A 144,179-nucleotide genomic window follows, 5' to 3' on the forward strand; every position below is an offset into this window, starting at 1 on the left:
CAATGTTCTCACTAATATTCTCTAATTTTTCCTCATGTTTTGGACCACATTCTACAGTACAAACAGTACTTTGCACAATTGTAATATAACTACACCACAACCTGTTAGCATTATTTTACTCATATTTTAAGGATTATAGTGGTCCTCTTGCCTACAAAAGCATGCTGAGGATCACGTTTCCCTGTGGCCCAGTTAGCACTGGACAGCACAGACCCACCTGGCCTCTGAAAGACTGGCACATTTCCACCAGACTGATAAGCTTGCAAGTAAAAGTACTAAAAAGCATATTTCTTTCTTATACCCCCTTACTAAGCAATCATATCATTCTGTATGTAACATGTCCTTACAGATTAACTGTATTAATCAACTAGTTTATGGTCAGAAAACAAAGAAGACTCCCCATTACATTTTATAAATAGAGTAGTTCAGTTGGAATGGACCTGCAAAGATAAACTGCTGATAGAAAATGTATTATTGGATCACATTGTGCTACAGTTCCTCTAACTTATGCCATCAGTACAAGTTTTGTTATTATAAGTGATCTAATAGGTACAGAGTAAGAAAACTCTTTGATACTCATTCCTTTCCCATTCACAGATTCCTTACCATTTCCCCCTCTGCTGCCCTAGTCATATGCTTAATGGGCATCATTCTCTCATTATCTCTAGACTTTTCAAATTTTCCTATTAAATTAAAGGTCTGTAAAGTATAAAAAGTTATAATGTATGGCCTTCAACTGTGTTGTAAAGGGATTTATAAAAAAGTATATCTTATGTTCAGATTAAACATTCTCCTGTAGATGATCTTGTAAGCTTCTTCCCCCACGTGTCTCTCAGAATGCATGGTCCTTTCAAATGCAGGATTCATGAGTTACTTGGCAAAGAGACAACATAAAACGTTACTTTATCTACTCCTAATGATTGGGTTCCACAGAAGTCACAGATGATAGCTTTCTGCTGCTTTCATTTGCTATTAGCTCAGGTCAATAGAATTTGTTGTATGAACTCCTGAGTTTTGAACTTTTTGGATGAACCCCAGATATGCCAATTTGCTTCTACAAAATAGAATTTCTGTTGGTGCTTTTCTGGATTGCCTTTTAGGATACTACTTCATAAAGTAATTTAGAGAATATTAAGATTACAAGAAGGTAGAACTTTCAAAAAGTAGAGAACACTAGAGCTCAAGCTGCTTGCAAAAAATCAATTCAAACTCCTGGAATATACGTACCATACTACAGTCCTTCAATGGTGAGATCACATACTATTTTTACCACAGGGCATTCCTTCCTTCAGTACAGAGGATACCTAGTGTACAAAGTATGAAGTCATGAAGTAGCCTGGTGTTTGTATGATCCTGTGCTCATCTAGTACAGAAACTACAGAAACCAGACAGAGCAGAGACTGAGATAGAGATTTCAAAAAGAAAAAGTCGATCTTTTGCTTTGGGCAGCAGAGTGAATGTCTCCTGAGTAGCTGGACTCCATCCTCCAATGAATCTTGGATGAGGCTGGAACTCATTTAATTCATATCTGGAATAGATGATGAGGAGTGTATTTTTCAGCTCCTAGGTGCCCAGTCTCATGCTTTAAAGACTTCTCAACTGAAATTGAAGACAGTGTCAGATGTGACTGCCAAATTAGTGTAAAAATAAATACTACATCCTTAAAAAAAGTAGGCACAAAGAACTAACAAATGTTTGATACTAATCTAACTTTACCTTAGTTCTCTATGTGTAAATAGTATTAAATGAACTAATAACATTTGTTAAGCTCTCATCTGCCAGTGACAGGCAAAAAAAAGAAAATTATTTAGAACACCTGGTTGTGTTTATTAAATAAAATATGAACTGAATACCCTAACACAAGAATAACACAAAATGTTAAAGGGCACTAGTCAATGTCACTCACATTATGTACTGAATGAGGCAGAGGTGATGGAGTATTGCTGCAATTAGAGAATATAACCCACTGTGTATGTTCAAATGTGCATTGCTGATTAATAACTGATTCAAGGTGTGGAAAGCACAGGAGAAGTTCTGAGAGTGGTGATTTTTTTGTCTGACTCAGCATAAGCTGATGCACTGTGAGGAGGAGCTGCTCCTTGAGCTGAACGTGGGCAGTGTGACTCAAGGACAGGGGACAGCAGCTCCAGGGAGTGGAGGGTATAGAAGGCAGTTCTTACAGGCCATTTCAGGAATTAGCTGTAATTTTTACACTGGCTTTGTAAACTAAATTGAAGTTGCATGGGCAAGCAGGGGATCATAGAATCATAGAATCATTAAGGTTTGAAAAGATTTCTAACATCATCTACTCAACTGTCCACCTACCACCAACGTAGCCCTCCAAACCATCTTCCTTAGTACCACATCTCTGCCTTTCTTGAACACCTCCAGGGATGGTGACTCCACCACATCACTGGGCAGCCTGTTCCAATTTCTCACCAGTACTTCCAAGGAGAAATTTTTCATAATATCCAACCTGAACCTCCCATGGTGCAACTTCAGGCCATTCCTTCCTGTTCGATTTCTGTTACCTGGGAGAAGAGGCTGACTACAACTTTTCCACAACCTCCTTTCAGGTAGTTGCATCTCCAAATCTGTAAGCATTTAACTTTGCAAACTTACTATTCTTTTATTTCCCTTTTCAGGTATAATAAATATTTATTTACAGGAAAGAGCACAGTAATATTGTAGAGATGAAAATGATCAAAAGGTTTGTGAAAGATTAATAGAATAAGAGCAAGGTATTGAAGGGAATAGACATTAGGAGATATTAGAAAATTGAAAGGGAATGATGGGACATTGGAGGACCTCAAAAGTAAAGAGAAAACTCAACAGATTAAGAATTTGAGACTGAGATTGGGGGAAATATTACCAGTGATGGAACTATGAGAATTGAGTGTCAGTTAATGCAAAAAAAAAAAAAAAAACCAAGAAAGAAAACTTTTGTATATGTGGAAAAAGAGGGTTTGATGACAGATGTTTAATAATTTTCTGGACAAAAGTGAAAGTCTCATTTTATAGTCATTCTACAAGAAGAAATGGTGTGGTCAGTAAAAAGTCTAACAAGAGACCAGGATGAGAAGCAACGGCCTTTAAGATGCAACCGGGGAGGTTCAGTTGGATATTAGGAAAAACTTCTTCTCAGAAAGAGTGGTGAGGCAGTGGCACAGGCTGCCCAGGGAGGTGCTGCAGTCACCATCCCTGGAGGTGTTCAAGAAATGTGGAGACGTGGCACTGAGGGACGTGGTCAGTGGGCATGGTGGGGATGGGCTGATGGTTGGACTGCATGATCTTAGAGGCCTTTTCCAACCTCAAGGATTACCACACAGTACAGCCTTTTGTGGAAAACAGGCCTGGATCCAACCTACTTGCAAGGCCATCTGTGGCACATGTTTTGCGTCTCATGACAAATGAGTGACCGTTGAACATACTCTCTCATTCACCCTGTAGTTCCACCAGTGAAGCACTGGTGGAAGTATTCTGTGGTAAATTTCCTGGCTACGTCTTGCCCTCGCTGATTTTTCCAAATGGCCATTTAGTCTATAAAACAGAAAAGCATTAATCTAATCTGAAGGTGCCAATGACCATAGCACGGTTCTCATCCAAAAGGAAAGGACAAGTTGCCAAAACAAGCAGCGCTGTTCACTGCTAGAACAGGCTGAGACACTTTGAATGAAACTGAAGAACAATAGCTTTGCTGTGAAAATAAGAAGGTTTACAAAAAATAACCAATTTTCCAGACTTTTTCTATGAAATATATGTCAAAATACTGTCAAAACCACCATCACAATGATTTGTACCAAGAAATTTTTAATGATTTTAAATGATTTTAATTTTTAATTAGATTTCCTACAGTAAGTTTTAAATTTTTTAATAACCTACACATTTCAAGCCTTATGATGCATAATTAGCATCATAATTCCATACTTTGCATTTTTCCCCACAGCTAGCTGTAAACAATATTAATAACTAATTAAAAATGTAACTGTGGGTCCTGCTGAGACAAAATAGAAGCCAGATCACTAGTCAAAGACTACTCGTTCCTTTTCATATACGTAGCATCCCTTTGATTTGCACAGGCTAGCTGTGCAGTTTCATGGATAGGACAGGCACTCTTACCTGGCAGTATCACTTGCCCGGTTGCACATTAAGTGAGATCAGTGTGCACTCCCCACTGAAAACTGGACAATTTTTAGCCACATGAATATTTGCACCTGCATAGAAATGTGACAAAAATGTATAGCCAGCCACAGAGGACAGAACAAGACTGCTACTTCTGGCAACAGCTTTATCATGTAGCAACTTGCTGGGAAAGCTGCAGGCTAAGCTTCATGAAGCCTGATCTCACTCAAGCTCTTCAGTTTTACAAATGACAGGAAAATAAAAGGAAAAGTATATGCTAGATCTAATGAGAAGAAACAGAGTTGAAGGTTCCTATCTACTGACACCTCCTCTTTCAATACTGCTTACAGATACCACAGGAGACCTTCATCCTGCTTGTAGAAAGCTCTTGTTTAGGAGGAGACTTTTATCTAAAAGTTCGATTTACCAAATCCAGTACTTGATTTATAATTGTCATCAAATAATATTCCACTAATGGAAACCTAGAAAGAAATTGTATTTAGAAAGAGAAAATAATTTTCTTTAAAGATGCCTACACACACACAGACGCCACTCCAAAGTTAGGTTGTGGTAAGATGAGAGGCTGGGGTCATGTAACAACTCCTCTTGCTGAAATGAAGTAGCCCCAGCTCCTTCAGGCTGCACTGCCTTCTGTGCTGCCTCTCTTAAAGCTTTGGCACCTGACATAGAACTCACTTCAACTTAGTAAGGTGACAAAAAGCTATTCACGTTGTTTTGTCCCTGACTGGTTTAGTAGGTTGGAGAATAAATGTTACTCATCACGGCAGCAGGACCCCAAATACAGCTGAATGTCAGACTAGCAGATTCTCTCAGCAAAATGTCACTAAACCAGCATGGCATAGTGCTATTTTAGAGTTGGATGGACTTATATTTTGAGGACGGTATAAAAAAGCAAGTTGTAGATTATCCTGAAATTGATACAGTGTAAAATTAATGGAAAGCAAACAGAAGCAAGTCTGTATCTAAACCACTCAGTTTCGTAAGGCAAATTTTAGTAAACTAAGGGACCTAGATAATCAAGTCAACTGGGCTGAGGAGGTCAAAGGTTTGAAATTGAAAAGGCTTACTGTTACTTCAAGGGGCATAGTTGAGACTAAATAGACAGCTTTAAATGGGATTAAAAAAAAAAAAAAAAAAGACTGCTTTGCTTAGCTACACATCCAGAAGCACAAAGGTGGGACAGCATTTGCCAGAGTAGAATGAAGGAAATGGCAACAGGGAGTAGAGAACAGCAGAGTGTCAGACTAGAGAATGTCTGCTAGCATATTTATTCTTGGGATTGATTTTACTGTTTGGTTAAGGAAGAGAAAACAAGCTCATTGCATTGGCTGGTTTCATACAGATAGGCAACTTCAGAACTGCAGAGGGATGACATGGAAAAACAATGAAAGACCTTGACGACTGAACTAACGGAAACAAAAACTGCCACAACACCAAATGCAAGGTCACACACCTGGAGAATAATAAAAACATTGCTGTTAACTGAGAAATGTCCCAATAAATGAGCAGGGTAGAAAAAACATAGGTGTTACCAGACTGGATGTGGTTACCTAACGTAGTTGCGCAAAAAGGCAAGGACACACAGAACGCTGAGAGATTTTCTGGAGGTCTAGAAAAAATATTACTGCATTGCACAGTGTACAACTTCAATTTAAAATGCAACTTTATGGACATTTAAACCCATGCTTAAGATAGATGAGTTTTGGTTGGGAGAGGAGAAAAGACTAGTGGGGGAATGAAGATCTGTTGAGCAAGAAGAGACTAAAAGATTTTTGTTTGGACTAGCAAAAGGGAGGCTGAGAGGGGATATGATTACTGTCTATAAATATATCGGGGTAAACACTGGGGAGGGAGAAGAGCTATTTAAACCAGAGGACAAATACTGGCACAAAAACAAATGGACTGTTGAATAAATTTAGCTGGGAAATTAGAAGAAGGTTTCTAACCACCAGAACAATGAAATTCTGGAACAGATTTGCAACAGAAGTAGGGGGTAAACATATCAAACTACCATTAAGATGGAGCTTGAACAGTTTCTGGAAGGGATTATATGACACAGTTTCCTGTAATAGCAAAGAACTGGACTCACTGACTTAGGATGTCTCTTCCAGTCTTAAGGTCCTTATTCTGCTCTACATACAGTGTCATTTCTTAGCCATATAGACAAGATATTTGTCCAACTAAAATCCTCATTTGTTTGCAAGTGAGTAAAAATAATTCGCAAATAAAAATAATGTTGACTATTGCAGAACTTGCAAAAAGTGATAGGATAAGCTAAAGAAAAGGATAAACAACACCTTATTAGGTATTACATGCTTAGTCTTTACTGTATGGGTAGGATTTCTGTGAGGAGGTTGCCCAGCTGCTCTTTATTTTTTCAAAACTGAAATGTGGCATAAGGGACATTTCAAGACATAGTATATCATGCGATGAATAATAATCTTATAGGATACTGTATACCCTCTCACAATTTGACTTTTTGAAAGATCACTTTTGGTTATGTTGCAAATTAAGCAGCTGAGTGCATCTTATTTACACATATGTTTATAAATATTATGAAAAGCATATGTAGCTCAAAAAACAATGAAAACCACAGGTAACGTTTTGTAGAAAACAATTATTCTTTTCATTTTTTCTAATAGTCTGAGGTCTGCTATGTACTGTACAAACAGGTACATATGCATGGTCTTTATCTTAAGAGCTTGTCTGTAAAGAATAGCTGAAATACCAAATGAATGTCAAAAACAGCAATACAGGTAATATTATAGAAAAAAATCCAGAAAAATCAAGATGTTACTGATCACAGGGGTTTTAAAAGAATTTGTCTGCTTTTGTTTTGTTGTTGTTTTTCCCATCCTTTTCCTTCTGCTGCTACTTCTTGAGGTTGTGTTGGTGAATCGACTAGCAGAGCAGAACTCCGCTATGCTATGAACATGAAAACGTGCCATGTTCCACCAACTTCAGTTTTTCCTCATCTTTCTTTCTGATGGTCAAAGGAAATGCTGACAGGATTGAGGCTACATAGAGGCAAATAAGCGAGACAAGGGACACAAATAAAAAGAAAGTAAATACCATCAGAAATGGTAGGGGGGGGGAAGTAGAGAAAATAATACGATAGTAGATAAATAAAGCTGTTTAAGACAGAAAGAATAAGGTTTGTGGGACAGGACAGTATAGAAGAAAGCAGTGACATAGAAGAAATGTTGGGGCACTCATTTCACAAAGGATTTGACTTCGCTTTCACTTCCACATGTGCTGAAAACACACATTTTTATAAACTCTCATTTTATTTACCTTCAAAACATGGTTTTTTTCCAAGCCAATCTTCAAATCAGCTGTAACAATCTGTGTTCTGAAGGGTTCCAGGAACCAATGCCTTTGGAGCATTACATGGAACAGTTAAAGACGTCTTGCTCAAGTATTTTCAGTGCTCAGAACTCCATTCTAGACACTCAGACAATTGCATTGATGCAAACCAAAGCAGCACTCAGGCTGAATAAGTCCTTTAGGAAATAAAATATGTTTACTCCTACTTCTGGTATAAAACCCACTATTTTAAATCATAAATAAACATTGCTGATGGCAGGATGAGCTTTATGTGCATTCTGATCCTATTTATTGCACGCCACTTCGAAACTGGCTTGGTAGTCTTCCTAAGATTATTGCTCAAACACCAACACTTTAAAATACCATCACAGAGAATCATAGACAATGACTAAGGTTGGAAGGGACCTTAAAGATCAGTTCAAATACAGTTGACTGCTTTTTGAGACAGTTTTACTCTGTGACAGAGAGAAGGATGTCATTCTTCTCATAAGTCATAAGCGTACAGTTAGTTCAGCCTTGTTGAATTTATCTACTGCCAGTCAATATGTATGAAGTTTTTAGTGAGCTTGCTGACATTAGGCCTTCCCATGGAGACAGTGGTGTGGAGCCTATAAATACATCCATTTCAGATCTGTGGCATTCATGAGGAGATTTTATTGCTTAGTTTTTGAGCTAATGTTAGCTTTCAAAACACAAAATAGAATGACTCGATCTGGTTTGTTCTTCAAAATAATTGACATGGTTTTACAGATGAGGGAGAACTTACTGTCTGGACATTTTTCTCCTTTCTCCTAATGTCATTTGAAAAATTAATTGAAAAAAATACATGCTGCGTTTCACTATTTGTGTCCACTTTTGAATACATAAACTCAAAAATATGGTTATATGTCTATAGGGAAACCAGGGTTCTCTAAAGTTATAGACCTTTGTATAGAAATACTTCAGTACAGTTTCAAAATTGCAAGCAAACCATTAAAAATTCTATTTAAATGGCATAATGCAAAACATCAATGGAAAGGGTCTACATCACTGCATAAAAGTCTTTGATAACTTTCTTTCTTTCTAGTAATGTATATTGCTAGGGCAATAGTAAAAGGAAGGTGCTCTTCAATTACTTCTTTGAGTAACTAAGAATGATAGGTAGCACTTACTGTGTTCTGAATGAGAAAAGCACTAATATTTTACCACCTATCTTTGTGCATGAAAACTCTCAAAAGCTGGCACTTAGGTCTTCTTGAATTTCTGAGCTTCATCACAACATTCATGCAGAGGCATTATCATAGAATAAAGATGTCTTCCTGGTACATGCAACTGGAAAGGCAGGAAAATGCGTAATGTGAAAGATGACTAAACACAGCTTTGACATTACAACCTACAAGGTGTTCAAGGCTAATGAAGGAGAAATGGTCGGGAACCACTGACTTGGCAGAACTTACAAGATTTAGTGTTGAAATTTCAACAGCCACATGGCTACCGTGATTATTTGGACAGTGCTGTAACACGGAACACAGCTTATGAATTTTCTGAAGAGACCTTCAACGTAGGTAGTAACACCTCTCCTTGGCATTTTTTCTCTAGGTGTTTTGTTAGATTTTTTCTACCAGCAGCTCCCCACTTCCAGTAACAAGCACTATCTGCTACCCCAACATCAAGCAGCCCTCAGAATCCCATCAGACAGGTTGGGTCGTGTGAAAAAGGCATTAATTTCAGTCAACAACCAGGAGTAGCGTTGCGTGTTTGGCCTCAGCCATTGACTTCCGTGTGCCCCCGGATTGTGTTGTTGTGACAACAGACGGTAAAAACGCTCTGGTCACTCCCACACAAGAATATCATTGGCCAAGCACACCATGACCGGTGGCGGAGAGCTGTCCCCTTCCATAACCTGGGAGAGCTCCCTCCTCTGCGGGAGGCCCCGGCCGCGGCGCCGGCAGCCCGGAGCGCTCCTCAGACACACGAGAGGCTCTCTCCAGGGGACACCGCGCCACGTGGTTGACGAGAACCGATACCGGCTAGGAAGGACGGGGCGGGGGCTCGCCCTCTCTTTCTCCTTCTTCGGGGCAGAAGGGGATGAGGGAATGGGGCAGGGAGGGGCCGGAACGCCACCCGGGAAGCTGAGCTGCCCAGGTCCTCGACGAAACAGGCGTGGGTGCCATGGCCAGAAAGACGGACGGCTGCGCGCAAAGGAAGTGCGCATCCTCCATTTTGGCAGAGGGCGGGCGGGGAGTTGGCTCCCGGCGCTGGGCTCCCGTTGCCGCCCGGAGCGCTGCTCCCGCCTCGCGGCGCTGCCAGGGGCTCTTGGCCCCTCTTCCTGCCGGGGGCCGGACCGGGGCGCCTCATAGGGCCGCCCCACGTTGGGTCGCATTGGCCCCAAGCTCCCCGCAGCGGCTTCCGACAAAATGGAGGACACCACCAGCTCCACCAGCACTACCACCAGCACTCCTCTAGGAACCATGGCGGCCGACGTGGCGCCCTCCTCCTCAGTGGGTGGGGGCAGGAGAGCGCCCGCAGCGGGGAGGCGCTGCTTGGCGGGGCAGACGCGGTGTCCAGAGGAGGCTCTACACGGGCACCGTCCCCGCTGGGAGCGCAGCCTTTATGCACGCGCCATCCTTCCTGAAGGTGGCCCCGAGTTCCCCACCGCTCAAGGGGAGGCTGCGAGACGGGACCGGAGGGGGGCGCCATAAGAACCAGTAGCCCCACGTCGGGGCGCGGAAGGGAAGGGCATCGTGAGCTTCGCGGTGCGGTGCCCGCGAGGATCGGGAGCGCTGCTCGGGTGGGCGCGCTGCTTCCTCACCGCTACGGAAGGCCGTGGGAGCGCAGCGCGCCCAACTTGTGCAAGTTGTCGGGCGACCGGGGCTGGGCGCGTCACTGGTGATGCCGAGAGCGGACACGCGCCGGTGGGCTACGACTGGGGCTCCTCAAACCTGATGGCTCAAAGTGGGAAGCACTCGGGGCATGGCCAGCGGGGAGATTGGCAGTTCATAGGGTCAACCGGCTGCGGGCGGCGCCGACGGACGGGCGGCGCGTCCAATCAGCTGGCCCGGCGCGAGAGCCCGTTCCCGGGGACAGCCAATGGTTGGGCGGGGGCGGGCCTTGATCAGCTCCGTTGGCCCGGTTTCTCCTCCCCTTCGTTAGCAGCTGCGCCGAGCCCGGGACCGGACCGAGTAGAGTTGAGCCGCCGGAGGAGTAAGGCGGAGTGTGTGCGTCCCCCGCGGGGGGTTTGGTGCCTGCGGGGAGCCCTCGGGTGAGGCGGGGGCCGGGGACGGGCGGGCGGGTGGCGGCGCGGAGCTGTCCTCGAGGCGGGGATGGAAGAGCCTCACGGCGCCCCGCCGGGCCGGGCGGCCCTCTGGCGGCGGAGCGGAGCCGGGGGCAGCTCCGCTGATCGCTGCCCGGAGGTGGGCGGCGGGAGGCGGCCCGGGGGCAGGCTTGGGGTGGAGGCCGAGGCGTTTGGGGAAAGGCCGGTGTCGGCGTAGCGCCTCTCACCAAACTCCCCCCGCTTTCCCCGCCGGGCCCGAGGCCGTTGTTCTGCCCCGGTGCCAACCCCCCCTCCACCCCCCCCCGCTCCCCTCCTCCCGGCGGCTGCCTCCCTCCCTCCCGCCTCCCCCACTGCCCGGCGCGGCGCCGCGCTCCTCCCGCCGCCGCGCTCCCCCCCGTATTGTTCGGCCAGGGCTCGCTAATGGCGGCCGGGAGGCGGCAGTGCCGCGGGCCGACTGCAGGGGGGCAAACCCGAGGCCGGGGGCAGATCGGCGGCGCCATGCGGGGGCGGGGAGGAGGGCTGCGCGTCCGCTGCCCCGCGCCGCCGGTTCGAGGCCCGGCGAGGCGAGTTAGTGCGGAACGTGCCCTCTCCGCCCCGATGCCTCGGCCCCTCGGGGACGGCGTGGCCGTACCGCGGCCCTGGGGGCGGCGCTGCCGGTTTGTTTATTTCCCCCGGGGGCCCGCGTTTATCGCTCGGGAGGCGGTGGGCGAGGCGGGCGGTGCCGGCCCTGCGGGGCGAGGGAGAGCCGTGCCCGCTGCCCGGTGCCCCGCGATAACCCCGTGTCTTCCCCTCAGGCTCCGGCCCGGTTTGGCGCAGCCTTGGCGGAGAGCGGCAAGGAGAGGGAGCTCCATTGTGAGTGCTGTTTCCGTACCTATTTCTGCCCCCGCCAGACCTGCTCGTTGTTTTCCAGGGGTGGGGGTAAAAGGAAAGGCCTCGGGGCGGGGTGGGGACATTCCTGGGCCCGGCAGCTGCCGCCCCAGGGTGGCCGTGGGGCGGGCGGCCCCTCCTCGCGGCGGGCGCTGCTGCGGACGGTCCTGCGGAGCCGCTCCGGAGGCAGACGGGCCGCTCCGCTCCGCCCGGCTCGGCGGGAGGGGGGGGCACCTCGCGGGTGCCCTCTGGAGGCGTGAAGCGGGCACTGAACTCCACGGCCAGGCACCTTCTGCCATCTTTGTTTGTTGTTTTTTTTGTGTGTGTTTTTTTTTTTTTTTTTTCTCCCCTTTTCCTCAATCCTGTATCTTTCGTGCCTTGAGGCTGGGGGGCGGTAGAGCGACTTGCTGTTTCCTGCCGGCGGCTGTCGCGTTGTACTCCCCAAGCGCTGCTCTGTTGGGTGTCAGGCCAAGGGAAGGCTGATAGCAGAGGACCGGGCTGTGTGTTAAATCTAGTCCGTTCCCGTTTCATAACCTTCCTTTGCTGCATGCTGTGCAAAAGGAGCTTCTGAAATTACAAAGTAGCGCAGCGGAGGAGAAAGTAACTGTGTGTGTGTGTGGATGGAGGCTGTGGGAGCTGTTGGGATGCGGCTGCTGCCGTGCGGAGAACAAAACAAACAGCGCCGTGCTGTGCTCGGGGCCGCGCGCGGGAGGAGCACGGGGTGCAGCCCTGTCCACTGCGTGTGTCTGGGCAGCTTTTTCTCCTCCCCTTACCTTTGTACCTGATGGATTCCCCACATCTGCATAGGCTGCTGCTTGGTCACTTTTTGGTTGCTTACATCTAGAGAGCATGGGTATTTCACTGTGGAAATGTCGCCGCTTAGGAGGAAGGCATCAGATCTGAATTAATTCTGAGTATCTGAAATAAACAACATTGTGAAAGGCATTGAGAGTTTGTATGGCTTGTTAGCATTGATAGGAGGGCTGTTCTTTTCATTATTGTTATCATGCCTTGGATGCAAGGCTGCCATGTTTTCTGACTCATTGTACCTTCCAATCTAACAGCTACTGTGCTTTTTCTGGTGTTTCATGTTCAAAAAGTAACTTCTGACATGGGTCAGGGCAGGTAGTGCTTTGGGTGGAGGAAGTCTGTTGCGTTGGAAGAGAGCAGGAAAGTGTTGAAGACTGGAGCTGCCCTGAAAAATATCCTGCAGCTTTGTGTGGCTGCCTCTGAGAAGCAAAACTGCTGCTATGAGCAGCTGTAGGACAAAGATTCGGTAAACCTCTGTGTAATTGCCAGCTGGTCTGTGAGTTATACCAGTGTATTGCACAAGGGCATCCTGCTGGATGGCACATGGTCTTCCACCAACTGTGGTCATGGTGGTAGGGTCTTTTCTCAGGAGGAAAAAGTATATCCTGCGGCCATGCTGTCATGTGTGACAGGCGTATATTCTGTGCTCACTGCTGCATGGGCACTCCAAACTCTTCAACTGTAATTTGTGAAATGAAGATGGTGATGAGGCATTATGGCATCGTTAGACCAAATCACTTTTTAAAAGTAAGATTGTTTTAATTTGAATATCTACTAAACTTGCTTTATATTGTTGCTGCTGATCTGCTTTGGCCCTGAATATGATTGCGTTCTACTGTTGCTTACTCTGGAATAATGTGCTAAGAAGGATTTGCATCAGCAAGAGTACACAAATGCCAGTGAATAAATGAAAGCAAGCTTCTTTGTCTTCTGCAGAGCTTGTCCAAGTTTGCAGAGGGGTGTGGAACCTAAACTAATACAAACTCTTGGAGTCTTTTGCTGGCTTTCTTTATATTTTTGTCCAGCAGCTTCACAGACACTCTTACACTGTTAAGGGAGTTTTTATTTTGGTTTCTAGGAATAAATAGAGAATTGCTGAAGTTCTGTCTATTTGTGCTAGAAATCACAACCAATCAATATACAAAATCAGAATGAGTTCTGTGAGGAATTTATGTAAAGTGTTACTACTGATGAAAAAATCCACTGCATATGGAGAACTGCTTCTTTCATTCTGGAGGGTGTGCACATCACAAATAATAATGAAATTTGCCTAGCTATAGGAAGGGATTGGCATATGAAGTTCAGGAGCTCGGTGAGATGACTTAGTTGTCCCTTCTGAGAAGTTTGAAGTAATATTTCTCTCAGGAGGCTGCTACAGCCTTGTATGCTGTAGAAATTCTGTTGTCTGCAGAAGTTGTTGGCTTTTTCAGCAGACAGAAGCTTTTTTTTTTTTTTTGCAACTGCTTTTAACTTTAAGCATAGTTTAAGTGATTTAATCTTATTAGGTGGCTGTTCTAGAAAGATATCTGGATTTCTGCGAAGTTAGAGGAAACTTAGCTTTTCTTCTATACTTGTAGACTACCCTGTGTGCTGCTGGCAAATATGGCTGTTAGGAAGTTTAACCTGGTATATGAATCATAGAATGGTTTGAGTTGGAAGAGTCCCACCCTTGTAGTCAAGCATTCCTTATGTCTTACCTCTTCTAGGTTACCTGTGCAGGCCATGGTAAAATGATCTGCTCAATTTAGTTGCTGGTATTAAAATTCTTCATTTTGGAGCAACATGAGTGAACTTGTCAGTGTTTTGTACTTGTAGGAGAAATTTTGGATAGGGGAGAGCTGTGTGAGAAATCTGAAATGCAGTTGCACTGTATGTCTTCTTCTGTTGACGCAGAGCAAAGCTTTGACTGTGCTGACTTCAACTCTGCTTATTTGTATTTCTGTTGTTTTGGCAGTTTCAGACTTATCTTTCTGAGCTTCTGGAAATCATCAATTTTAAGACAAAGCCATAATTATTCTATCTAATTCTGTTCCACAAGAATTCCATTGGATTCATGAATGAAAAAATTGATGATGAATCTACATGGATGACAACATCAACAGTTTCATAGGGATCCACATCTGTCCTTTATTAGATGGATTAGATCATAACTTTGTATTAAGGAATGCTTGCATCTTCACCTGAAGTATTTCATTCGCCCGTCTGACTACTACCCCTTATTGGTAGTTCAGGTTGGCAGTGATGATACTGCCAAGAGAAGCCTAAGGGCAATCAAAAATGACTTCAAGGGTCTGGGGAGGGTACTGGATGGTGCGGGAATGCAAGTGATCTTCTCTTCTATCCCTTCAGTGGCGGGGAAGGATTCTGAGAGGATCAAAAAGGCCCTCCTCATCAATAAATGGCTTAGAGGATGGTGCAGGCAGAAGAACTTTGGTTTTTTTGATCATGGGGCAATTTACTCGGCTCCTGGCATGACGGCTGCAGATGGAGCTCAACTGTCTGCAAGGGGTAAAAGGATCCTAGCCCAGGAGCTGGCGGGCCTCATTGAAAGATCTTTAAACTAGGTAAGAAGGGGGAAGGGGACAAAATGAGCACTGCTGAGGTTCAGGTAGTTCAAGGCTCAAAAGTGAATTTGATGGGTGACGAGGGTGGAGTTCGAAGGGATGGAGTGTGGCAGGGGAATGCTGCCTCCCTGAAGTGTCTATACACTAATGCGCGCAGTATGGGAAATAAACAGGAAGAGTTAGAGATCTGCGTGCGGTCACATGGCTATGATCTCATTGCGATCACTGAGACGTGGTGGGACAGCTCACATGACTGGAATGTTGTCATGGAGGGCTATGTGCTTTTTAGGAAAGACCGGCCGGCAAGGCGGGGTGGTGGAGTTGCTCTTTATGTAAGAGAGCAGCTTGAATGTATTGAACTCCACCTGGGGGAGAGTGGTGTAGCAGTGGAGAGCTTGTGGGTAAGAATCAAGGGGCGGGCTGGTATGGCTGACACCGTTGTGGGTGTGTGCTACAGGCCCCCTGATCAGGAGGAGGAGGTTGATGAGGCCTTCCACAAACAGTTGGAAGCAGCGTCACGATCCCAGGCGCTGGTGCTTATGGGGGACTTCAATCATCCAGATATTTGCTGGAAAAGCAATGTGGCCAGGCATGCGCGGTCCAGACGGTTCCTGCAATGTGTTGAAGACAACTTCCTGATGCAGGTGGTTGAGGAATCGACGAGGAGAGGGGTACTGCTGGACCTTATTCTCACTAATAGAGAAGGGCTTGTCAGGGAAGTAAAGGTCGGGGGCAGCTTGGGTTGTAGTGACCACGAGATGGTGGAGTTCAAGATCCTGAGTGGAAGAAGTAAAGCAAAAAGTAGGATTGCTATCCTGGACTTTAGGAGAGCCAACTTCGATCTCTTTCGGGGCCTACTTGGAGCTGTCTCATGGGCTAGGGTGTTGGAAGGCAAGGGGGCCTGTGAGAGCTGGTCAGCATTTAAGCAGCTCTTCTTCCAAGCTCAGGATCGGTGCGTCCCTGTGAGGAAGAAATCGGGAAAGGGTGGCAGGAGACCTGTGTGGATGAGTAAGGAGCTCGTGCACAAACTCAAAGGAAAGAAGAAGGCCCATGAAATGTGGAAAAAGGGTCTGACTACTTGGGAAGAATACAGGAATGTTGTCAGGGTCTGCAGGGATGCGACAAGGAAGGCTAAAGCCCGCCTGGAATTAAATCTGGCAAAGGGGATAAAGGATAATAAAAAAGGTTTTTTCAAGTACATTAACAGTAAAAGGAAGACTAGGGAGAATGTGGCTCCCCTGCTAAGTGACGGGGGTGTTCTGGTAACGGGGGATGCTGAGAAGGCGGAGATACTGAATGCCTTCTTTGCTTCTGTCTTCAGTGAAAAAGCTCCCCCTCGGGAATCTGAGACCCTGGAGATTAGTGAGAGGATCTGGGGAATGGAAGACCCCCCTTCTGTCAGGGAAGAGGTGGTCCGGGAGCGCCTAGGCAACATCAATGTTCAGAAATCCATGGGACCCGATGGGATTCATCCACGGGTGCTGAAGGAGCTGGCAGAGGTGATTGCTGAACCGCTTTCGGTCATCTTTGAGAAGTCTTGGAAGACGGGGAAGGTGCCTGAAGACTGGAAGATAGCCAACGTCACCCCAGTCTTCAAAAAAGGCAAGAAGGAAGACCCAGGCAATTATAGGCCAGTCAGCCTCACCTCTGTCCCTGGAAAGGTGATGGAACAGCTTGTACTGGATGTCATCTCCAGACAACTGGAAGAAGAGGAGGTTATCAGGAGTAGTCAGCACGGGTTCACAAGGGGGAGGTCGTGCTTGACCAACCTGGTAGCCTTCTATGATGTTGTCTCTGGCTGGGTGGATAGGGGGAGAGCAGTGGATGTAGTCTACCTTGATTTCAGCAAGGCATTTGATACTGTCCCCCATGACGTCCTTATAACAAAGCTGAGGAAGTGTGGGATAGATGAGTGGACAGTGAGGTGGGTTGAGAACTGGCTGACTGGCAGAGCACAGAGGGTCATTGTTGGTGGTGCAGAGTCCGGTTGGAGGCCTGTAACCAGCGGTGTTCCTCAGGGGTCTGTGCTGGGTCCGGTCTTGTTCAACATCTTCATCAATGACCTTGATGAGGGGATAATGGCCACCCTCAGCAAGTTTGCCGATGATACGAAGTTGGGAGGATTGGCTGACACGCCTGAAGGCTGTGTTGCCATTCAGCAAGACCTGGATAGGCTGGAGAGCTGGGCAGAAAAAAACCGGATGAGGTTTAACAAAAGCAAGTGTAGAGTCTTGCATCTGGGGAGGAATAATTCCATGCACCAGTACAGGTTGGGGGATGAGCTGCTGGAGGGGAGCTCTGCGGAAAGGGACCTGGGTGTCCTGGTGGACGACAGGTTGGCCATGAGCCAGCAGTGTGCCCTTGTGGCCAAAAAGGCCAATGGCTTACTGGGGTGCATTAAAAAGAGCGTGGCCAGCAGGTCAAAGGAGGTGATCCTCCCCCTCTACTCTGCCCTGGTGAGGCCTCATCTGGAGTACTGCGTCCAGTTCTGGGCTCCCCAGTACAAAAAAGACAGGGATCTCTTGGAAAGAGTCCAGCGGAGGGCCACGAAGATGGTGAAGGGCCTGGAGCATCTCCCCTATGAGGAAAGGCTGAGTGAACTGGGTCTGTTCAGCCTTGAGAAAAGGAGACTGAGAGGGGACCTGATCCTGGTCTATAAATATCTAAGGTGTGGGGGGCAGAATGGCGAGGCCGGACTCTTTTCAGTGGTGAGTGGAGACAGGACAAGGGGAAATGGCCAGAAACTGGAGCATAGGAAGTTCCGCACAAACATGCGCAAGAACTTCTTTACAGTGAGGGTGACGGAGCACTGGAACAGGCTGCCCAGGGAGGTGGTGGAGTCTCCTTCTCTGGAGATGTTCAAGACCTGCCTGGATGCCTACCTGTGCTACCTGGTGTAGGGAACCTGTTTTGGCAGGGGGGTTGGACTCGATGATCTCAGGAGGTCCCTTCCAACCCCTACAGTTCTGTGATTCTGTGATTAATTGGATCTGGCAGTGGTTAAAGTTGTTTTCTGACTCTTGTGTGTGATGAGAGCAAGTTTACTACGGTCAGTGGTTATAACACAGACAATGAATGCACATTTTTAGTCCAACGTAAATACAGTGACCAGAAATTATTCAATTTTGTGGTCAAATTGGAGTTTCAAGAGATAGGGCTGCCACCACTGCAGTTTTGAAATTTCTCTGTTTGAGGGGTATTAATGCTTTGTAAGTTTGTCCTAATGCTTAAGCTTTCCCTCTGAACACTCCCCAAGTGTTTTGGAGTCAACTTCACTGTAACTTATGTGCTGCTTCTACTATTGGCTACTGCTGGAGAATAACCTGCAGGGCAGTGACTGGGCAGTGCTGAGGCAGGGGCTCAGAAGCAAGTGTTCAGCTCTTTGAACAGGATGGCTACAGTAGTGTCTTGAAATGGGCATGATTGGTGTGCTCTTCAGTCATATCGAGTATCAGTAGCACAAGAAGATTATGGGTTAAGATGTTCTGTGATGTGATTAATTAATATGCATTGCTGTTGTGAAGAAAGGATAGTTTTGGATCTTTGGAATACTTAATACTTAAAATGTTACCACTTTACCTAAAATAAGTAAGACATTCTGTAGTAAACTGTGCATCAAGATCCATCAAGGTTCTGAATGCCTTCTTTACGTCTGTCTTTAAAAGTCAGACCAGTTATCCTCAGGATACTCCTCTCTCTGACCTGGTAATCTCGGCTGGGGAGCGCACTAACCCCCCTGTGATTCTGAAAGAAACAGTCAGAGACCTACTGCTCCAACTGGACTGTCACAAGTCCATGGGGCCAGATGAGATCCACCCGAGAGTGCTGAGGGAACTGGCGGAGGTGATAGCCGAGCCGCTTTCCACCATCTGTCAGCGCTCCTTGTTGACTGGTGAGGTCCCAGAAGACTGGAGGCTTGCCAATGTGACTCCCATTTACAAGAAAGGTCGTAAGGAGGATCCGGGGAACTACAGGCCTGTCAGCCTGACCTCGGTGCCAGGGAAGGTTATGGAGCAGATTGTCTTGAGGGAGATCATGTGGCATGTGCGGGATGAGCGGGGGATCAGGCCTAGCCAGCATGGGTTCGTGAAGGGCGGGTCCTGTTTGACCAACCTGATCTCCTTCTATGATCTAGTGACCCAACTGGTGGATGAAGGAAAGGCTGTTGATGTGGTCTACCTAGACTTCAGCAAAGCCTTTGACACTGTCTCCCACAGCATTCTCCTGCAGAAGCTGGCAGCCCGAGGCTTGGATGGGTACACTCTTGGCTGGGTGAGGAGCTGGCTGGAGGGCCGGGCACAGAGAGTGGTGGTGAATGGAGTCAAATCCAGCTGGCGACCGGTCATGAGTGGTGTTCCCCAGGGGTTGGTGCTGGGGCCTGTCCTCTTCAATATCTTTATAGATGACCTCGATGAGGGCATCGAGTGCACCCTCAGTAAATTCGCAGATGACACCAAATTGGCTGAAGTGTCGATCTGCCTGGGGGTAGCGAGGCCCTACAGAGGGATCTGGACAGGCTGGAGAGCTGGGCTGAAGCCAATGGGATGAGTTTCAACAAGACCAAATGCCGGGTCCTGCACTTTGGCTACAACAACCCCAGGCAACGCTACAGGCTTGGGGCGGTGTGGCTGGAGGACTGCGTAGAGGAAACGGACCTGGGGGTATTGATTGATGCTCGGCTGAACATGAGCCGACAGTGTGCCCAGGTGGCCAAGAAGGCCAATGGCATCCTGGCTTGCATCAGAAACAGTGTTGCAAGCAGGAGCAGAGAGGTGATTGTTCCCCTATATTCAGCACTAGTGAGGCCGCACCTTGAGTACTGTGTCCAGTTTTGGGCCCCTCACTGCAGGAAAGATATTGAGGCCCTGGAATGTGTTCAAAGGAGGGCAACAAAGCTGGTGAGGGGTCTGGAACACAGGCCATATGAGGAGAGGCTGAAGGAGCTGGGAATGTTCAGCCTGGAGAAGAGGAGGCTCAGGGGGGACCTCACTGCTCTCTATAACTTCCTGAAGGGAGGTTGTAGTGAGCTGGGGGTCGGCCTCTTCTCTCGTGTAACTGGTGATAGGACCAGAGGGAATGGCTTCAAGCTACGGCAGGGGAGATTCAGGCTGAACATCAGGAAGTATTACTTTTCAGAAAGGGTGGTCAGGCACTGGAATGGACTGCCCAGGGAGGTGGTGGAGTCACCGAGCCTGGGGGTGTTCAAGGAAAGGCTGGATGTTGTGTTGAGGGACATGGTTTAGTGGGAGCTATTGGTGATAGGTGAACGGTTGGACTGGATGATCTTTTAGGTCTTTTCCAACCTTGGTGATTCTATGATTCTATGATCAACTCTTTAATTCTTACAAAAGTTATCAGAGTCTTTCAGTTTTTGTTAGCCTGGCTTCCAAATGCCTGAATTTGTGTATTATGTCATACAAAAGTACCAAGGCATAATTCATCCTCTTGTGGAATGGTTTGGGTTTGAAGGGACTTCTAAGATCATCTAGTTCCAACCCCCCTGCTATAGGCAGGGACACCTCCCTCTGGACCAGGTTGCTCAATGTCCCATCCAGCCTGACCTTGAATGCTTCCAGGGAGGGAGAATTCACAACCTGTCTGGGCAACCTGTGAGTGTCTTGGCACCCTCACACCCTTAAGCAGGAAGTCATTTTAATTCCGTCTTTTCCCCTGTTTAATATTGTGTTGAAGGGCCGCTAAGATGATCAGAGGGCTGCAGCACCTCTCCTGTGGGGAAAGTTTGAGGGAACTGGGCTTGTTTAACTTGGAGAAGGCTCTGGGGAGACCTCATTGCAGCCTTCCAGTACTTGAAGGGAGCTTATAAACAGGAGGGGGGACAGCTGTTTACAAGAGTGGATAGTGATAGGACAAGGGGGAATGATATTAAACTGAGACGGGGTGGTTTAGGTTAGATATTAGGAGGAAGATTTTCACACAGACGGTGGTGACGCACTGGAACAGATTGCCCAAGGAGGCTGTGGATGCCCCATCCCTGGAGGCATTCAAGGCCAGGCTGGATGTGGCTCTGGGCAGCCTGGTCTGGTCGTTGGTGACCCTGTCCACAGCAAAGGGGTTGAAACTAGATGATCTTTGATGTCCTTTTCAACCTAGGCCATTCAATGGATCTATGATATGATTCTATGATATTCACTGGGGTATGTTGAATAGATATCGGCTATTTAGATGTTGGCACTATCGACTGATGAGGTAGCTCATCAATCTGTCTTACAGAGGTGGCAGTAGAGGAAATGTTTGTTATCCATTCAAGTAACTGTGGCACCATGGAATTGCTTGTGTAGGTTTCTACATGGTGTCCTCAGTGTTTTGGTTGGGAAAAGATGGTCAAATACAACATAACCCATAGAATAGCAGTGTATACAGGATTTTCTGATTTAGCCTGGTTGTGGCTCAGTCATTCTGGGAAACTGTTTTTCTGCACCACAGACTTTTTAGTAAGCATGTTGCCATCTTCTGCTTCTTCAGGCTTTTTTGTGCAATATACATAGGATACCCCAAAAGTAATGCCTGCTCTTTATTTCCATGGAAACTACAACTGATACAGAGAGCACAACAACACTGTTGGAGCAAATTCTCAGTTACGTTGAAAAATGGAGTTGTTGTCACCACCATTAGTGATGCATTACTGCCAGTGATGAACAAGAGCCTGCATGCTGACCTTCTAAAAATCTGCCCTGGTCATCCAAAAGACAACATCCACTGTCTTTCACATTGCTGTTGCCACTGCTGAAATGCACCATCCACCTCCTCACTATGCTCACATCTGCCTTTTGGTTTCCATGAACATTGAGCAAGCATCAAGGAATGTCTGTGGTGTCATTTTTTTTCTGTGTGGAGAAATTTAAACTTTTGCTTCATGCACGCTTCCACGTCAGATGCCATTTTGTCAGACTGTCCCTCTGCTGCCATCTGTTGCACAGCAACAACATGTAACAGAATACTGGTGGGGAGGTTCAACCTCTATTGCAATACCACTGTCTGCCTTTGATGTTGTGGACCAACATAATAAAATAGAAGGCATTACTTCCAGAGCAGCTCCTGTAGGTATACTGAGCTCTAAACAGGCCCATTTGTGATGCAACCATCTCTTTTTCCTGAAAGTTAAAGCTTGCCAAAGAATTTTCTTCTTCCTGGGGTTCATTTGTTTAGATGCCTATAAGAGCTCTTCAGGTTGTTTTTTTGCCTGCAATACTACACCAAATTTCTCTAATATAATTTATAACGTCAGCTGTCAACTTTATATGGATGATTTTCAAATGTCTCTTCCAGATTTTCCCTCTCTTCCAGCTATATCTCAGTGTGTGCTTCTGGCATGTTTTTGTGGATACCTGACCTTTAGCTCAGGCTGCTATCCCAAAGGCAATCCTTTCTCCCCAGAAAGAAAGCTCTCCATGCTGCCTATCTATCGCTTGTAGATGGTGTTGCCTTCAGACCTCTGTTTAAGCCCTTGATCTAGCTGTTGTTTTAGGCACATAGCATGCTATTCTTCTAACAGGTAGTAAGCTGTATCTTAATTGCTAACAAACAGTTAAATATTTATTATTTATCTATTTAAATGGATCATGTAACTACATCTCATACCTTGTCTTTGTTCTCTGTGTCTTGTAGTAACGCTTATTCTGTTTTGACTGCCTGGTCTTTCTGTATGTTATATTTTATGAATGTAAAAGTAACGGGTTACCTGCCTTCAATTTAAGCTTGCAGTTTAGCTGTGAATAGTATTACAGTCTTATTTTGTTGTTAATGAGGTTTTAAGTGCTCTCCAGAAAGTGACATCATGGGCAGTTCAACCCCTCTGTCCCTTCTCCTGTCACGGTCCTCATGTTTGGGGGTGCTTCCGTATGTGCGCCTTCTGAAGCAAATGCAACTTATTAATGCAGAGGAAGCAAAATTCAGGAAACAAAGCCAACTGACAGCTAAATGAATACCTTTCTTGTTACTCTTGAGACCTAAGCACACCATCCTTGGAACAAGAATCCTATCCATTGTTGATTGTAGTGCTTTTTCCTTGTATTCTCTTTTCTCTCTCTCCATCTGTTGTCCCTTATGTTTAGGTTGTTTGCTCTTTGAACAGACATTCGTATTCTGTTTTGGTACAGTGGCTAGCATAATGTGGTCTGTAACTTCAGCTCCTAGCAGCATACAAGTTGTAATATATAGATGGGTGTAATATCAGTGTCTGTCTTCCTTTTTTTTTTTTTTTTCCTTCTTCCGGATAGGGAAAGAAGGCCTGTACTAATAAATTAACTTCTCGATGATCAGGAACTGCTTCTAAGCTGGACAGATTTACCAGGCATCTCTTGAATAACTAATCAGTATATCTGTATTTGTGATGTTTATTTATGTTAATGTTCATTCATAAGATAAAGTTTTATTCTGTTTGGTGGTTCCTCATTAAAGAAGCCAAATATTACCTAGAAAGGTCAGATAGGAAGTTATCCATAGTTCATATACACACACGCATGAAAAAGGTTATTTGGGAATGACAGGAAATGAGAATGCAATAAAGGCCTTTTTGTTGGTGGTGAGCTGTTGTTTTAATTTATTGAATACATTATGGAGTTGTTAAAATTTTCGCTGTGTTTGGTCATCATTGTGTGCTTATGCCCAAAGAATTATCAACTAGAAACACGGAGTTGATCTACCTAACATAATGTGTAGGACAGCAATTATGGTCTGAATGAAGTTCAGCATTTTTAGTAGAGAAGAACTGGAGGGTTTAGAGAAGACCTGCAAGAATGACTTATGGAGCAGTGGGAAAGATTGGCAGATCTTAGAAATATGGTCATCTTCAAATAGTTACCTTTACTTGAAGTCAGTTGAATTGTTCTATTCAATAAACAGGAGTTTTGATTGCATAATGCAATTCATGGCTGGTCAAGGAGTGCAGCTGAGAAAACCTGTCACACTTCGATGCTGACTCTATCCATTCTTGCCTTGGATCTCATTTCCTGTCCATCTTACCTTATCGTAGACTTGAAATGTTCTGGTGGAGGGGTTTTTTTTCCCCCTCTTTTATTCTAAATCCCATTTGATGTTAAGATTTTATTTCCTTTGTTGGTGGCTTCATTGGCTGTTTGGCTGTAGTCTGCGTGAGTTTCTTAACTGTATCTAGCACGTACTTTCACATATTCTCAAATTCAGTTTTTCTTGATATTGAATTAGTAGATGGACTGAATGCTAATTGCTGAAGGTAAATTGTCTTTAAGAAGCTTGTCCATACTCGATCAAAAATAGTAAGTTGTTAGCTGAGCTTGGGTACTCCTCAGATGGAAAAAAATGTGGTTAAGATTGCTAGTTGATGTTAGTTATTGTTAAAGGAAAGAGGAAAATGAACTATCTACAAACTTCTTGTTCGCTTACGTATGTCAGGGAATTATACTTTTTTTTTCCCCTAAGCACATACAAAAATCAGAAGAACAGAATTTAATTTTCAAAGCATTATTAAAAAGGGTTTGTGATTTCAGTATCTGATAAACCTGGCAAGGTAGTAGGATTTATGTCTATCAGTTGTCCATGCAGATTTTTTTGTATCATGGGCAGTATGTACTGAAGTGTATATTGCATGTTGAATTAAAATAATTAATAGTGAAAAACCAAAAGGAAGTGCCAATCAAGGGTAGTATTAAAAGTCCTTTTTGGCAACTAATAACATCTTATGTGAATTGTATGGGAATAGTGCTGGCTGGGCGCCAATAGGATAGACAGCAGCTTTGCAGGAATGGTCTTGGGAGTTCTGGGGGACGATACCTTGGACGTGAGCAATGTGCTCTTATAGGGGTGAAGATGAACAGCATACTTGTCTGAATGAGGCAAGACTAGCCATCAATGTGAGGGAAGTGTGATTGTTATACTGATAGCTGAGTTCCCCATCTGGAGTGATCAGTTTGGTTCAACCTCAGGATAATGAAGATACTGACGTGCTGGAAGGAGTCCAGTGGAGGGACACCAGGATGCTTAGGGAGTTGGCGTGTGTAACAAACAGAGGCTGAGAGGGATGGGTGTATTTGGCTTTGAGAAGGCTAGAGGGACACGTTATTTGTCTTCAGCTATTTAATGGGAAAGCATAGAGAAGATGAAGCCAGGCTTTTCTTAGAGATGCACTCTGATAGGATGGCAGGTAAGAGGTTGCAACAAGGAGGATTTCTAATAGCAAAGAAGCTGGAAGAGGGTATCCTAGAGATGTTGAGAAATCTGTATTCTTTTGGATACTCAAAACTCAGTTGAATGAAAGCTGAAAAACTCGACTTCTGCCATTGGTCTTGTTTCTGATTTGACATTCCTCTGACCTGGGGTGGATTTGCCAAGATGACATCCAGAAGTCACTTTCAAGTAAGCTATTCTATTAAATTTGCAGCATTTTAAGCTATGTCTGATATCATTTATTGACCAAGAAGATGCTCTCTATTGATAAGCAGTGCTTTATTGTAAGTCATATTGGACATTCACTTTTCTTGTAGCACAAAAATAAAGCATACTGTTTAGATAATATCTGTAATTAATACACTTACATTTTATTAAGTGTATGATGCGGGCCTAAACTCCTTAAAATTACCTTACGCATACTGAAATAACCTTCCTGATGAAATACTTTTTTTTTTTTTAAATTTCTTTCAGAATTTACATTGTTCGTGCTAGTAAATTGGTCCTACAGGGCTATATATAAAAAAAAAACCAGACCAATTTATATCTAGTAGATCTCATCTTTTCTCTCTAAAGATTTCTTTTCGCATTTTCTGTCCCCGCTTGGTTTTCCAGATTTGAGTGGTTTATACATGATTGGATGTACCAGGTTTTCTGGTAACATTACAAACTTGCTCGTCTTTTGTGATTTTTGTAAATGATCTGGATGTGGGACTGAAATGCGTACCAAGTAAAATTGCAGATCGTACTAAATAAAGAGGAGCTATTGACTCCCTCGAGGGCAGAAGAGCCTTGCAGAGAGATCTTAACAAATCAAAGGCCTGTGCAATCAGCAGGCAGATGAGATTAAGATGAGCAAGTGCCAGATTCTGCACTTGGGATGGTGTAATCCTGGCTATGTGTGCAGACTTGAGAATGAGAAGCTGGAGAATGGCCCTGTGAAAAGGAATCTGGCGGTTCTGATGGTTTTACAGCAAGTTGAATGTGAGTCAGCAGGGTGTTGTGGGGTGCCCCAGGCCCCGTGCTGCCCCTGGGTGAGGGGAGAGGTGCTCTGCTCTGCACTGTGCAGCTTCGCCTCCTGTGCTGGGTGTGGGCTTGGGCCTGCAATATAGGAAGGGCATAAAAGTCTTAGGGAATGTCCAAGGCAGGGCTTAAAAAATGGTAAGGGATCTGGAGGGCAAGGTGTGTGAGGGGCAGCTGAGGCCCCTGGAGTGCTCAGCCCAGGGCAGAGCAGGCTGAGGGGAGGCCTGATGGCGGCCGCAGCTCCTTCCGACTTGGGCTTCTCTGTGATACAGTGAAGAAAGCCTGCTGTATGTGTTTAGTATGTAATAACAGATACATATAGTCACTATGATTATAGTATAGCTGTATCAAACATATAGCCAAATTAACTCTTATGAAAGATACAGGAATGGATTGTTTGATTAGTTAGAGCATTCTGTCTAATTGCTCTCGTCTTTTTTTCATTAGTATCTGTACCATTAAATCCGTATTTAAATTTGTAGCATTTGATAAATTGCATCTATGCCCTGAGTACTTCCAAATCGGCGCTTCCTCAAACCCGTAGTAACTAAATGATGTATTGAAGGGATTATACACTTTGTCTGTGTCAAGGTTTTATGACTTTGGGTTATTGGTATTCCACATCATAACATCACGTAGTGCACTAAAAGTTAAAGTGTTTACGCTCCAGTTCTGGGTACCTGTCCCAGAAGAGAAGAACAGCTACGTTCCCCAGGAGATTGTTTAGTGTGTTGTTATCTTTTCTGCTCAGGGGAAGGGATGTAAAGCCTTGGTAGGTCATCTGGCCGCCCTTCTTTGTCAGGCTCTCCTCAACTGGACTGTGCATCTCACCTCAGTGTTATGGTGAGGCCTATCCACCTTTCAGACACACTCATTGTATTTGATTTATTAGCTTTAATTCTAATTATATTGTATTATAGTGTGTTATTTTGCATTCCAATGCCACATTTAGTAGATTAGTTTGTTTCTCCTCAGATCGCTGCTGCTGTTGTTAATTATTATGGGGTCCCCTATTTCCCTTTTCTGGGGGTGACGATTCATGGAACCCCTTCGCCCTGCTGGTCGCCCAACCAGCCTGGAAACTGTTGACAGACTGTTGCCATCTCAGTTCATCTTCTTGAGTACTGGTAAAAGCAAGGGACGTCAGAGATTTGAATTCTGAATTTATAATCTTTATTGGTCCTTGTGGAGTATGTGTAAGGAGTGTTTTTGAAATGTGTTCTGTGGCCCACAGAGCCTTTTTTATCAGTGGCCTGTGTTCCATGACTTAGTCCAGATATCTAAATAATTGTACTGTTCTCTAGACTGTTCGTAATCTATCAATTGAACGTACATACATATATACGTATTTCCCATATGTGCACTGCATATTTCTTAGTTGGTTTATGTTGATTGACAGTTTGGTCTTTTTGTGTTTTATTAAGGCTACTTGTGTTCAGTCTTTCCTTTTTTCCCTGTTTTTTACTTTTCTTTTTCCTATTTTGTATGTTTTCAGCAGAGTGTATTTCTTCTGTTACTGTAATGTTCCCTTTTGACCAAGGTCACATTTCAAGCCTGTTGCTGTGGTTTAGTGTTACCTACTTTCCTGGAAATAGATACGTATTTGAATATAACTAATAGATAAACACTTAGATACGACTTCTTTTGGGGTCTGTGTGTTCTCTGTCTGTCTTTCTATTCCTTTTGTGGTAACATATATCCTGAAGTAGCACAGTGCTGCTTGAATAGTAGAGAGAAATAATTTACTGTCTACCACATTATGGTATAATGACTTTAAAGGTTAGAAGTAGTGCTGGGTTCTTGTTGATCTGCATGTTTTCCTGATTGAGCAGCCATGAAATGTATTGAAAATGCATATTTAAGGTGGGGGCAAATACCTGTCAGTATGACTGTCTTGAAACTTCATAGTTAGTCAACATTACGATTTTGATTTGCCATGAATAGTTACGCCAAGTACTGCTTATCCCTTTGTGAGTAATCTTGAAAATACACGATCTGTTAGACACTCCTGAATTCATAATTGACCCTGAACAGAATCAAGTTTGAGACCAACCCTGAATTTTCATTCTGTTCATGCATATGAGTAATTCTCAGCACAGGTTGATTAGGATGACCAATGATTAGGATGGCTGTGTTAAAGAAAGACATTCAGATGTTCTTGGAAGCGTTGGTTGGAAACCAGACATCAGTAGTCACGCATGTCATGGATGGCTGCAGTACTGTTGGCATACTCAGGAGACAGTGAAGTTTCCATTTCCCTACCTCTCACTTTTCATTCAGGCTTAGTTTGTGTCTAAATAATTTATCTTCAGAATGAAAAGCAACTTGCTGATTCAACTGCTCCAAAATGGCTATTTCACTGCTTAGTTTTTGCTTGCTTATTCTTTTTAGCTGTGTTACTGGCATGCAGGTCTTTGCGTGCACGTGCTTTTCAATTTCTTGAAATCTGTGACAAGCACATCTTGGGTGCTATAATAAATTTTACTAAGATGTTTTCTTTGTACAGATTTGAAATTGTTGAATTTGAATTAACGAATTTTGAAGCAGATCCAAGCCTATTGGAAACTAAATTCTTCTGGAATAGCATCTTTAGGCTGAAATAATAAGATTTCAGGCCTTTCATGATGGTGATATTGGGCAGTAGGTTCTTAAGTCTAATCTGTCAACAGATATCCTGTTCCTGAAAATTCTTACTTGTGGTAAGAGGGCTACTCCAAAAGTAATGCCTCCTGTTTAATCAGGGGCGGATGTTGGTGGGGTGGCAGTAGAGGTTGAGCCTTCCACCAGTATTCCGATGTATGGTGTTGCTGTGTGACAGATGGCAGCAGAGGAGCAGTCTGACATAGTGGTGTCAGGCATAGAAGTGTGTATGAACCGAAGGTTTGAATTCCTCTGCGTGCAAAACGGGTGCCCGCTGATGTTCGTTGGCACCGACTGAACGTTTATGGAGACCAAAGAGTGGATGTGAGCACAGTGAGGTGGTAGGTGGCATGTATGCTTCAGCTGTGGTGTCAGTGACAGTGGGTCACCTGTGCTGGTGCAGATTTTTACAAGTGCTGCATACCATCTCTTGTTCATCGCTGCCAAAAATGCATAGCTTGTGGTGGTGACTTTGCTGAAAAATAGTGTTATTCAACACAGCTGAGAGTTTAGTCTATCAAACAGTGTTAGTGTGCTCTTTGTATCTGTTACAGTTCCTGTGGAAATAAATAGGAGGCATTATTTCAGAGCAACCTACATATTTATAGTTAAGTTGCATAATGTTTTAAGGCAGACTTTTTTTTTACTTTGGTGCTGTAAATACTTGCAGTTGAGTTTAGCCCAAATTATGGAAGTACTTATATTGAACTCAGGAGCACAGTCTGTGTGTTAAGCTGGTTAACTGGTTAAATAGCTGTCATTGCAGTCTCAATGTAGTATATTAGGTTTGCTTGAAGTCTTACAAGTTTGTTATATTCACTGATCACAATCAGATAGTGTATGTTTTAATAATCATTTTGTTGCTGCTTGCTTAATTGTCAGCTGTCATGTGCATTTTTGAGCAGGTGTGTTTTACGCAGTAAGTGTTATGAGTTTGCTGTCATCCATGCAGGTTGTTCTGCAGGTATTGGCTTGTCATGTCCACTAAAATGGTCTTGTTGCTGCAGTTCTAAGCTGTGGCACCAACCCTGTTATATTCAGGCACAGCTGTTAGTGTTGGACAGATAACTTGTTTTAGGGAACTGATCTGTCTGGAAAGGAGTCAGTCTATGTCAGCTGGAACAACTTCTGTTTGGTTATGAGTGTGGCTGCAGAAACAGCTGTGCTACATGGTTGTATAATAAAGCAAACCTGTGGACTGAATAACTAGGTGGCTCTTCCATAGCGTTACAATTGTTGGTAAGGTCAAACCTGTAAAAGCTGGCCACAGATCAGAGCTGCCTAATATGAGGTTGCCAAAAATGCTTGGAATTGATGGGGGGTATCCCTCAGGAAGGATGTAAGGAGGAAAAACAAATATGCTGAATGCTTACAGTAGGGATGACTAGTGAGAATTATTTTATTATGTGGTTGCCTGTGGTAATCAAGTTTTATATCTGATGACCTAGAACTGCTTTTAATCTTTTCTTCCCTCTTCTCTACCTTCATAGATAGGTGTCTGTCCATACGCAGTGTATATTATTCAGGGCACAGATTGAAACTGGACTACAGTAGCAGCATTCAGGCTTAACTTTAGAGCTGATGTAAATCACAGCCTTTGAAAAATGTTGGATTACTTCTGTTTCCAGTCTTCGTGAGTGACTGTGTCTGTGTGTAGAGAGAATAACATTCATGAGTTACAGTGAGAAGTAACAGCAAGCTGTTAAGCTAGAGAAACACTTCTTGATAGCTGTATCAATTTGTCTTTACAATAGACTGAGTTTTTGATAATTAGATTCTGAAAAGTCTAATGAAATAAAAATCATTAAGGAAGGGTACGAAGTCTTGAAAGTAGGTGAATCAAGGAATTGAAACGGTGTTGTGTTCAGCATCTGGCTGGATAAGTACTTTTGTAGAGTTGCCTTTGAACTGCTGTGATTAATGGTTATCAGTATATTTATTTCAGAGTTTGTCCAGTTGCTTTTGTTTGTATTTCTGGCATTACATGATGGTGATTCTTACCATTATCACCAGTGGTGGCTGTTGAGTAGATTTGGTTTGAAAGGGTTGCAGTTGTGGTCTTTTAACTTCCACTTCAGAGGAATCTGTGTATGTAGTGAACAGCTAGGAAAGGTAACTGTCTTGTGCTTATCACAAGCAAGTTTCACTTATTACGCTGTCTACATTTAGCATTGTGGTACTCTTCTGTAGTTCTTCAGTCAATCTTTGTGTTCAGCTACTGTGAATAACTTTGCACATCTAGGAAACTCACTTTGGTAGTGTCAATCTCAGGATTGATCAGGGGTGGTCAGCAGGGACAGGGAGGTGATTGTTCCCCTCTACTCTGCTCTTGTGAGGCCCCATCTGCAGTACTGTGTCCAGGTCTGGAGCCCCCAATACAAGAAAGGCAGGGAGCTGTTGGAGAGGGTCCAGAGGAGAGCCACGAAGATGATCAGGGGACTGGAGCACCTCCTCTACAGACAGGCTGAGGGAGCTGTTGCATTGCCTACTACAGGGAGCTGGGCTTGTTCAGCCTGGAGAAAAGAAGGCTGCGGGGTGACCTCATTGCAGCTTTTCAGTACCTAAAGGGAGCCTACGAAGAGGATGGGAATCAACTCCTTGAAAGGGTAGATAACAGCAGGACAAGGGGAAATGGTTTTGAGTTGAAGGAGGGAAGATTTAGGTTGGATGTCGGGGGAAATTCTTCCCAGAGAGAGTGGTGAGGTGCTGGAACAGGCTGCCCAGAGAGGTTGTGGATGCCCCGTCCCTGGAGGTGTTCAAGGCCTGGTTGGATGGGGCCCTGGGCAGCCTGGTCTAGTATTAAACGGGGAGGTTGGTGGCCCTGCATGTGGCAGGGGGGTTGGAGATTCATGATCCTTGAGGTCCCTTCTACCCCAGCCATTCTGTGATTCTGTGATTGCTTTGTAAATGTTGACCTGTATCACTTTATTTTGGGGGACCCCATTGATAGCTTCTCTTTATTGAAATAACAGCTAACAATGCATGATAGTCATCTCTCCAAATAATGCAAACCCTCAAGAGGACCCTTGCTCAAATCTAATTCTGGGTGATTTCCACTGTAGTGTTTAGTTAGGAACACGTTTGAATGTGTTTTGGAAATCTTGAGTGCTCTGTACCAGTTTAAGCAGCACTGGTCTGATTAATGGGCTGCCCAGGTGGAGTCGCCGACCGTGGAGGTGTTGAAGGATCATCTGGGCGTCACGTTGAGGGACGTGGTTTAGTGAGAACTAAATTGGTGATGGGTGGATGGTTGGACTGAATGATTTTGTAGGTCTTTTCCAACCTTGGTGATTCTGTGGTCAATGAGTATGTGAACCCCTCAGTTACCTCTATAGGAGCACTGTGAGATGTTGTCTTTCCTTTGCAAAATTTACGTAATTCTTTCCCCATTTACTGTATCTTTCCTCAGTATATTTATTCAGCTGTAGTTTCTATCAGTCTGTTTAGTGATGGATACAGGATGGTAATTGTAATTACTTGGTCAATTATCACTTTCTGTTTAAGTAATTGATTACAGAAACTGTAATACAAAATTACTGAGTGCCTTTAGAAGTCTAAGTGAAAGTCATGTGGTCCCGGTGGTTTGTTCTAAAATCCTCTTTTATTAGCACTTAGGATATTTTTCATTCTTAACCCCTAGAAAGAGAGCTTTGATGTGTTCCTCCCTGATCTTTTCCTTACTGAACATCAGTGCAAACATGCTGCTCTGTTTTCTCTGCTGTGGTTCAGGTTTCTCAGATGCTGTGTCTTTTGGAAAACTGTACTGTTGTACAATAGGTATGTTAGACAAACCTTTGCTCTGAGATAGCTCGAGATAGGCTGCACATCCTTGCCTAGCAAAGGATAAAGAATGGGACAAATAAATGCATGTCTTCCCTCACACGTGTAATTCCATGATTCTTGTTAGTTCAGAGACTTTTTGGTAGTAGCCTTTCTAGTTTTGGGGGAGTTTAGGTTAGTTGTATGCTTTATGTGATGAGTCTTTAAGTGGCCTGCAGGCTTTCAAAAAGCTTTTTGTTCTTCTGGCTGCTCCATTTCATTTCCTTTTTACTTGGTTCCTCGTACTTCTGTTCTTCCTTTCAAAATTCAGAAGTTAAAGTCATGCAGTGTTTTCTCATTCATTCCCTTGGGATAAAATATGCTATTCTGGACAGCTGTCTGGATAATTGCATCTTCAACCATGTTGTATGGCTCAGAATTACCAAGTGTTGCTTTTCCTTCTGTTCATGGGTCTTTCTGCTGGTAGGTGGCTGTGATTTGCTTGTTTGCTTGTTTGTTTTTTGTCTGTCTTGGTCTGCACAGCAGTTCTTGAAATCTTCAGCTTACTGCATGTCTGGCTTTTGCAATCCCGCTTCTTCCTCTTATCCGTGCTGTCACTGTGTTATGGCATTAATATGTTGTTTCTCCTCTTTCGGATATGAAATTAAATGTAGCATAGCACCTGTTAACTTAAATAATTTAGTTAAGATACAGTGCTTTCTTAATAGAAAGTATTTCTTTGAGGGGACAGATCAGTGGATTTTTTTGTTTCCGTGTTGTTTGTATGCTTGTCTTACACTGTCTCCAGAACTTTATTAATCCCTTTAGTTTTCAAGTTGTCTTAATTATGTGTGTTCTCTCAAAACCACTCCACTTTTTTTTTTTTTTTTTTTTTTTTTTTTTTACGGCTTTATATGGAAGCATTTGCACATGCTGGTCTTAGTTTGAATGTCTGTTTCAAGTGTTCTGCATTGATGAAACTGTTTTGGTGAGATGTCAGTGACTCCTTTCTATCCTTACGACTTTGCTCCAAGGGTGCGTAACCATGACCGTGCTTTTCCGTATGTTACCTTCATCCCAGGTGTTACTAATGGCATTTAGTAGAGACTTTGGCTTGGAAAAGCCAGCTTTCTGTTGATTGTTTTTAGGTATGTTCTTTCATTCCCACGTTCCTTCAGTTTCTAATAAATTTAAAACTATTCTATTTTTCAACTATAAAGACTTGGCTTATGAAGCATTGCCTAGCTGGCTGCCTTAAAGCTGTTGTATTTGTCATTTTTCCAGAGACATGCCTGGATTTTGCCTTTTATTTCTTCAGCAATTAAACCCTGAATGTAGATATGAGGTGGTGATTTATTTTAGTATGAAGACTTCTATACATCAGTGGTACAACCTAATTTAAAAGGAGAACATAGCCTGGTTTAGGAAGGGCTGGTGTGTATTGGTACTGCCTGTGTTTCCATCCAGCTGTAATTTTGGTGCCTGCGTGGTACCACAAAACCTTGAGCTCATTTAGCAACACTATTGAAAATAAATTCTCTGCAGAATTGATCTTGCCAGTCTGTGGCTTTTTGGGCTTTGGATTTATTTTTTATCCAGAGTTTTAACAATTCATCCAGTCTAATGAATTTTAGAGGGTTCTAGCAATCACGTTTCTATGGTAGCAGTAAAATGTGCTTAATAAGCTATGGGGATAGAGTTTTTCTTAGTTTCCTATTGTAAACCTATACTTGTGAGTTATTTCTGTTGCTATTAGTTTTCATTTAGAAATACTGAGTACAAAATTGCCTGTAGTTTTTGGGTCTCTTTTCAATATTAGCATTTTCAGAACTCTTCATGGGTCATTCTGCAAATTGCTTTTGTTTTTGAAAAGAAACAAAATTAAAAATTGTATTTTGTTGCTGAGTTTTGCAGAGTTAGAAGCTGATATGTGTGGAAATACCAGCAGGTATTACTGTGTACCAACAGTTAAGCACATGAGTTTTTCTTGTTATGGCATACCTAACACAGGACACTAAAACCTCCTAGGAGCCTATATGGGGAAAAATAAATATGAATAGGCAAAAAGATATCTTCCAGTTTATTATAATACATGCATATAATTTGTAGCAAAAGTAGTAACTCCATCTATATTCTTAGTGAGAACCTTTAAAAACAGAAATAGCAAAGGTTTGACTCAGGTCTGAGGTGTAGTCTTAGCATATTCTCATTTCCTCTTTGCTCCCCTCTGTTCAGGTATATTTAAGACTTCATTAAAAGCTTTATGTGCTTGTGATGCTTTTCTCCTAGTGGAAAAAGAAAATATATGGAATAAAACTGGGAAACTTCTGAGAATCAATGAACTGAATACATTCTTATCAGTAAAAACTGAGATGTAGGGAAATCTAACTTTGAATTAATCAGCCCTTGAGAGGAAAAATGATAGGTACAAGAGAATATTGTATTAAATTAATCTTCTGTGTAACTGACTGATTTCCAGGAAGGTACAAAGCCAGCTGTTTTGATGATAATGGTTCTTTTGAAAGAAAACTCTTCATTCCAATTGGGTGTTACCTTCAATACATTTCAGATGGTCTTACATAATGGCATTTGGCTGTAAGGCTAACAACATATGAAGGAATTAATAGGTGGTTGCTTTTCTTCCAGGATTAATCTGGTTCTCAGCCTTGCTGTTTGTATTCCTTCCCCCTCCCCCGCCAGCTCCAGTTAATGGACATGAAGGCTTGAATAATATTCTAAATGCTTAGAAGAATATTTGTGCTTTATTTCTTTGGGCCTCTTTACTGCCTGAGGATTTTAAGGCCTATCTTCAAACAGTAGATAACTACACATGTTGATACCCTATTGTAAAAATGCTGTCGAGCCTGGTAAACCTAATGACTGTTGCAAAACCTGAGGAATGAGTACAGGCTTGAGCTTTGAGCATTTTCAGTCTCTTGTGTTGTGTGTTAATATAAGCTATGGATGTCTGAACCTGTGCTAAGTACTACTTCAGTGCATATATACAATCTGAAAATGATTAGCAATGTAAGGTAAGCCTGATTTGTGAATGATGTGTGTTCTGTAATTTTTCTTTAGTCATGTTGTGAATTTAACCTTGTATGTTCTGCCACAGGCATTGTGGAGGTTGACGCCATATAAAGCAAAGAAACTTAACTGGTAAGATTTCTTTTGTCAATAGTTCAGTTTGCTTAAATAATTTATTTTCTTTACATTCTATTATAAACAGACTTCTTTAATTCTAGTACTTGATTTCGTAATTGCAACTATATCTGTGTCTTAACACTGTACTTTTTCCATCTACCTATGAAGCCCAAAAAATGAATCCTGGAAATGGAATGTAACAGTAGAAAATTGAGAATGAACAGCACTGTTGCTGCTTTTCTAGTGGCAATAAAGGTATAGACCAACATTTTCCCTATTGGTGTAGGACTACTGTGCTGAAAATCAGGTTTTAACTGAAACTATAAGTTCCAAAAAGTCATTTCCATGAGCTGACTTGGTGCAAGAGGTTCTAGCTGTTTTCAAGTATGCTCCGTTTCAGGTATTTAATATTTGTTTTAACCCTGTTTCAGAACACACAGCTTTTGCAGAAAGTAGCAAGTTGCTTCAAGAAGAGCAGGCTCCACACAGGAAGGAAAATAAAAGGTCTTGGAGCAACTTACTAAGGTAAACAGATTGCAGTGGATTTCTGGATGGGTAAGTATTTATGAGTGGCATATTTCAACTTCATCTATTCAGCTTCCTTTAATAAAGAATGTATAACAATGCACAGAAAGCTACTTGTAGCTTTTGATAAATGCTCAGTGATGTCACACATCAGTGTGTACTTGGACATACCCTAATTATAATGTTGAGTATGTATTTCTTGTTGTACTATCGAGGTCAGCTTAATTCACTGTTTCTTAGTACAAATATTCTTTACAGAAATTTAATTCCCTTAACAACAATCATATGATTGTTTGGAATTGCAGAAGGCAAGAAGAGGTGCAGAAGTTACATATTCTGCTTGCCTCTTATCAGTATTTAAATCATTATAATGTAGTTATAAACAGGGGATTTGACAAAACTGAACTAAATGTAAACTGAAACCCACAAGCAAAGTAGCTGTTGTGAGGGAGCCTGAAGAAGCATTGGTTGCTGTTAGAGAGAAAAGAGATCAAAGCTGTTGAAAGCTGCAGTGAAGAAGTCAGGATGGCTAGAAATGCGAAGTTGCTGTGCGCCTGTGATAGTGTGTGTATTCTCAATGCACGTGGCATTTCCCCATCTCCGTTGCTTCTCTGTCTCAGTTATACTGGGACCACGTAAGGAGATTTGCCTTTGTGGGAGTGTGGGAATGTCAGTTGAACTTCAAAGTTACTAATATGCAAAATGATATAGCTTTTTTTGCTAGATGAAAATGATGTGCATTGATACGGCTTCAGTCTTTTTTTGTATAAATCTGTTGATGTTGAAAGTTGGTAATGTTTCTAATACAATGAAATTTAATAGGAATTCAGTTTTTTTTATTCTGATTGTCTAAATCTTGACTTTGCTTTGCAGTCTAGCAAAAGAAGTGTTACGGGCTCATTGTGTCCGTGGGTGGAGGGAATCCCTCAGGAGAGGAACTGAGAAATGGAGATATTGTAATGAGTACCAACAAAAATTCAGTTTCTGATGTGTTTTTTGCTAGACACTATGATTTATAGCTGTTAGTGGGAATTGTTGGTATAGGCCATTTCTCTTCCTCGTACAGGTTTAGAAATGAAATCAATTTTAAGATATTCAAATAAGAGCATAGAGAAACTATGTGGGTTTTCATGGTGTATTATCTGAGATAAGAAGAAAACCAAATAAAAATTAAAACTATGATTTCTGTACCTGGGTGTTGGAGTAGATGATCTTGAGAGGTCACTTCCAACCACCTCTGTGAATCTGTGTAGTTATTTTTAGGAACCATTACTGGAAAGTTGTGTCTTAATCTGACATTTGTTTGTTGTTGTTGTTGTTGCTTTGTTTTTATTCATACAGCAGGTCTGGAATGGACTCAAGTTCTCTGGGAGGATTAGGACTGTCTGAACGTACTCCTGACCTACTAGCAAATACCACCATGGCAGCAGGTCTTGCAAATGTAGGAAATACATTTGCTGGTCCACCAAGTTCTTTAGTTTCTAGACCAAGTAAATTCCAGAACTCTACTGTAGAAGATGACGATGATGTAGTTTTTATTGAACCTGTACAAACGCCACAAAATTCTACATCACTGATAGCAGAACAAAGGAACGCTACGTTTGCATTGTCAAAAAATGACGAACTTCAAGGAGATGATTGCAAAATGCTTCCTCCTCCGAAAGACTTGAATTCTCAAAAGGGGAGTATAAGTGAAACTATTATTATTGATGATGAAGAAGATATTGAAACAAATCAAGGACAGGAGAAGAATGCTTCCAGTTTTAATGAGCGAAGGCTTCCAGAGTGTAAAAATAGAGCCAACGATATGGATTTCTCAGCTTCCAGTTTTTCAAGAAGTAAGGTAAATTCAGGAATTGGTAATAGTGGTATATCCACAGAACCAGACTCTGACATTCAGATTGCTAATGTAACTACATTAGAAACAGGTGCTATGAGCTCTGTGAGTGATGATCATGTAGAAAATGCCGAAGGGCATGACATGAACTTAATGATTACGCATGTAACATCATTGCAGAATGCCAACTTGGGAGATGTATCTAACGGACTGCAGTCAAGTAATTTTGGTGTTAATATGCAAACATACACCCCATCTTTAACTTCACAGACCAAGACTGGTGTAGGACCTTTCAATCCTGGTAGAATGAATGTGGCTGGAGATGTATTTCAAAATGGAGAATCTGTGACTCATCATAATCCTGGTAAGTTAGAATTCTGATCATTTCCTTAAAATTGTTTGGTAATTTTTTGGGGGGCAGTTGAACTGCTTTAGTTTATAAGTTTAATTCTTGTAGAAGTTGATTCTCTTCATCCTTATCATGGTTTTCTATCACAACATTCTACAACTCTAGAAAAAAAAAAAAATCTTCAATAACTTGATGCCTTGATGGACTTGATGTCCAAAGTGCAGGATCCAGCACTTGGTCTTGTTGAACTTCATCCCATTGGCCCCAGTGATCCAGCCTATCCAGATCCCTCTATAGGGCCTTCCTATCCCCAGGCAGATCGCTACTTCCTGCCAACTTGGTCTCATCTGCAAAGTGAGGATGTACTCAGTGCCTTCATCCAGGTCATCAGTAAAGATACTGAACAGGACAGGCCCCAATGCCATGCCCTGGGAACACCACTCATGACTGTTCTCCAATTGGGTTTAACTCCATTCAGCACTATTCTCTGAGCCTAGCCATCCAGCCATTTCTTTACCCAGCAAGGACTGTATCTATTCAAGTTGTGGGCTGCCAGCTTCTCCAGGAGGGTACTGTGGGAGACAGTGTTGAAGGCTTTGCTGAAGTCTAGGTAGACTGTCAGCAGCCTTTTCCTCATCCACCAGGTGGGTAACTTGAACACAGAAGTAGATCAGGTTGGTCAAGCAGGACCTGCCTGTCATGAACCCATGCTGGCTAGGCCTGATTCCCCAGTTGTCCCACACATGCTCTATGATCTCCCTCAAGATGATCTGCTTAATTATGTTGCCTTGCATTGAGGTCAGGCTGACAGGCCTGTAGTTCCCCACATCATCCTTACAATCTTTCTTGTAGATGAAAGTAACATTGGCAGTAAATGGAAGTAATGTTGGCAAGCCTCCAGCCCTCTGGGCCTTCTCATATTGACCAGGAGTGCTGATAAATGATGGAAAGTGCTTTGGCTATCAACTGCCCACGCTCTTCAGTGGGTTCCATCCAGCCCCATGGACTTGTGGCAGTCCACATGGCGTAGTAGTTCTTTTAACTGTTTCCACATGAATCGTGGGGAAGTTTGTTCAGCTCCCCATCTGAGACTTTCAGGTCAGGGTAGTCTGAGCATGAATGGATGGATGCCATTAGTTTTCTCCAAGAGCACACTGCTGGTTTGTGTTAAATTTTTCTTCAGCCAGAACCTGTGAGTCCTTCTCAGCAGGACTGCTGTCATGGAGTAGCAAAGGAAACAAAGCACTTTGCTTTGAATCTCATTAGATTTACAGGGGCCTACCTTCTGAGGTAATCAGGGTCCTTCTGTTTTATCAAATGCACTGCTCAGTTTTGTTTCATCAGTAGACTTGCTGAGGGTGCACTTGACCTCATTGTCTGTGTCATTGATAAAGATGGTAAGGAATACCAGACCCAGGATGGACCTGTGGGGGACATCACTTGTTACTGGCCTCCACCTGGACGTAGAACCATTGACCACAGCCCTCTGGCTGACCTTCCAACTAATTCCTTTTCCACCAAATAGTCCACCCTTTAAATCCATATCTTTCCAGTTTAGAGACAGGATGTGATGGGTGGAGGGACCATGTCAAAGGCTTGGCAGAAGTCCAAGTAGATGATATTACTTGCCTTGTCTTTGTCCACCAGTGCTTCACTCCATCATAGAAGGCCACCAGATTGATCAGGCACAACCTGCCCTTGGTGAAGCCATGCTTGCTTTCTTGGGTCACCCACTTTTCCCTCACATGCCTTAGAATGTCTTCCAGGAGGATCTGTTCCATGATCTTTTGAGGCATAGATATGAGGCTTACAGGCCCGTAGTTCCCCAGGACTTTCTTTCTCCCTTTCTTGCAAATGAGAGTGATATTTCCCTTTTTCCAGTCCCTGAGGTCTTCTCCTGACAGCCACTTTTCAAACATAATGGAAAGTGACTCAGCAACCACCTCAACCATCTCCCTTAGGACCCTGGGATGTGTATCCCCTAGCCCCATGTAGACAGTAACAGTAATAACAGTGGACTCTAGGGGTCTCCTGCGTTGCTTATGGCTCATTGTGTTCTCTGGGTGGTTGAAACCCCCATCAGGATGAGAGCCTGTGAGAGTGAAACTTCTTGCAGCTGACACAGGAAACCTAATTGTATGATTTTGTTATTTCTGTGTAAATAGCAGTATACTGTGTATTGTAAGCAAGTCTTACTAAAATAAAATGGGACAGTTGTTAGTGGTCTTATGTGAAAATGTGAAAGCTTAAATTCTGTAGAATAGCAGAAGTAATTCAAAATATTTTGAGTTTCTATACCGATACTCTGGTGCCCAGCCGGGGAAGAAGTATGGGGGAAAAAAAGCATGAATGACCACTGTTGCGAAAGGCCTAGCTTCAGACTACTTGGGGTAGTTTAAAAAAAATTATTGTAACTTAGAATCCAAGTGCAGTAGACACTTACTGTTTACATTGCTTAACTTGTAATATATTGATTAAAATCATGGATTTTCTACGTACTTTTCAAGAAATATTTAAATAGTGCAGTTCGTCATTTTAGTCGTGTCACCTAATGTACTTTTGCTAAAGTGTTAGTATCTTCCATATTCTACTTTGGAAATGGCAGTATGAAGATAAGCCTTTAAGTCAGATGTTATCTTGTGTTCTTTTTGTTGTATTCATGTTAAATTTATTATCTAAATTTGACATCTAAGTTGAAGTTTGAGAAATTTATTGTCTGGATGTTTCAGTTATTCAGAGAGATCCTGCATTTAGATTTGTTGAGCCGCATAAGGTTTGCCTGGGCCCACTGCTTGAACCTGTCTGGGTCTCTCTGGATGGCATTTTGTCCTTTGGGTGTGTCAGCCACATCACACAGCGTGGGTGTCATCAGCAAACTTGCAGAGGGGGGCTCTCGTTCCCCCTCTCAGTGTCACTGATGAAGATGTTGAACAGGAAACATTTTCAAGATAAATATTTCCATTTTATTTTTTCCTTCAGAATTTCCTTCCTTTTTCTTCTAGAGACTTGTATGTGCTTCTCAGCGAAAGTAGTGACGTGTGCAGATTATCTAAAGGAGGGGTGCAAGGAGAGTGGAGCCAGGTTCTTTTCAGTCATGTCCAGTGCCAGAGTAAGAGGCAATGGGCACAAACTGGAATGCAGGAGGTTCCCTTTGAACACCAGGAGTGCTGCTGTGCTGTGCATGTGGCAGAGCATTGGCACAGGCTGCCTGGGGGCTGTGGGGTCTCCTCCTTGGGGATCTGCTGAAGCCACCTGGAGGTGGTCCTGGACACCCTGCTCTGGGTGTCCCTGCTGGAGCAAGGGTTAAGCGGAGGGACCCTGAGGTCCCTGCCAACCTCAATGGTTCTGTGCTTCAGTGATTTGTTTGCTTTCTTTTTTGGAGGATTTGAAGCCTTGAAGATACAAATGCAGAATATTGTTTTCCTGATAGTTTTTTTTTTTTTTTTCTTCCTGTTAATGTGACATCTACATATTAGAAAACAGTAAATCAGAGTTGTTGATACTGTTGCTCTTGAGAAGTCCAAGCTACTGTCAAATAGAGTGGTAGCTATGTGTGTGAAATAGTATGTAGAAGTGAAATACCTGTCTAAATGAGTGGAATCACAGGCTTGAAAGGTAAGTCTCAAGTTCTGTGAGAGTACTTGGGGTAGCTGACACATACTATTGAAAATGTTTGTAAATGGTTTGTTACAGTGAAGAGAAGTTCTTACTCATGTTTTGTTTTATACTCAAGTAATGTATCATTCTTGGCATCCTTTAGAAGCTCAAAGTTCCTGAACTGTGGTGATAGTTATTAAAATGAAAGCTTATGTTCTGTTGAAAAGCCTAGAATTCAAAGTTTATTGAAGGACAGAACTGTATATTTTTCTTGTCCAAGCTGTGTTTCTTGATTCAAAACAAGATACTGATGATGTAATTTAACCAAAAGCATGCAACGTTTCCAGGTGCGTAAAAAGAACTCGGGTAAAATTTTCTACCCAGTAGATATGCAGATGATTCTGTAAAATGTCACTCCATAAAAGATGTGCCAAAAGTGGCATAGTTCCACAACAGTTTGTTGTCCAAAAATACATTTGAAAGACTGGTGAGATCTGGAGTAGAAAGACATGGAACTGTTTACTGCCAACACTTAATGGAATGTTATTTTCTAGGGGCATAGATTTCTACAGAAAAAAACTTGAAACTCTCATGGCTATGCTGGTTTGCAGATTAAGTGGTATTTGTTGTGTTGAGAAGACTGTCACGTCAGAAGCAAACTCTACAGTAAGCAGTGACGTAGATGGAAATCTCACAGTACAACTCCTTGGCTGCAGGCTAGACGAAGAGATTACCAATAGACTAGCTCAACTCTGTGTTTTGCTACAGAGACAGGACTAAATAACTCTTATCAGTTGTGCGTTAAAGCTCACTTGAGAAGAAAATAACTAATGCAAATCTTAAGCTTTCATACTTATGTTGATAAATTTGGAAAGCTTGTGTCTTGAACCATGGTAGTTGCAGTTCTGTTGGTTTGGAGATCAGAATTACCCGTTTGCAAACACAGTGCAAGAGGTGTAGAATGGGACCATTCTGAGTCTTGTTCATGTTCTGAAGCTTTTTTCAGCAGTGGAGAGTGGTACTGTGAAAGTGAATTTTGAATCTGAATTTCTAAAATGCCACTATAATTGTTAGTTCCAGGGAAAAAAAAATTATGACCATATAATTCTCTGTATGTGCTCATGTTTGCTCACTTAACTTTTTTTTTTCTTTACTGAAGATTCTTGGATATCCCAATCAGCTTCATTCCCTAGGAATCAAAAGCAACCAGGTGTGGATTCTTTGTCACCAGTAGCATCACTACCCAAACAGATTTTCCAGCCTTCTACTCAGCAGCCACCGCCTTCTAAACAGGTTAAAGTTACATGTGCAAACTGCAAAAAGCCTTTGCAAAAGGGACAGACTGCTTATCAACGGAAAGGATCAGCTCATCTGTTTTGTTCTACTACCTGCCTCTCATCATTCTCACACAAACCCACTCCAAAGAAACTTTGTGTCATGTGCAGAAAGTAAGGGATATTTTTTTACTTAGCAGCTAAATCCGGTAATACTTGAGATTCTCATGTATTCATGATATTTGTACTGTTAATGATATAAAATTTGACTACACAAGTACTTTATATACTGTCAGTTCAGTGTCATTTGGAAATGTTGAATTCGCTGTTTACACAAGAAGAAAGTAAGTTTGAAATCAGAGTAGGGCAAGTTATTTCCATGAAAGACAAACACAAACTAGGGATTTTGAGGATGGAGAAAAGGCGGGGTTGGTGGGGGAAGCAGGGAGGTGAAGGTTGTCTGAGTTATGTCCTGTGGCAGAATATATTCTTTAGATAAAAATTTCTCATGAAAAGACTAGACCTCTTGCACAGAAACCATTCATTTTGAAAGTAGAAGATACAAAGTCAAGAGATCTAAAAAAGTAGAAACTGAAAACTGAACTCTTTCAGTGTTGACCGTGTATGTAGAGGAGGAGAAGCTTTGAACTTGTCCCATAGAGTATGTGCAGCAATGACAACTTTTCAAGTTACAACTTAAGGGGATAGTAGAAAGGGTGACAAGCATACTTCAGAGTGGCTTATTCTGAATTATTGGATAGGTTTGACTTGAAATTTTTCAACTGTTTCCATAGCTCAAAATTGCCAAAGGGGAATTCCAAGATAGTATCTGAAGGGGCCTACGGGAAAGCTAGGGAGGGACTTTTAATAAGGACATGTAGTGATGGGATGAAGCCTAATGGCTTTAAACTGGAAGAGGGTAGATTTGGCCTACGTATTAGGAAGAAATTCTTTACTGTAAGTATAGTGAGACAGTGGAACAGGTTGTCCAGAGAGGTTGTGGATGCCCCCTTGGAGGGGTTCAAGGCCAGGCTGGATGGAGCTTTGAACAACATGGTCTGGAGAGGTGTCCCTGCCTGCAGCAGGGGGGTTGGAAATAAAGGTCCCTTCTAACCCAAACCATTCTGTGATTCTGTGATTTTATTTTCCTAGTGCTGGGTGTACTAGCTGTACTGTTTTGTTCTGTTGCTATACCAGTTCTGAGGTACTCATACTTTTCTGTATCTTTTCGAGTAAAATCTCAGTCTGGTATGCCCTGCACTGATACTAATTGAATGATTAATTCTTACCAAACTAAAGAAGGCTTCTAGTAAGGACTGCCTTTATTAATGAATGTTTTGGAGAAGATGATTGTAGCTGAATCTCAGAATCACGTATTTGAACTAATGGAAGCTTTATATTAATATGTAGTGAGGTGAATGCATGGCTTGTATTCAATTCAGATCTGTCTATTTTCATTTCTCATGAGACTCAGTATCACAATATAGGAAGTATTTATATCCTTTGTTTTCATACTTTGGTACACTTAAATATCTCAGATTTAATATTTTAGTTCTTTTAAAATAGATGTAAAAGCTCCCGTTCTCTGAGCAGTTACCTCTACGGAGCTAATTAAGACTGTACTCTTTCTGATGGTTTGTACACTTATTTTTTTTATGCCCCTTTTGTATGGTAAATATTCTTCCATAGATTATAGATAAAGCTGAAGAGTAATTTTTTATCTCTGACTGAAATCTTGAAAACTCATGGCAGTGCACTGGTGCACTGTAAGTATATCCAAAGAGCAATTCTCAAGAGAACACTGACTTAGCCACGAGTTTTCAAGATTTCAGTCAGAAATAAAAAGATTACTCTTCAGCAACATGCAAATGAAAATGCTTTATTTATGCATCATGGGAAAATAACAGATTCCTAGCTTTTTTGCATTGTTTAAAGTAGTTTGCATAGTTGTTTGATTTCTAAGGAATCTCTGTGAAGTCACACTTAGATGCTTCTTGAGGTGATGTTGTTCTTCACTTTTCAAGTGAGGAACTTCTCCAAGCTAGCAAGCCTGATATCTTTCAAGCCTGACCTTGAGTATTTCCAGGGATTGTGCATCTACCACATTGGTGGGCAGTGTGTTTCATTGCTTCACTACCCTTACGTAAAAAACAGCAACAACTTACGTGAAGTTTAAAGCTTTTTGATCTCAGACTCATCTACTTTGTTGAGAGCTAATTGTGTTTATAAATCCTTATAGAGTCCAGCCAGAAACTCTTAAGATCCTCAGGGCAGGCTTTGGCTTTGTTTTGCAGGCCAGAAGCGTGTCACTCCCTAACCTGAATCTCTTCTAGCTTGCTGAAAGGCAAACCAAAAGCTGCCGAGTTTCCTTCAGCAGGAAACAGACTTGCAAGTGGTAATGCTGAGGGGATGGTACGAGTTTATTTGCGAAAATCATAAAGTGGTTTGGGTTAGAAGTGACCTTAAGGCCCGTTGGGTTCCAACTGCCTGCCATGGGCTGGATTGCTACCCACCAGCTGAGGGTGCCCAGAGCCCCATCCAACCTGGCCTTGAGTGCCTCAGGGAATGGGGCATCCATTGGGCAGCTGTGCCAGTGTCTCACCACTTTCAGATTAAATAATTTCTTCCTGATACCTGATTTAAATCTCTCCATTTTAGTTTAAAGCTATTCCCCCTTGTCCTGCCATTCCAATTCCTGATAGAGTCCATTTCCAGCTTTCTTGTAGGCCTACTTTCAGAGGAATCTGTTTAGGGAGGCATACAGCATTTTTCTCACTCATCCTACTTTTAGAGCTCCTGTGTATGAGTGGAGCATGTCTTTTGCAAATCTCAATCACTTACAATACAGAGCCAAACTTAGCCAGTCCACATTTTATTTTCTCTGTCTAGTAGCACTTCCTGTACATTGATAAAATATTTCTTTGGATTAGTGGGCACAGGAGAACACATCTGTTTCTTTTCCTTACTTCTAATTCATAGAATGTGATAGTTTGGAAATTAAGAGTGAAACTACCAGTGGGGCAGCCTTACAAAGCTGAGAGATCTGGATAGACAGGCTGGCTGATGAATGTGGTGCTTGTTACATATGCAGCACACAGTGGAAGATGAAAGTTTGAAATTAACTTTGGTGGGAAGAGAGGAGAAGAGAGGAGAAGAGGATTTGTTTTGTATTTCAGATTAATGTTATTTATGGTTATGTGTTTGGTTTAATGCATTAAATAGGTGCAGCTTTGTGGACAGCTGAACTGTTCAAATGATTTGGAACTTTAGTGGTATTATTAACTGTTCTTGAAATTTCAAGTGAGAAGGCTTCTGGGCAAACTTGTGGTTGAGTTTTAATCATTTTAGTTAACAGAAGATATTATTTGTTTGGCATGTGACTAACAACTCTGCACCCACAGAACTGGCTTGAAATGAAAGCATTAAAAGGAAGAATGAATGTTACAAGGTGTAAAGGGTTCTTGTTTGGGCATATATATATTTTATATATGTACACTCTAGAGGATTTCTTTTGTCTTTCAGAGATATAACAACAATGAAAGGTACCATCGTTGCTCAAGTTGATTCAAGTGAGTCTTTCCAGGAGTTCTGCAGTACATCATGTTTATCGTTCTATGAAGATAAACAGAATCCTTCAAAAGGAGCTTTGAATAAATCAAGATGCACTATCTGTGGTAAACTAACCGAGGTCTGATTGGTTTTGTTTGATTCTATTCTTATCTTCAGTAATGACAATAGTTTCAATAATATCAGTTTACAAATGAGAGAACTGAAAATAAAGAGGTGAATAATGATTTAGTGTTTTCATATGCAGTGAGATAAGCTTAATATTCATGAAGAGAGAGTGAAGGGAGAGAATAGTTCACATTAAAATTACTCTTGTTGACTTTGTTGGACTTGTAAGAAAAATGAAGTGGTTACTTCCAACAGTTTTATAAGTCATTGAGCCTTGCAGTTGTTACCAGGGTGGCAAATTGTCATTTAAGAAGTCAGGATATACGGATGAATTTTTTACCCTGTATTTTGAAAAATTATGCAGGTAACTGGAGTAAGTACCATCTACTTAGTTTTAAATTCTTCATGATGTGGGTTTTTTTTCCTTGATGCCATTACTGGACCCACTGTAGTTCAGATTACTAATATACAGAATTTTTAATGCATATATCTCTCACCGTTCTCTACAGGAGTATTTTATAAAATTGTAATTCTTCTAGATATCCAATTATTACCTTCTTCTCTGATCTTTGCTTGTAGGCAACAAGAACAAATGTGTCTAAGTTTTTTTTTTTCTACAACTTCAGAAAGAAAATAAATTTCTATTTCTGTATTGTATGATCTGTCCTTAAATTATTCTGTGAGCTAGTAAAATCTGGTTTTAGTTATTGTGCTTGAATGTGAGATTTCTGGCTTTTCTGCTTTGTGCTTGTGTGATAATGGAGTACTTCTATTTTTGTTTTTTAGATTCGTCATGAAGTTAGCTTTAAAAATATGACTCATAAGCTGTGCAGTGACCACTGCTTCAATAGATACAGGATGGCAAATGGTTTAATAATGAATTGCTGTGAGCATTGTGGGGAGTATTTGCCCAGTAAAGGAGCTGGAAACAATACTCTTACTATTGATGGTCAGCAGAAAAGATTCTGCTGTCAGAACTGCGTTGGTGAATACAAGCAGGTAATTATTTCTTAACCTATACATTTAAGTGAAACAAGCATTAATACTCATTAAATGTATGCTGTTGTTTGTAACACGGTTTTTTAATCTTCAAGTCTTAAGTAACAAAAATTTCTAAAAATGAAATGAGTGCGAGAGTACAAATAGGGACAAACTAACCCAAGTGGGTCTTCTACTATTGGCTTTCTTTTGATGTTACTATAATAACAGTACCTATTTGTTATAAATCAAATATCATTGCAATTAACCCTTCTCTTAATTTCTTTCTTTCTAATGGGTGCATCATTTAGGAGTGTATGAATAACAAGCCTGTCATGCAAGCTTATTAGTCCTCAAGCAGTGTTCTTTTCTGGATAGAAAAGCTGGCTTGTATGCAATTGAAACTTTGAGAAGTACATGGGGCATGTAGGTTGGATGTTGCTGTGAGAATAGTCTAACACATTGACTGTGTACCTATGTTATGTCTAATCTCCTTCACTGTACAGTTTTTTAAATTGATAGTTACTTTCATTGTTCCGTGGGCTAAAGTTTCTGTTTTCATTTTTACTTGGTTTGGGTTTCATTTATTCTTATGCTTAAAAATAATTCCAAATCAAGAAATCTGATGGTGAATAGTGATGCACTTTACATTTTACAGAGCCAACTTAGCTCTGAACCAGTGCTAATATGGGTTGGAAGGTTTAAGTGATGATCACAATATTTGAAATATTAAATACTTTGGGGGATTATGTGCAATTTGGAGATTTTGTTATTTTTTTTTCCTCAATATATACTGCTTTGAGTTCCTAGTAATAGTGCTGTGAAATCTGAAATTACTGTTTTACTAGGAATTAATTTCTTTACCTGATTTTAAACTTGCACTTGACTATGTGAGTGGCCCCAGTGCTGCACGTTGCTTTGAGGTTCGTTCTTCATCTCCTTCTGTTTTTAAGAAACCAGTGACCCAAGAGAAACAAGAAACCAGCACTGGATGTTTATAAGTTCCATAACGTTGCATCATGTATGTTTGTATTTTCTGTTAGAACGTTCAGTTTTGCTACTTTTTGTTTTGGGGTTGTCTGTTCTTATGTATATGGAATGTGCAAACAGCAATACTGGAAACATGCGTATGTAAATAGCGTAACTGGAAACATAACATGAGCATTGTTCTTTTGTCACAGCTAATCCAAAAGGGACAGGATAGGTTTCCAAGATACTAAAAACATAGGCATGCCCAGAAGCCATGGGAAGACTTGAAGAAACGTTGAATACTGTCTCTCGAAGAAACAAAAAGGCATGAGATTAACTTTGAACTTGAGACATTCCCACACAACCAGTATAACATGCACTGCATATGGAATTAAGAAATGAACGTGGAATTTTGAGAGGTTGAATGATAAATCTGTACTTCCATTACAGACTGTACTCTGTTCAGATGTTTTTTTTTTTTACATTGTGTTTAGATGTGTATTTGAGAATGGGAAGGGTGTGGGTAGCAAGTCGCATTTTCTAGTTTGATTTGGGGAGGAGGAACAGTTTGCAGAACATTACAGTCTTCATAAGTAGTGGTGGATATTGCACATTATTGTGCAGATCCTTAAGAGAAGCTTTTAAAATTCAGAAACATACTTTGTTTTGGTGCATTCAGTTCTGACAGGAGGGTTTATTCAGACAAGTTCTTAATATTTTTTTTTTCTTGGTGCTGGGAAACTGTAACAGGCTGTGCGAAGCTTAACTCTAGTTCTTATGTACATCTTGTTTGGACTGGTGATTAAATGTAATTAATCACTGGTAGATTTCAAATGCTCACGGAGCATGAGAGTTTGGGGTTGTTTTTAAGGAAACTAATTTTGAATTAGGAGCTTTTTTGTTATGTTGCTGTAGGTGCCAAAGTTGCTCAGGGTGCAGCAGTTAGTATTTCAAAGCAACTAGTTGTTTAGCGAGGTTCATTTAAGCTTCCATTAAGATTTTTGAACTGAATGTATTCAAGGAATTCTGTTTTTGAAAAGGAATTTAGATTTCGGAAAATGTCACTGAAAACTCATTGGGCCAAGATGAGCAAATTATAGCTTTCTTTATTCAGTAGTAACAGTATTTTCTTGGAAATTTTTGATTTGGATCTGGCTGTTAAGGATAGAGAGAATATGGGAGAGTTGCTGTTACGTACTGAAATAAACACTGGAGTCAATCATGTAGGAGAAGTTGATGTCATTTGATTACAGCGTTGTGCTATACAACTTGTTACTGTGTGTCACATAAGTTTCAGCAAATGTTTTCTTACGTTACTGTACAATAAATAGGTTTTGCTGGTACGAGCTTTGTGTTAAGCAGTTTATATTGTAAATGTCATAAGACTATCACTATGCTTTACTTTTGTAGCAGCAATAAACGAAACCTGGTTTTTATTGTACCTATCTATATACCTCATCCCTATTTTTTGAATAAATATTACACTGATTTGAAAAATTGATTTTTATCAACTTATCATGGACAGTTTTTCTTCTTTTCTAAGATGTGCATAATAAAAATTGCTGTGGCTGTTGGAATGGCCACTGAGCTCAAGTGATCCATTGTTTATGAAGAGTTTCTTTCCTCTGCTTTAGACTGCATTGGTGGGAGGCAGGGAAATAAGAGCATTTCCTGCCATGGGAAGTAGGTCTTTCTCTGAAGTGCCTGAATCATGTTTAAAAGCCATGGATGCCTGTAGCTTCCTACTTCAGAATCTGCTTTAAAACTGTGAGACAAATGATCTTGAATACAGTATGCTGTTTTCTGCTTTCTTGATAGGAGATGGCTCTTTTCTTGCCTACAACTGATGAAGTTGCAGAGCTGAAGTTTCTTTTACTATGGAAAATACTGTGCTCTGAAGGCGGGAAAAACCCACAAAAATTTAGATAGTCACAGCCTAACTACTGACCACTGACTATATGCAAAAACAGTATGCAAGAATTGTTTCCTGATAGTAAAGTAGCAGTGCATGGAAAAGCTAAGTGCAAGTCAAGCTGTTTAATTAAAAAAAAAAAATAAAAGTGAGAGAGAAAATGACATTAAAAATCTCCCTAAAGACACAGTCACTATCACAGTTTAGATAAAATGATGTCAAGAGAAAATCCTTACTGGAATTTATTAATAATTATTATTATTTTGTAAACCTGAAAACGATGACTAGTACTTAATTGTATTGAGGTTCTGGCTCTTCACATCTAGGGAGGCAAGGACTTAAAGATGCAAAAAGAAAACAAAAAAAAGAACCTGGAGATGAATGAGATTAGTATCTGGCAAGGAGATTATTTTTTTGCCTACAGAATTGTGCAAATGCTTACACACTTCGATGTCTCTGAGTAGGTGTCCATCATTAAAACAAGAAATGACCCATTTTAAAAATCAGTATACGTGCAGCAAATTGAAACAGACCTCAAATATGCTTGCAGTGAAGACATTAACCAAAGCAGTTACATACACTGTTTCAGTGGTTCTGCTCCAGATAATACTGTAGATACTCTGTACCAAGAAAAATAATCACCTTCATTTTCAAGGTAGTGTCAATCTTGTTTGTGCCCTGGTTTGTTGGAGCAGGTATGGATCTGACAACCTTGTTCTAAGGAACAAGTGAATTTCATGACATGGCTTGTGCTACCAGCAACACCTGACGTCCAGCTGTATTCTTTAACTGCTTTGCTTACTGGCCTAGTCAGTCCAGTGCTCTTGATTCTGGTGTGAAAGGCATTTGATTCTTTGCTAATGTTTCTTTACTTTTTTCTTTCTTTGTTGCTTGCTTTTCTTCTTTTTTCCGTAACTAAAATTCTTGTTAAAAATATCACTGGACTTTGTTGCTTTTTGTGCTTCTTAAAAGTAGTGGTCTTCATGTGCTGTAAGGAAAAATAGCTTTGCAGTATCTCTTAACTAGTGAGAATTTTCCTTCAGCACTGAATGAGAATATATTGGGTTGTCTTGCTTGTTTAGATGAAGGCTTCCTGAATGGGCTTCAAGACTAACCAAGCTGTGCCATCCCTTCAAGCTATCTATTCACTTACAGAAGAGCAGTAGGAAAAGCCCAATCTAGACAGCTGTGTTTTCTTACTTTGACTCTATTCTTTGCCTAACAATTTGTTCTGTGAAAGTCTTCTTAAAACTTGTTCCATCTGCTTTATGTGTACAGAGGTTTAGGAACCTTCAGTGTATGCTATTACATACATAGCTGTTCTGCAATGCAGTATTATTATTAAAGTTCATATTTACTCTCACAGAAGGTACTGATATCTACTAGTTTAAAGTTTATTCAATGCTTTGCTAAAATGTCTTGTTGCATAGTATTATAGTCAAGCGTTTAGAGTTTTTAACTTGCTTCATGCATCATATGTGATTTTTCATATTTCTTGGGTATTCAAGACTGATCTGTACTTCTGCTTTTGGAGGGGTTTGGTTGGGTGGTTTTTTTGTTTTGGTGGATTTTTTGTTGTTTTTTGGTGGTACAAATAGTTATATAATTTGCTTCCTGCAATTGTCACTGCTCTTTAACCTCTTGTTACAAATGGCTGTATTTCAGTAAGTACAGCTAGTAAAACTAGTAGCTGTGAGAGTTGAGCAGCCCCTAGAAATACTGATTTCTCAGATTCTTTTTTTTTTTTTTTAATTATTATTTTTATTTTTTTTAACATATCGCTGGTCTCATTAAAAGGACAGTGTTGTGGTTTCAGCCATTTCAATCAAACTGATTTAATGGTAGACCCTCTTTCTCAGGTTGCAAACTACTTCTGTTTTACTGCGTAGTATCTTAGAATGGCTTGGGTTGGAAGAAACTTCAAGGATCATCAACTTCCGCCCCCCTGTTACAGGCAGGGTTGCCAGCTGCTTGATCAAGTACTAGAATAGATTGCTCAGGGCCCCTTCCAACCTGCCCTTAAACACCGCCAGGGACAGGGCATCCACAGCCTTTCTGGCAGCCTGTTGCAGCACTTCACCACCTCCTCAGTGGAAAAACTTTTCCCAATGTCTAAACTTCAAGTAATACTTAGTCTGGTATTAAGTAATCTGTCTTATTTATCACTCAGCTCAAATAATCTCAAATCTGATACTGTGTATGCCTCTAAAATGGAAATAACTGGATGTTTTCTACCTCATCTCCATAGTTTAAATGGCCGTTTCTTGACAAATAAAGACTAATGTCATTTCCTCTTGCTTCCTGCTCAGATTTTGTTTTTCTTGTGGGCTTTTTGTTGTATAGTTTTTTGAGGCTGCTTGGTTTTTACACCTCCAGTTTCTTGTGTCTCTGATACAAGTCGAGTTGCTCTGGAAGATATCCTATTCTAATACCCTTTATTTTTACCATTTCAAATGTCTTTCTTCAAATGCAAAGTCTGTTGCTCTTCAATTAAAAACCAAAACAAAAAAACAACATTACATAGATATATTAGTAGTAAGTGCTCAGGATATTTTCTTTCTCTCCCATGTATTGTAAATGAAGTGAAATAGGAACATCAGAGTATGTTTTTGAAGAGAAGTACTTATAGCAGAATTTTGAGATGTGCTCTGCATGGCAGCACAAGAAATTATTACGGAGAAGAAGCAAGCAGGTGATGTGTCTAGGTATTGATGTTAGAATGGGAATAGCCACATCGTCAGTGTACTGCAGCACCTGGGATCGTTAAAGGTTGATAAAAGGCAAACCACAGAGCTGAAACAGGAGAAGTTTTCTCTCAGTCAATAACTTTTTGAGGTGAGGGAAGAAGGGATTTTCAGCTCTGATTTCCCTAAATGTTTGGAGAGTGGAAATGAAATTGACTAAAAGAGAGGGAAGCACCAGCAGTGCCAGAGAAAAGTTATTGCACATGCTGTTCACTTGGTTGTTCAGCTGAAGCACAAGTTGCTTTGTGTTCAAGGGCCGTAGAAGCAAGTACTTCAACCTTTGCTCTTCAGGCTTGTGTGAATGCTTTTGAGGTGCTAGTAATCTTAAAGTCTTCAGTTGGAGCAGGGAAGAGTTTGCAGTTGTTCTTGTTAGATAGTGTAAGTGTGGTATTACAAAAGACTGAATATATAATATAGTTCCTTGTTTCTTTGCTGTTACAGATTCTGCTGCCATCTGGTTCTTAGATGTGTGTGCTGCTTCTGGATCCATCTGGACCATCCTTTCAAATAAATCTGAAGCAGTTTAGCTGCTGCTTCCTTGGTTGCCTTACTAACGCATTTCTGTTACCCTAGAATTCCATGTAGTGAATATCTATACTGTTTTACTTAAATAATTGTTCTCCATCCTTTACATTCTATTTGAACACAAGTTGACTCTGTTTCTGCACCAGAGTATTTTCTAGAAGCTTTCCCTATTTCTAATCTTATTTCTAATAGTTAACCGTTACTTCATAAAGCTGCAGGATGTACAGATCTTTCTTACGTGGACCATGTGAGATCAATTGTAGAGCACTTCCTCTGTCTCTAAACAAATCTTTGTGCTGCTATATAGCACTCTAGCAATCAACTGCTCTTCTAGTGTTCTCAGTCTCCTGGTCCTCACCTGGGAGTGATTATGACAAGAACACTGTATTACACGGCAGCTTTTCTTCATCCTTCAGAAGGAATGTAAAGGAGATAATACTGCTCTTAATGGAGAGTAATAGCTTGTAGCACAGGTGCCTAGATCTTAGGCACTAATATCCTTTATTGAGATGTTCTTGCAGCTAAAAAGGTCAATAAAGGAGACTTCAGTTAGTTTTAGTTGTAAACAGAGGTGAGGCTTACTTTTAAAGTGCTGTGAGATTGTAATGTTATTCTGATACTTGTTCTTGGGCTTGATGTTTCTTTAAGTGGGACGTATGCGAGAAGAGCTCAAAACCTGAACCTCTCAGTATGATATTAAGGAAGACTACTTCTGAAAGGATTATTGGTTATAATGGCAGGAAGATAAATTGCCTCCCAAATGAATTTTATTTCCAGAAATTTGCATTTCTGTTGTAGCTGTACCTTTATTTCTGGAGTATATCCAGTTATTCTCTTTTTTTCTCGATAGACTTTTGTAGCCGCCAATTTGAGTGGAATACTGTTCTAGCTGATAGAATGAAGGTTTTAAACGTATGCTGAACTAATGAATCCTAAGAACTGGAAACTGTATGAAATGTTTTTCATATTTTTTTCCTGAAATTACCAACCGTGACACACATCATGAAATTGACCTGATTTCTATAATGTAGAGTAGATCTAGAAATCTAATGAGTCTGCTGTTTACAAACATGTAATGAAAGAATGAAAGTAAGAATGTTTATTTCGGTATTTAAACTTCATGCTTTGCGAGAGGCCAAAAGCTAATGAGATCTAACTAAAATCTAGGTGGATGAGTGAGAGAGAGGTGTACTTGGGCACCAGTTTTCCCCTCAGGATATCATTGCCATTTTCTAGAAATTTTGCCTATTAGCTTATCTTTTTCTCCTTAACAGTCTAATATATACTATTTTCTTTATAACTTGGTAACAGTGTTTTTACTTACATTTTCTTAAACATGTTTAAGGATGGTAATTTTACATTTTTTCATAGGTTACTGTGAAAACTCACAGGCATAGCATGGAGATGGAGCTTTTTGAATTTGTGGGAAGTTGTGCATGGAAGGCAAATGCTTAGTACTCTATCGTGGTGATTGATGCCGAATTCATTCCATCTTTAAGCTTTGAAACTGAGGCCAGTTTGAAATGCATACATTTTACCCATTACCATTTTTTACCACTCTTGAGGTATCATGGAGAGAGCAAGGTGAAGTCAGTCTCTCTTCTTGAGTGGGAGATGACTGCCAAGAAAGCAGCTTTGGAGGAAAAGATTTGGGTATTGTGATGGACAGACTGAACAGAAGTTAGCAGTGTGCCTTTACAGTAAAGTCTTTCAACTACGTCACAGGCAATACCTGGGCAGCCTGGTCTGTTGGTTGGCAGCCCTGCAAGTAGCAGGGGGGGGTTGAAACTAAGTGATTCAACCCAGGCCATTCTATGATTCAATACCACAAAATCACAGAATGAATGGCTGAAGTTGGAATACAACTGGAGAACTGTATCCATCCCTCTGTTCAGTGCAGGCCACCTACAGGCAGGTTGCGAGAACCAAAGCCATCGTTTTGAGTATCTCAGAGAATGGAAACTTCACAGCTTCTGTAGACAACTTGTTACTGTATTAGCAAGAGGGTGATGAAAAGTCAAGGGAACTTATTTTTCCACCCTTATCTACAGTTCAGAAACTGATTCTGGAGCAAGGTATTCAGTTTTGGATTCTCTGTAATGAAAAATATTGGCATAGATCCAATAGAAAGCCACCAAGGTGTTTTCAAAGGCCAGGAATGACAAACTTTGAGATATGAGTTCAGGTTTGAAAAGGCTAAAGAGAGGTGAGGATGATTTCATAGGAGGTGGGATGGGGCTGCTACAGAAGTGCACAGTGGAAGGATGAGAGATGACAGACACTATTTTAAAACAAAGGGACATTTGATTAGATCCAAGGAATAGTGGTGTTTTTTGTTTGTCATTTGTTTTTAATCCGTGAGGCTGATGAAATACTTCAGAGAGGTTTTTTTTTCAAAGAGATTTTGGAATGCCTGTCCTTGGAGATGATGAACTTGTCTGAACAAGATCTGAGCAGCTAGCTCTGGACTTGCATTGAACAGGGCACAGGAGATGTCTGGAGATCTTTGGAAGTCCTTTTCTATCTATGTGATTCTGTGCTTCTGAAGTAAGGAACAAAGCAGTGATGTTTATAATGAAATCAGGAAGATTTGTGTTTTGTTTCTTTCCCTCCTTACTCAGTCAATAATGAAGATTTCACTATTCCTTGTTCTCTTACTATCTCTACTAATAGAGTTTTTTTTTTCTCATGATGCTGATACGGTTTAGTTTTTCTTAGTTTTCTTTGTTTTCTAAACTCCCTTTTCCTTGTGTATGGCAAAAACTGTTTAAGTTCAGTTAGAAAAATATTCCATAGTAAGAGAATGAGGATGGGTGTGCTGGTTCACATCAGGAACTGTGACACCTGCAGGGCATCGAAGTGGGCATTCAGGGAAGAGTGAGAACAGGACAGGTGTGCTGATGGTATTTTCTTCTGACATTCAAGAAGAAAGGATCCTGTTTCCTCTTTTCAGTGAATCTTTTGAGTGCTTGTAGCACTCATAGTGCTAACATCCGCAACACTTCAGTAAGAAGTGATCACCTTGTTATGTGAAGAGCCATCCCCTTTTATTTGTCTTCAGCATCTTTCTGTTGAACTTCAAGTGAATTCTTACGTTAAAAAAAGACAACAGTTGATCTGTAATGCCCTTCAATATACTACTCTTGGTACTGTAGTTCTGTCATTAGCATTTGTCTTGCTTCTGGGCCAGAAACATGCCTCAGGGATCTTCTTCTATGTGCTTATGTGATTCTTCATAGTTTTAGTGAATTGTCTGCTTATTGGAGCTTTGAGAATACTTTTAGAGAAATGGTTCTCAAATTTTACTCCTAGAGGATGAAATTATAGCTGCAGATTCTCAGAAGTGAAAGGCAAGCTATTGTGATGAATGTGAGAATACAAATGTAATGGTACATGAGAACCATGAGAAGTAAACGGGAAGCCTTTGTGTAGGACTACTGAAATATATTTCCACTGCAGCTATATAATGCTGACTTATTAACAGCTTCAGATGCACTTGAATCTCTTTAACAGCATTGATCTACTTTTTTAAAAAATAATTTTAATATTTAAGTTTAGAATTTTGGGGAATGCTGTCAATAGCAACAAAAATACACAAATTTCAGCTTCAACGAGATGATGGCAAGTCTTTGGAAGCAACTGCTTCCAAAGTAAGTATAGTAAGCACTGAGCAGCTTACTATAATTTTTTCTTTAAAGTATTTTTGTCTTGCCATCTTCTATAGTGTGATTTTTTTTTTCAGTCTAAGAACTTGTGAAAGTTCCACTTAACTCTGTGTTGTTTTGTGGTTATATTCCTGAATGCTGTTTGTTAAGCTGTATCATCGCATTTCCACCAGGACTTCTAGATTTGTATTTTGTGTTGTTCTAGAAATACTGTACATGCACGTAGGTTTCTGATGGTCATTTTTCACTGAACTTTTTCAAATAAGTGAAGTTCTATATAAAGTGTGATCACCTGTATTCTCACTGACATGACTTAACATATTCTTAATTTCCAGCTTTGTCTCTTCACCAAGCTAGAGAAGATAAGCATGTATTGGCAGAGTAGCTTCAATTCATAGGTCCGTGGCTGCATTTTGGTCTTGGTGCCTAGTATGAATTTTTGCAGTATTGTGGCTGGGGAGGAGGATTATCAGGTACTGGGTATATTTTTAAGGACAAAAAATAAAAGCAAGATGTGAAGGCAGAATACTGGAACCGTGTAAAATACTCTCCCATAGGTGGAAGCTTGATATCTGGACACAGGCTCCTTTTAGGAGGAAATCCACAGTAAAGGTTTCATTTTAGTGGCATGTGCAAATGTTGAAGTTGCTGTAGTATCTTGGAATTTTGTTGTTCTCTGCAAGGTGCTACACCCACTCTGTGGAAGAAGTGTCAGTAGAGCATTTTCTAATACCAATAAGCTGTCTGTCTGTTTGTTTGATATAACTCATTGTAGTTTAAATTAGGAGCTCTCTGAGCAAGGAAGGTATTTAGATATTTATGGTGCATGAGATGCATACTTCAGTGATAGGTAAAAATTGTGCAAATGGCAGGTCAGAATTACTGAGTTTTGTCTTGCTTTACCGTTGGTATTTCTGCTTGGTAGTATTTTTCTTTGCTTGTTATAGAGCATTTATTTTCTGTGGAGAACATTTTTGAGAGATGCCAGAATTCAGTGTATTGTGGGGTGTGAGGAGTTGCAGCTCCTCATTGGTCAGATGAGGAGCACAGCAACTCTGCAGTGTGTATTTCCTGTGTGGCAGACCAGAACTGAAAGACTTTAGAAGCTAGAGAAATTCTCCAGTGAGTGCTTCTATTAAGCAGCTTCTTCAATTCAGTAATATTTAGGGTGTTTGGGTGAAGAATAGAATGTTTTTTCCCCAGGTTTATCACTATTATTTACATCATGCCAAACTGCTATTTCTTGTCGTACAATCATTGTCCCACCAGCAAGGAGAGAGAAACTGTTGTTTCAAACTCTCTAGCTCATCAGAACTTGTATTCTCCTGTCACAGTTTGCAGTTTGTAGGTGGTGGGTGGTTATTCTGTTATTTTATTTTTTCAGACTTTGTGTTTGTTTTTTGTTTTTACACGGAAATTTAATTTTAACCATTTTCCCTCCAGGAGGGAAAGACCCAACCATAGTGCCATCTGCACTTGAGAAGATGACTGTGAGAGTCAGTTAATATAGGGATGTTCTGGTGGGGGAGAGAACTGCAGAAGTAAATAAGTTTTCCTCTGTTTGTTATACTAAAATGTAAAACTAAAAGCCAAACATAGTTTTAACTAATGAATTGTTTTGCTTTGTTTTATGTTTTAGAAATATGGCAAATTAACATCTTGTACTGGCTGCAGAGCTCAGTGCAGGTTTTTTGACATGACTCAGTGCATAGGACCTAATGGATATTTGGAGCCATACTGCTCAACTGCATGCATGAACACACACAAATCAAAACATGCAGAATCACGAAGTAAGTGACAAGGATGACAGATTTTTATCACTGATAAGTGTAGACTGGATTTTTTTTGTTTATTGTTTGAACACTGGGAGTGGGTTATTTTGTTTTAGGATGACTCTTTGAAGAAGCTTAGTGACCTTAGGTTTTAAATGTAGATTTTATAAAAAGATGGTGTTATATTTAACACTAGTAGAGGAACCCGTGAAAGATGCTTCTTTGACCTTGTTGCATGATTTCTGGAACTCTTCAGCAGTTTTAAGGCTTTTAGATAGAAAAAGCTTGAGACACAACGTGTTCTGGTCTGCCACAGAATGACAGTGCAGCTACCATGCTTGTAAATAAATGTTTTCTTGACTTGGAGTCACTCTATTTTATCTCCTCAAGTAGTTGTTGATAAATTTTGTCTCTTGGTGAAGGATGGAAGTAGTTACAATGTCTGTAGATATTGTCGAGAAAGATGTTTAACCTGGGTGAAAGAAATGGATGAGTAAGTTCAAAACTTGTGTTCTTCAGTACAAAAAGGAGAAGTAATCTTGGTTCATCAGACTCTTAAGTTCACAATGCTCTACTGAGTTTTGTAGAAGGTGGTACTGCTTCACATTTAGTGCTGAGCTTTAATGGAAGAATTCAGCAAAAAAAAACCTCTTCAAGATTTTTTGTGTTATGTGACTTAGAAGCTGGCTGGAAAACAGAAAATTAGCTTTTTGCATTGAAAAGCTGATCTGTAGCCCAGTGTTTCTTGCATTACTATTTTGTATTAATTTTGTTTGTAAACTACGTTTTTCTTTTAGGTATGGAAATTATTTGCCACTTTTGTAAACGAAACTCTTTACCTCAGTATCAAGCCACAATGCCTGATGGAAAACTGTACAACTTTTGCAGTTCCAGTTGTGTAGCTAAATTTCAGGTTAGCTGTTGTGTTAAATATTTTCCTCCCTTAATATTTGTGTACCTGCGTTTGTGTTAAGTATTTGCACATTAAACTAATTTGCTTTTATATACGTGTTTATGACTTTTGATTAACATAGATGCTTATGGCTCGTAACAATTTCTTTTGAAATTACTGCTTCATAATAACACTGGCTAATATCCTAAAAGGTAATAATGCGTTTCTCCTTGATGCTATAAGAGAACACAACCCAGTACCGCTGCCCACCTTATTTTTCCCCCTCCAACCTCTATATGGAGGTGACTTCTGCTATTGTGCATTGATAATTAACACATTTCATCTCGTTTCTGCCAACTGCAGTCACAGAATGAGATCTCATGTTGAACCATATATATATATGTACTTTGCTAACAAAGACGTGTGACATCAGGAATAGTGACTCTCTGTAATGGAAGGTAGGATCTAAGTCATTAGAACTTCCGTGGATGGAACTGGCTGTTTAAATGATGTCCAGAAACCAGAGTGTTGCAAACCTAATGGTAAGCACACTGTAAGAGGCTGTTGTGCTTTTTCAAAGTGTCCTATTTGAACATGATTTAAAGTAAATGTAACAATGCATTGTAATGATTAATGTGTAGGATATCAATGAACAATTCAAAGACACTGTTTTAATCTTCTGTATGTAAAAAAAACTATGTATGGTGTGTGATTGATAATTGTTCAGCTTGTGAAGAGATGGTTACACCCATACAGAGGTTTCCCATTCATTAAATTTTGGAGTTTTCTGCAAACCAATCTCTTAATTGCTTCCTTAACCTCCATCATGTAGCACTGTTCTTATATTCCTAGTATGTAAAGACAGAATTAATTTTACTTGCAAACTCATTCAACCTCTGTTTCATTCTGTGTGGTCTTACAATTGATTGCAGCCCAAAGAGCTCATTCATTTTCCGAATGAAAACTTTGTGTTATTTGAATGAGAAAAATAGAGGTAGTGAATGGCAAATGCAGCCTGGACCTTCTTAGATTTGCAGAGAAATCAGCATCTAGCAATATTATTGAATATAACTGTAGATCTCTTGATATATTGTGGGTTCTTGATCTTACTGAAATCTTGGTAATGCTTCTCATGTAGTTTCAGCACTATGTGTTGCCTCTCTAATATTGTATCAGTGAGTTCTCAGTAAGACAAATACAGAAAGATGGTCTATCAGATTCTAACTTTTGATAGTTTCCATGTATCCAACGTTTAGAAGAACAAAATGTATTTACCATTAGGTAAGAATTGATCATATGAGAAGAGCTTCTTCTGTTCATTTAGTATTTAGGTGGAAAGGGAATTGCATAGCGTGTGTGCTCATGGGAAGTCTGATACCTAAGTATCAGACACACTGGGGACTGAATGGGATTTATTCCATTCAGTCATGCTGGAATATTTCTGCAATGATCTTTTGAAAAAATAACTGATATATGATGATTCTCCATACTTTTCATTGTTTACTAATGAGGATAACTTTTGTTTTACATTTCTGGTACTATATTAATCCATTTTTCTTACTGTGCTATTTTTTCTATAGTCTTCAATCTGTTAGGAGTTATCCTTCTCAAAGCAAAATAATTGCTATTCAAGGTCTGTACCTCCCTTCTGCAAAGACTTTTAGTCCTTTTGGTTTACGGATGGATTGGAATGTTTTAATTCCTAATTTTGGTTGCAGTGCTTTATGGTTGGTTATTTTATGTATAACCTTATGATTTTAGCTAATTATTGCTTTAATCTATTAAAATACTGTAGGTTCAGCCAGATTGCTTGTTGTGCACCTTATGTCCGTATCTGTGTTCCTCCCATGCACATAGCTTGCAGCAGCATTCGTTCCTGTAATAAAGAGTAAAGAAAGGGAAAATAGTCTGATTGATGCAATTGTTGTTGAGGAGTTGGCAGTAGAATAGTGTGACTGTATCTTGTTCTGTTGTGCTCCTGTTGGTGGTGTTGGAAAGCAAGGGCAGAACTGCTCCGAAGCTGTATTGTTTTAACTCAGTTTTGCTGTCAGTAACTTTACTGAGTCAGTTCAAGATCCTGTACTGAGCTTGTCTCTTAAGGAAGCGTAACATTGCTAACTTTTGTCTTGTGGCATGGAGGCTTAGTACAAATGCCTTACAAAAGTAGAAGCCTTGGGAAAAAAGCTATCTTGTCAAAACTTAGGAAGTTTTCAGAAAATTCTTGCTAAAACTTTTATTTTTTAGTTTGTAGATATATTTGAAGAATTGTAGAACCAGTATGTGTAAGGGTTAAAAGTACTTTTGTGTGTGTGTGTGTGTGTGTGTGTGTGTGTGTGTGTGTGTGTGTGTGTTTTGTATGTGTGTGTAGCTGGTTGCTCACTCTGTTTTCATAGTTGGGTCGTGCTCTCTATTACCATCATGGTGATGTCTGCGAGTGCTCTTCCTTACACTCCTTATATCTCTCCCGCTTTCTCTTACTCTCTCTCAAAAAAGAATTTGCTGGAGTGGAAGCATGTAGCTGATGCTTGGCATGCGTGTTAGATAAATAATGTTCCACATCTGATCGTGATAAAAATAATTGAGGGTTCCATGCTGAGCTTGGAAGGATCATGTGTGTGAGGGTAAGGAGGATGTTTGGTTCCTTCCCTATTTAACTTCTAGTATCTAATTTTGCTTGTGTTCAGTACTGATCTGTGACATTATACTTCTGCTTAAAAGATTTCTTGTATGTATTTGCTTCTCTTTCATGTTAATGAACAGTTTGATTCTTGTAAGTCTTTTTTTACTTGAACTGGAGAAAGAAAATGGCTGCAGTTAGATTGCCTGCTGTTCCTTCTGCGTGTACACTTATGTAAATATTTCCATAGTTTGATTTTGCATTGTTATGAGCAAGAATAACCCTTCTATCACTTACTGCTGGGGCGACAGGGAATGGCACGGGCGGGCCAGAAGCTGTACTGCTGCACTGGTCTTCTCAGAATGCTCCTGCGCGTTGTCTGCCTGGCGTTCAGTTGTGATACGACATCTCACAGCAGTTAATAGTGGTTGTATTGAGGCTTGAAAAGGGCTGCACGGTGATTTTTAGTTTTGCTTGGCTTTTCCCATGCCCCTTTTGTTCAGGACAGACTCAAGAATTTAAGATTGTATTCAGGGATGTACATGCATACATGGATCTGATTTCAAGTATGTATTTGATAAAGTATAGAATCAATGAAGTCTTGCTGCTCAGGGGGATCTGTGAAAGATTTTAATGAATTTACTATCTCAGTGATTCTACATGTGTAATAATGTTTCCAGGTAATTCCTAAAGATAGTCTCTGTTCCAAGAATCTTGTAATTTAGGGGGAAGACAAGATGGTGAAAATACTACATGCTTTCTATCTTCACTCATTCAAACACTGTGCAGAAACAGTCCTTAACTGTAAGCAACGTGATAGGAACTTCAAGATGTACTAAATCATGTTGTGATTAGCTCTTGGTTTAACAATTATTATTATTTTTGAAGAGCTCTTAGTGATGCGAATTCAGTTCTTCACTGATTTCCAAAAAAAAAAAAAAAAAATCATGTTTATGATTAAAAAGCAAAACACAAAACAAACCAACCCACACTTTGTTTTAGAACCATTGATACTTAGTTGCTCAGATTTTATCTACATTTATAAGATATTATATTTTATATTTATTCTTTGGACTGTTTAAAGAATATTTTAAAAACTTTAAAATATTTAAAACAGTCTAAAAGTCCATGATTCTCATATCTTCAGCTTTAGTTTTTAAACTGCCATTCCCTTGGGCTGGTTAGGGCTTGAATTTTCACTGCAGTAAGCAGTTGGGAAAATAAATGAAAGGAGATAGAGGTGCCACACATCAGAAAATAACAAAAATCCTGATTTTTTATGCTTTAGCCCTCTAGATAGAGCTTTGGGATGCCATATTTAATGGTAACTACAGACATCAAAAATACATTTACTTTTTTTTTTTGGTGAGCACTTACTGTATTTGATCTTCATTCCTTCCTTTCTCTTCAGTATTCTTGTACGGATTGTCACATCTACTAGTTATTTTACATTTCCTTCATTCATGAGCTGGATATGGTAGGTATATTTGCTTTGTGATTTCTCTTTGTTTTCAACCAGAACTGACAGAGTTTTGCATTGTGATTATGTAATCTACGTGGCAGCCTACGTTGAGAACGATGTTTGCTTTGTGAGGAAACCTGCAAGGATCTTGACCTCAAAATGCCTTTGTGACTCCTGCGTTAGTACAGCTCTTAGGCTACATATTTAGAGCAGCAAAAAACTAGGAAACCTCTCAGCTGCAGGGAGGTTTGCTGGAGTAGAGGGATAAATCTGGCAATGCTGCGTATGTACATTAGACTGTGTTAAAGTTGCTGTGGAACAATGGACGATTGGGAAACAGATGATGTGTTTTCAGTGTCTGTAAAGCTCTTAATACAGAAGTAGCGCATCTGTTGTGTGATGCCAGGTAGCACTCAGCAGTATTGGCCTCATTGCATGAGAGTATGCGTCAACAACCACTCTTATTTGTCTTAGTGTAGACGAGGTTTTAGTAACATGGCAGTCTGAAGCATAGTATTCTGTTCACAGAAGTCTTTCATGTTTTCAGTGGTATGAAAAGGAGACATAGTAACGAATGTGTGTACTGAGATGTTGTTTTTTAATAGATCTATCTTGTTGAGAATGGTATGGGAAGACTTGCAGAGAAGATGTGTATAAGAAATTTGTACTCTGGATTTTTCAGTTGTACATTATCACTAAAAAGCTTGTCTTGAATGTTCCATGAGTAATATGCCAGTGGTTGGTTGATTTAGGGACGTACAAAAGATTGTCTAGGAAGTATACGCAAGACCTACTGGAAGACTACTAGTGCTATAGAGTTCTCTACCTACTGATTGCTGCAGAAATGCGTGAAGTGAATTATCGAGTTACAAAATTAAATTCTTATTCCTACGTATGAACATATTAAATTCATATTCCTACATTCCTACATACATTCCTACATTCCATACATATGAAATCTATGACATTTCTCTCAATCTAAAACCCATAATTGTTTACGGCCTGGCTGTTTGATGGATTGTGTCTTCCAGCCACAGTCATTGAAGCCAGCTAGAAATATTAGCTAGTTCTCTCATATCTGAGTAGATACAGGTTTATCACTAAAGGCCTGTTACTTAAAAATTAATTTTTTAAAGTGATATTAGGGAAGGTAGTGATTATCTGCTTTGGTCTGGTGTGGATTTGAAAATATTTTTGTAAGTCTTGGTCTGAAATTCTTTGACCAAAATAAGGCAAGCATTTTGTGATTAACAGATGATCAGTTTGGGGAGGATGGTTTTTTTTTGTTTGTTTTTTCTTAGATAACAGACAGTAGAAGCATCAGATAAAAGAAATACGACCTAAAATGCTAGGGCAGAGCAAGGATAAAGGCTCAAGTGTGGAAAATCTAAGACGATGAGAAAAAGGAAGAAGACTAACCTGCTGTGCTTTGCCTGGAAATGCTCCTGTGTTTGTAGATAAACTCCCAGATTTTGAAACAGTGTAGGCTTAATCAAATAGTGCATTTTGAAAGTAACTTCAATTGTAGTGATGTATATGTATGTTTTTGTTTTTCAGGCTCTCAGTGATCAGTCTTCAACAAATGGTCAGTTTGTGTCTCCTGGTGATATTCAGTTGAAATGCAATTATTGCAAGAGTTCTTTTTGTTCAAAGCCAGAAGTGCTAGAATGGGAGGTAAGGTTTTTCTCTGTCATTTTCAGAATGGTGAAATGTTTACAAAAGTTTAAATCTGTAACTGTGATATGGTTTTTCTAGATAGCTATTTTATAAAGCATGGAGAACTTAATAAGTTAAGTTAATAAAAGAAATTAATAAAATCTGTAGTTCTGTAGAATGTAATTCAACTTTGATATGGATAACACGTTAGCTGTATTGTTTGTTCATGTAACAAATGAAAACACATCTGTGGAATTTAAAGAAAAGTGTAATTTTTCACCTCAGCTGAAAATTTGTAATCTACTTTTATCTTTGGTTATTGTAGTGAATAGCTGTGTGAATAGACTGTTGTTACGCTGCTCTGTAAACAGAAGTAACAGAAGAGAATATGCCAAGAGTGACTGCCATATTTTTCTGTTTAGCATTTTCATATAAATTGATGACTGCTTGTAGCACTTGAGTAAGCACTGCTCATTTTTAGCATTAGAAACCATGCCCTAATTGTATGCTTTCATGTTTATTTACACAGCATGTAAAAATTTGCAATTCTACTTAGCAGATCTCAAGATTTCATGTTAACCCTCTTTGCAATGCTTTGTAATTTTGTGTTTAGAATAAAGTGTATCAGTTCTGCAGCAGAGCATGTTCTGATGATTATAAGAAACTGCACTGCATAGTTACATACTGTGAATACTGTCAAGAGGAGAAAACGTTGCATGAGACTGTGAATTTCTCTGGCATCAAAAGACCATTTTGTAGTGAAGGTATGTACGTGTTTAAGTTGGGGTTTTTTTTGGCTTGTATGTCTTCCTGAGGTATTAGTCATTGTAATCTTATTGCAATTGACTTACTGTACCAGTATTTAATGTTAAAGTGTAAGTTATCAACTCATTCTGTTGTACCTGAGGCTCAATCAGAAATTTTTATCATTAGTTTATATGTACCTATTAATTCATCTGAGCTGATGAGTTTTGTGGTCACCTGTTGAGATTTTTCAAGATTTACAGCATGTTTTTTTTTAAATGTGTGCAGCAGAGCCTATACCCACTCTACCTACACTGAGTAATACCAAGTTTCTGTTTGGGTAATATCTTTTGAATTTAATACAACAGTGGAAATTCCTTCTGCATTAACACTGGAATTATTCCTTAATTAACCTTTCTGTGACACCTGTTGATGTAGGTTGAGTAGTGTCACTGTAATTTTCCTGAATAATTATATGGGTTTTCTAAAAGAAAACAAACTGTACAAAGACAAAAACTACACAAATTGCATAGATTTTTTTTAAAGTTGCATCAAAATATTGTCATAATAGAAACAGAAAATAGTCTTAACCTTTCCACTTTTGGCGAACTGTCCTTTGATAACTGGTATTTTAGGACTTTAACTACGTCTTGAGGATGTAGTAATTTTTTTTTTTCAAGTAAATGGGATGATAATGCTTTCACTATCATTTAATAAGCTTCCGATTTACTCATAGAAGAATCCTGTTAGCCTGTAGAGGAGTGGAGTCTGTGGCTGGAGGCATCTTCCTTCCTGTATTTGTTGTAGCTCTGGACTTTGGAATCTTTTGTTTCTGTTGAATGGAGTGTGATGGTGGCATAGATGTCTTCACCATCACTACATTCTTGTGTTCTGAGTTGCAAAGTGATAGCTGGAGAGGAAAAAGGATGAAAGGCCCAGTTTTACAGAATATTGCAACACTCAATAACACCTAGCTAGAAATTGTTTCAGTGAATAACAATTCAATAGAATATATTCAAATATGAGAGCAACTTTCTTTGAGCCTGTAGATTACAGAATACACTAGCATAACTGTGGACTCTTTAGACTTCCTAATTTCAAATCCCAGTGACTGTCACAATGAAGTCAGTAAGATTCATAATGCCAAACTGTACATTAGTACTTCTATAGAGACAATTTTTTATGAGGAGGCTTAGAATGAGTAGGGATTTGTATTTCCTATTGGAAAATTTGGGGAAGGAATGACGCATCCTCTTCTGCATAAATACAGTTACTGGATGCAGGGAGTCCATTGTTGGAAGACTTAGTCTTGGTCCTGAATCTGCATATGGTGGACTACTATCTGAAGAGCAGAGATGATCTTTGAGGGCAAATACATCAAATGTTACCATTAAAACAGAGTTTATTGGCTTGGTGTGACTATCAGAATCACTGGATAACAGAGATAATGTAGTAAAAAGCACCACTAAGTACACCCTGATTTCTGTAGGAAAACTGGTTATTTACCAGAGGGTTGTGGTCAGTGGCTGTATGTCCAAGTGGAGCCTGGTGACACGTGGCACCCCCAGGGGGACCGTTTGGGGTTCTGTGCTCTTTAACATCTTTATCAGTTACACAGATGACAGGATCTAATGCACCCTCAATAATTTGCAGATAGTGCCAAACTGAGAGGTGCGGTTGATGCAACAGAAAGAAGGGATGCCATCCAGAGAGACCTGGGTAGGCTTGAGAAGTGGGCCTATGTGAATCTAATGAGATTTGACAAGGCCAAGTGCAGACTGTTGCACTTGGGTTGGAGGAATCCCAGGTATGTGTACAGACTCAGAGAAGAACTTACTGAGAGCAACCCTGTGGAGAAGAACTAGGTTATTCTGGTGGACAAAATGCTGAGCATGAGCCAGCAGTGTGCGCTTACCGCCCAGAAGGCCAACAGCATCCTGGGCTGCATCAAGAGGAATGGTCAGGGAGGGAGAGGGAGGAGATTGTCCCCATCTACTCTGCTCTCATGAGGCCCTATCTGGAGTACTGTGTCCAAACCTGGGACCCCTAGCACAAGAAAATTGTGGAGCTATTGAAACAGGTCCAGAGGAGGGCCACAAAGATGATCAGAGGGCTGGAGCACCTCCCCTACAAAGACAGGCTGAGGAAGCTGGGGAAGAGAAGGCTGTGAGGAGACCTCATTTTGGCCTTCCAGTACTTAAAGGGAGCTCATAAACAGGAGATAAACCAACTTTTTACACAAGTAGGTAGTGATAGGACAAGGGAGAATGACTTTAAACAAAAAATAGGAGATTTAGGTTAGATAATGGAGAGATTTTTCAGTGAGAGATCAGTGAGGTCATGAAAAAGGCTGCCCATGCTAGTTTTGTTATTGCAAACTGTTCAAGAAACTCCAGCAGCAAAGATGATTTCAGTGAGCATATAGTTATTCTTCACCAGAAGATGCTGTGTTATGATTTGAGAAGGAAATACCAAAGTCACAAAAGGTACTGCATTTCTGGAAGAAATCAAACTCTAGCGGGAAAATTCTGGCCAATTTCAAACCTGTCTTTGTAGAGAAAAGCCTCTAAGTAAAATCAGAAGAAGCTAAACAGATGATGTTGAAATTCCTTTAAGAGTGATTATTCATCTTCAAGCAAGCTCATGGGAAACCACAGATATCACTTGACTGCTCATGTGTACCTAGGAATACTGAAAGTGCCATCATTCTCTGCTTGTATTTTTTTAGACCTGAGGTTTTTTTACACATGCATGCATTTCTTTATTTCTATGCACTTACAAAATGGGTAAACTTTGGTACCACATTCAACCCACATTTTCCCCTCGGAAACTGTTCTTGAGAGCATAGGTACAGAACAGAACTGGCAGTTCTTGAAGCACATCATTCTGAGTGCACTACAGCTCTCCATCCCACAACAGAAATTGAGCAGGGGAGGCAGGCAACCGATGTGGCTGTGCGAGGACCTGCAAGATTAAACTGAGAGAAAAGAGCAAAATATACAAGAAGCAGAAGCAGTGTTGTGTAGCCTGGGAGGAATACAGGGCTGTTGTCCGCCTGTGTAGAGATAGGATTAGGAAAGCCGGGGCACAGATGGAGCTGAACTTGGTGAGGAATGTGAAAGATAACAACAGGTTCTACAGGTACGTAGGCAGGAGGAGACTGGCCAATGAGTCTGTTGCCTCTCTGAGAAAAGGTAATGGGGAGCTGGCTTGCTCAGACGTAGAAAAATCTGAGGTTCCCAATGAGTGCTTTGCCTCAGTCTTCACGGGTGGTCCGGCTTCCCGTGTCTGCCAGGACCATGAGCCTCTAGGTGAGGCTGTGGGGAGTAGTTTTGTCCCGCTGTAACAGTAAAACAAGTCTGAGACCTCCTCATGAAATTGAACATGTGTAAGTCCATGGGCCGGATGATATCCGTCCTAGGGTTCTGAAAGAGATGGCTGATTGGTTGCCGAGCCATTCTCTATCATATTTGAAAAATCATGGCTGTCGGGTGAAGTCCCCGGTGACTGGAAAAAGGAAGACGTTACTCCCAGTTTTAAGAAAGGGAACTGCCCAGGGAACTACAGGCTGGTGAGGCTCGCCTCTGTGCCTGGGAAGATCATGGAACAGGTCCTCCTACAAGCTATGTTAAGGCACATAGGAGATAAAGAGGTAATTCGGGACAGCCAGTGTGGCTTTATTGAGGGCAGATCAGTCCTGACCAATCTGGTGGCCTTCTATGATGGAGTGACAGATAGGGTGGAGGGGGGAAGGGCGGTGGATGTCATCTACCCGGACTCTGCAAGGCCTTTGACATGGTCCCTCACCACATCCTTCTCTCTAAATTAGAGAGGTGTGGATTTGAAGGGTGGACTGTTTGATGGATTAGGAATTGGCTGGCTGGATGCAGCCAAAGGGTTGTGATCAATGGTTCTGTGTCAGGGTGGAGGCCGGTCACAAGTGGTGTCCCTCAGGGGTCGGTCCTGAGACCGGTGCTCTTCAGCATCTTCATCAGTGACATAGACGATGGCATCGAGTGCATCCTCAGCAAATTTATGGATGACACCAAGCTGAGCGGTGCAGTCGGTACATTGGGAGGAAGGGAAGCCACCCAGAGGGACCCGGACAGGCTGGAGAAGTGGGCCCATGTGAACTCAATGAGGTTCAACAAGGCCAAGTGCAGGGTGCTGCCCTTGGGTCAGGGCAACCCCAGGTATTTGTACAAACTGGGGCAAGATCTCCTGGAGAGCAGCTCTGTGGAGAAGAATTCGGGGGTCCTGGTGGAAAAGGAGCTGGGCATGAGCCAGCAGTGTGCACTTGCAGCCTGGAAGGCCGACTGTGTTCTGGGCTGCATTAAAAAAGGGGTGGGCAGCAGGAGAGGGAGGTGATTGTCCCCCTCTACTCAGCTTTGTGAGGCCCCAGCTGCAGCACTGCGTCCAGGCCTAGGGCCCTCAGTACAGGAGGGACATGGAGCTCTTGGAGTGTGTCCAGAGGAGGGCACTGAGATGATCAGAGGGCTGGAGCACCTCTCCTATGAGGAAAGGTTGAGGAAACTGGGCTTGTTTAGCTTGGAGAAGAGAAGGCTGTGAGGAGAAGACCTCATTGTGGCCTTCCAGTACTTGAAGGGAGCTTATAAACAGGAGGGGGAGTGGCTGTTTACAAGGGTGGACAGTGATAGGACAAGGGGGAATGGTCTTAAACTGAGACAAGAAGGTTTAGGTTAGATATTAGGAGGAAGATTTCCACTCAGAGGGTGGTGATGTACTGGAACAGTTTGCCCAGAGAGGTTGTGGATGCCCCATCCCTGGAGGCATTCAAGGCCAGGCTGGATGTGGCTCTGGGCAGCCTGGGCTTTAGGCAGTGTTCACGACCCTGCACATAGCAGGGGGGTTGAAACGAGGTGGTCTTTAAGGTCCTTTTCAATCCAGACCATTCTATATTTCTATGATTCTATGATGTCTCTGGGATCAGTGTTTTTCTGCAGCTTGATTCCAACTCTGTTTTGTAATTCATTTTTTGAGATGCTTGAAAATATGTGCAGCAAACAGCTGAAACTTCCATCGCAATCAGGTATAATTAGAGCTAACCTATTATTCATGCTAAAGGTGGTTTTTAATCTTCTGTGGTGGACAGTATACTTTCTCTGGTTCTGTCCAAAGTTCATATGCTGTGTGGAAGATGAGCAACTTGAACTGACCTGTTGAAAGAGTTTATCTGTCTTTTTGTCTTCCCAGTGTTTTGCCATTAGGGAGGCATACCAAAATAGCATTATCTAAATTAAATGAGATAAATGCTAAAACGGGATGTTCTAAGGTCTTTGTGAATTTTTATGTGTGTATAGTCACATGATAGGCAATTGAAGACGGGATCCTTTCTACAGGTCTTAAAGAGGAAGTCAGTCTTTGGCAGTCCAGCAAAGGAAATATTTTATAATAAGCATCTCCCTCACTTTTTTCTTCAGAGACTTATTTGGCATATAATTCATGTTCTCCATAGATCTAAGTGCTGTGATTTAAAATAACACAGACATTTCAATAATGTATAGTATTAATTTTAGTAACGCTGATTCACGTGCAGTAATCTGCTTCTTGGATAAGGGTCAATAAGCTGTGGAGTAACTCAGTTATTCAGTGCTTCAGAGTTCTTTTCAAATGGGTAATATAGATAAAGCTCAACTAGAAAACCAACAACAGTATAATAAAGTTGATAGTATGCTTTATGTTTCTGGGAATTATGTGCATCTAAGTACAGGATTCTGCAAGATTTAATATTTCATCTAAATAGGATATAACCCTTTATGAAATACTGCAGAGCTGATAAGTGGAAAAAAATTGAGGAATTCGTGAATTCTAATCTCAGTATGTCTAGAAAAGATACTTATTTAGTTACAGCATTGTGGATTTCAGCTTGGCATCTTTTCAGATATTTCTGCAGAGTAGTTCATTAAATATGTTATTAAATGCTTAGTTGATTTTTACATTTATGTGCAAATGCTACAGATACTAAGAAGAGCCAAAACACTGATGCTTTAAACTACTTAGAAATGCTTGTATATGAAAAGTTCACAGCTAGTTAAGAAATTACCTGAAATTAGACATTAAGAAATTACAGCCAAAATTAAGTTTACAGTGTCAGCTATTTATTTCATACTGGTGTATGAAATCATGCATAGAAAATCTTGAAGGTGGTAACAAAGCACGTGTTTTTTGACCATTTTTTGTTAGTTGCAACTTCCTAATTGCCTGCTATTTTGCAAAGGGACCTCATAAAGTTATCAAAGGTTGGTAAGTAGTATACAATGTATTGACAGGAAAAAGTGGTATTTTTTTTAGTATGTGTAAAATTTTATATCACATTTAACTACTTTGCATAATAATTTTCTTTGACAAGCTTTCAGGTTTGTGCTTCATAGAGCTGTTATCTCCTGCTCTGCAGCTCTGACAGTGACCTACCGTATTAAAATATGGTATCTTTTCAGCTTTGACAGCTATGTTAGAGTTTGCTTTTGCTTTTGACTGCATCCTTTGGCAACGCGTGACGTATCTTTCTAGGAACTAACTCAGGTATTGGCTTCCTTGTGGCTTTCTTTTGAGGATTTATTCACCGATGAATTGGAATATCATGTCAAAATGGAACAAATGAAAAACAGGATATCTTAAATGCTGTAGAATTTATGATTCTCAAAAATCTGTTAACACAGAAGACATGTTGCTAATGAGGGAAAACAGTGCTTGTCCACTGGTTGGTTAGTACAAAATGGGAGCCATCTTCAGAGGGATTTTGAGGTGCCTGCGTTTTCCTGAGAGAGTACAATATGCTTTGACAGTTACAAACAAAATCTGTTATGGAGTGTCCCTGACATCGAATTGAGCTGTGGCAGCTTTTGTGAACAAGCTGAGATTGGCACAGTGCAGTTGTTCAGGCCACATTTTCTTATTTGTTAGTCTGGTATTATACTTTTGAGCTGCAGATGACTATTACAAATTCTGTTACTGATGGAACTCTTTCACTGATTAAAGGAGGAAAGGGGAAGTTAAGGTAGAAAGGAACATATTAAAACCAGGAAAGTCCCTTATGAAATATTTAATAGGCTGTCTCACTGCAGAAGCATCAAGTGAAGGCTGTTGTCTGGGCTGAGGGAAGCAGATCCATGCTTTCCAGACAAATGCATGCAGAAAAGCTGAAGAGTCAGTTTTTGTGGGATGCTGTGAGTGGAAGAATCTGGCTGTGTGGATGATGTTTCCAACTAGAGCTTGGTTGTATATGTATATTCTGGAATTACTTTACAGTTACGTATTACTGTGAATTACTGTGAATATTTCTGTACGTATTACTGTAAATTTTGATACTTCTCACAGTATTCCTACAGCTGAAAATATTGAGTGCTAGAGATGCACTAAAGAGGAGGTTATTATGTTTATCTTCTGTCTATCTGTAGAAGAACATTGATAGTGTTTGAATTTTGAGTACAGGTTATGCTGAATTTTTTAGTTCGTGTAGGGCTAATTTCTAACATGGTAATAATATAAAAGTGAAACCTTATCTGTTGTTTGACAAGTCTTCGTTAGATTTGCTTTCTTCAGTATTATTTCCTCTGTTATGTCTTTGCAGAGGTTTCAAACAATTCTTTACACAACGACAACATTGACTATTGCAAATATGGGATGATGGCAACTGAAGGTGCTGAAGTTACAAGCACAAGAGGAGGAAAGCTGATAAATATGCTTCTTGTTAACCTGAGAGAATAATAAATTTAGAAAGCTTTAAGAACAAGCAGGAACTGAGTAACTGAATTGGGGGTAGGAAGGAGGAGAAAGAAAAGAACTTAATATCTGAAATATTGACTAGGATGAGTTTAGAATATGTAGAAAGTGAGCTGTATTTGCATGGTAAAGTAATAAAAGGTTCTTCAGCAGAAGACATGGAAGGAAGCAGGATTCAAAACCTCCCTGTTACACAGACAGAATGGAGTCTATTTTAATGGTAATTCCAGCAAGACCAAGGCTGGATGCTTTGCATCTCTTTTCTAAAGGATAGCAATGTTATTGTGAAGTCAGAGACTAGGGGTGATAGAAACAAGAGTGTGGAAAAGATGGCTATTGAACATAAATCAGTAAAGAGGAAGGGGGCAGAGGAAGGCAGCATAATGGATGGAACACAGCTTCAGAGGCCTTGCTTCTGGTATTGCAGGCTTGTTGCTATTCATTACTAGATGAAGTGGTCATGGATAACAGTTGAAGTTCTTGGAGAGAACAGTGAGTCTGCTATGTTGCTTGAAGGAAGAGAGAGGTAATCTAAGTACAGCCTTTGCATGGTAAAAAAAAAAAAAAAACAAAATAAAAACTATTTACTGTTAGGGTGGAACATTTACACTGTATAAAAAGTTGTTATTCTTTGAGATAATAAGGTGCTGGTGGAGACTCTGGAAGTAATTCTATTTCACAGCTTCTTGATGTGTGGGTGTACTGAACTTGCAGTAATTCAAGTAGCTGCCACTGGCAAAATCAGACCAGGTCCCTGGTAGCTTGCTTGTGTTAGTCTGCAGGCAGGCAAGTGAAGCATGTCTCTGCAGTGAATAACTCTGTAGGGCTGGATCTGAAAGATCTGAGGAAGCTCTGTTGACATTTAGCTTGTCTGAGGTGAAGGCTTGGAAGAACTACTGTATCATCCTGCCAGTAAGCTGCGGTGTACATGCTCAGATGCTTAATTCTCCTTCCAGTTGGATGTGGAAAACTGAAGTCTAGAGTTTAAATAGAGGATGGATTTGGATCTGGATTTTGTTTGGCAGCCATGATTTTATGTTGATTTAGCAGGCACTAGCAACTTCTTGCATTTCTGGTTGAAATTTTGAGTTGGAGAAACATCATAAAAAGCTGTTTAAGTGATTTCTCATAGAGTATTGGTGTCAGGTTAGGTCCTATGTTAAAACCTTGATGAAGAATAATCAATTACCTGTATAGCTGTAATCAAATGACCTGCACATAATTTTTCCTTAAAATGACTAAGAGCTAATCTCTTAGAATCACTGACAGCTCTAGAGGCTTCCACCTCGTCGCATTTGAACTGGCGTACCTGGTGTTACAGCAGAAATCCTGAACGGTTTAGAATTTGCATGCACCTTTTCATTCAGAATGATGAGGCTGGCAGCTGTATTAAGCAATGCTTATTCATGAACCTCAAGTTCCAAGGACAGGAACGTTGGCCAAACCTGTATGATTCTGGTGTTGATACTGGACATATCAGACAACTAGTATCTTTTGTTTTCTTATCTACAATGTTCTGTCAGTTAAGGCCCACTTCTTGGCCACATCTTCAAAGGTAGCGTGGGTGCTACTGCTCTGTTAATTTGGGATTTTGTTGTTCACTGTGAAGATTAAGTTGTTCGAATGAACTCAGCCTGTTTTGCCAAAGGAGAGCACTTTTTTCCATAATTCAAGGAAAATATTAACAATCGAATCAGAACCAAAACTTTAAGATAAAAAGTTACATTTTAGGTATGCACAGAATACTAAGGGCCTAATTAAAGTATATCCTATAAGAAAGAGCTTATATATTGCTATAAAAAGGCATTTTGTTTTCCCTTTGTCGGAATCGACAAGAGCTTGAAGCAACCAGAAGTTCCCTGATAAGTGGATTATGTTAAGTATTACAAAGACGTTAACAAAAAAAAAAAATCACTGAATTTTCTGAAGAATTTTGCTTATGATGATGGAGAAAGACAAGCCTATGTTTCCATGGTGGAAATGTTCAGAGATGTAACGGTCTTCTATCAACATCTGAAGTTTTATGAAGATGGATTTTCTATCCTTTGTAAAGGCATCCTTTGTCAAGAAATCCTGCAGTCAGTTATTTAAAAATAAATAAAAGTTTTTCAGGGTTTTATTCTTGAGGGCTGAATTTAGAACTTTTGTCCCTCCCTACTTAGTTTTCACTACTCATGATTTTTTATCGGTCATGAAGATGCTTGACTGCAGAATGGACAATTTCTTTCCTGATTTTCTTTTTTCCTTTAGTGTAACAGTGGTGTCATCTTCAGTTTTACTCTCCATAATTTAGCAGCCAAGAAAAATGTAAATTTTATCCATTTTGCAGGCTATACAGTCAGCTAGTGTACCTGATTGGTGGTAGAGTACTTTTGCTAGCTTTAATCTTAAAAAGTGGATGCTACAATGAATGGCACTTGGAAGGCCCAGCTGAAGAGAAGTGGTGCTGAGCTGTCTCTGTGACAAAAAAAAAAAAAAGGGGTAAGACTCTGATGCCTCATACAGTAATGAGAAGTACGACCAGAAGAGATACTAGCAAGAAATTTTCGGTGTTTTAACCAGTACTTTGAAGTCATTGCTTGCACATGCTGGTAACCTTCAGGATTACTTTTTCCTTCAGAGCAGTGTATTTAACTTTCAGATTAGTTACACTGGAAGGATGATTGCTTGTTTTGGCTCTTGACTTCTGCACTGCTTACTGTGTGTAAATTATATTCTTTGTTCTGTTGTTATGGGATCTGAGTTATAACTTTAAAAAATCAACTGAAAACACAGTTATTATGTACAGTGTATTCTGTAATTCTATTGCTTTGACATTGCTAGCAAATTTAATTTTTTAGCAGAATTTGTAGCGTTGCAAGTTAAAATTCCTCAGTAACCTTTTGCTTTGAAAAATGCTGTCTGCAGCAGTTTCCACCTGCATACACATTTTTAGTGATTTTAAAATTGGTATCTGATTCAATGAAATTCAGAACACCAAATTCTTCCCTAATAGACAACAGCACAAGGCAGATAATTGAAATTACTGAATAGTATTTCAAACAGTATTTCCATATTCTGTATACCAGAGGAAGTACATGTTACTTATTGGATTTCCTTATTTAGCAGAAGTACAGAAGTCTGCATGTGGTAGACAGCATACCTCAGCAGAGCAAGTACATGGAAGACTTGAGTTCTGGTCTCAGTGGTACTCTGATGTTTGGGAGATCATAAAAACAGGGGAAGTACCTTAGATTAGTAATCTGTGTAGTTGTTATCTTGTCCCTCCAGTGTCTAATATAGGCAGTTGCTTCATATTCTCGTAGTGTTCTCCTGTGCCAAAAAAAAAAAGCACAATTGTAGAAATGCATGGACAATTGTGCATTAGCACAGTTATGGAGATTTAAGCGTCAACTTGAAAAGACACTAGATTTGAGTTAGCTTAAATACATTATGTTCTCAAATAGGCTATGTAATAGCTGTGGTATTCATCTTTTAATGCATTTAGTACTTTAGAATGTCTCTTCTAATCTGCTTGAGAGAGGATCAGATTATTGAAGAGCATAGCTCTCATTATGATGACCTTGGAGTTACGACTTCATAGCAAATGCAGATAAGAAAAAACAACCCTAATGTGAGCACAAAAAGTAAGATGCGTTGAATACAGGTCTTACGCGAATTGAATTTGTAAACGTAGAGCTTAACAGTCTCAGAACTTGTAATAGTTTACTTTCTAGTTGCTTTTTTTTTTTTTTTTTAGGAAACTCTTCAGTTCTTACATCATCATGTTGTGTTCTGAAAAACGAAGGAGTTGTCAAAGTGGTTTGTTGTGCTAACATGAATGAAAGTATTAATAGAAATAAGATACTTGAAGATAGGAATTGTTTTAGTGCATAGTGCTGCCTAGCTTACAATTTCTGCTTGTCATTGTCTGGATATGCAGCATTCTGAGAATATGTAACTGAACAGTTTCATTCCAAGACAATGTTTCTTCAGGGGTCTGTCTGAAAAACAAATTATGTAATTTTTCTGACTGTTTATTCAGGAATTTGATAAGCATAGATTCAAGCATAGTGTTTTGTGAGAGATGCAGATATCACATGAAACCAGAGTTGTGCAGGAAAGATGTTCAGGTAAAAATGTCTCGAAATACAGTGTATTATGCAACCTGAATTTTTCTGAAGCCCCAATTGTTAGCTGTTGTTTTCAATATTTAACTCTTAACTGTGATATCTCTCTGTAAAAATTACTTTGTTCCTAATGTTTAAAATCTGTTTTCAGGCTGCAAGCTGCTATATAAACAAGACTTTGCAAGACGGTTAGGACTGAGATGTGTTACTTGTAATTACTGCTCACAGCTGTGCAAAAAGGGAGCAACTAAGGAACTTGATGGTGTAGTGAGAGATTTCTGCAGTGAAGAGTGCTGTAAAAAATTTCAGGACTGGTACTACAAGGCAAGTAACTCAGAATTTTTGAAAAGAGCTCCGAAGTTTAAAAAATAAAAATAAAAAAATCAAATATGCACATGTGAGGATATCTCAAGGCTTGTGCAGCAAGTATGGCTTACTTCAGCAAAGCATTTGCTACACAAAAAGCAGATGTGTTAATTTCATCATTTGAGTTTTGTTAGAACTTAGAGCAGAGTTTCTACCATCTGATTTATTGATTCATTTGGCAAGGAAGTCTTGTACAGAAAAAAGCCTACTATGTACTTTATAGTCACAATTTTTCCCCCTCAAATGATACCATATTTTTCTTGTCAAAGTTACTTAAATGTGTATTCAGAATGTTGAAAACACTGTTAGTAGCAGCTGGATGATACCTTGAGTTGAGTGATGATAAACTAGGTTGGCGGTTCTTCATCTTCCTGTTTTTGCTTCCATTTTTGCCTTTTCCTTTCTCCCACAGTATGAACTGCAGGGCCTTTGATTTTTCATTATTTCACAGTGGAAATGATGGCAAGGGGAAAAGCAAGACCAAATGGATTTCTAATAAAAGTTTAAGTCAAATGTGATGGCACCTATTTCTAAATCTCTGGAATTGTAATTACCTTGTGAAGCACAATCAGCAAAGAATTCACATTAAGTAGTGTTCTGTTTTATTTTTTGAAAGAAAGTGGGTGAGATTGGACTGGATTTAACTTGTGATTAGAAACGTGGATAAAATATTTGATCTCTGGTGTGAACATCCTGGAAACCTACACTGATAATATCAAGCCAAGAACAATATTTGTGGATGCGATAGCAAAAAGAAACAATACAAAATTCGTCACCTTACCAAGACTCTTGGCACAGCCTGAAAGGCAGTAAAAAGCTAGAAATGTTAGAGGGCCAGATTCTAGTCCTGTAATTCAAGATGATCTACCTACCATAACAGAACCAAGTCTGAAGACATATCTGATACTTTTGGTCTCGATGATCTCTAGAGGTCCCTTCCAACCCCTACAATTCTGTGATTCTGGGTGAATGGCATGTTCCACAAGTGTTACCACCCAACATTGTCAAGTCTTCATTTTGAGTTACGTACATAGCATCCTTGTAGAAATTCATGAAAGAAAACGACTGAAGACCAGAATCTTCTCTCTCATGTGCAAAAACAGGGTGAAAACTTTGGCTGCGAAGTTCTTAGATGTACTAAAATGTCATTCCATGCAATAATACTTTATCAGTATGCCTTAAAACTGGAGGTTTGGGATAAAATTTATCCCTGCATAAAAAGTGCCTTCTAGTAGAGAATCTAATAAAGCTGTTGTATGCTTTAGAGATCTCTTAGGGATTCAACAACTAATAGTCTGGGGGTTGAGTGTAGCCAACTAGTTTCATATGCTGTAAACTTATATGGATGTTTGTACTGTGATTCAGATTTCTGAAAACACTTCAAATTATTCTTCAGATCTGTGGGATAAAGCAGTAATTTAATTGGCCCATAAAAGTGTGCTTTAGAAATGCTGTTGGTACTTTGGTACAGGAAAATCAGACATGCCCTGGAAAGGTAATTTAAGCACAGTTAACTTTTGGTACTCTAGGGTATACTGAAGTGTTACGTGTTTTTGTGCTTGCTAGTGGAACTGTTGATTAATGTTTTTATTTTTATTTTTTCAAATACTTCTTAGTCTTTGCCTAATTCAGTTCTGATTATAAGAGTTTGGAATTTACTACACAAAGAAGACCTGTAATAGGCTTTGGTATGTGTATTTTGCTAGAATTGTCCTTTTTCCCTTTGCATTCTTGTGGGTAACTTTCACCTCTTTTATAACAGTCACTCCAGGCGTGTTGATGTTCCAGTGCATGGTTAGTGAACATTCTTGCCTAGCCATAAATAAATAATGATTAAAATACAGGAAGACAGATGAGATATGAATCCCTCCCTCAGCTTATACTTCATTTGCTGTTCTGTCTGTTAAATTCTTAAAAGAATAGATATGTGTGTATGAGCTTTGTCTCATTTATGCGATGTCTAGTGTTATTTTGGAGTTGCAATAAATGTGTACGTGAAGAGAAATAAGTAGTAATAGCCTAGTAATATTTTAACATCAGCACTGTGTTCATTAACCAAGTGTTTGTCTCCATCTTATTTGTCTGCTTTTTTTTCCTGGACACATTTTTCTCACATAATTATCTGGAAAACATCTTAACATTTGAAAATATTAAATTAGTTATGCGAGAGCTTCCCCAAGCACCAAAGTTCTCATCACAGAAGGCGAGAAAAAGTTATCAGTGGTAGAAGCGCATCAGACTTATCTAGAAGTAATCTTCAAACTTAATATTGAGTGGCTGAAATGTTGAAGAAGAGTTCAGCCATCCCCGTCCGGTGAATGACAGCTGAAATTTTCAGTTGGTGCCAAATTCTGAGGAAGTTTCTGTAGTATGGCATACAGTGCACTTCTAAGAATAGAATTAAAACTACTGGTGTCCTGAGTTAGCTCCCATTGTTATTAGAAATTCTCTTGTCAACTCAAATTACATGCTGTGGTTAGGATGATAATTTCTGTCATTTTTTCAGATGTCAGTATAAATATTTTAGCCTGTTTGATGATGATATTGGTCATTTGTTGTTTCTCATACTAGAGAACTGAAAGTGTCTTGAAAAAGAATATTCTGTATGCAGAGAAGTGCAGAAGTCTGTTTCTTGTAATTTATGTTGTGAAGTTTTGCTGAAAGTACCACAGCTGAAATGCAAATGTAGATCATTCGGGTCTACAGTGGAATAGTGATTGGACTTGAACGTGTTTGGTAATAATTGCATATTCAGTAGAGGTCAGATGTCTATACTTGAGACTAATGTGAAAGTGGGGAGCCACAGTCTGAGGCACAAGCAAAATTATTATAGCTAGTGAGCTGCAGATACCATAATTGGCAACCATTGTAAGATTTGAAATACTACAGCCGGTGTTAATCTGAATGGTAAGGGCAACAAGGCAACCTTGTGGAATTTCTCCTGTCCAAATGAAGCTGTTGTATAGTTAGGCATCTCAATTTCAATGAGGTACACTTTTAGATCACTTCATCTCCTTTCTCTTATAGTCAGTCACTCTCTGGAAACTCCCCTTACTTCTTGCTTAATGTCCATTGAACCAAAGTAGCTCAAAATAGACAGCTAAGATAATGTCAAATGAGTGTCAGTCCATATCACTGGAGAACCTTGGGAATGGGGCACTGAAGAATAAAAGAGCTCTACATGTAAGAAGTTAGATTTTGAACCAACTTTGGGGCAAACAGTTTTGATTTATACATTTTTAGATTGGTGCTGGTAATTTGAACTTGTTGAAGTCAGACCTGGGGAAAGAATTGGACCAAAAACCAGACATAAGTGGAGAAGGAATTAAGTATGGATAGAGCACAGAAAGAAGGACTTGAAAGCAGGCATTTTGGGAGTTTCAATTCACGTATAGTTGTCGGTGTTCTAAACGAAAAGAAATAGAAAGGGTGAGGAAGGAAGAAAGCAGAACATCCTGAATTCGGTTTTCCTTTCAGTAATTTCGTAGTCAAAGGAGTTGGCAGAGTAAGCAAGTAGTATAGGAAGCTTCAGTGCACGGAGAAGTTCATAATATTGACTACAGAAATCATTATGTAAATATTTAGAATTATCATACTAAATGTAGAGATGAGAACTAAAATATCCTCACTGAGGAATATTGGGCTTGCTACGGAATGGTGATTTGCCATGTTGAAGCTAAATACCATGGTTGCAGCCAAGGAGAGACAGTAATTGGCTTATTCAAAAACTTGAATGAAAGAGCAAAAAAAGGAGGGGAAGAAAACCATTAGTAGCTACAAGCTACAAGTATTCCTGCATTTTACATTATTTAGCACCTTTTTTAATTTATAGGACAGAGAGAACAGAGAAGTGGTGCTTTGTGAGTAAAGCTGTGTGCAGCAGTTCAGGATAAGTGGACTTTTCCATATGTGGGTCAGCAGTCATTCTTAATGATCACTGTTTGATGGGCTAGAAATAAAAATAAATAAATAAATAAATAAAAAAATTAAAAAAAAAAACCAGAAAATTATATGATTTTATTTTTTTCCCACCAGTATTTCAGCTTTTTGTTGGCTTTGGAAAGTTGCATTTGCTCTAAAGGTGCAAATTCATTTCCCTAATTGATAAACCTAGGATATTCTGGCAACACTTTACACTCTCACTTCCATGAGTGCAGTTTACTTGCTCTTTTGTCCTTCTGAGAACGACTTACACTGCAAAATTCTGCGGCTCAGCATCAGCAGAAAGTCAAGGTGACAAATGTAACGAAGTGAGGGAGGAATGGGGTGTTGCCGGTCTCTGACCTTGTACCAAGTAGGTGCATGAGCACTACTGCTGGTGCCTGCACCACAGAAAGGGAAAAGTGCAACCTTCCCTTTCAGAGGCGCCTTTCATTGCTTTATTTGTTTGAATTGCTGCCAGACAGATTAAAACATATGTATTTCCTTCAAATAAACGTGTTAAAAAGTATATTATATATATATATATATAAATAAAATATACTTGAATCTTCTTATACTGTTAGAAACAAGTCTCTCATTTTTCATTTTAAATATTTGAAAATGACAATTGAGACCTGAATTTCCCGCACTGCCAGAAAATGGGGCTGAACTGGTCAAGTACAGAGAAGGAATTCAGATTTAATTAGTTTTTAAATGTGAAGCTCTTGGCCTGTTGATACTCATTTGGAGTTGAGAGAACTACAGTTAGACCACTTTTTTAGCCATCAGAGCCATGTGCCTAACTCCAGTGTTGTCTATGGTTTTACATACTAATGTTTTGTGTTGCATACGATCATAATTTCCCTCTTCCTCTCCTGGCTATACAATTAGATTGAATTATTTTGGATTCCTAAGCATCCATAAAGCATTTATTTTTTTCCACTTAGTTTTAAAGACCACTTTGGGATGGAGATTGAAAGCAAATACGAAGGGGAGGAATAATTGCAAACAAACCTTTCTTGCTGAAGATCTGACGATGGGGCTAGTGCTGTTCAGATAGATTATATCATGGCTGATTAAATTCAGTGGAACCAATTAAATAGAAAAACGTCTTTATTAGTGATACCTCATGAAGTTATCCTCCAGGCTGGTGCAGCATGCATTTCTTCAATGTTTAGTTAGGAATGCAGAAGAACACAGTTTTGGAAAAGTAGTATTTCCTAACGTCCAGCCTGAATCTCCCCTGGAGCAACTTGAGGCCATTCCCTCTAGTCTTATTTAGTCCTATCCTATGTTTAAGTCATAAACAGAACAACAAAAAAATGCCACAAAACTCGGGGGGGGTAAGGGACAGACAGCATGTGTCATGGGTTCAAGCAAGTTGTGAGGGGTCTCAGTTTGCAGAATGTTTCAGTGGAATTAATGAAAGCAAGCGTGTACAATTTTTACTTTTCTTCTGAACGTATAGAAATGAGCAGTTTTTAAGGAGTTAATGTGTAAGTGGAACCAGCATACTCACTCTAGGCATTAAGCCCCAGGGAACAGTTGAAAGTGAAGTGACGAGTGTGTTGGTCTACACAGGTTGGAGGGTCCTGTAAATATTGTGGGCCTACACAAGTGAGAGTTAACTGTGTAGCAGTAATAGTGCTTTAGTACTTCTAAAAACATAAGCTTTCAAAAAGTAAATGTGATTTTTTTTACAAGGCTATTTTTAAAATGTCCAAATCTTCTTTTTTTTTTTTTCTGTTTGCATTAAGGCTGCACGGTGTGACTGTTGTAAGTCACAAGGAACTCTCAGAGAAAAAGTGCAATGGCGTGGAGAAATGAAACACTTTTGTGATCAGCACTGTTTGCTCCGTTTCTACTGTCAGCAAAATGAACCAAATCTGGCAACCCAAAAAGGACCGGAGAACTTACAATATGGTAAGTGCTGCCTTGTGGCTGCTCAATGGAAACAAAACACGTGTTTTAAACCAAAGATTGAAAAGTTATTTATTTGATGTAACAAACTTGCTTGCATCAGAGACCGCCTTTTTTATGTGATCATAAGGCATAACTTACTGATCTGCTCTGTATTTCTTAACCTTTATTTTGTTGCTCTTTTGAGAGTTGAGATGTTGTCTGCAGTCGAACTCTTTTATAATGACTTTTTATAAAAAGCAAACCTCTTTACGTTATGCATCATTCTGGTCATGGGAATGCCAAGTGTTTTCCACTCTTATTGTGTTCCAGTTTGTTATTGCTCTGTGGGAACATTTCTCTTCAAAGCATATTTTGGTCACGGATAGTAGATATACGCACCTGGAATTAAAAGGAAATAAATGCAATTATAAACAAAACAAAATGAAAGTGTCCAGGCATGGGGGATGTGTTGCTTTTTTGTTTTGTTGGCAATAGGTGCCTTTAGTTTTCTGGTGGGAGCAGAATGTGTGTTTATATGGAATCTAAATAGCATGTCAGCATGCAAGTAAATCGACTTCTCATTTGGTTATCACGGCTTATTTGTATGGCTGTTTTCATATTTGATTATTTTAGAATTTGCTTTCTGAATCAAGTTTTGCTTAGCAGCTGACTGTAGCATTGATTAGACTTTTGGCTTTGTGTAAGGGTAAGTGCTGGAGTGGTGAGAAGTATGCCTGAGTGCGAAGTGTTAAGTTCAGTCCTCACCTGCCATACAGTGCTGAGCAGCACTGTTCAATTAATGGTACTCCAGTGATGCATGTTGGTATTTGTTCTGATACTGAAAGAGGGAGAAGAAATCTAAAAAATGTTTTCTTGCATTTTTAGATCAGGGCTGTCAAACTCCCCGAACAAAAATAACAGTAAGTACATCTATATTATATGTGTATTTAAGCTAATTAGATGCATTTGAAATGGAGGTGCTGATGGCTTCAAGTGATGCTATTGAAAATGCCACAAATTAGTATTTTAAAATGATACTGATAACTGGGCTTTGTTAGTCTTTGTTACATCGATAGCTGAAATTAACTTTTTAAATGTTCATATGTTCTTTTCAACATCTTTTGGAGAAAGGAATCAGCAGCCATGTATTTTGTCTGTCCGCATGAACACATTGCTTAGAAGCTAGTTCACAAACCGTGTGTGTACCTCCTTTCTTTAGACTGATGAGATGTGCTTATTGAGTGTAGAAAGGGAAGAGAATTGCCTTGGCCAGTTGGAATATAAAGGTTGTGATGCAGCTTTGAAAGGATGAAAACAAAGCTTCAGTTCTTAAACTATAGTTCTAGAGAGCAGAATGGTTAGGTACAGGTGCACAGGGTCGGATTGGTGGCAGAGGGGGGAAGTGTGAGCTCCTTGCAGGAGGAGGGCTTAGTGGAGCAGCAGCTTTCCTTTGGAGTCCATCAGTTTTTGTCAGCTTGTTATAAATACAGAATTATAGAATGGTTTCAGTTGGAAGGGACCTTTAAGATCATCTGGTTCCAACCCCTGCTATAGGCAGGGACACCTCCCTGTAGACCAGGTTGCTCACAGCCCCATCCAGCCTGGCCTTGAATGCCTCCCGGGAGGGGAATTCACAACCTCACTGGGCAACCTGTTCCAGTGCATCACCACACCTTACAGTAAAGAATTTCTTCCTAATCTCATTATTAGTAATAATTTTGAACATTAAGCTTAGTGTATTTTGTTAAAACTTGGCTTTGTTTTCTCACGCAGAAGATCTCAATAGCTGCTACTTCTCAGTGGAAAAATTTCTCACCTGAAAACAGGCTGTAAGCTAAATCTTAGACTTAAGTGAAAGTATTTTGGTGGCATTTTATAATTGTTAATGAAAAACACAAAATAAGATTGCTTGGGTAATTGGAGACATATTTAATAGCATGTTAAACCATCATGTTAAAAAAGTATTTCAGATTTAATACCTTCCAATGAAATTAATATCTTAAAAAAAGTGATGGACCATCAGATAAAAACTATTTGTGATTCAGTGATTTGTTCACAGTTAAGAAGGTGTGCTGCCTGCCATTCTTGTGACTTCACATTCTTTCCGTGTGAGAACATGTGAGGCTAGTCTTAATGTGTATGATCAAATAAAAGTGGCAGGCTTGGTACTGGTGGTCAAAAAATGTATTTGGAGCAACATATTTTTGCCTGTTGACTGTAAGAACACCATTTGAGCGTTATGTGCTGTTTCCAAATATGTTGATGCTGTTGTGGAGGCAGCAGGGGGAGCTCACCATTCGTCCTTTGGGTAATAAAGAGTGTAGCAATGTTTTATTTAGAAATACTGGGTTTTTTTGGTAGGTGATTTTGGATTGTGGCCTACCTAAGGAAATCAGACCTGGAGCCAAAAGTTTGTTTTGCTATTTATAGTGAATTATTTTTGCAGCTAAAGTTATTATTAACTTATAAAATGGTTTAAGTTGTACTTTCATGTAGACAAGGAATTAAAAAAAAAAGTGGCAGAGGTTGTGAATTGGAATGCTGGGAATTGAAATGCTAGTCTAGACTAAGCAAAACACAACTATATGACACTGCTGGTAGTGGCAGCTCATTGCTAGAATGCAGAATAGCTTGCAATTAAAGAAAGAAACGTAGTGCTGCTGAGTGCTGTGAGCTTTCTCTTTAGTATTCTTGTGCATGGAGAGTGTCAACTGATACATTAATTTAAAATACTTTCGTGTTGAAATCAGCATAGTGCAACAACAGCGTGTTTTCTTATTTGCTTGTGTGCAGGGGTCAGCACCACCGCCTTCCCCAACCCCTAACAGGGAGATGAAGAACAAGGCTGTTCTGTGCAAGCCTTTGACAATGACGAAAGCCACATTTTGTAAACCTCATATGCAGACAAAATCCTGTCAGACAGGTAAGTCCTGAATTGTGCTTGAACCACCGATTTCATCATTGCAGGCATCTTTCTAACTGTTATTTTATTGAAAGATATTGCAAATAAGTGATTTTTTTCACCTAACCTGCAGGTGTAAAATATACCTAAGTTTTTGTAGTATTTACCTTTTTCTTTTTTCTTTTAATAGAAGATGATTGGAAAAAAGAGTATGTCCCAGTGCCTATTCCTGTACCCATCTACGTCCCAGTGCCTATGAACATGTATAGCCAAACTGTTCCTGTTCCTACTTCCATTCCTGTTCCTGTAAGTGAGACTTCAGCCCTGTGTTTATGCTGGTGACCATTCACATGCATGCAAGGGACTGTTTTGTATTGCTGACTGTTCTGCTCCATCTGAACGACTGCAAGGATACCACTGCACTGCTTATTGAATTAGAATCCGAAATCTGCCAGTGGCACATAATTTCCTGATTGCTCTTTAGGATCTATCCTCTACCTTTTTTGAGTGTAAAAATCTCCTGCTGCTGAACTTGTTTGGGAAAATTCTGGGTGATGCTTTTGTTTTCTGTATAAGCATTAAACAAGAAGGTTCATTCTTGTCTGTAATGGATAAACTGTGTTAGAGGGGGTTGGCAGAGCAGGATAAAGGAAGAAAAATAGGAAAAGAATCTTGTGCTGAGAAAATAACTCTTAAGTTGATTTTTTATCATTTACATACCAAATCTTATCCAAACAGTAGAAAGAAACCCTAAATTCCTAAAGTTCCATATTACATAAACAAGTCTAGAACAGGATGTTGAGTTGTCCAGATTGTTAGTCTGGTGTTGCAGTCACATCGAGGTGGAGAGCTCCAAAATCCTTTTTTGCTTTTACTATGTGCACTTTATTTTGTTGTATTTCTTATATGTCTTTTACTGCTCTCCCTTCCAGTTTGAATCATTTAACCTGTCATCAGTTCTTTGAGTTCACAGTGAAGTGATTTGTTGTTAGTTTGTTTTAACCCTCTTCTAAACCAGGAGTGTAGAGTTAATGTTCCTGTATTGATTGCAGTTGACTCTTTGTTGCAGCTATTATTTCTTTTCTAATTCTCTCTCCTCTGTGTCTACACAGGTGCCAGTTCCCATTTTCTTGCCCACTACTCTGGACAGCACTGAGAAAATCTTTGCAGCAATAGAAGACCTGAGGGGGAAAGTTCCCTCAAATCCTCTGGAGACAGAGCTACTGACCTTGTCAGGGATGGTGCCTGAACATGAGGGAAAAGCAGAAGTTTCTGATGTGGCCAGTGAGTTAGTTACCATGTCTTTGGCTCTTTGGACTGCTGGGATGTGTGTGAATAGGAAGAATTACTTTCTGATGTTAGGGAAGATTCTTTCTGTACAACAATGCTATTACTGAACTCTTATATTAAGTTGAAATCCTAATTGTTTAAGTGGTTTTAGAGCATTTTAGCAAAGTTAAAATACAGAAAGTCTGCTGTGTGACTCAGATGTGCTGTACCCATAGCTTTTTTTTTTAAAACAGCAACGTACTTCTTGCTTGTCACACATTTTCTTCTCAGTGTAACTCAAAACAAGCCATAGCCAGACCACTCTTCCTTCCAGAAGCACAGTCAAAAGGTTAGGGGAAGTGTTTTCCGTACTGAGTCTTAGAAGTGTGAACACAGCTTTCTCTGAACACAACAGGGACCTAGTCTCTTTGTGGTAATACTTTATCAGGCACATTTTGGTTTGCACATGGGCTGCTAAAACTTAGAGGAATATGTATTTCACAAGTGGAACTGTGGTCCCCAAAACCAGATTACCTAGTGCTGCTCTGGCTCTTTATTAATCCTCGTCTTCGTTTGTCATTCCCTTTAAGATAGTAATACATCAGCTGATACATCACTGAGGTTGTGATGTTGGAATGGTTTTCTAATTTTAGAAGCTCACCTAAAAAGAGAGAACTCTCTCTGGGACAATTTTACAGCCAATGTTAAAGAAAAAACAACAAACCCTGCATATCCTATAATACTGTTTTTGCAGTGCACACATCTCTTTGTCCCTCTTTCCCAACTCTGCTTGTCAGCATTGTCAAAGTAGTTGTATGCCTGCTTTTTTCAGAGAATTGAGGAAATCTATCCTTGCCAGAAGTTGTAAAGAGGTCACGCTTTTGTTTTCCATCAGCCTGCCTTCCGTGTTTGCTTTTGTAGGATCTGTTTCACAGACTTAAAAGTCCATTCTGTTGCTGGCAAAATCATGTGGAAAAATAGCTATGTTTTTCAAGCTAATTTGTATTCTGTGATTGGTTGATGTGATTCAGATTATTTGGTATTTGATTTTCTGTACACTGAAATTCATCTTAGTGAAGGAGAGATGAGCTAGTATCTTTTTTGTTTAAGGAAATCGGATTGAAGAAGTAAATCTGATATCCTAAAAACAAAAACAAGGATGGTGATGAGCAGAAAAAGCAGTTTTAGAACCACTAAGATCAAATTCTCTGTATCTGCCCGTTTTTTACTAATCCACATTAGTTGAAGTACAAGAATTTTTCCTTTTAAATTTAATTTAATTTTATTTACAGGTGTGATAGCTGAGCCCAATCTACTAAATTCAGAAACGGAGGCACAGACAAGCTTGCCAGATGTTCCATATGAACCTGACCTCGATATTGAAATAGACTTTCCAAGAGGTATTTTTTCTATCATTTTAATAAACATTGTGAAATATTATGAAATAGACATTATGTGACGTATTTGAAAAAGATAATATTTGAAAATATGAAAATCCCTACTTTGAAACCCTTCTTGGCTGTTTCTACTGCTCTTGACATAATGCAGGCAAATAGTTTTCATTACCTTTCATTGTATCCTAACCAATCTGAGGTCCAAAAAAATTCTCACGTATGGTTAGAACCTCCCTTGACATAGCTTCTCTTGGGTGGATAACTCATACCTTCCCTGGCTAGCTTCTGTATCTGCTGTCGAAAGTCTCCTTGTGCTGTAGATAACCACACTACTTGCTCAGACCGAGTTGCTCAGTTTGCTGCATAACTAATTTGAATGTTGTCTCTTGGGGTTAGGAGAAAGGATTGACATTGCTCTGAGGAAGTTTACTAGCAAGATATGTATTCTTTAATCCTCTTCGTAATCAGGGCTTGGCACATGAGAAGTGGGGAAAAAAAAGGAAGAAGTTGAAGTGGAATAGTAAACAACATTAGTTTATAATAGATTGTGGCCTTCCAGTACTTAAAGGAAGCTTACAAGCAGGGAGAAAATCAACGTTTTTTTAGATAGGCATAGGACAAGAGGGAATGATTTTAAACTAAAGGAGGGCAGGTTTAGATTAGATGTCAGGGGGAAATTTTTCACTGAGAGAGTGGTAAGGTGCTGAGAAGTTGTGGATGTCCCATCCCTGGAGGTATTCAAGACCTCCAGGGTTCAAGGTTGGATGGGGCCCTGGGCAACCTGACCTGATGGTAGTGATTGGCAACCCTTCCTGTGGCAAGGAGCTACTAAATGATCTTTGAGGTCTCTCCCAGCCCAAGCTGTTCTGTGATTGTATGATAATTCTGTTGAAGTGCTTCTGATATTAGATAGCAAAAGAAAGACCGGTATGTAGTCTGGGATTAAGTTCTTAAATCTTTGCATTTGTGTTCTATTTTTTCTGGACCAGTTTTCCTCCTTCTGGTGATTAAACTTGGTAGTACTTTCAACGATGTGTTGAGTAGCAAGTGGTGAAATTGGAATAAACTTCAGAAGAGTGTTGTTTTTAGTGAAGTCATTGTTTGATAGTTACGTGAGAGGTAAAGCATCTTCAGTAAAGTAATTAAATTTAGAACTCACAGAATTAAATCTCTTCTGCTTGGTTGTCTGAAGTAATAGTCCTTCATCCTAAACCTGAAATATTAAATGGCAGCATATCAAAATAGTATTTATCTGTTTATCTACATTACTGTAACATCTATCACAGGCTAGGCCTCTGCCTTTGTAAATATGGACTAAGAATAGTTTGTCTGAAAGAGTTGATGCTCCAACGTGTTTAAACAGGAACAGTTGCTGTGTAGAATACAAAGAATGAATAAAAGTGATGGCGTGCCATGAACGAAGTACTTGTATTGAGCTACTTTGTATTTTTTTCATTCATGGCTTTACATTTTCACCATAACTTAAACGTCTTCATACCAAAGCCTGCGCAGGCAGGAATAATTGCGTAAGCATCTGGGAGAAGAGATGCTGACTTAGTGATGTGAGATGGTTTTTGAAGATGTTCAGCACTGCATTCTTTGCAACATATGTAGAAAAAGCACTCTGATAGTTTTGCCTTACCTTCAAGATACAAATACATTTATTCCCTCTTGTCAGAATCCAGTTGTCATCAACATTTCATGTGTGTGCTTTTGTGTAGAACTTTTGCGTTAATGCACTCTGATATAATGTTTTTTCAAACCAGTATTATTCAAAAGGAGATTAAAAATAAGTTGTTTTTTTTTAATGTATTTTCAGCAACTGAAGAGCTTGATACAGAAAATGAGTTTTTATTGCCTCCTGTTTTTGGAGAAGAATATGAGGAACAGCCAAGGCCTCGTTCAAAAAAGAAGGTAATGATATCAAGCTATTAATATGTCACAAATTTTAAGTGGGCAAAAATATGTTGGGTTTTTTTGGTTCTCTTATTGCTCTAAAATGTTTAGTTGCTTACCAGTACCTGGTTTCCAGTCTTCCTTGTTGTAAATTGATATACTTAAAATAATTAAGTCCTGTGTCTGCTGCAGTTAACTGTTGGCTTTAATAGGAGTGCAGTTTCTAAATTCTGATCCCGTTTTTGCTATAGAGGACACACAGTGGTAGAACTATTGCCATGTGTTTTACCCACTGTAGTTTATTTACTTCCTGTGCTCTCAGTTCTGGTTGTCTACTTTCTACACGGAACAAAACTCTGTTTCATTTCAGAGGGAAATAGCAGACTGTTGGTGTCACTGTAGCTTATAATGGAGCTATAGCACCTGCTGTATAAAATGTTTTTAAAAGTCCCTTTTCATTTGATTGTAATTTCTCCAGAGTTTCAGTCAAAAATCTTGGTTTTAGACAATGCAAACAAATAAGCCATATTCTTTCATTTAGAATGAAAACTAACAGGAAATCCTAGTGTACGACACAAAGCTGATACTAAAACGTAATAAGAATGAATGTGCCTTAAAGTTGCATTAAGCACTTTGTTTTAATGGCAGGGAGTGAAGAGGAGAGCAGTGTCAGAGTACCAATCACATGATGATAGCTCTGAAAACTCAGAGTGTAGTTTTCCATTCAAATACACGTATGGTGTGAATGCTTGGAAGCACTGGGTAAAGTCTCGGCATTTAGACGAAGAGCTTCCAGAATTAGAGGAACTGAAATCAAGTAAGTATTTCCAAAAATCTGGCATCCATTTTTTTATTTGGTAGTGAGAACTGTTGATCTTGTCTGATTTTGAGCTGGAATTTCTAGTAGAAATTAGAAATTAGTTCCCACAATAACAAGGATTATTTCACCACAGAGTTGCCATGCTCTTTTTTTCCCTAAAAGAATTTTCTGTACTCAACACACTGGGACTTCTATGTCTAGTGCAAGCCAGGACAAAGCTTTTCTAGCTCTTCTGACTTCTCATGACTATTTTAATATATTTTTTTGTTTGCATCCTGATTTTCCTTGTATTCTAACCCTTCTCGGAGTTTGCACTTTTTCTGTGCTTCTAAATTGCGAGGGAGAGGCACCCTACTTTTAGTAGGATGAAGAGTTCTTTATCAGAGTCTGGCATTAAGTGGCTTTGGAGATCTGGCATAGTGCTGCTTCCACTCCTGTGGGGTTTGCTACTCTTTCTGCAAAGCTCCTCTGTATGTGGAGTTATTTACGTTGAGGGGAAAAAGAGGGACTGCTGCTACTCTTGCTCTCCTTCAGCTCCCACGTGTGTCTTAGTGCCGTTGTGTTATGCTGTTGGATCTTTGGAAGCTGTGTTTCTCCTGAAGGTCTCCCTCTGCCACTCCGTTGACTTCAGTATCTTGGGCTACTGCCTGTCTCTGTGTCATCCTCAGCTGTGCATGAATCCAAGTTCTGCAGTGGGTTCTGTGTTTGGTTAATTGGACTTTATTCTGGTAGGCTTGTTTATTTTAGTGCAGACCTAACATTTGAACTACTTATTACATACATTTCAACTCATTCATTGGTTAGTGTAGAGGACGTCAAACCAGTTTTCCCCACTCCAGTCCAAAAATACCCCATCCCACCCCCGCTGTGTAATAATACTGTTGTATAATGTAGCATTTTTTCTTTATTTTACAGCAAAGTCTGTGAAATTAAAGGAAGATCTATTATCACATACTTCAGCTGAGTTAAACTATGGGTTGGCCCATTTTGTCAATGAAATTCGAAGGCCTAATGGAGAGAACTATGCACCTGACAGCATCTATTATCTGTGTCTTGGGATTCAGGAGGTTAGTAGAGGCTGTAGAGATGGGAAGTGGAGCTGCTGATTTGGCTCTAATCTATTTCAGTGGGAGAATGGAGATAATGCGAATTTATTTGAGAGGAGGCTAGGAGATATTGTTAATATAATTGCTATGGTCTGGAACTCAGGCTGCTGTATAAATCACACTGTAGAAATCTGTATAGTAGATGAGTTTACAGGCCCATTTTGAAAACTGAAATATAAGCTGGTGTAAATAAGCTGTTACAGTTTTAAGCTTCTCATTGGGTTAAAGCAAGGCATTTGTAGTCTGTAATGATGTTTTCCATGCTGTGCTTCATTTTGATTGCTGACATAAAAGAAGAATGAAATGAGGAATGAGATATAAAGGTTTTACTAACTCTGTTACTTAGCAGATAGTGGAAACAAGCTATTTAAAGCGTTGTTTTGAAAGTCTTATTTTACTGAAAACAGGGGACAGACAGTTTTCTTTTCCAGAATGTAGGAAACTGTGCTGTATTTGTTGCCTTCCATTCCCCAGCTCCATCAAATTGCAATTCTTTCGTATTTCAAAGCAAAAGGGAGTCAGTTTAGATGCATGTGAAGGCAGTAGCATTAGATATTTTAAAAAGCTTTTCTTTAGTTTATCTTTTAAGCAGAGGATGTTTTAATTTTTGGTACATAAGGAAAGTCATAGATAAAATAAACCATATTCAGAACTGAGAAATGGAAAATTTTGTTTAATTTAAAAGACAAAAAAATGCATGGGATGTGGAAAGCCAGATGTTCACAAACTACTCTGCTCTGCTTTTAATGAAAATCTTTTTGAAAAGAAATAGTACTTCCAATAACTTTTCTGTATTAAGAATATACAATATTAAAGAGTTAGCTGTTATTTTTCCCACATGGTTGAAATATGAGAAGTGAGCATCCATTGGCATTTTAGTCAGTGTTGCTACAAAGCATGTTTCAATCCAGCTAGCTTTCTGCCACTGCACTCGCATGATCTACTGTCTCTGTACCTTTCTGTGGAACTGAAAACAGTCTTAGTGAGCTGATAAACAGAGAGCTCTGTGTTTAGAAAGTGGAACTTAACTAATAGCATTTTTTTTTCCTTTCACCTTTGTCTTCATGCCTTTGACACTGTGTATTTTGTCTATCGTGAAAACTAATGGTACATAAAATTTGATTTTTCACTTCATCAGAACCAGTGTGTGTACAACGTAAATATAAGGACCTTTAACACACCCATACAACTGAAACATTAAAGGAAGAACTTGTACTCATGTTATTTTAAATATTGCTTGTATTTAGTGTCTGGTATTTAATTCAGGTGGTGTTATTGGCCTCATTTCATTGCCTGTTGATGGCCCACTCGTGGCCCTGGCATTCAGGCTGATAGGAAGATTTTCCCTGTTCTGATGAGTTTGTATTTCACAGAGGCAAGAGGAGCAGAAACATGTAAGCATGTGATCTGTCAAGGACTGCAGCCAACTCACATGTGCTAAGGGCAAATTGTATGTCTTTAGAAAGAGATTGAAACAAGCTAGTGGTACACTAAATGTGGTGTAGTTTTTGCAACAAACCTTCATTGCTTTCCACTGTTTTCCTACCCCTTCTTACCATCTGACAGCCCCCATGTAGACACTCTGAAAATGGGATAAATTGCCAATTGCTGTATGAAGGGTTTTGGCTCTGTTTAACTCAAAAGGGGCTCAGAGATCAAATGATGCCAAGACCAGTGATATTTTACTTACTCATAAGTCAACGAAATAGAAGGAAATCAAAGGAATCAAAGGAATGGTATGTGGAAGATGTGGACTTGAAAAAGAGCTCTCTCCTGCATCAGACTGCACTCATTCTCAATGGTGAAGCCCTGGCTCAAGCTGGGGTGTTTCCTCCTGCGTGTGCCATGGTTTAGAGCCCAGAGGAAGAGCTCAGGAGTCCTTCAAGTTCAAAGATGTCTTTATGATTTTGTACAAGAATTGCTTTACTTAAATGAAACGCGAAAAAACTTTCTACAGCAAAACAGTCCCCGAATGAAGCCAGTAGCCATGTTCAGTTCAGGGTCATTTGAAGCTGAAATTATTCTTGCAGCTTGCAGCCGGAGTTCGTTCAGTAATGGTTTTGGTAAACCAAAAGAACTATTCCTGAAAAACATCATGCCTAAAATAAAGGTTGTTGCATGATGAGAGGAGCATTGAGTGGAAAGGGTTCCTCTAGAGCAAGGCATTACCCTGCCTGGCAGCCCTGCTGCATCGTGGCCTTCCTTCTTTGTTCCAGCACAGGCTGATTTTTTGCACATGGCACTGAGGGAGAGGGTCTGTCATGTCTGCAGCAGTGGAAGAAAATTGATCTGGGTGCACTGGGAGAGGGGGAGTTGAAGGCTCTTCAGCTGCTCACCTTTTCCTTCGTCCCTCAATCTATATCTCAGTATGCTCAGCAAAATACTGATGAAACAATAGTGCATAATTTAATAATGAGAGTAATTACGAGGGTGATTTGGGAAAATTCAGGCTGGTAGGGCTTGTCGGGTGTTTGAATGTGCTGGGAGATGTGCTGCCTGCTCCCCATCCCAATGAAGATGTGCTGGAAGCTTCTTGGAAATGTATTAATTAATTTTCCTTTTTTTAAAACTGAAGTGCAGAGATAGGAAAATCAAGATGTGCTGTTCAGTAAAAATGAGTGCTGTGTGATGTTATTTCCAGTACACGCACAGAAATAGATGCCATTTCCACAACTGAGCACGTTTTCTTGTGTCTGTCATTTTTATTGTGCTCACTAACAGGCTTGTTCACTCAGAGATAACACTGAAGTGGAAATGTTAAGAAGCCAATCCTCCATTTCTTAGAAATGTCTCCAGAGAGGATAACATCAAATACCATTGTAGCCCTCCACCATTAATTCCTGGTTTGGGAAAGTTTGTTGTTGTTGTGTAAGGTCAGGAAGGTGAGGGTAAACAGACTGCACAGTAGGCAGGTGCCTCACATCAACCTGTTGTTTTTCTTGCACTGCTGGATATCGTTACCACAAATACAAGGGATTGGGTTTTTTGTTCAGACTTGTTGGAGATACTTTTTTCGTTGACCAGACTTCACGTATAAATGGCAGTTTCTTGCTATATGTTTCTTTTCTTTGGTGACATAGCTGTAGGAAAAGATAAATTAATATATACATGTATATTTAAATGACTCCTCATTCACTGATACAGTGTTGAGTACAAGAATATTTTAGAGAGAATTGTTAGATTGTAATTAATCTGTGATTCACATCTAGTTAGAAATTTACAGCATTGGAGTGAAAACCTTTTCCAGTACGTGGCAGGATTTCACTGTATTTTCAAATACTGCTTTTAGTAGGATTGTGCTGAACAACAACACTGTAGCACAGAATTTGTTCTAATCTGATGTTTAAATATTGTCTGTTACTTTTTTTCTGTAGTATTTATACGGAAGTAATCGAAAAGACAACATATTTATTGATCCAATCTACCAGACATTTGAACAAGAATTAAATAAAATCCTTAGAAGTTGGCAACCAAGCATTCTTCCAGATGGTAATTTTCTTTTTGGTCATGTATGTTTTTCAACTCCTAATAGCTTTATTTTCTTAAGCATGTAGCTATATAGAAATATTTTATATGTTGTGGTAGTAATTGATTAAACATCATAAAGATTTCATGTAAGAGTTCAATTAAGACTGCACCTATAAATATTATATTTTTTCTTGGTAATCCACTTAGCAAGAGTTGCTTTTGCCTCCACCTGTTTATTTGAAATTGACTTCTGATCTTCAAGAGGAGAGAAAATCAGTAGAAATGGCTGGTTTTTGACTTGTTTTTGCCTGAGCTGAGTTTATTTTTGCACATCTGAGTCTCCAATGGGAACGAGCCAGGCCAATGCTGGACTGGTGAGCTACATATTAAGTCTTACTTGGACTGGGAGAAGTGTCTGCTTGGAATGTTTTGCTCAGGAGTGTTGTCAATAGAGAAAACAGAAGCGTGGTATACTAGAAAATTTTTCCCAGCAGATCCATTTTGGCACTAAACAATAGAATCCATTCTTCCATTTCTGTCATAAACTTCTTGTCAGTGAGGGCTCTTCCTTACCAGCCCTTCTTCTCTCTACTTGACATTGTCTTTTATCTGTATAGCTTAGGAGGGCTCTGTTTATGGGCATCCACATGGCCTGGAAGTTCTTTCCAAATGAGATAGCCATGAGCAGTAACAAAGAAGGTGCACCTATGCAGAGGCCTTGCCTGAGCAGAATAAAGAGAACTCAAAAATACGCTTTTTGTGAAGGGACTAAGAGATTGGCCCTTGAACATTTGCTTTTATGTAATAATGTGAGGGAATTGCATGTAAGAAGTATGTAATGTATGAAATGGCAAATCTCCCATTGTCTGTTTTTTCCTGAAACTGTGGGTTCCTGTGTCTTTACCGGGTGGTTTTGAGGGTTTATAGGCATATAATTAAATATGCTTGTGAGAGGCTTCTGCCAAGAACATTTTACTACATTTTTCAGCAAACAGAAACTCTATTATTATTACATCTGGACAGATTATAGGCTAATCCATTATGCTTTCTCTACTTTCTTTTTCTGAAGGATCAATATTCTCTCGAGTGGAAGAGGATTATCTATGGAGGATTAAACAGCTAGGATCACATTCGCCAGTTGCTCTTCTAAATACTCTGTTCTACTTTAACACCAAGTATTTTGGTCTGAAAACAGTGGAACAGCACTTAAGACTTTCTTTTGGCACTGTTTTCAGACAGTGGAAAAAAAATCCTCTAACAATGGAAAGCAAAGCTTGTCTTCGATATCAGGTGTCTTCCCTGTGCAGAGCTGATAGTGAAGGTACTATGACAGTTCCAAAATAAGTATTGCAGGAACATCCACGTTTCACTCATCTGAGGGACATCTGGGCAGCTTGCCAGGAGCCAGAGGTCTGCTGTTGCGTGAAGTTCAGTTCTTGGCTCTTGGGTCTTTAATGGGAGCGTACTGTTGGGAACGCAGTGTCTCTGCATTAAATGATCCCTTTCTGGGGATGACCTTTTTCAGGGCTGACCTCTGGTCTCATGCTATGCGCTGAGACTCTGATGTGGCTATGGGTTACATTTCCAGTGCATAGATAGATGTGATGACTTGACTGTGTTGCAGTACTTAGGTTGAATTTTAGTCAGTCTGCTCTGGGATATTTACTGAAAAATGTGAAATAACTTTGTTATGGCTTAGATGTTGTTGGTTTTCTTCTTAAAGATAAAATTACTACTGGGAAAAGGAAACATGAAGATGATGAACCTGTATTTGAACAAATTGAAAACACATCTGATCCAACTAGATGCCCTGTGAAACTGTTCGAGTGCTATCTGTCTAAAAGGTATGTATGACATAAGGTAAAAAGGAAGAGTTCTATGGAAGACCTGGTACAAAAAGGAAGTGTTTTGATGACGCATTAAATATTCTCAAGCAAAGGGAACGTATTGAATTCTTCTGAAAAATATCTCTTAAATGAAAGCACTGAAATCTCCGGTCTTGTAACTGGACAACAACTGCACGAAGTGTGGAAGCTGACAAAATACTGTCAAGGGCTTTATTTGGGAATGATTTCTTACACAAAATTCCCAAGCATTCTGCAGATAATTACCAATTAAGAATTACCAGCAAGGAATCTGGTAGGTTTTGCTACTAGAACGCTGTTTGTGACATCTGTATCTCTTCAGTAAGAGTTTTGTTGAGAAAATTTGGTCCCTGGAACATGTCCAAAGAATGGCAATGAAGCTGTGAAGGGTCTGGAGCACAAGTCTTATGAGGAGTGGCTGAGGAAGTGGGGAATGCTCAGTCTGGAGAAGAGTAGGGTCAGGGGGGAACATAGCATTCTCTACAACTGCCTGCAAGGAAGTTGTGGCGAGGTGGGGGTTGGCCTCTTCTCCTGGCAAACAGTGATAGAACGGGAGGTTAAGTTGCACAAGGGGAGGTTCAGGTTGGATATTAGAAACACTTTTTTTCTCTTCACCAGAAAGAGTGGTGAAGCATTGGCACAGGCTGCTCAGGCAGGTGGTGGCATCACTGTCCCTGGAGGTGTTTAAGGAAAGGGTAGACGTAGTTCTTAGGGTCATGATCTAGTGGGCAACATTACTGGTTGGTGAACAGTTGGAGGTGGATGATCTTAGAAGTTTTTTTTCCAACCTTAATTCTCTGATCGTATGAAAAAGATTTGCTTCATGTTAAGTCATCACAAATGTGAAAGGTAGATATTTTTGAGGTACCTAATTTGACAACATAACTGAAAGTATTTTGCAGAAGAAAAAATATAACCATAATTAACTCTGCATTTAGAAATAGCTCGTTTCCTTCCTATTGGTTTAGAGATTAATGCATTTAACAATGTATTAATACATTAAGAAGAAAATTTAGGAAGATCTTGCAAAAAAATAATTTAGTTACTGAGTTTTTTTGTAAGTGTGGGAGAACAGGATTTCATGGGAAATATTCTTTTTAAATATTTTTTGTCAATATTGAGCAGCCAATGCGTCAACTGATTTTAATGGAGATTTAATCTATGTAAGTGTAAGTGGAATATAGGCAAGTGATAGAAGAAAAATTACATTGTGTATGCAGCACGGTAGATCAAATGAAGTGTAAGATCCAACCTGTATTGGGAAGTAATATCTTACTCTTAAAACTGAAGAATGGTGTAGACAATGAGAGAGCAACCTTTTGGTTTCCCTGAGTCGCTTTGAGTGAAGAGGAATTTACTTGGGTTGCACATAAAATATATAATTGATGCATCTAAGTAGCAAAACTTTTTTTTTTAAAACATAAAAAAGGGCAACAAAAATGTAAAGGTAGTGGGGGATTTGACCTTGTGTTTGTGAAACTAATATTTTTTTTCAGAAATCTTGAACCCTGTTCTCAAGTTTCTGTATGAAAATGGAAAGCAGAGCTGCATATTTGCTGCTGTTCACAGGGTTGTTTAGCCAGCATATCAAAATCATACCACTATTTGCCATAACTTGAGCTTACCATAAATTAATTTTTATTTTGAACGCTGTTAGGGTTTGAAACATAGTGCAGATAAGTTGATTTTTACCTTAAAGTTGTCAAAAATTGCAAACTTCATCAGCTAGTCCCACTTTCCTACAGATGCTGGTCACTACTGCTGCCTAGAGCAGCAGACTGTTTCTCCTGGTTCCACTTCTGCAATGTGTACATTGCATGTTTGAAATAAATTGTTAAAGTATTTAATACTTTAAAATGTGTTGTATATATGAACTTATATTGTAAAGTTTGAGGTAATGCCAGCTGTTTGAAGTACATGTGCCAACCAGTAGACAGTTGCAGCTGAAATGTGCAAGTCCTCTCATTCACAGCTGAAAGCAATACATCACTGGTTGTTCCTATAAAATTTACTGGCTTGTCCAAAATGTAGGAAGGAGTTGAATATAGTTTAACTATTAGAATATAATAAAACATCATATTCTGGCTTCTAATCTGGCAATCTGATTTATGTAAGAGCAGAAGAAACCAAAATTTACCCAAGTGGGTGAAAAGCAGCACCTGTATATTTATCCAACCTGGGAAGATGACCTTGATAGTTTTACCATAGTAACATGACTTACAGTTGATTTCTGAAGTCCACAGTATTCATGGAAGAGACAGCATGAGAGTACTCGTATGCAGGATTGAAAAAATATTTTCTTTCCCGAATGGGCAAAATGAAAGTATTTGTTAGTGGGTTAGAAGATACGCCTGAGTTGGATTAAGCAAGTATATGAACTGCAAGATATAACAGGTTGAGAATTAAGGGATTTTAAGACTTAGAGACCAACTCTTCAAGTAAATAGGAGGAGGAGGAGCAGCTTTAGCTTCTTGTTGCATTTCCATGCAGCTCAGAACTACCATCCTTGGTTACGAGGAAAGCCCAATCTCTGTCTTCAGAAACAGAAAATATTTTCTGTTTTAACAAGTCCTAGAGTTGCAAAGTTTTGCAAAACCAGAAGAGTCTTCAGCCTCATATACTCTTGGTCAGTCCTAGTGTATAGTCAATGAATACAAAGATGCTATAATTATGAAATAAACGAGAGAGTTTGACAAAGCAGATTATAGTAACAAAAAGAGGATAGAAAGCTTACCCACATCCTGGGCTTGCTGCAAAACTCCAGAGGAGGGATCTCTAGGAGAGATCCTTTTGCACTGGCAGCTCTTCAATAGGTCTAGGAGAGGTGGAGCCAGGCTCCACCCCTTCCGGCAGCACAGCTGAATTGCCTTCACCTGTGCTCCTCTGGCTGACTCAGTGCTCGCCTCAGGTGATCAATCAGAGGTTCAGGCCGTGACTCAGCAGTTCCCATACACCTAGGCATCTGCTTTGGGCTGTCCTGAGGTGCAGGACTGGCTGGCTGCACAGCTCTATGAATGACATAGCACTTCTCCATAGTAGTCTTCATTTTGTAGCAGGTAAAGGTAAAAGTAGAGTTTTGTTAACATATGAGTATGAGAAATATTAATGTATTAATTTATCCTGTCAAACTGTTATCACAATTCCCCTTATTTTTCTCTGTTGTAGCCCACAGAATCTGAATCAGAGGACGGACATGTTCTATTTGCAGCCAGAATGCTCTGTCTCGTCAGATAGTTCTGTCTGGTACACTTCCAACTCACTGGACCGCAACACTTTGGAAAATATGCTTGTACGGGTTCTTTTAGTAAAAGATATTTATGAAAAAGACAATTATGAACTGGATGAAGACATAGATTAAAACAAACTTCCAAAAACAGTCAAGAAAAAAACAGCATTAGATATAGTCATGCTGCTAGACTTTTATTATGGAGAACATTTCAAGTTTACCCTTTGTTTTATGAGTTTTGTAGCATTGTGTACCCTCACCTGGGTATTAACATGTAAATAGTCTGTGAGTGAAAGTTTCCATTATTCTGCGTAGTGATGCTAGGATACCTAACAAACACATTTCAGATTCTTTTTTTTAATTATTATTTATTTGACTAGGTATGTTTGTAACTTTTTACATTGCAAAATATGAATGAGAATGTGCCATGTGTAATTTTTTTTCTCGTAGTAAGAGACATCCATGTTGCACAACTCTGCTGTTGCAAGCTCCCTTGAAAGGACACTCTCTTTTAATGGGTTCTTAAACCGAATGGTTGTGTATGGGTAGCACTACTAAAGTTTAGAACTTGCTGTGTCTTTGAGAATTTTTAAATAAATTGTAAACTAATAGGTTTTTTACTTTTTAGTTACTGAAGCCTTATAAGGTTATGTAGAGAGATTCCATCTTATGTACCAAAAATAGACAAAAGAGAATGCTGTCAATATTGGTGTACTGTAATGTGAATCTATTCTGGTGAAAACTTTTTTTTTTTGTTGCCCTTATTAAAACCTTAGTGTCCTTTCCTTATTTGTGACTCTCTCTCAATTGCCCCTACAAATAATATATATATACATATATAAATAAATGAACATAAGCTTAAAGCATGTGATCATCATGACATGTATTTTGTTTAAAAAAGGGAGACAAAAGAAAAAAAAAATCCAAAGGAAAAAGTGGGGAAAAAGAAAAAGAGAAAAATGTCTGATGACAATGCTATATAATTCTTTTCTGACCATAAATGCTGGTACCTCATATCACTGTAAATCTGTCCTTTGTAGCCTTAGCAAAATGAATTTTGATGCTGTATTACATAAAGTAATATGGTATACTACATTTGAACTTGTTTGTTCTTGCATTGCTGTACTTAAATACAGTCAGTACTTGACAGTGGCTGGGAAAATTCTCTTAACTATTGCCTCCATACAAAAGCCATATGACACGCGATGTTGCAGAACGCTGATAAATTTTTGAAGAAAATGCCTTTCATATGTTCTGTATCCTTTCATTGTGCTTATTCTGCATAAGGAGTCTGATTTCCAGATCTGCTCGAGTTTTGTTCCTTGCTTTTGTTGAACTGATGCAAGCAATGTGGTGGCTCATGCAATGATTTTGCTATTGTTCTGAAAAAAATGTGGTAAAATATTCTCCTACAAAAAGTAGTCATTAGTTTTGCTTTCTTAACTGACTTCAAGTGTGTTCAGAAGAATCATTTATGAAAGAGGGAAGTTTTCTGTCTGTGTATGTATGTGCATATATATATGTATATATGTGCATATATGTGTGTGTGTATGCACATACCAATTTAGGGCTCATTTCTTGCAAGGGCTGCATGACTTTTTCGTTTTCCTTAGCTTAAGAAGAATGCACTTGGATACTCATCTTTCTATACAGAGAAATAAAGCTTCGGTTGCTCTGTTTTGTAAAGCAAGTTCATTTAAATTTCTATTATTCTTGTATGTCCATGAATATGTATCGGCTTTAGATACATCAGTATTTCAAAAGTGGAGGTGTATATCTTTTATTTTTCATTTCTTTCTGGTGGCTTTGTCCTTCCTGTGAAATCAAGAAGGAGCACAAGGAAACACTCAGTAGATCACTTCTAACTTCAGTACTGTTACCTTTGTGAGTGCAGTAAGAACTTAAGGGTGTTTTTTTCGTGTGCGTTTGTTTTTGAAGCAGCAGCCATAGAATGTGCCCACATAACACAGCATAAGTTAAATAAGGAATCACTATCACCATTTTGCTCTGCCTGCTCCAGTTGAACACCTGACATGATCGTAAGTTTTAAGTACAGGAACCATTTACCTGCTTAAAATGCATTGTGCTTAATGTGAAATATTTCTTTGAATCTTTCATTCAAATGCTATGAAAAGAGAGGATCACTTGTATTCTCCATAGTTCGGATTTAAAGTACTTCAGCATGAGATTCAATCATAGGATCATAGAATCACTAAGGTTGGAAAAGATCAAACTGTCCGCCTGTTTCCACTATCCCACTAAACCACATCCCTTGGTACAACTTCTGAATGTCTCTTGAACACCTTCGGGGCGGTGACTCCACACCTCCCTGGGCAGCCTGTTCCAGCACCTGACCACTCTTTCTGAGAAGTGTTTCCTAACGTCCCACCTCAATCTCCCCTGGCACAACTTGAGTCCGTTCCCTCTGCTCCTACCGCTAGTTATGTGGGAGAAGAGGCCTACCCCTGCCTCCCCACAGCCGCCTTTCAGGTGATTGTAGGGAGCAGTTAGGTCTCCCCTGAGACTCCTCTACTGAACACAGTACTCGAGGTGCAGCCTCAGCAGAGCTGAGTACAGAGGGACGATCCCCTCCCTGCTCCTGCTGTCTGCACTGTTTCTGATGCAAGCCAGGATGCTGTTGGCCTTCTTGGCCACCCAGGCACCTGCTGGCTGATGTTCAGCTGAGCATTGGCCATTACCCATAGATCCATTTCTTCTTATGCAGTCTTCCAACCACTCTGCCCTAAGCCTGTAGCGTTGCCTGCAGTTGTTGTGGCCAAAGTGCAGGACCTGAAACTTGATCTTGTTGAACTTCATTCCATTGGCCTCAGTCCAGCTATCCAGCCTGTCCAGATCCCTCTGTAGGGCTTTCCTACCCCCAGGCAGATGGACACTTCCAACCAATTTGATGTCATCTGCAAACTTACTGGCAGTGTGCTCAGTGCCTTCGTTCAGGTCATCAATAGAAGTACTGAACAGGACAGGCCCCAGTACCAACCCCTGGGGAACATCTCTCCCTATTTAGGACAGTGTTTAAGCACAAGCATACTTTTATAAAATGACATTTTTAATGTGAAACAAAGTACCCTGAATCAGAACTAGAGTTTAATGTGAGCATGTTGACTGTTTAGTTTTAAACAGACACTAAATTGTTGTTCTCAAAACCAGATAATGGCTATTCTTTAAATGATAAGATCAGTTTTTAGTGTGGTATACTCAAAATGGATGTACATTTTCAACTTGGTTAGAAAATAATGAATGATTCCTGAATTTTGTCAGAAATCATACTACTACTGTGAAATCCTCTCATTTTCTATCCAGGGTTCTCTTTCCATCAGTGGGATATTTAAGTTATAACTTAAAGTAATTTTTAAATATGGATCCAAGTTGGAAACAGAAAGATGGTTGACAAGAAAATAAGTTTTATTCCAGAAGATGGAGCTATTCCACCACCAGCAATAATGTTCTTCATGGGCATCGTGTGATTCGACCAAATGTAAACTACTGAAGTACTGCAGTAAAAAATGAGTCAAGGCTGAATGTATATTTGTAATTCCTAAATTTGAATGATAATGCAAAATGCAATGAAAAGCCGCCTTTCTGGAAGAAGAAAAACGAAAGGCATTTAGTTTTCATAGAATCATAGAATCACCAAGGTTGGAAAAGACCTAAAAGATCATCCAGTCCAACCGTAATGATTTTTGTAATGATTAGAGCAAATAAGTATATATGTATTTTGTGAGAACTGCCAGCAGCTGGACGAGAATCAGGCCAGGGGGTAAGGTGCTGCCTGACAAATTGCTGTACAGAAAAATTTGCCATGTCCTGCCCTACACAGAGCTCCCTAGCTAGTGATGTGTATCTGAATCCCACCTTCATTTTCCACCTTGAGAGGAAGGTATGAAGGGGCAACGTGGCTGTTCTGGCCATCTCTGTAACAGACAACTCAACTGAGAAGTGCACCTGGAAAGTGCTCTGCATCTCCTCAGTTGGAGCTGTGGTGTTGAATAACTCACAGGTAAAGTCATAGCTTCAAGATACTGGGGGAATGAGTAGATAGCAGTGAGCAAATTACATTGAAAATACAGCCTGGTGTGATAAATGCATGCATTCTTCCAAAAAGTCATTTGTGTTTTTTTGCTTATTTTTTTTCATGTAAATAAATGTGCAGTCGTTTTGGGTATATGAGAAAAAGGCAGCTTAGGTGTTGTAATTGCTGAACTAAGAATAAATTACTGAAATGAAAGTTGTGATTGTAGAGTAATTGCAATGTTAATTGCCTTGAAAATGCTCACTATGTGAATCTCTGATTTTATAATGCAGAAAAATGTATTTTCTTGTTATCTATGACTTTGTCCTGTTGAGAAGCTGTGTAAATAGGTGGGAAAACAGGAGAGGTGCCCCATAAAGAGGTGCCCCATCACAAAAGGGCGTCAGACTTGTCTTTGGAATGGCAGATCAAAGGCATGAATGGTAGTAAACATGCACTGCACTTCCTTTTTAGCAGACTTTGTTTTAGTATATGAAGTTCCTCCTTGTAATGCTCACTGTCCTGTTTCAGTCTGTTGCTGATGATAGAAAAGGCAGTTAAATCCATGTTCTTTCTGTTGTAAGCAGGATGGAGTATGATGAGCAGGTCGTCCTGGAAGAGATGTTAAGGTACACATGAGATGAAGAAGTGATCTGAGAAAGCAAATGGCTTCACCAAGGGCAGATTGTTCCTGACCAACCTGGCGGCCTTCTGTGATGGAGTGACAGCATCAGTGGACAAAGGATGTCTTCTTCCTGGACTTCTGCAAGGCCTTTGGCATGGTCCTGCACCACATTCTTATCACTAAACTGGAGAGAGGTGGGTTCAAAAGCTGGACTATTCAGTGGATGAAGTATTGGTTGGATGTTTGCAGCCAAAGAGTTGATGTCAATGGTTTTAGGTCCAGGTGGGGGCCAGTGATGAGTGTTGTGCCCCAGGGGACCATCTTGGGACCAGTGCTCTTCCAACATCTTCATCTGTGACACTGACAGTGGGATTGAGTGCGCCATCAGGAAGTTTGCTGATGACACCAAGCTGATTGGTGCAATTGACACCACAGAAGGAAGGGATGCTATCCAGAGGGACCTGAACAGACTTGATAAGTGGCCCATGAGAGCTTAATGAGGTTCAGGAAAGTCAAGTGCAAGTATTTGGGATAATCCTAAATATGTGTTACAGACTGGGAGAAGAATTCTTTGAGAGCAGCCCTGTGGAGAAGGACCTGGGAGTTCTGCCTGACATGAGCCAGCAGCATGCTCTTGCAGCCCAGAAGGCTAACAGTATCCTGGGATACATCAAAAGAGGGATGGGAACAGGGAGATGGAGGTCCCCCTCTGCTCTGGCCCCATGAGGCCCCATGTGGAGTACTGCGTTCAGGTCTGGGGCCCCCATCACATGAAGGGTGTGGAGCTATTGGAGCCGGTCCTGGGGAGGCCACAAAGATCATCAAAGGGCTGGAGCAACTTTCCTGTGAAGGAAGGTTGAAAGAATTGGACTTGTTCATCTTAGAGAAGAGAGAGCTATGTGGAGACCTAACTGTGAGCTTCCAGGAAGGAAGCTATTAGGCAGGAGGAGGACGGACTTTTTACATGGTATAGTAGTGACAGGACAAGGGGGAATGGCTTTAAACTAAAAAAGGGGGAATTTAGGTTAGATGTTAGGAGGAAAATCTTTACTCAACAGTGAGGCACTGGAGCGGGTTGAGCAGAGAATTTGTGGGTGTTCCATCTGTGGAGGCGTTCAAGGACAGGTTGGACAGGGGCCTGGGAAGCCTGGTGTGGTGGATGGCAGCCCTGCTCATGGCAGGGGGTTGCGACTAGATGATCTTTAAGGTCCATTCCAACCTAAGTTATTCTGTGATCCTTTGAATGAAGCATGGACAGAGAAGGAGCTGTAACGATAATTCTACCTCTTTCTTATCCTTCAGTAGGGCATAATTTAATGTTATATGTTTGCAAAAGGCTCCATTCTCCCTAAGCCAGTTCTCACAGGCAGAAAAGCAGAAAAGGTTTGCGTGAGACGCTGTTGTGGTGAGAAGCTCCAAGGATTTAAATTGTGACTGGATAAGCTGTTAGTTCACAAGGAGAGTGAGCAAACGGAGAAAGGACAGAAAAGGTTGATTGTATCCTATTTGAACAGATAATAGGATTTAGGAGCTCAGTTTAGTTTTTACTCTGACAATGCCTTCAAAGCTTATGCTTCCTGCATAGCCTGTCTCGAAGGATCTAACTCAGCTTCTACTGTATGTCATCAATGAATGTGGAAACGATACACATATTTAAGTGTTTTGTACGGCTAATTGTATTTTCAAGATACCTGTTTTGGTGTTTCCAAATCCATTACTAATTTCATACATCTAGGAAATTTTGGTATTTTCTTTCATAGGAATCTGTTGCCTTCACGGAGTAACGACATTGACAGAACTGCCACAGCACATTTCCAATGCAGTTAAATCATTGGATTGTGTATCACATAGCAGAGAGAAGCTGCAACACTCCAATTTAATCAGATCAGGGCGAATACTGAGAGCAGGCCTCCCTCCTTGTGGCCTGCCAGGTACAGGTGTGCAGGAGGTGGAGGCCTCTGACAACAGGGCTGAGTGATGCCAGAAAGGGCAGCCAGCATTTGTGTCTGAGAGATCTGAGCAGAACAAGGCGTAGTGCTGAACTGGCTCCATTTTTGAGCTGAGGTTGTTGAAGGGGAAAAAACCCAAATGATGCTTTGGTGGCCTATTCTGACCTGAACGCCTCACCAGCACAAGCAGGCGGGTTCAGTTCCTCTCAGAAGGGCTCCTCAAGGGTCAGCCTTCTCCCGGGTACTTGCAGCTAAATAATTCCAAACCCTCTATTTTGCACACTAAAATTCCGTTTCATAAAACATTAAGCCTCCGTGTTCTTTCTCAGAACAGAACAGGTGCATCCTTATCATCTGTGTAGTTTAAACCGCAGTCACTTCATTTGTGTCAAATCACTCAAAGTGCTTTGCTGGTTTACAATGCAACACTTTTAGTCTTGGTGTGACTGCAGAGTAAACAAAATACTCCCTGCAGTCTTGAAGATGATCTTTTCTGCTTCCAGTATTCATTATGCAAGGCAGTGTAAGTGTAGTATTTGCATTTCTAGCCTTAAGAATTTCTGCAGTCCCTTCTGGTTGAAGAAGAAGCTTTCCAGCCTGGGACAGAGCTGTGTCACTGCGGCAAATGAAGGTGTCCTCCACCACTGCCAAACCATCGGCCTCTTTGCCTCTGAAAAAACCATAATTCCTGAAAGCCTTCCCTCCTCATTGCTTCTTGCATGTGTTTCTTATACCAAAATCCCACTCCATCTCCAGAGACATGGTCCACCACTCATTCTCACGTTCAAAAAAAAATGTGCTAATGCTCAGGGACAGCATTCTTATTGGTGTCATCTTCATGGTGAAGTAACATGGTTTCTCTTTCAGCTTCAATGGAGAATCCCATAAGGGAAGCCCTTTGGAGAAGAAGAGGCTCAAAGCAGCATGCTAACTCCTCATACCAATGAAATCCCCCAAACCACAAGAAACAACTTGTGTGAGTCAAGCTTCAGTACATCACCTAAATAAAAGAGCATCCTATGCAAGCCCACAACCTGCCAGCCACTGTGTTTTTGGCACACCCTTGAAGTGCACACAAGCATTGGTACAGGCTGCCCAGAGGCTCTGGGGTCTCCTCCTTAGGGATCTGCAAAAGCCACCCAGAAGTGGTCTTGGGCACCCTGCTTTGGGTATCCTTCCTGGGGCAAGGCTTGGGCAGAGGGACCCGGAATTCCCTGCTATTCTGTGATGTGAGAAATAGGGAATTTGTCATAAACTGACTTGTTTGAATGCAGATCAGGAAGCTCTGCTAAAACTTAGATTCTTATGTGATTCTCTATCAACATTCAGGTTCCTAAACTCTATCAGAAAAAGCAGGTACCAAGGAGAGTACTAGGAATCTTTTAAGGGCTTGAACTGCCTTACAGGACCTTTTCTTTGAGATGTTGAAGATGAGCTTTTGTAGCACATTTCTGGTTCATGCATATCACTTTGTTGAATTGTTGCTAGAGGAATAAATAGATCCAACCTTATTGTTTCAGGAAGGGAAGCTTAGACAGTATCCAAGGCTGAAACAGCCTCACCAGCTCCATACACTGAGATTGTGACAGTGCAGACTACAGCGAGTCTTTGTTTGGACTTCGTGAAAGGTCTGTTTTTTCTGTCTGCCATTAAGTAAGACAACACAGAATTGGCTAGGGTAGAAAGAGGAAGCCCATCCCAGGATACCCAATAATTGGGTCAAATTAAAGAGAATCCAATGCTATCATCAGCATTGTGTTTAATACCTGAGAATAAAAAAATTTCTTTGGTACAGGAAGGGAGATCAAGCACATGAAATTACACTTTTCATAAATAGTTTTCAGTCCATGAGCAGCTGCTTTTGGTCAAAAGAGAGATCTTGAGTTTCTATGAACACACAAAGTGATGAAGGGATTCTGACTTTAGCAGGATCTGCTATGATAGGACAAGGGGAAATGGGTTCAAACTAAAAGAGGGGAGATTTAGACTGGATTTAAAGAAAAAGGTTTTATAATAAGGGTGGTGAGGCACCGGCACAGCTTACCCAGAGGTGGAAGGTGCACTGTCCCTGGAGACATGGTCAGGCTGAATGTGGTTCTGAGCACCTAATAGAGCTGTAGGTGTCCATGTTCACGGCAGGGGGTGGGCTAGATGGCCTTCAAGGGTCCCTTTCAACCCAAATGATTATATGATTCTGTGATAAATATCACCATGAGAGCATGCCTTGCCAAGGGCAGACACACGTGCATGCTTATTTGCTGAGAAGGTCTCACTAAGACTGGTTTCCTCAGAAGGAAGTCTCTGTGGTCAGAGCAAGGAGCATTAGACAGGAAACCATATTAGAAACAGTTATAGTTCTTGGCATTTTTCTGGCCAAACATGGCAAGACTTCCAGATGGAAAACCTGAGCTGCTTTGTCTGCCTCAAGGGCCAAAGTTTGTTGAACTCATTTGCAACTGCTTCTGTGGCCCCTGCACACCTGTGGAGATGTCCTGCACTCCTCCAGCCCACCCAAACTCCCCACATCTCCTCTTGAAGAGAATATCTGTGATGCTGCTGCCTTAAGTTATACAAGAACCAAATAGGCTTTTGTGATTTCTAGAGTTTTGACATGCACCACAAGCATGGTCACCAGCAATCAGCTCCTGCTGGGGCCAAGTTCTGCATCATGCATCTGCCTCCCAGCCTTGTAACTCTAAGTCTGGAACGGCTAATCCTCACCTCCACTGGTGGCAATAGTGCAAGAGACAGGCCTTCAGGTAAGACCAATGAACACAGGGTGTAGGAAACAGACCCCTTCTGTAGGTTACCAAATGTTTGATTAAGAGTACTGGAAACCTGGCAAAACAGAGCATCCCACAGGGGAGAAGCAGGGAGCTCTTATTTGAACTGCAGTGCAAATTCCTCAAGTTGCCTTTGCTTATTTGGCCAGGTAGGAAATACAAGTCTGTTCCTGCCATGATTCTACTCATTTGCTAGTTACAAGGTGTGTTTATGGTGACCACATACATGAATCCAGCAAAAGGCACAATAGGAAATTGTCATACAAGCAGCATTTCTCATTGGCTCACGTTCATTAGAGATCTCTGAGCACACGTAACATGCTTGGCGACAAGTAATTTTTCTTTTTAACAGGTAACATTCTTTTAACACTAAGTATTTTGCCTTACAATTATATTTTTCCCCAATAGAAGCCAGTATTTCTTTAATACAAAAATGTTATTAATATTCTAGTATTTGCAAGCAGACATCTCATGGCACCCGCTGCTGGTAGGTGCTGAAAGGTCCAAAGGTGGCTGCAGAAAATCAAAGTTGTGATGTTGGCCTCAGGGAGCTTTGGAGCACAGCTCAATGGTGATTATACTTCTCAGTTACTATAACACTTAGAAAATCATAAAATCAAAGTTGAAAAACAAAAACCCACTAAGATCATCTACTGCAACCATCAACCCATCCCCACCATGCCCACTGACCACGTCCCTCAGTGCCACATCTCCACATTTCTTGAACACCTCCAGGGACGGTGACTGCACCACTTCCCTGGGCAGCCTGTGCCACAGCCTCACCACCCTTTCTGAGAAAAAATGTTTCCTAAGATCTAACCTGATCCTCTCCTGGTGCAACTTAAGGCCTTAATTACTTAAGGACTTAACTACTTCTCATCCTATCACTGTGGGAGCAGAGGCCAACCCCCACCTCACTAAAACCTCCTTTCAGGCAGTTGCAGAGAGCAATATCTGCCCTGAGCCTCCTCTTCTCCAGACTGAACAATCCCCGTTCCCTCAGTGCTCCCATAAGACTTGTTCCCCACATCCTTCACAGATTCGTTGCCCTTCTCTGAACACACTACAGGGCCTCAGTGTCTTTCTTGTAGTGAGGAGCCCAAAACTGAACACAGTACTCAAGATGTGACTTCACCAGTGCCAGCTATAGAGGGATGATCCCCTCCCTGCTCCTGCTGGCTGCACTCTTGCAGATACAAGCCAGGATGCAAATCAGTTACATTTTTTTTTCTGCAGGTGGGAACATTAACACCATTGACAATATAGTGCTGTAGCACCTGCCAGGTTTGATTTCCACATGTCTTAGATCAGAAGAAGTGCAGCAATTACATCAGAAAATAAACCATGTGTCAGCAGGCACGTACCTTATATATAATACTCATTTGCTACCTGTACTCATTTTCAACATAATTTTCAACTGTTCAGACTTCTAAGTGTTGTAGAAGTTTCCAGATAAACAGAAATCTCTCTAACAGTGCTCGTGACAGATCCAATAGTGACAGCAGATCACTGTGAAAGTTGATGGTGGATTTCTTTTGAAGTAGGAATTCGGGTGATCAAAATCACTTATTTGAACAATGATGCTGTCAGCTTCTAAGTTAGAATTGCATTATTGCATAAAATGGGGGATTGGAACTAGATGATCTTCAAGATGCCTTCCAACCCAAATGCGTCTATGATTCTATAAAATGATAAATGATGCATCAGAGTGATTTCTACTAAAATACATCCTCTTGCAAATGAAGGTAATCATTTGAAATCTTTTCCTTTCTTTTTTACTCCAAATTTGGTGTTGCTGACCAGAAGAGAGCCTTTTTATGCCATTGTGTGAGGTTTTTGAAGCGGTCACGTGAGCGAGCTCACGGTCAGCGCATAACAAAGGCTGCTGTGCATAACTGAGACCGCATACAATGAAAGGTTGATGTAACCACATTTCTGTTAACTCTGTGAAAAATCAGGCATGTTAACAATGTAGGTTTCACAGAGTTTCATGTTAGCTTGAAAAGAAGTACACTAAATACATATTAGTTTTAACAAGCAAACGATTTTGTAATTCTTTTTTTCTAATAACGAAGGGGGAAACAGTAATTCAGTTTCAACTCTCTTTTTTACAAGTTTCCATTTCAGCATGTAATGTATCTGAACAGTTCCAAGCTGACATAACTGAAGCATGGACTTTCTCCTTTTGTATACTGAATAGTGTGCTGTTACTGCTGGGTTTGGGGAATACAGATGTGCTACAGTGAAGCAGACATGAAAGAGCCAATGCTAACCAGACAAATTCAAACAAAAATAAACATTTAGAATTTCACACTGCACATTTCTTTTTTTTCTATCTGACAGATCAGAGATAAGTGAAGTGGGGCTTTGGAGTGCAGCAGGAGACCGTCTGCCCTAAGTCCCTCAGTGCAGATGTTTCCACCCTGCTAACCCATGTGTACCTGCTGAGCTGACCTCACTAACTCCAGACACAACATTAGAACCTTCAGCCATCTGCCCAACAAGGACACCTCCCAGAGACGAGAGAGCTACCCCTGCTTGGCCAGGAGCTCTTCAGGCTGGTCTTCCCTCCTGTTTCCCGAGATGTGGCACCAGGCAATCTCCTGTGCTGGTGGCTCTGGGGCACGGGAACTCCTCAAGGTAAAACAAAGTTTGGATGTTGGTCTTCCATGGTTTGCACTGCAGTTCCCCAAAGTCTCCCCATGGATGTGTGTTTCATAGAATCTCAGAATCATAAAGGCTGGAAAGACCACTGAGATAATCCAGTCCAACTATCAGCCCCTCACCACCACACCCACTATCCACGTCCCTCAGTGCCATATCCACACCTTTCTCAAATGCCTCCAGGGATGGCAACTCCACCACCTCCCTGGGCAGCCTCTGCCTCACCACTCTCACTGAGAAGAATTTCTTCTTAATATCCAACCTGATATTTAGGAGAGTGTATCTTCCTTGAGAGAGCATCACAGTTGTGTGAGGCTTTGAGTCGACAGACACAGGAAAACCACACTTTTTCTGGGGCTCACTGCCACACTTCTTGTGTAAGCATGGACATCAACATCTAAAATCAATCTTGTCGTAACATCTGAGGAAAAAAAACCTCTTTTCAGCCACGCAGACTGGCATCTCTTGCAATCACCATCTGCAGATGGTACTTCAAGATTGAAAATATAGCCATGGGTAAGTTCAGTCTCACTGTTTTCCTGGCTGCAACTCACCCCTGGGGAGCTGCCTGTTGTGAAGCACCACGGCTGTGGCTCTGACACTTTGGGACGCAACAGATCTTCTGCACTTGGAAGATGAAGCAAGAAATAGATGACAAATCAATCACTGCCTTCCTGATGCCTTTAAGATGCACTGGGGTAAACCTGCTCCAGCAGTAGCCATCAGGCACATGGGTTTCTGGATGCTCAGCACAGAGCAAGGCACACCATCAGAGTGATGGGTCCTCCCTGAGGTACCATCCAAGAACAGCAGGTAGGATTTCCTCTCCCAGGACAACAGAGGAGTCCTGTGGCCCCTCAGCTGACAGAGAGAAGATGCAATCCTGGTGTGTGGGTAAAAGGCCTGAAGAAGGGCTGATAAACAGCTGACTCCCCCTGGTAGGGAAGAAGAGGTGTTGGGAGGCAACGCTGTGTCCTGGTAGTCTGGGAGAGGTGGCTGGGCCCGAGAGGAGGAAGGAAAGCTGATAGCAGGTAACATTTGCAGGCCAACAGATGCCTGTCCATGTTCCCTCCTAACATTTATGGAGAACGTGACTTGTTGGGAAATGTTTTTCATCAAGAAAGAGGAGCTTTGTCACAAAAAAATAATAGCATGCATACAGCTGGGATCCCTCCGGAGCTGTGTGGTGTTTGGTGCCTTGAGCTCCACAGTGAAACTAAGGAGTGTGTTCTTTCCAGCAAAAACATTGTCTCAAACTCCAAACTACATAGTTTCCGTCTCATCTGCTCCAGGTCTGAAGAGCCAGATATTTGGATTACAGACATTTTTCTTTACTTAAAGATACACAGTAATGTCATTACAGCTTTACCCACAGCACTGAGTCCAGCTCCTGAATCCACACAGGACCACACAAAAACAAAACTCTCTGTCTGAGAGCAGTAGCCTCCTTGTGAGGAGCTGCAGGTCACCATGAGGCCTCCCCTCAGATTCCTCTGCTCTGGGCTGAACAAACCCAGGGATCTCAGCTGCTCCTTACGTGCTTTTCTTTGCCTTCTAGGCCCTTCACCCTCTTTGTAGCCTTTCCAATTTGGAACATTCCAGTTCTGTGATTCTACCATCTGATCTTTCCTTGGCTACTTTCTCATTCAGTATGAGAATAAGCAGCTTTAGAGCACAGCTCTTCATGCAAATCTCAGTATGGGACAAAGCAAAACAGATCAATTACACACATGCAGAAACAACTGTCTCTTGCCACTGACTTTAAGACAGCGCATTTTTATTCTTATCTAAATTTAGATGAGTTGAATCCCCATTCCCAACATGCTTAAGTGACTCAAATAACTCTCAAAGTCTTTCTTTTGCCTCATGTACGTTGTTTTCCAGATATAAAAGTTGTAAATATGTAAACATACTCATAGAATGGCTTTGGTTGGAAGGGATCTCAAGGGTCACCAAGTTCCAACTCCTCTGCCACAGCCAGCCGCTGGATCAAATACTAGATCAGATTGCTCAGGGCCCCATCTAATGTGGTCTTGAACACCTCCAGAGACAGGCATCCACAGCTTCTCTGGGTATCCTGTTCCAGCACCTCACCACTTTCTTAGAAAAGAACTTCCCCCGACGTCTAATTTGAATCTCTATTCCTCTGATTTGAAATCGTTCCCCCTTGCCCTATCACCATCTACCCATGTAAAAAGTTGGTTTTCCTCATGTTTATAAACTTGGAAGGCCACAATGAAGTCCCCCAGCAGCCTTCTCTTTTCCAGGCAGAACAAAACCAGTTCTTTCAACCTGTCTTCAAAGGAGAGGTGCTCTAGCCCTTGGATGATCCTCATGGCCCTCCTCTGGACCCTCTCCAAAAACTCCACATCCTTCCTGTGTTGGAGGCCTCAAACTTGGACACAGTACTCCAACTGGGGCCTCACAAGGACAGAGTAGAGGGGAACAATCCCCTCCAACACCCCACTGGCCACCCCTTTCCTGGTGGAACCCAGGATACCATTGGTCTTCTAGACCACAAATGCTGCACACTGCAGACTCATGTTAAATTTTTCATCACCAGGACTTCTACGTTGAAGTGGTTGGAAAGTCACAGCCAGAGGGTTGTTGTTAATGGCTCTGTATCCAGATGGAGGCTGGTGATGAGTGGTGCCCCCCATGGATCTGTCTTGGGACCAGTGCTCTTCAAATTCTTTGTCAATGACATAGATGATGGAATTGAGGGCACCTTCAGCAAGTCTGTTGATTACATCAACTGAATGGTGCAGTCGACACCATAGAAGAAAGGGGTGTCATCCAGAAGGATCTAGACAGTCTTGAGAAGTGTGTTCAAGTGAACTGACTGAGGTTCAACAGGGCCAAGTGCAAAGTGTTGCACCTGGGCTGGGGCAAATCTCAGGTATATACACAGCCTGGGAGAAGAACTCCTTGAGAGCAGCCCTGCCAGGAAGAACTTGGGGATCCTGGGAGATGAAAAGCTTCACATGAATGAAACAGGAGAGAAGTCAACTTTTTATTTGGATAGACAATGATTGGGAAGAGGGTGATGGTTTTTAACTAAAAGAGAGGAGATTTAGATTAGATGACAGAGGAAAAATTTTCACCCATAGGATGGCAAGGCAGTGGCACAGGCTGCTCAGAAAACCTGTGGATGCTCTATTCCTGGAGGTGTTCAAGGCAAGGTTGGATGGGTCTCTGGGCAGTCTGATCTGGTGGGTGGCAGCCCTGTCCATGGCAGGGGGTTAGAGCTAGACAATCTTTGAGATCCCTTCCAATCCAAGCCATTCTATGATTCTGTGATTCTTTGATCCTAAAATCCTATGATTCTACAATGATATGATTTGGTGGGGAGGAGACAAGAAAGAGCTCCCATTCTGTGGGGAGAGAGATTGACAGCTGCAGAAATGCTCACATCAATTCCCTCACCAGACTCCTTTCACAGGTGAGAGCTCAGAAGCATGACTGCAAGAAGAAAGAAATGGTGGCTGATGGATATCCATGGGGCCAGACCTAGAGAGGAGGGGACCAAGAAGCAACAGGGCCATGAGAGTTGTGGAAACCCAGTACATCATCAGCCACAATGCAGGGAGAAAAGAAATCCACAGTACAACAGCCCTAAAACCTGAACTTTAGAAGATAAAATGAAAAATACATTTATGTCTAAAAAGGCCCAGTCAGAATAACCAGCCTCAAAAGAATGAGAGGAAAATTTTGTTAAATTTTGAAAACCTGAGCAATATTTTTTCCAGTGAAAATGTAAAATACTTTGGACTGTAGGATGTTCTGTGGTTTTTCTGTGCACAGGACCTTGTACACATTAATTGTTTGAGGGCTATGGGAGATCTGGGGAAAGCCTGAGTCCAGCTTGATTTTGAGAAGAAAGAGTTCACTGGAACAGACAGAGTCATGGTGTGAGAGGACAACAGGAGCAACTGACAGAGGAGCTATGAGCACCATGGAAGAGGGTTTTAAGATGGAGAAATAGGTCACTTTATCCATATTTTTCTCATTATTCTGGATTATTTTTCCACTTGGAAGAAAGTGTTGCTGCTGGGTAGAAGAAATCCATCATTGCACACCTGGGTTTCAGCAAAGCTGGAGAAGCTTTAGTTAAGGAGATGAATTAAATTAGCTCAGCCACGGGTGTGTAGCTTGGATGTGTGCAGGTAGATGCATGCAGGGCCCAGAAGTGGGATTACAAGGACAGAGGGGCCCCAAGCACACCGTGTACCAACCAGGGGCTTTCATTCAGGCTTGCTGCTGTCTAGGGCTGTCCTTAAATGATGAAGTAAAAAAAAGATCGGTCCACATCAAATCCTCAGCCCTGGGACAAAAGACAAGAGAAGCTCACCCTGGCACCACACCGCCATGCACCCAGCCCCACGGGCTGGAAGGGATGCATGTCCCCACTCCTGCCAGCATCTCAGCCCGAGCACAGCTTGCTCTCATTTGACTCATCTTCAGGCAGTGCCTTGCTGCCTTTTGCTTTCACACTGTTCTGATATGCAAAACTTGTAATATTAAGAATAGGGGGAAAAAAAACCACAACACAATAAACCAAAGAATTTTGGCTTGTTTTGTCACTCATTAGAAATATGATGTTAATATGATGTTTCATGGTGTTAACAGCAGAATATGTGTAACAAATTTGAACCATGGTGGTAAACCTCTGATCTTGATTTATTTCCTAAGCAATATGCCAGCACTACTTACCTATGATAAACCTCCCTAATCAGTATTCTTCAACCTTTTGATATTTATCCTCAGCACATATTACCAGCATTCCTAGAAAGAAAATAAACGCCGTGAAACACTGCAGGAAGTATAAAGCTGATATCACATTAAATCTGGTTGTCTTGGAATCCTGTATTTCTGTGAAAGAAGGTTCTTGCTTGCTGTTGTAGTTATTCCAGTCAATTTAAATGCATCAGGACATTTTTTTTGGAAGATGGAGATTTCTGTTAAGCAGTGTTGGCCAGACTCCAGATTTCTTCTATTCATCTGGAGCTATAATAGTACTGAACACATAGCTGTGAGTGTGAAAGCAATGTTCACCCCTGCATTTTTGTTTCAGATCAGTCCTCTTGTCCTTTTAGACAGCATAATAGAAGTGCTGCAGTAAGCAGGGTCAAGTAGGATATGCCAGTGAGAAATGTTAAACTGAGACTATAGGCTGCGATTATGGGCTCTAATGTGCGATGAATCCTTTTTAATCACATGATATGAACAAATGTCACCGTTTATAATAAAAAAAACAAAGTGTTCAGCTGCAGGAGAAATAGAATGGATGACAACTGCATTTTCAAATGTTTTGTTTAAGCAAGTACTGTGTGGTCTTTTTAGACAGCTAGGAAAAACTGAAGTTAAAATGTTGTAAGTGCAAGTCTTTCCAGCCAGTTTCGGTTAGAACATGGAGCTTTTCAGAGGATGAGGACTCAGTACTCTTTATGACTCACATGAGCAGTCAGTTTCCACCTCCACCTCTCAACTCAAGTTGGAAACTGAAGTTGATTAATAAGATAAAATATTAACTCAGTATTTAATGAATTCAAGAGATGTTATTAAAAATGTATTACAAATGTACATTATTAAAAATGTACAAAAGTAAAAATGTTCCAAAATTATTTCTACTTGTTGCTTTCTTGTCCTTTTCTTAAGACTTTGTTTAATGCCAAAATGTAGAAGAAAGAAAAATAAAAACACTGAAAATACTATCATCAATTTTGACATGTCTCCAACTCTCCATCAAATCCTCTAGTTAAAAATATCACAAAATATTTCTGGTGTATGAGATGATCAAGAGGTATGATACCTGAAGAGACAGCAGGGACCACCTAAAATCCTGACACCCATGTGGGCACCAGTCTGCCCAGCTATCTGTCTTTTCTCCGGATCCAAGAGTTGACTTGTTGAATAGAATCATAGAATCACCAACGTCACAAGATCACCCAGTCCAACCATCCACCCATCACCAACAGCTCTCACTAAACCATGTCCCTCAACACAACGTCCAAATGTTCCTTGAACACCTCCAGGGTCGGTGACTCCACCACCTCCCTGGGCAGCCCATCCCAGTGCCTGACCACTCTCTCAGAGAAGTAGCATTTCCTAACGTCCAGCCTGTATCTCTCCTGGTGCAGCTTGAATCCATTCCCTCTAGTCCTATCACCAGTTACACAAGAGAAGAGGCCGACCCCCAGCTCACTGCAACCTCCCTTCAGGTAGTTACAGAGAGCAATGAGGTCTCCCCTGAGCCTCCTCTTCTCCAGACTGAACAATCCCAGCTCCTTCAGCCGCTCCTCATAAGCCCTGTGCTCCAGACCCCTCACCAGCTTTGTCGCCCTTCTCTGAATCCACTCCAGGGCCTCAATGTCTTTCCTGCAGTGAGGGGCCCAAAACTGGACACAGTACTGGAGGTGCGGCCTCACCAGAGCTGAGTACAGGGGCACAATCACTGCCCTGCTCCTGCTCGCAACACCATTCCTGATGCAGGCCAGGATGCCACTGGCCCTCTTGGCCACCTGGGCACACTGCTGGCTCATGTTCAGCCGAGCATCAATCAATATCCCCAGGTCCATTTCCTCTATGCAGTCTTCCAGCCACTCTACCCCAAGCCTGTAGCGTAGCCTGGGGGCCTGGGGTTGTTGTGACCAAAGTGTAGGACCTGGCATTTGGCCTTGTTGAACCTCATCCCACCCCTGTGACTGGGGCTGGACGTGGACTTCCTGCTGCCCAAGCTGGGCAAACACGTGGGAGGCTGGGAGCCCCGGCAGCAGGGGAAGGAAGGGAGGAATGGAGGGAGCCCCGTGCGCCTGGGAAGCGATAGCAGCAGCAGCCGGGAGAGGAGGCAGAGCATCCGCAGAGCGGAGCATGGAGTGCAGCTGCCCCCCTCGCCTGAGCAGGAAGCGGTGGAAGTATGGTTGGACGATCACTGGGACTTCACGCGCTCCTACTTTGTCAGGAAAGCCACAAGGGAAATGGTTAATGCATGGTTTGCTGAGAGAATTCATAGAATCCCTGTCTAGAGTGCATCCTCTGCTTGTCACCAGCCTGCCTGCCCTGAGACCACCACCTCTGAACACCAACAAGGAAAATCTCTGCTTCAGAATTTGACAGACCCTTAAGGCTGATTTTCGTCATGAACTCAGTAGGTGCAGGAAGCTTCCTCTCTGGCTCTGAATATATTCTGATGTATGTGACTAGTTGAGTTCATTCTTCAATTAGTTTACATCACAGTGTAAGGAAGGGGCAGTAACTTCTGCCACCCAAAATCAGGCCATCATGCTGTCTTTCTGGGCTAAACAGCATCTCTAATTCTTCAGTTTTCTGGAGCAGGATGACCTTCTGAGGAACCTGAATGTCCACAAGATCAGATGAGCTGCTTCAGAGCACCCTAAGGGAACTGGTGTCTTCACTAAAAGCAAATCATGTCTGACAAATCTGGTGCCCTTCTATGTTGCAGCATCAGCGGGTAAGGGAAGAGCAAAAGATGTCAGCTACCTGAACTTGTGCAAAACACTGACACTCTCACAAGACATCTTTGTCTCCTGAGAAGGAAAATCATGAGAACTTCATTCAGTTTTACAAGGACAGGTTCAAGATTCTGCACCCTGGTCAGAGCAATCCCAAGCATCAATACAAGCTGGGAGTTGGGTGAATTGAGAGTAGCCTTGAGGAGAAGGACTTTGGGTATTGTTGGGTAAAAAACTGAAAGTGGAACAGCATTATATACTGCAGCCCAGAAAGCAGACTGTATCCAGGGCTACATCAAAAGAGAGGGAAAGGGAGGTAATTCCCTCTCTAATTTGTTCTCATGAGACCCCACCTGCAATACTGCATTCAGCTCTGAGACTTGTTATTGGAACAAGTCCAGAGGAGGGTCACAAGGGTAATCAGAGAACACCTCATCTGTGAAGACAGGCTGAGAGTTCTGGAGTTGTTCAGCTGGGAGAAGAAAAGGCCCAGGGAGACCTCAGTGTGGCCTGCCAGTACCTGAAAGAGGTGTGCAAGAAAAGATGAGAAATAACTCTTCATCACAAAGTGAAGTGATAGGAGATTACAGTTTTAAACTAAAAGAGGGTAGATTTAGATTCAATATAATGAAGACTTTTTTCACTGTGAAGCTGATGAGGCACTGAAACGGGTTGCCCAGAGAAGCTGTGGATGCCCCATTTCTGGAAGTGCTCAAGATCATTTTCGATGGGGCTTTGAGCAATCTTATCTTAGTGGAAGAGTCCCCTGCAGTCCATGGCAGGGGATTGGAACTAGGTGATCTTTAAGATCCCTTTCAACCCAAGCCATTCTATGATTTTATGATGATGCACTGCTTATCTGGTTACCTCAAACCTGATTGTCAAACTTTGTCATTACTAAAAAGATATGTGTCACTGACAGGGTCCTGGAGACCAGCTGTAAACCAATTCTCATGACCCTATATTATCATTAGGACCTTGGAAACAGAACATTCGTTTGATTGAAAACATATTTATTTAGACAACAAGTAGCAAAAGCTTCCTGACTTGGGGTATAAAATGTTTTGGAGAGATTATGAAATGTGATTTGTAAATTTGGAATAGGTAGACCTCAACAAAATGTTTTGTCACTGCAGTGACAAGCTGTAACAGTATTTTGCTCTGCATGGCAGACTTTCACAGAATTACCAGCCATCACGGGGTGGCTGAAGCTGGCAGCGACCCTTCTGGCCCAAGCCCTTCTCCAGCAGCGACACCCAGAGCAGGGTGCCCAGGGCCATGTCCAGGCAGCTTTGGAAGATCTCCAAGGAGGACACCCCACAGCCTTTGGGCAGCCTGTGCCAGTGCTCCCTCACCCACACAGCACAGCAGTGCTTTCAGAGAGCTTCCTATGCTCCAGTTTGTGTCCACTGCCTCTTGTCTGGCTCTGGGCAGCACAGAGCAGAGCCTGGCTCAATCCTCTTTGCACCTTTCCTTCAGGTATTCATAGACATTGTGGGAATCCTCATAAGTTTTTTCTCCAGTCTGAGCAGTCTCAGCTCTCTCAGCCTCTCTTTATAGGAAATATGCTCCATCATCCCTATGGTGCTTTATTAGACTCTTTCCAAGATGTCCAAGTTTCTCTTGTACTGGGAAATCTAGAATGCAGGTTTTAAATCATGGGGGCAGCAAAAGAGGGTGAATGACTAAGCTGAGGTTGGGTGGGAAATCTCTGGCAAAGCTGAAATCTAAAATTGTGTCTTAGTTTTTCCCTGGTTTCGCAACCACAAAATCTGAATTTCTTGATGAAGAATATCTCTGATGGTGATTACAATCAAATTATCTTTTAAATATATATTTACAAATTTTGCATCTAATTAGCATCACACACGCCAAAATTCACAGAGCAATTTATTACATCAGCTCTTCTGTTAACATATGAAGTCTTTGAGCCCAAATACTGTCTACCCTGGACACAGGGTAGTGCTAATGTCTGTGTTGAACCAGGAATTCCTGAAGAAGACAAATGTAGACTTGGCTGTATGTCAGAACACTTTCTGTAGCCCTGACACTAGTCTGGTGACAGCAGCGATGAATTGAGATTCATATGTCTGCTAGTATCACTCGTTTTTCCACACAGGCTTTTTTCTGATTTGAACCTCTTTCTGCTATTATTTTAGTCTCTGAATATCTGGCAAGAGTCCAGCACGATGTCTGACACTTAAGGTACAAGACAAAGCACATAGGAGAAACAAAAAAGGCAGCTGCAGACTGCTATGTTGCCACAGCACTTTCTCTTCTTGCCCAGTTTTTGCATTCCTTTATTGATGACAGTTGGATCAGAAACCTTTTCACACAGCTCTGCTGGAAGGAAAGGGAAATTAAGGTCAACCAGAAAGAAATGCTTCTGCGTGTTATCAGAAATCATGTCCATGGTTTCCCATATCCTGGAGCTGCCAGATTTACTGCTGAACTAACACAAAAATGCTGGACCATTCCAATACAGTGCTTCATCTAAATTATCAACATGGAGTTTTTTTATGTTTTAAAAGAACAATGTTAAAAAGAAATAAGTCAGCTAAAAGGAAAGTCAGTCAAGGAATGGCATGCTGGAAAGGATTTAGTCTGGGACTGCAGCACAATATTAAAAGCACCCATTGCCAGCAACAGAAAACATCCCTAAGCAATTCAAAGTTCTTTCAGATCACAGCAACAGTTTGTTCTTCACTGGGTAATAAGCACATGATGTTGCCTTCCATCAAAGCTCCTGGGAGAATTAAGGTTCAAGGCAGGGTGTTGCCCTCTGATGCTGGAGGAAGAAAAATGTCAGAGGACTACAGGCTATTTAAGCTTGTTACCGCCCCAAGATCAAGGGTTATGATTTTACATGTGATCAGAAGCTCAGAAACCCAGTCACTCTCTGGGAAATCTGTAAAGACTGGCCTGATTATTGAACATTGGTGTCTTCTCGTACTGGCACACACTGTTCTTAGAGGAAAAACCTCTCACTGTTCCATAGGTAACAAGTATGTCTGTAGCACGGTCGTGACCTCCACATCTAACTGGATCTCTCTTGGCAGCTGCATGTTGGTTGCGGACATTATGTGACCTCAGTATCTTTTCAACCTCTGACCTTCATAATCAGCAATTAACAAAATCCATATGAATAGCTTAAATGGTAGACAGGATGCCTATAAAGCCTCATGCAAAGCGCTGTAACTGGAGTCACTGTATGACAACAAGCAAACAAGAACATAACAAAAGTTTATTATTTAATTAGATATGTATGTCCTTAGAAAGGAACTTTGTTCCTTCTGACAGATGCTAAGGTCCCACATCCTTGTGCTGGGAGCTGGGTGAATTTCCTGCCTATGGTTCACCAGCCCCAGGACCTTCTTGCCCTCTCTTCCCTGGCTTTTTTACAAAAGCCTTCACCATGAGAAAACATGGGAGAAATAAGAGTTTGTCATGCACTGGAGAACTGGAGGACTTACTCAATAGAAAGATGCTCAGCCTCTCGCTTGGGAAAACTCACCGAGCCCCTGGCCTGAGTTCCTCCTCGTGAAGTTGTGTATGTCTCATCACTGGAAGCATGCAAGGTTGAGTTGGGCTTTGAGCAGCCTGGTATAGTCAGAGAGGTCCCTGCCCAAGGCAAGGTGTTGGTCTAGGTAATTCTGACAAGTCCCTTCCAACCCAAGTCACTCTATGATTCTAGGACACCAATTCATGCCAGCAGAGTACTAGAAAAAACTCTTCCTATTTCTACACTTGCATTTCTCATTGCAAACAATTTTCCCTGCTCATCAGTGGGCATTAATTTGTTTCAGTCCCAGAAGTGCTTCCTTCAGAAGTTACAGCAGGAGTTATCAGCTGTGTAAGGAGAGAGGAGAGCACACAGTATTTCCTGGAAAGTGGCTATATGAAAAAATATAAAGTATCAGAATATAAATGACAGAATGAATGTGGAAATGCATTGTCTAGCAGTATTTTAAAAAGAGGATGACATCCTCTTTTAGGATGTCATCTTTAGCTTTGAGCCTTGTAGGAATGTGAGAAATGCCTTCAAGACTTCTGGATAAAACCCATAAACTGTATGCTATTTCCCATTTAAATGCAGTTCACCAGTGTTTTCTAATCTAGCCTTCCTCATGGTTATATCCAATTTTGGAACTCACCATAAAGGAGTGTCCTATGAAAGGTATCATTTTGAGAAGTAAACTATGTCCAGCATAGAGCATTGACTGAGTTCACTAGGAATCACTCTCCTTTCTTTGATAAAAATCTTATAGCCATAAAAAATACCCAAATGGGAAGGTTTGGAGAATCATTCTTGTCTTGAGTAGGGCAAGAGGTAATGGCCTTACGCTGCACCAGGAAAGGTTCAGGTTGGGTAACAGGAAACAGTTCTTTTCAGAGTGATATTGCACTGGCACAGGCTGCCCATGGAGGTGGTGGAATCACTGCCCCTGGAGGTGTTCAAGAAACTCAGAGATGTGACACTGAGGGACGTGATCAGTGGGCATGGTGGGGATGGGCTCGGGTGGGGATGGTTGAACTGCATGATCTTAGTGGGTTTTTTCCAACTTTAATGATTCTGTGATTCTGTGATTTTTTTAAGACATTTAAACTTTTAAGGAAAGAGCTTTAAGACCTGGATTTTCAAATACACTGTTTTTATACAGGTAATTTTTGAAAAGAGAATCAAGTCCAAGAACTTTGCATCACATGAATTTTTTTACATGTTGGGCAATAGTAAAATTAATAGTTAAATTAATAGTTAAATCAGAAATTTTCAATGAGACTCAAGAAAAATGATAAACGATAACAGCATCCTGTTTTTATCTCACTGGGATTGTTTTTCTGCCTTTCACTCAAAATAAAGCTGACATCAGAAACTTCTTTTCTGGAAAGTAAGCTCAGCATAACTTCCCAGCCTCATGTGCTGACAGCCAATTTGTCACTGTTTCTGCACCTCTCTTTGTCATAGTTCTCAGTACCTTTACAGCTCTCCATCTTTGCATCACCAGCTCTTACATCTCTAATTATCTTAGTATTCTAATATCTTTCCTGCTGACCTGTAGTTGCAGCACACCTATGTCATATGTGTGCAGCATCTACAGCAAATCCATTCTATCAGAAATCATCTCCAATTCCTTCTGTGTGGCAGAGCATGAAGGAAATGTGACTTTTCAGCACCAGAATCCAATATGAAATTAGTTCCCTAACAAGGCACTGAAAGCATTGCTCTCTTTTTGTAAACTATTTTCCCTTTAGCTTGCCCTAAAACCTGAATGTTACTGTTTCTGGAAAACAGCAGTTGGGTAATGCTAAAATTCTCTCCTTCAACAGATCGCGGCGCCCTGTTGCCTCCTCACTTAGCCCCAAGTATTTTCAGATGGAGGCGCCGGTGTACTGGAGGAGAAAGGATGAAAGAATGAGTGCATCCTCAGGCCTTGACCTCATTGCTAGCACTGTCAGCAAGTTGCCTCTTGTGACGGTGGCTTTTGGTGTGTAAACATCTGCACAGGATGGGAGGATTGAGAGCTGAGCACTGTTTCTGTCACTGCGGGCTGGATGGAGTCACGTCCACAGCATGGCGGCTCCTTCCCACTGCCAGACCCAGCACAGACCTGCCAAGGCCTAGCACACAGCCCAGCCTACTTGCTCTCTGCCTCCTGAGACCTGCCAAAACAGACTGCTATCTATAACTGCCTTCCAAATGGCATTACAAAAACAACTGCCTTAACACTGACACTGTGCAGAAGAAATCCTATCATATGCTTCCAACGTCACATCTCAAGACAAGACCGTAAGCTCTTCTCACCTTTGTTAGCTGTCCCACTTTCATGAAGATTTTGCACTTGGGTTTAGCCAAAGACACAACGCTCCCTCAAGAATAAAATCTCTCTGCTTGGAAGAGCCCACAAAGTGTAATGTCTCAAAACCTTGGAAGTCTCTTGTCACTGCCCAGTGCAAGAATACCAGTGAACACAGATAATTAGGAATATACTAACTTGCCTTTTCATGGTGGACAAAACAAGCCTGGAGGGTTTGCATCTCTCAGATCATTTCCTGACATGGTTGTCTTTACACCCCCATCTGAAATGTTCCAGTGCAGCCGTATGACACGTTGAGCATAGAAGCACCAAAATGCTAATACTGGGGAAACATTTTGAAAACAAATCAGTACAAAAGTACAAAAGTAAGCTACTGCACATAGTTCATAATAAGGGCAGTGAGTACCAGAGTTTGCCTGCTGTGTGGACCAGTCTTGTCAGGAGGTCAAACCTTTTAGGAAACCTTTTAGGAAAGGTTACTCCAGCCAGTTACATTCATCAGGGATGTTGGGCTGACACACACAGTTTGCAATTCATCACATTTCTGAAATTAATGTAGAAGGAACAGAAAAATTTTTGATCAAGCTAACAAATCAGATTTTTATATTTTTTAAGCTAACAAATAGATTTTTAACACTCTGTACGTTTTTTGGCCTGGTCCTGCATTTTGCTGTTATTCTTCCAAACAAACCAGTCGAGCTTGCAAGACATGAAGCTGATTACATTTCTCAGGCCCACTTCACTGTGCCATTCATGCCTATCTCTGAGCAGTGCAATGATAACACAGTGTTGTATACAGAGGGCGAAATAGTTGCTTGGCAACTAAACTACATTTTAGACTTAACCCTTTAGTTCTACTCTTCAGGGTTACCCATGTCTAATGTGTACTTAAAGACCATCGATAAATTACAGCTTTGACACCTATAGATAGAATTTTATCTCATTTTCTTACCTGCAAAATTCAGGCATCAGCCTGAAAAACAAAGCTCCAAAAATTCAGCTGTCTACTGTTGGCAAAAGAGCAGCTGCCTAGCCACAGTGCCAGTGACAACGCAGAAGAAAGGTCTCTGCAGTACTGAAGAGAAAAAATCCTGGTAAGGAGCCCAGCTAGGACTCCCTGTGGCCAAAAGTTATTATTCTTTGTAGCTGTAAGCATAACCAAGTTCCCTTTGCATATCCCAGATTTCAATCTGTTATTTTTCTAGTACAAATCATTTGTAATTAAAGCATGGATGCATTCTGCAAGCTCCAGAGAGGTGTTAAGATCCCAGCTGACCCACTCCATAACCAGCTGCTCCAGGGGGAAGATATAAAAAGATCCATCATACAGATAGCAGAAGATCTGACCAGAGACTGTTATACAGGGTGTCTGTGTGACTGGGCTCTTACTGAAGGCAGATAAGCATCCTGAAGTGAGCAGATTCCAGTGTGTGGGCATATGTCAACACTGTTGACTGAAGCAGTGTATGGAGATGCCTGAGAGCATTAAACGAAATAACCTGGGGACCAGAACCAGGATAAGAGTCAAAACAAAGACTCAGGTCTTGATAGAACATTTAATTCAATGAGTATTTCTGAGCTATAAAGAAGGAAAAATATGCTTTCAACCTGTCATGTCTGAGTGGCTCTAGGCAACCTATTAGAGAAAAATTATTTTATTTTGCAGGCAGAGCCCTCTGTTTCTTTTTCTTGGAAGTTGTCCCAGAATCACTAGTCAGTTTTCTACGCCCGTATCTCCTCACTGTGTGAGTTTATCTGTCAGATAATGAATTTGCATGGGCCTGTTTAATTTTTCATGATCAACTTTACAGTGTAACCTTTCAACTTTTCATCTTTTAAGCTATCTTTTAAGTCTGTCTCAGGAAATCATCTTCAAAACAGCTTACAGTTAAGCTAAGGAAATGTTCCTTAACAGTAGAGTTAAGGAAAACAGAAAAATGCTGAGTTGTACCTGATCCTAAATGAAACAGATTTCTCACTTTTATAAGTAAAGTTGTATTTAGGTGTTGGTGAATAGATTTAAAAGAAGAGATTTTTAGAGGATATAGATGATTTGTAAGGACAAATTAACGCTGATTTTCACTACAGCCAGCAATCCTTCATCATCCCATAAATCACTTGCTTAACTTTTCAGCATCTCAAGTCTGTGGAAGAAGTTGTTTCACTTTTGTTACAGGGATGATGCTGCCAACCCACCCTGGTGGGAACTGGCACAGTGTACCAGTCTGTTAGGTAGCTATGATATTCATGATGTATAGGCACCAGTAGAGATATAAAGAGTCCTTTCTGAAGCTTAAGTACATCCCTCTGCTGGCCCCCGGTAACCAGAGAAAACTATCTCTGGTGGGACACTCTTGGGGTTTGGTTTTCTGTTCCATGCACCCTGATTGCAGCTGGGTGGTGCACTAACCTGTAGGGATTGTAGGCTGGCTGTTGTCATGGCACATCATGGATCAACAATGCCTAGAGAGACTGTGGAGTCTCCTCTGGAGGTATTCAAAACCCACTTGGGTTTCTTCCCTTCCCTGTAGACCAAGGTCAAGCTAGGCCAGGCTCTGAGCAGTATGATCTATCTTTAAATGTCACTGTTCATTGTACGGAAGATGGAATAAATGACCATTAAAAGTCCCTTCCAACTCAAATGATTATATACTTCTATGAGACTGCGGAATAATGTCAGCTGGAGGAAGCCAAGAACAAGACATTCTGCACATCTGAAATTTTAGAAATATTGACTCAAAACCACTCTTAGCAGTCACTGAATTACCCATGGTTTGGGCAGAGTGCAGCTGTAAATTTGTATAGAGATACTTCCATGGAAAACCATAAAACTTCCATGGAAAACTATATCTACATGATGCCTGTGAGTGACAAACATGATGGTAGCATTTAGCAAGTAAAAAGTTTGAAAGTAAACTGTCTATGCTAATCCAGAATTGATAAACATCTTCAAAACAAAGTGCAGTTGTATCTTAGAAATTCCTCTGGAAATATGTGATCGCTTCAAGAAGATGACAGTTACATTTTTAAGACATTCCCCCCACATCCATAGTCTGTAAAGAGAAGAGAGAAACAGTAAGAAAAGGGATCAACAGAACTCCTAAATAAATTTGCAAGAGAATTTGGATGACTCATTGAATATACACATGGAAGACTATTATCAAGGTAAGCAGAGGATAAGAAGAAGAGAAGGAACTTCAGAAAGACAAGAGGGCAAATTTTCAAAAAGACTGGTTGTATCCAGAGGTTGAGGAGTGTAAATGTGAAGCACTGGATCTGAGCTAGCAGAAGTCATCAGAAGTACTTTGGCACCAGTTTTGATGAATTAGCAGTAAGGAGGGAAAACAGAGTAGTGGAAATAAAGAGTGGGACGGAAACAAGGTCTACTGGCACAAATTCTGAACAATGGCAATTGAACATCAAGGTGGAGAAACAGTGGCAGATACCTAATAGAGACCCAAGGGTTTTCTATTTTTTTATTAGCTGGAGCACAAGCACATTGTGTAAGGGAAGATCTTGAAGACAGGCAAGAGGAGTAAAAAGAAGAGGGGGCTGAAATGACATGCCATTGGCTGAGGGAGAATGAGAAGTTGGACATTAGGGGAAGATGGGGAGCCACTGAGACAAATGGGAATACTAGAAGGAGAGAGCAGAAGATAAATTTCTACACCTCTGTGTGCTGTTCGAATTGTGAGATGGGGAATGGGAAAGTCAGGCTAAATTCTGACAGGACTGGCAAGATCCTTTGCTGAAAAAATAAAATTAAAAAAAAGAAAAAAAGATGCTGATAAAGAAATTGAGAACTGAGCCAAAAGATTGAAGACTTACAAAAAGTAGTGCAGTGAAATACTGTGGCTGCCTGTGACATTTTTAGAGATGAAATGGGTGTTTCAGAAACAGGAGGAAAGGAAGAGGTGGACATCTCACAAGGTTGAGATGTCCATCACTTCCTTTCCTCCTGTCCCATCCACAAAAGTTTGAGGATGAGTACCTTAGGTGGAATATAGGGCAATAGCTCTGGTGGTCACAACCATAAATAGGTAAGTTTAGGGAAGTGGAACTGGTTCTCTGCTGTTGAGATGAAGGGAGAAGACAGATAGTGAAAGAAGGATTGTAAAGGGCTGGAACTGGAGAGCATGTGTGAGAAGGAAAGAGAGGAGAAAGAAACAAAGAGCTTGTACTGAGTGACACAGAATCACAGAATCCCTGAATAATTAAGTTTGGAATAAAACAATGAGATCATCCAGGCCAACCTTCAACTTATCCCCACCATGCTCACTAAACCATGTCCATCAGTGCCACATTTCCGTGTTTCTTGAAAACCTTCAGGGATAGTGATTCCTCAGCATCCTGTTCCAATACCTCACCACTCTTTGTGAAAAAACGTTCTTCCTGGTTTCCAGTTGAACCTCCCCTGGTGCAACTTCAAGCCATTGCATATTGTCCTCTCTGGTCTTTTCCATTGAAGAGAGCATTCCTGAAGTACCAGTGCCATTTAGCAAACCCCACGGCCCAGCCAAGCTCCAAATATGTGAAAGAATGCTGAGAGATGCCTAGAATTACCAGCACATTAATTTCTGCCTGTACACCAGACTTCCACAGTAGACATAAGGGAGAAGCTTTGCCAAGCCACTGAAGTACGAAAGGCTGGATGCAGTTCAGTTCAAATGCATGTCAGGGCCATTAACCTCACTGTAAGCAGAGGTAGAAAATTGCAAGGCAAAAGTGCTGGGCATCGCAAAGATTAAACTACCTTTTGGTCAACATTGCCTCAGAATGCTGGAATAGACCCAAAAGTTAATAATAATAAATTTTTAAAAAAGGGGGGGCGGAAGGGGGGAAGGTTTGGTGGTTTGGTGGAGGTAGGAGAGAGGAGTGGGATCAAGAAGAAAAGCATTGTAAGAAAAGCATCACAAGAAGCAACATTTCAAACTCTGAGAAAAGTGAAACTTTCCTACTCTCTGCTGAAGTCTCTGTTCCAAAAGAAGCTGAAAGCTGTCCTAAGATCTGTAGTTATTTATAAACCATATTCCTATAGAAAATTCTATAAATATCCTAAATGATAAGCACGTCCTTTATTCCTCCTAGATCAGCCAGCTAAGAAAAAAATGGAAATAGCTTTTGGCCAGCTAAGACCTCCTCATCTTCCTCTGTACACTGCCTGCCCCATCAGTACAACAGCAAAGTTGTCAGGGATGGACCTGACCGAATCATAATCATCTCTTCAACCAGACCTGTATCTCTGTCTCTGACTGCTGTGTGACTACAGGACATCTGATCACCACACACTGGTAATAAACCCCATGGGAAACACGGGGCAGTGTGAGAAAACACACCAGACACAGTAGAGAAGAAGATACTACTCTAACTGTTCTTGGTAGGAACAGGTCAAATAACTTCAAATCTAGACCTAGCAACCAGTGAGGCAGCCCATGAAATAGTGCACGCAGTTTCATGCCTCTCAGATCAAGAGGGATGTGGGGAAATTTGAGAGGATCCAGTCATGATGGTCAGGGGCCTGGAGCCCAAAGGAAGGTTGTGGGAGATGGGTTCAATCAGTCTGGCAAGGAGATGGCTAAGATGGGTAAAACAGGAGTCTAGAAGTACTTGGAAGGAATTTAAAAACACGAAGAGCCGAACTCTTCTTGCTCATAGCAGATAGTGTAACAAGAGGTAACAATTAGAGACTGTGTTTTGGGTTGTTCAGAGTGAACTGATGATATGAAGCTGGGAATAGCGACTAATGCACCAGATGACTGTGCTACCATTCAACAAGACCCAGACAGACTGGTGAGTTGGGCAGAGAGGAACCTAAAGATCTCCAACAAGAGCAAGTGTAGGGTCTTGTACCTGGGGAGGAATAATTGCATGCACCAGTACAGGTTAGGGGCTGACCTGCTGGAGAGGAGTTCTGAGTAAAAGGACATGGGTGTCCTGGCAGACAATAGGTTGACCATGCCTATGACCAGCAGCGTGCCCTTGTGGCCAAGAAGGCCAATGGTTTCCTGGAATGTATTATAAAGAACATGGCCAGCAGGTTGAGGGAGGTGAACCTCCTTCTCCATTCTGCCCTGGTGAGGCCACATCAGGAGTTCTGTGTGCCGTTCTGAGATCCTCAGTTTAAGAAAGACAGAGAACTTCTAGAAGTGTCCAATGAAAAGCCACAAAGATGACTGGGGCCAGAAGCATCTCCCTTACGAGGAAAGGCTGAGAGGATTGAGGCTGTTCAGCTGAAGACTGAGAGTGAATTTCGTCACTGTTTATAAATATCTGAAGTACAGGAATCAAATGGATAGAGCCGTGGCTTTTTCAGTGGTGTGCAGCAACAGAACAAGGCAGGAAGAAAGTAGAACAGAGGATGATCCATACAAATATGAGGAAGAACTTCCTTACTGTGAGAATGATGGAATTTCTTCTGGAGTTATTCAAGACTTGCCTGGATGCTTTCCTGTACAACCCACTTTAAGAACCTTCTTTGTCAGAGAAGCTGGATTTGATGATCCCCAGAGGTCTTCTTAAACCCCTACAATTCTCTGATCTTGTGATTCTATGACATTTAGAAAACCAGAAGATATCACATGTGGGATTGCCACCCTTGAAGGTACTTGGTAATAATATGGATTGCCTAAAACATACAGCCCATGTGTCCCTCCATTAAAACCTGAACAGAGTGACCTTCAGAAGACTCACAGTTCTGAGTCTGACTTGTTTCAGCCTTCATTCTCTTTGACACTTTGTCACTTTCGAGGACTGTTCTGTAAGAGCATTTCAATCCCTTTCTATTAAAGGGGTAACTCAATTAAAGAGTCACACATTTCAGAATTGGTGAAACGAACTTACTATTCCTCTGTATTTAGTCATAATTTCATAAGTGCACAAATGAACTCCATGTCCCAGAACACTCCTGCCCAGCAGCGATTGTGTCACTCTGTAGTTAGGGGGACATTTCTGCTGCGACTAAAATACCACAGATGTAGCCAATTGAACAAAATGGCACTGACTAAACAAACTCATTGCACAATGGCCAATTCCCAGCTCAGAGGCTCAGCAGACCAGCAATGCTTTGGACAATGCTGTTTGTTTAAAGTGATTACACTTTTAGACGTGCACGCTTATATATGAATTATTGTAAAGTTGCTGTGAGCTGAATTCATCCCTGCTGCAGCACCATTGAAACGAGCGTACTTACAGCAGAGATTAATTTGTCCCATTATGTACTGAACTTACAGATCTTTCTTTAAAAAAGAACTATTCTTTCTGCAATTGATCTTGTTCACTGCAGTCATTTTAACACAAAAGAAGCCCTATCTGTGTTACACCAGTGTGATGGAGTTACACTGGATTTACGTTGTTGCAGCTGAGAGAATTCTTTCAGCTGAAAATAAAGACAGTCACCCAAATTACATGCAGATCATTGCACTTCTCCTATACACCAAAAAAACTTGTAATGCACATTTCAGTGTCATGCATGACTTGCTATAGCAGCTGTAGGGAAATGGAATTCAGAGTAATACACAAAACTTGTTAGAAAGCTAGGTCTCAACTTTGGCTGTAACAGATTTTCACACCTAAGCAAATACATTGATGCTTTCAAATTACACATGGATAACAAGCAACCCATCCTCTGTCCAGTTTGCTCAGCAGCAATGGGATTATTAATGTCTGGGTCCTCTGTGGAGATGGCTTCCACCACTCTGAGTATAAAAGTTTTGAACATGAAAGGTTTGAAGGATGAAGGAATACGATAACAGTGAAGTGTTTAAAACCAATTTTTTTTCTGTCTAAAAGAGATGGGATTCAGGTACCTTAAGGGAATTGCTCAGAAAATGCCCTGACGTCATCACCCCTGCTTTGTTTGGCTTGACATAACATGAGGTGCAGCTACCTTTCCCACAGAAAGTAATTTTAAGATAATACAAAATAGGAAAACAAACAAACTTGAATTCCAGAATGATACTTTGCTTCCAAAATGATCACCCATATTTTTCTCTAATACAAAATGTTTTAGATAAAGTTTATCAGAGTTGTTTTTTGTTGGGGTTTTTTTTTTTTTTCTGGAAGGTTATGTGAAAATACATTATTTCTTGGCTTTGTTGTGAAATAGAAATTCTGACTGTCAGGTGACAGTTACAAGTAATGTCTTGCAATGGTGAGCTTCAATTTCACAGACCAGGCCAACAGAAGTAGGCAGTGTCCTCTTCCTGAAAGTATTTTTCTGATGACTATGATCTGTGAGAGAAAGAAGCTTTCAAAAAGAAGCAGGTGCAGGACAAAGCCAGGCAGGGAGCTGTGGTTGGTACTGGGAAGATGACCGTCAGCAATGAGCCCACGGGTTCTCCCTTTCCTCACTAACAATTGGCTCTCTGGTGAGAACAGCGGTGAAAATTCAACTCTTAGCACTCTATGTACATCCAGTGCTCTTCTTTTAAACGCAAAGACAATGAAGAAAAAAGTCCATTTAGTGGGTTCAACTCACCAGGTCTTCTGCTCTAAAACATGGTTAGGCAACAATTTTGTTTGTTACTCTTTGCCCTCCGAGGACCAAACCTGTAAGAAACCTCTAGCTTTCTGGAGACTGCTCAGATATTTTCCCTTTGAAGAAATGCTGACCGTGCTGTGGCCACAGCTGTGACTGCAGAACACTGCAGAGGACACTGTGTTTTTAACTGCAACCCCTGGATCTTTGGTTTTCCATAGCAGGGAAGTGAAAAGACAGACCACAGCCATCAGGCAGATCCCTGACACTGCTGGCAGAGCGAGCTCACCTGAGCAGGCAAATGTAATGGTCATAAACAAATGTGGATAAATCACATTCAGCATCGTGACAGCTATTTAGGATGTAACTTCAGCCAGACTAAACTGTGGTTAATGTAAATGACTTTAATTAGTGCTTTCAGATCTTACTGCTCATTCTGTTGCTTGTTTTTCTTTTTTTTTCTTTTAACCATAATTCATTTTCAGTCACAGGAGTATTTAAAGACATATACCAGGGGATACTGGCTGCCTGATAGACAGAAGCAACTTTATGACTTATACAAAGAAAAATTTAAATCTCCCTTACAGAACAGAGACAGAAAGGAGGGTATGACAGAATGAGGGTATGAAAACTACCTCTAAAACTGCCTCTAATTCAGAGACCCGGTACAACAGTCTTATATTCAGTATTATACATCTCATAACAGAGAATTAGGAAGAAATATAACTACTTTATGATTCTGCCCTTCCTCATCTTCCATTGCTTAAAATGAAAAAGCTACTTTCTTCTCAGATTATCCAAGACTAATTCAAACAAGAACAAGTTTGCTTAGGCAAATCATCCTCAGCTGCTTACCTCTGCATTTTGTGCTCCATTTTCATAACAGACTCCGCTAAATAAGCCATGCAAAGCAAACAGTAGGTTCCTCTGTGGAGCTGGATAACTCAACCATAATTATCCCTTAATCTCTGCTCAGAAGGCCACAGCATTACTTAAAGCCAGAATCTTTAGAAACTGGGAAACTGCCAAACTGGGCAGTGGGAACATGAAAGAGTTTGTAAGCGCCTGCCCCTTCTTTTTAGTTTGTATTTAATTTAGGAGTATAGAAGTACGGGATGTATTTTCATGTGGACAATCATATTTTTAATTCACTTTCCCACCATCTATTCACTCACCCTGGTGGATCTGGTCTGCAGGATGTAAAGCAGACATGGCATTGCCTGATCACAGAAGGCATCAAAAAGTACTATAGTAACTGTGCTAACACAGGAGAAAGAAACACTGTTTTGCAGGACAGAAACTATCCTGCCCTCCCAGGTCTGTGGCATAGGTGTATAAACAATGTATAAGAAATTAGTTTTACAGAACCTCTATGCCTGTTCTAAGATTTCTACAGGAGTCACTTAACCTTGCCCATATTGCTGCTTTTCACAAAAAAGCTCTTGGAAACATCTCCACAGGGTTATGTAATACTTTGACACAACTTGCCATTAGCACATTGTACATTTTCAGTACAAAACTGAGTTATGCTTCTGTGTGCTAAACTGTGAATATTGCCTACAAGGGGCAGATTTCAAACACAATGGTACTCTGTATTATCCCCAGTAAGGCCCCATTTTGCCAGCACTAAAATCCCTTGTGCATTTGTAGCAACAGCCTTATGAGACAAATCAGCCAGATGTCCAATAGCCTGTACAGGTCAAAAGCAGTGAATTTAACACTTGGTGAGAAGATGGAAGTCCTTACTGAAACAACATGAGACAAACACATACATCAAAATAAGAACCAAGGATGAAACCTGTGTTCAGCAGAAGGCAGAGGAGGACCTCCCACTAGTTTCAAGGTGGTCAGCACTTCACCCCTTGAAATTGCTAGTGCAGGTCTTGATCAGCTCTGTCTTCTGGACTGTGAGCTTCCTTTAAAGCCGGGAGAGTTCTGTGTGGAGAAGGGTCTCAACATCCAGTTTTCCAACAGCTTCACGTCGGCACGCACTTCATATGAAGAAGGGAAGCAGCAGAGCAAGTGAATAAAGGGAGAGAGCTAACTGACTTTGCTTAACTGTTCGGTCACTCCTGTATTTTGAAAGACCATCTATAGAGGCATGAAAATTTAATCTAAAAGAGACAATACTGTGGTACAAAAAGTTTATTTAGTCACGATTTTGTAAACATTTGAGGTAAATAAACATCTACATCAACTTGTTTCTTACAGAATTTAATACACAAGGCACTTCTTGGAAGACAGCACTTTTAATTGTTTGCTGCTTTTATTGTTATTGTAAGTCCATGATGATCCAGAAAATTCATTATGTTTGTTGTCTGGTTCTGTCATGTAGATGACAAACATCCAGTAAGCAACAAGAAAGCTGTGAGTAAGCTTTCTGGTGCTTTACAACCTTTCAACTGTGAGATATGGTGTAAATGGGAATAGAAGTATATTCTCCATGTTAAAGCATGTTCATATTTCTTGCATAACTCTTCAAGGACTGAAGCTTCTGGAATTTGATTGGCATCTTACAACAAACTTAAAATGCAAATCTGCAATTTATTTTTTTCATGTCAGTGTTTTTTGCTTATGCAAATAGTCCCATTACATTTACTGGTCTTATTTGCACAAGTAGAAATGACAGATGAAATTGTATTTGCAGGCTCAGAACCATATCGTTGGCTAGAAAACAAAACATTCATCTTTTTGGTAATACCTTAAACAGTGCAGTATTTCTCCACAAGTATTTTGTTTGGAATTCCAACCAAGCTGTAAATTTTGCTCTTAAAACACATACGCCACACCTGATTTCTGTCATTGAACTTCTACACAAACAAAAAGGCATATAAATAATAGTGAATCCTAAATTGATTGGTGATAACTGTTTGTGATGAAGTGTATTTTTCCATAGCGTTCTCCCTATATAACCAGTTCCCATAGTTTAAATATGCAGACAAAACTGTTATGGTAGGTCAGTGATCGGGTTTCATTTTATTTAATGGTATTGCCTTATGTCTGAAGAGTTCCTGTGTTAGAGTAAGACAAACTCTTTTAGGTTCAGCATATTGCTAGAGTCATTCTTTTAATTCTTGCACAAATGTAAACTCAGAAAACAATTTCATCCAAATGTGCAATCTGAAATCAAAAACTGAATGTAAACTTCAGAAAATCAAAATTACAAGAGCACACTTCTCACAAGAAAAATCAAAGTAAATGAAACAAAAATATTTGGGAGGAAAAATAAAAAGAAAAAAAAGAAAAAAAGCCAGCCTGTTCAAATCCACAATGTTACTGTATGCACTGAAACAATTATAAAGGACCTGGGGGCTCAATGCTCTGCTCTTGCAGACTGCTACCACTCACAGGAGCTCAATGAGATGCAACAACCTGCATCGGCTGAGGCAGTCCCATGAGCCACTGAATGAGGATCTAAGTACTGATCTGAATTTTAAAGCTTGCTTTAGTTATTCTACAGATCATACACTTAGTTAGGTGTTCATACTCGGCAATAATCTCAAGAGCTGCAAAACGTCAGACACTTAATTAGCTCCATGCACCTTCACAAATGACAGATATGCCAAGCCAAATCAACCCCCGGCACCACTTTGCACACCACTGGTTTCTGAATTAGGCTGGAAAAGAACATAGTTCATCTGCTTTCTCAGTCATGCTGTCTATTTTCAAGAAGTTAACATTTTTTCAATGGCAGCCTGGATCAACAAATTCAAGCAGCACCTTCTTATCTATGAAAAAACAGTAGACGGATTTTCATAGACAAAAATATACCACTTCAATAAAAGGAAGGTTCAGGCAGGCTGTTTTCATTTAATCAAAACACAAAGGGAAGAAATGTGTGGTTTTAAATTGTACTTGACTTTCTTTTCTATTAACTCACAGCTGCACTAATTAAAAAAGCTCAGTGACAGAAAACAGAACATCTGTGCCCACAGCAAAGAAGCCATGCATTTATGTACAATTCAGATAGATTTTTCTTACATCTTTGTAAAACCATTGTGAAAAAATGTACTTCTGCAACCAGTGATTTGGTGAACATGTTCCATGTAATCACTGTGGTTGGAAGGCACTTCTGCAAGCCATCTAGTCCAACCCTGTTGCTCAAAGCAGGGTCAGTTAGTAACAGTGAGATGTCTTACTGGAAAAAGAGCAGCTCATCACACACCTGTAACTTGTCCAAAAAGTATTTTTTGTTGTTGTTGCTTTTCTTCTTTTTCATAGTTGACTTAACCTTTTTTTTTTTTAACTATGTTTATGTTTAAGGCAAATCAATCTTCCCACAGTGATTCTATTCAAAGAGTAAAAATTAGTGGTTACTTTTTTTTTTCACTTTTCTTAATATCAGGCATGATTCTGTTCCACTTCTGCAATAACTGGTTTATGGGGGTGAATACAGTCTTTCAGGATTTTGTTTTCAAACTCCTGCATGACCAAGCTAAATCAAAGTATTATTTGCTATCAGCTCCTTCTTTGGAGTTAGTTAATGTATAAGAGTAAACAACTTGAAAATTATCAGATAGTGCTGACAGTCTGTTCTGTGAGTTAGTTGGTGTTTGTACGTTTTTCCTAGAACTATGGAAGGAGGGTAATTAATCTGCTTTTAATACCAAAACAGGGCAAATACCTTAAATCACTGTAACACTCACCTTTTGATACACCAGCCAATAGTTACGTTCTGAAAATGTCTTATTAGACACTAAATATTTTCTATCTGTAACTCTTATTTGGGAAAGCAAAGTGCAAAGAATTAGATCTTATCCTAAGTTTTCCATTAGTTCCAAATTAAGAGCTACAGCCCTATGTTAACACTGCATTCGACCAAGAGCTTGGTCCTTCTGCTTTACCATGTATGTGAATTCAGTGAAAATTCATAAGTAAAGATTAATTAAAATTCTGCCACATTAATGAGACTTTTTTCAACAAATCTGATCTCAGATGTGACACAACTAAAAGGAGTGGTAAGCAGTGAAGGGGAGCTCTGCTCAAACGATTACCTGGGCTTCAAAGAAGGAACAATTAGTGGACTCTAAATGAAATTGTAGCTAACCAAGAAGCTTGAGACTGTAGAAATATTTGGTGGAAATTAAACAAGCTGATTTTAAAAGCACAACCTTTAAGTTGTAGATTTGCTTTCTCAGACAAGCTCTGCTTTGATGTGGAGGCTGCTGTCAAATTTCTCTTCGGATTGTATAAGAGTTACATTTCTCCCCCTGAACCTTACAGGGGAAAAAAAGAAAAAAAAAAAAAAAAAAAAAGAAAGAAAAAGAAAGAAAAAGAAAAAAGAGAAAAAAAGATCTTTTACATCTTTTCAGTAATTACTCTGCCTGAAAATACCACATATTCCACAAAAGCACCTGAGCTCTCTGCAGGTCTAACCACATGTTAATTCAGAAGGTATCAGTTGATCCTAAGTTAAAAATATCTCTGCCCTCATTTTATATACAGTATGGATGCAGTACTGCAGGACTCACTCTGTAGGGGCTGCACTAAGTTAAGGACTGCAAGATACAGGGCTCCATCAACAGAAAGTCAGTTTTGCTCTCGGGCCTCAATATTAAAGAAAAAAACAACAAAAAAACACATTTCCCAGGTGGTCTGGAAATACACTCCAGAAGGACTTTGACTTCATTCTCCAGAAGTACGAAAGAAAGGAAAATCCAGCCAATGAATTTTGATGTACTAATATGCAGAGATGCATATTTCATTATTTCAGCAGTCTAATTATTTGACATTTACCTCAACTCAAACAAACCTCTACTACAAACCTCTACTAACGAGTCCATAATTTCTGAGTGCTAAACTCTGCCTTTTTTTTTACAGTGAGGCAATTTCATCAACTTTCATTAAGTTCAGCACAGTTGCATGGATACAACAGAAAGTGAGATTCAACTTTCGGCTTTCTTATAGAAAGGGTTTTTATGGCTTATAACAGAAAATCCAAGAGTGAATGCTTCAAGCTGAACACTAACAGTAGATGTCTTTACTGTACCACTGTATATTGACTCTCAATGAAATGTCTGCCTCAAGATCAGTGGCATCAAAAAAGACTTCTCACCTGGTTTACTACAAGCTGGTCAATGAAGTCATGAGACAGCATGCCCAGGGGCTGCAGAACAGCATCTCTGACCAAGAGAAAATCCTTGTGTCTATTCAAAAGCAGACCACTTCAAGCTTGAGTGGTGGGAACATTTTAACTGTTGAATAAAATAAACACATTCCAGAAAACATTTAACAGCAAAGTAACTGGCAACTTAGCTGTTTGCTACAGGATGACCCTGCTTTGCCTGAGTAAGGGTTGCACTGCCAGGCCAAATACTTCCAACATGTGAAGGGTTATCCCAGTGTGTTTGGTTGCTCTTCTCCAATTACAGTACTTCTAATTTACAGCAGCAAAAAGACTGACTCTGTGCTTCATTTATTTTGGATTTTGCTTAGAACAGAAGTTGAACCTAATCCTGCATTTCTTTGTACCCAAACTCTCACAAGCCTGCTCAGGAATTCAAAATTCTGACTAATTTCTGTAAGAGCATTTGTTACAATGAAATGAAGGATTAAGCCAGTTAAAAATAAAGCTGCACCTTAGAAAAAAATACCCAGTAGTTTCCTCCACTCATTTTTAAGAGAAGTTCACAATTTTCAAAAGCAGGATTTTAAAGTCTTTATAGAAGGCCCCAAATCTACACTCGTTCTGGCTCCCAAAACTCCATGTGAATTTTAGTTCTGACTGAATACGGCCTGCAAGTTCCATCGCCAAACCTTGCTCCTTGTTAAAATGAATGGAAATTCTGCAAGTGACTTCAGTGGGGTCAATACAGACCCATCAGCATGTTGCCCAGATATTTTAGCCACCTTTTCTGCAACATAACATTGTCTAAATCTGTTTTTACAGACTTCTCAGACACTACAGATTTCTGTTAAGGGACAGGGTAGATCATAGCAGGAAATGTTGGTTTGGGTCTTCGTCACCATTAGTTAAGTTTCCTTCCCCTTACATTTTCTTGTAAGATCAAAAATCAAACTAAAATGAGTAAGTACACAGTCAATTAACTTTAAATCTACAGATCAAAATTACTCTAGAAATGTTCAAATACTTAAAAATATCCACTCAAGTTTACTTCTAAATAGCTTTCTTCCAACAAACTTAAGCTGGTAACTACTAGTCTAAAATGCAGAGCTCTACTTCATCCTATTGATTATCCATGGGCAACATATAGGGCCACAATGTACTGAAACCATAATCCTTGCTTTCTGAAGAGAAATTGTTCTGTGTAATCATTTCTGAGGTGTATGGTTTACATTCCTGTCCTCTTCTAAGCAATTTCAGAAGTCATCTAAAATTATAATCAAGCATGCTCAAATATATTTGTGGGCTTCAAAACATGATGTGATCATTGTTGGCAAACACTGGATAGAAGGTCAAACCGAACACTTCTTAACAGATCAAGAGTTAAAAAATAAAAAGGAAAAAAAAAAATAGAAAGATGAACCTCAAA

General features: G+C 40.6%; 1 protein-coding gene across 1 annotated transcript; it reads left to right on the forward strand.

The window, feature by feature from the left end:
- Positions 1-36,163: 36,163 nt before the first annotated feature.
- On the forward strand, positions 36,164-103,003 carry ZMYM2 (zinc finger MYM-type containing 2; the record flags this gene model as incomplete). Its single annotated transcript, XM_079549337.1, has 23 exons — positions 36,164-36,216; positions 37,558-38,417; positions 43,159-43,447; positions 46,796-46,961; positions 47,735-47,947; positions 59,381-59,531; positions 60,311-60,426; positions 66,042-66,158; positions 66,754-66,904; positions 78,888-79,060; positions 84,781-84,946; positions 85,811-85,845; positions 87,719-87,848; positions 88,018-88,133; positions 88,940-89,111; positions 90,389-90,496; positions 92,310-92,404; positions 93,035-93,203; positions 94,122-94,273; positions 97,687-97,801; positions 98,850-99,101; positions 99,504-99,624; positions 102,811-103,003. Exons 2-23 carry the CDS (start codon positions 37,568-37,570, stop codon positions 103,001-103,003), a joined length of 4,050 nt encoding a protein of 1,349 aa, XP_079405463.1. The 5' UTR covers positions 36,164-36,216; positions 37,558-37,567.
- Positions 103,004-144,179: the final 41,176 nt, after the last annotated feature.

This window comes from Tetrao urogallus (genome assembly GCF_951394365.1).
Source record: "Tetrao urogallus genome assembly, chromosome: 1".
Taxonomy (NCBI): domain Eukaryota; kingdom Metazoa; phylum Chordata; class Aves; order Galliformes; family Phasianidae; genus Tetrao; species Tetrao urogallus.